Source organism: Falco rusticolus, chromosome 6 (assembly GCF_015220075.1).
Source record: "Falco rusticolus isolate bFalRus1 chromosome 6, bFalRus1.pri, whole genome shotgun sequence".
In the NCBI taxonomy this organism is placed as follows: domain Eukaryota; kingdom Metazoa; phylum Chordata; class Aves; order Falconiformes; family Falconidae; genus Falco; species Falco rusticolus.
In genome coordinates, this window is record NC_051192.1 from 31,717,792 (window position 1) to 31,842,043 (window position 124,252).

The window sequence follows — 124,252 nt, forward strand, 5'->3', positions numbered from 1 at the left end:
AATGCTGGGTGAAACTTTTCCTTTTGTGTATCATCTCTTAGTGAGATGCTGACTTCTCTAAATCATAGGTTAATTATTTCAGCTTAGAATTTCACCTCCGGAAGACTTCTGTTCCAATAGCAAAAATAGCATGTAAAGACCTCATGTAGATAGAAGAAGAAAGCCCATCAAAACACTATTCCCGTGTTGCTAATGCCCTGCTCACACCTATCTCTTCACACTGTCCATCTAAAGTGTTTTAAATGCAGGGATTGAAAGAACAGAGGTTGCGCAGCCAAAAAAAGGAGAACAGAGATTTTACCTGAGACTTTATACCACTCTCCCAAGAGAGAAATAAATTATTCTGTCAGTCTACAGTAGATAAGATAAAAACCAATGGGCTAAATTGCAGCAAGTGATAGATAGGCCAGACACAAGGAAAAACATACTGCATGGATACTGAAGCTTTGGGACAGACTGTCTAGAGAAGCTGTGGAATATCTGCTGCTGGAGGTTTTTAAATACCACTCAGACAAACATCCATCAGGATAGGGGATAGATAAACTAGGCAATCCCTTAAAATCCCTTCCAGTTTTATTTTTTATGATTCTGTGAGTAGGCTTGTCATACTGAAATATTTCTCTGATTAGGGTCTGATGCTCTCCCTTGTCTACTGTAAGGCTATTCATCCTTACGCTGTTAAAGACCTATGATGATGAGTAAAAGACAGATGACTGGTTTGCTCTCAGAAGCCGATTTTTCAGCTAGTCGGCATCTGAAGTTGCAGACAGATTTCCAACAGAGCTCAGTTCTAGAAGTTCCCTTGTTTCAGATATAATGGTACTTTCTAGGTCAAGTATCCTGATGTCTACAAATGTGCTTAAGTGAAGATCACCATCATGCTCAGACACACAACTGCATTCCCATAACTCACCTAATTACAGAATGATGTCTGAGGCGAATCCTCGACCTCATGTGGCTTCCACTGAGGTTTAAATGGAGAAGTTTTATCAGCTACTTGCAGTGAGACAAGATTCTGCATGAAATCAGTTGCTAAGCCTCAGCTGTTGCATGGGAACTTGTTAAGTTGCAGCACTGTGGTTAATGAATGATGAAGAAATTATTTCAGCAGTCCAGAAGCCTAACACTAACTGACATTGTTCCTTAGGTTTCCATGCTAAGCCACTCCAGAGGCAAACTGAACCTATGAAGATATTTATTCTGATGATCTATAGTTGTTTTTATGCTCTTAAAACATTTGAATGAAGTTTTAAAATTGATTCTGAAAATGGGACCTAGACTTTGAATTTAGCTGCTTTTTTGAATAGGTGTCATTTTGGTGCTTTTGAATAAGTTATATTTAGCCACTTTCAAAATCTTCAAGGACACACAACTGTATGCACCTACATACACACTGCTGAAGAAGAATGGATGCGAGCATATATTCCTGGTTATACGTACTTTCAAACATATTTCTCATCTCTTCAGCTGTATCACACTGAACTAAGACAAACTCTTTTGGAAATTTTATCCTATATGCACAGCTGTCCTTAAGGAATAACCAGAGCAGGATGCTGAAACCAATGTAACTGTAAGTCAAAGACAACAGCGAGAGCTGTCTAGGGTCTTAAACCACTCCAGAGAAAGTGAGGTACCAACACATATAGAGCTATTTCCTTATCCACCATCTAGTATTTATTTTATTTAGTTTTATTCTTGTATTCCATTTTGTTCCTGAATGCCCTGGTCTATTGCTGATTGTAAACAATTTCATTCTGAATGTGAATTAGAATCTCTGATATCAAACACCTACAAAAACACCTTTGTGTCTTACTTGTGTTTTATTTTTGTTTCAAATCAGGTACCTAATTGTAGTGCTTATAAGATTGCAGGGCACTTGGATTTTAATTGTATGAGGTTCAGGCAAAAGTGACTATAAAAGCATCAAAGACAAATAACAGTTTGTAAGTGCAAATGAAAAGATGCTGAGATTTACATAATGGATTTAGTCAGACACCCCTACTGTTTTATAGAGGGAGAAGTGCATGTGCACAATAAATAAATCACACTGTGCCATCGGTATGTTGCATCTAACCACATTAGTGGCTCCATTTTCCCCCTCATGACTTAGGTAGGATGACATATTGAAAAACACATATTTCTTCATTATACTATTTAAATGGATTGATAAATCTGCTTATAGATGACAGAAACATTTTTCATTGCTCCTACCAAGTTATTTATACTTAAACCAAATCTTTCACATGTTTACATGCAAGAGCCCAAAATGCTGCAAATATGTTGCTGTAACGATAAGACCCACCTGTGACTCACGTAGAACATGACCAAAATCCTGCTCTTTGACCTACTCTGCCTTCAGGCTGCCTTGCTGCAAGCAATTTGGATAGTACCCACCTTCTAAATCTACTGTGTTCAGGAAAGAGCATGTAAAACGTGTCCTTCAAGGTAAGGGCATTTTTGATCTATGTTTCCACAATTTGCTGCAAAACTTTTTTTCTTGAAATGCTGTTAATATTTGCTGAATTTCATTTTAATGTGGGAAAGTACTGGTTAGAAATTGTTAACCTACTGTATCAATTTTTATGGAGACTGAACGTTGCTTTGAAAAGGAGGTGTACAGAAATTGGGTTGTTTTTGATGAAAATAATTAACATACTTGGCTTCCAGATTTTTTTTTCTTTAAAAAAAAGTGTAGAAAGTGGAAGGGCTTAAATATGGTGGAAAATGGGGAAAACCAAAAAATGGAACAATACTGAAAGTTTTCAGATAAAATTCCAAGTATTTTCTTGGTAATTTTTTAAAAATTAAGAATATATAGAATTGACCTTTTCTGTAGTTTCGGAATTGTTAATACTTTAATTTTGGCCAGCTCCGTTCTTTTCTCTGTCCAGTGCATCTCTGTGCTGGAATACATGAAAAATCTAATATATGTGTATGCTTCCACTTGCAAAAGAAAAATAAAGCAAATTAAGGAGTGCGCTACTGGAGGTCATAGACAGGATATATTACGGACTTGATTTTGCAAGACACTGAATGCCTGCAGCTCACCCTGCTCTGAATGAATTTAAGGCACTTGTCACATGACCTGCTCTTTTATTAGCTTAGTTGCAGTGGAAAAGGCAGAGCAGCAGCATCAGAAATGAAAATGATGGCAGAAAATGTCTGGGTTTTGGGTCCATATGGGTGGTGGTAACAGCTGTCCTCAAAGAGTCTCTGCTGAGGAATATAGAAGTGATACAGAGGAAGATAGCAAGAGCAAAGGAAAATGAAGATTTAAGAATAATAGAAAATAATAATAAAAAAGCACAAACTATTTCTGGAGGAATAACTGCTCTAAGAAAAAGTTATCAACCTAGATGAATCACATCTATGTCAGGGGGCTAATTTAAAGGCATTTTATTAGACAAAGAGAAATAAGCATTTCTAGAGAGTGATACAGTCCTTAGGAAGACTGCGTATCTTTTCCTCTTGTGAGGGATCTCAAAGCACATAGGGAAATTCAGATGGAATAAAGCTGGGCTGTGATGGCTGGGCGCTATCAGGCTGATCCTTCCAACAGTTTCTGCCTTAAGCTGGCGCACTGCAGGTCTGGTACCCAGCTCGGTAAGGGCTGGTGGCCTCTCTGCCTGCCCTTCCAGCCATCCCTCCTGCAGCTAGTTTGAGATCAGGCAGCTGTGAAGAAATAGGCAAAACTTGACCCTCCCTTGGCACCAAGAAGGGATGTGGTGAAGAGCTGCTAGACCCTATAAAACCCTATAAAACCCCCAAATGCCCTTTAGCCACCAGAAGAATGACAATTTTCCCACCTAACTACTGCTTGCTGCACAAACTCGGGCTCAGAGTGTGCTCATTGCTGAGGGCTCCCTCCTGCTGCCGAGGTCATCTGTTCCATCTGATGGTGGCCTGCAGAAAATGCAGGGTATCATTTCAACGTGTTTATGGGTACCTTTATTTGCCTGAGAACACACACTGTACTTCCCGCTGGCCTATTCCCCATATATACCCGCTACACGGGTCAGTGGTCTCAGCGCCTCGTCAATAATTCAGCCTGTGTGCTCTGGCTATGTCATCCTGGGAAAGGAGCCCAACGCGGTGTTGAAAAGCTGCGCATCCTATAGGAAGGAGGAGGATGTACATGTTATAGGTTTTCCCGTGTTTGCTGGATCTTTCACGTGAGCTCGATTTTCAGGCGCATTTGCGTCGGGGAAGCTCAGCCCCTCAGACATGGGACAAATGTTCTTCAGTAGGAACTTCTCTGGAAAGCAGGCTGCAGCATCAAACTTTCCCGCGTGAAAAAAGGCACTTTCTGCCCCGGAATATTCAACACGCAGTAGTCGCAATGTAACACAACTCAAGGCACGGGGCCAAAGAGGGGGTGGCTTTATTGTATTCCCATTTTTTTACGCGCACAATGTTTCATTTTAAGATACTCAGTCAAAAGAGGGGATCCAAGCCGAGCGATGGCTCCAGGCACACCCCCCCGCCGCCGGCGCCACCCCGAGATTTACACGGCCCCCGGCCCCGCAGCCCGCGCCCCCCGGCAGCCACCATCTTGTTCCCCACACCCCCGGCGCGGCCCCGCGCAGCGCAGCGCAGCAGCCCCCGCCGCGCAGAGCCGCGGTGCGGCCGCAGCCCCCCCATCCCCCCCCCCGCGGCGGGCCGGGCGGGCGCTGCGCGGGGCCGAGGGGGCAGGGCCGCCCCCGCGCTCCTCCGCGCCCGCCCCGCCCCGCCCCGAGCGCCGGCTCCGCGCGGCGGGGGGCAGGTGCCGCTGCGCGCCGGGGCGGGTGCGCGCGCCTGCGAGTGCGTGTGCGCGCGCGCGCGCGGGTGTGCAAGGCGGGGCCGCGCGGCAAAGGCAGCCCCGCGCCGGCTGGTGCCATCGGGAGCCGGGGCGGGGAGCGGGGGAGGGCGCGGGGGCGGGCGAGCATCCTCGGGGCTGAGGCTCCGTTTGCCTTTCCGGGCTCCGCGCTGGCGAGCGGGAGGCTCTGCGGTACCGGTACCGGCGGGGTACCAGCGGATCGGCTTCCCTCCTCCTCGCTGGTTTTGTTGGGTGGTTTTCGGTGGGGGGGTGTTTATTTTTATTTTTTTTAGTTTGTTGTTGTTGTTGGTTTTTTTTTAACCCTCCCTCAAATCCAGGGAGACGCTTCTGAAGCGGGGCGAGCGCTGATCTTACGTAAATGGTGCCGCTCCGGCGAGGGCCCCCCCCCTGCCAGCCCCGGGCCGGGGGAGCGCCCCCGGGCGCCGCTCGCCCTGCCTAGCGGCCGGGCCCCTCGCCGCCGCCGCAGCCCTGCCTGCGATCCGCACGGGCGCCGGCACCGGCGCGGGCGAGCGGCAGCGGGCGGCCCCGTCCCCGGCGGGTTTCGGCGCCTCCGCGGACCGGCTGCGGGGATGATGCGGCGCGTCGGACCCCGCGGCGGGGAGGGCGCTATGTCAGAGAGATAACGCGCCTCCGCCCGCAGCCCGGGGGCAGTCTCGCTGCCAGCCCCCCCGGGACCCGGCTGCTGGGAGCCGCTCGCTTCTCGGCGGCCGGACTGGCCGCGGCGGTGGGGCCGGGGCGCGGCGGGGCGAGGCCCGGCGGGGCGGGGGAGCGGCGGCCGGCCGTGCCGGGGCACCCCGCCTGCGGGGGACAAGCGCCCGGGAGGCTGAGGAGCACAGGCAGCAGAGGCGGGGAGGAGGAGGGCAGCGCCATGACTCATTTGCAGGCAGGTCTCTCCCCGGAGACTCTGGAGAAAGCCCGGCTCGAGCTGAACGAGAACCCCGACACCTTGCACCAGGACATCCAGGAGGTGCGGGACATGGTGATCACCCGGCCCGACATCGGCTTCCTCCGCACCGACGATGCCTTCATCCTGCGGTTCCTGCGGGCCAGGAAGTTTCAGCACTTCGAGGCGTTTCGCCTCCTGGCCCAGTACTTTGAATATCGCCAGCAGAACCTGGACATGTTCAAGAGCTTCAAGGCCACCGACCCGGGCATCAAACAGGCGCTGAAGGATGGTTTCCCCGGTGGGCTGGCCAACCTGGACCACTACGGCAGGAAGATCCTCGTCCTTTTTGCTGCTAACTGGGACCAGAGCAGGTAAACGCAGAGCCACCTGCCTGCCTTAACCCCTTCTTCCCCCAGGGCAATGCGTGGGAAAAGCCGTGCCAGCGGGCGGGTGGGCAGCGGGGACACAGCCGGCTCTGCCCGCGGCAGGCTGGGCAGCAGCGCAGGAGGCAGAGGGAGAAGAGAAAGAAGAAATGTATTTTGTGCCTCAGGGCCTTTTCAGCCTTCTCATCCTTTAGGGTGTGAATTTTGGAAGGGAAGTAGAAGCTGCTCAGATGCTCTTCTCAGCTGGCTGATAGGAGTTTTACACCGTTCTGCCTCCCCTTAGCCGAAGCGAGCTGGCATGGTAGGTGCTGCGCTTACCCATTTGACAAAGGCTGGTTGCGCTCTCTGTGCTGGTCTTCCTGCTTCAGCACACACGGAGCTGCTCAGGTGCCATGGGAGGAAATGGGAGATGCTGTGTTAAAACAGGAGCATCCATCATGGCTTTTGAGCTGAAAAGTTTACCTGTGTGGGAAGCTGAGGTGCCAGATCCTTTCCCTTAGTTAAAGGGAGCTCTTCCTGAGCCACTTGGAAACGCTGGGATGGAAGTTTCAGTAACCACTTCTTTTCCCCACTCAAGCTGCTCCAAGCGTGAATTCCCTGCGTAATAAGATCCAAGCACACTAAGCTTTGGTAGGAAATTGAAGGAGGCTAGTGCAGTCCCTAGAACAATTTCTGATCTGTTTTGGGACCAGTCGAGCCTGATGATGACTTAGCAGGCTGACCCAAGAGCTGTCTCCCATCAAGGCCCTTACATGGTATCAAGACAATTACTAAAAGAGACACTATTTGGTTATTCTAAATATCTCATTGGGTGCCATGCTCAGTTTCTCCTGCAGTCTAAAATTATATCCACAAAACCTGCTTGATTTTCAGTGCATGTAAATGAAGGACTCCATTAAGAGTGAACTCTAAAACCTATTCCTGTGAACGCTGAGTTGTTTCCCTAGGCTTCCAGCATGAAAGCAGGTTTAGAATCTGAAGCACTTCTTAGAGAGAAAAGTTAAAAACTTGCTAGTTGCCTTCACGTGAACCCAAACCATCTTTTTTGCAGTCAGCAAAGGCTGGGCGCAGGCAGTGCGGAGTGCTCAGTGCAGCTATCCCCAGCTCAGCTATTTTGAAACATGGGGAGGACATGAACAGCTAGCAGTGTGGCTAGAAGGGACAGTATCTGGGGGATCGGCATGCTGAAGCTTGCCCTTTAAATGTCTGTGTAGCTGTCCTCTTGCAGGCTGTGTGGATAGCCATTGCAGGGAGGGATCCCGCAGCTCCCTGACATGCACCAGTCAGTGTTACAGCCAGGGATGGGTCTCTGCCTGGAGGGTTGCTGGCCCACCATGGCTTTCCTCCTCCCCAGACAGGACGGCTGCATCCGCACTGCCTACAGGGAGTTTCCTGGCCCTTGCTCACCCGTGAATCGTGCTCAGGGACTGGAAGAAAGCTGTCTGGCACAAACCAAAACTGCCCATGGCCAGGCTAACAACCAGAAAGTGTGGATGAACATATGCAGAGCTGGGGCCAGTGTCCTTTTCCTGGTTTGGTTATCTAGCAGATGAAGCCAAAGAAGCTGAATGAGGAAGCAGTGGTGATGAGGCTAAGGACTCCTTGAGTGGGCTTCGTGTCCCACATAAGGACCAGGTCAGCTTTTTATTTTTAAATCAACTCTGCAAGCTCTTAAACATCCCTGAAGGGAGAATTAGGAAAGCAATTGGTGTTTAGGCCTTTTATTAAGTCATACATCTATGATGAAGGAATTCCCTTGTTAAAGGTAATACCATTATTTCTCATTAATGAAAAAAACCCCCAAGCTTTATGTGGCACTTTTCAGATCATTAGTTCCTAGTCAAAAGAACACCAGAATCCAAGTTCAGAGATAAGGTAGCATTAAAAAAAATAATTGTCATGTGAAAAGAATAGGTTTATTTTCTTCTTAATTTTGGATGTGCTGATAATTAAACTATGTGAGATCAGCTGACACAACAGTAAATTTATGGTGGTTTTTTTCATGAAGTCCTATTGGGACAATTAATATTATCTATGCTATCATAGCAAAGTGACTGGGGTACACCAGAGCACCTAATGGCTATGTTTGCAGTTGGATGCCTACTGCTTTTCAGCACTGCACGCCCACCACACGCCTATCCTCCAGAGCAAGGGACTTGTTTTCAGATAGACCGCTCAGACAAAGGGGAGAGAGCTGAAGCCCAGCTGTGGGGAGTGGCTTGCTTCAAGGCACATGACAAGTCAGTGGCAGATCTGGGAATGGAGCTAGGTCACTTTCTTGTCTAATTAATTTAGTGTCTTCCATTATTTGATGTTCAGCAACTGAAGCTGGGGAGCATTGTGTATGGAACTTACACTAAACCAGCTATGCAACATGTCACAAGCTTATGCCTTAACTGACTTGAGAACTTGTAGTATGAAAAAGCAGCGCTGCTCTTACAGCAACAATGGGAGGATTACTTCTTGAAGTCTGTCTTGTTAGGACCTCTTCATATGCTTCGTAAGCTAAGCTAATAGAGCACAGCAAGCCTCCAAATCTATCACATTTGTGCAACTTATTATGGCCAGCATGTAACAATTAGAAATAAAAAGTCCCAATTTGTTATTTAAGTGAAGAGCAGACATACTATAGATGATTTATACAGCACCAGCAGACTATGATTTACATAGTTCCAAATAGAAAGAAAAGTGTGGGAGGCAAAAAATTCCTATGGTAAAACAAGCCTGTGTACTAGATGTTGAATCATTAAATTAAAGCAGGGCCTGAAAACTGTACCAGATGTCCTACCATCTGAACAACTAAATCAGACATGTATTTAAAACAAACAAAAAAAATGGAAAAGTGAAGGATAATGCACTGAGTAGCACGGCAGCTTTTCCATGGGACTGCCTAACTTTCCACCCAGTCTTTAGCATGGGGAAAGTGAAGATGGCTGGCATTCCTGCCAGGAGGCTGGATACACTTGGGGAGGGATCAGCCTTCCCTATTAGCTTCCAGATTGTTGATTCATAACTACATTTGGCTTGTAGGTGTGTACGTGCATTTGAAGACGCCCTTTTCCTTAATGTGTCCAGCTGGTGAAGCTTTTTTTCCAGTTAATGGTACAATTAACTTCAGCTCTCAGCGGCAACAGATCTGTTGTCATGCATGTTCTTCTGTATGATTTGTGGCACCTGTATACAGATTCCCTAGAAAGATCAGTCCATTTTGATGCTATTTATTTGAAATCTTTCCCAGTGTTAATTATATCAGAATTTTCCCTAGCAAAGTGCAATAGAAGAGTGCAGCGATACCTAGTTGCTGTCTGTGTCACAGTGACCCAGTCAGCTCACACCATCCTCAGTGAATACAGAAATCCACTGCACTCATTACTGTTAGCTCTGCTGTTGCATCAGATGATTTACAGCAGGGCAAAGACAGAGTCCACTGGTTTGCTTTTGAAACTATGCTTTTGTGTGCAGAAGTGCTAGAAACTTTTCTTTTCCTCCCATTAAATGAAATTTTAAATTCTGTAGTTATTAAGAGGCTCAGCTCACTATTCACCCCAGGCAAGCTGACAGGGTATTTTTCAAGCTGTGATGGAGACAGTGTGACAAAACAAATGGCAATGCTAACAATAATAACATATTAGCAATAACAAAATACCTGGTCAACAGAGTCAATTTTTGTTTGGAAGTTACATCTTTCAAATAATAATTATTAAGTAGTGCAAACACTGTCATTTTTTCTACAGTTTTTCCTGCTGACTGATCCTGTCTTATTGTTTCCTAGCTTTTCCCCAGGTGTTCGTATCTGCTATTATCACTTGTGTTTAGACTCTGAGTGTTTTGGCTAGGGATCTTTTTGATCAATGCTAATGTAAAATTTAGATCAGCTGAATCTTCATCTGCCACTATAACTGTTAGACACGGGGCTAATATAAAGAGTAATGTATGGTATTAAATCTGAATCTAAAAGTTAATCTGGTAAAATATGTGAAGCGGTTTCTATTTTCCTATGCATTTTTGTATCACTGGTGGTGCTTTTTGTTTTTAGATGGAGGGCTCCCAGGGCACGCTGCCGTTATTTAAGCAGAATAGCTCTAAGAGATGTTTCCATCCCCCATCTTCTCAGCATTCAAATCAGTACCCAGACTGACAAACCAAGGAGGTATGAAGCATCATTTCTAGGTGCTCCTTTATGTATCTTGAGGGGTCTTATAGCACTGAAATTCTAAAAATATTAAGCCAGAGCAGTAGGTTAGAAGTTGGATGATGTCTCAGAGACTTGACCAGCTTTCTCTTTTAATTGACAGTGGCACAACAGCTCATTTGACAGCAACCTTTGCTTGGCCAAATGGTGATGAGCTTAAAATACAGGCTGTGTGTTCCTTACATGTTTGGGATCTTTAGGAGACATGTGGCTTAAATACAAGCAAAGAAGACTTTACCATTTATCTCTTGTATTTAACAGTTTGCATCCTGAGAGGCAGAGTCATGCCTCTCAGTTTTAATTCTCAAAATAACTTGAAATTTCTTGCTGTTGGGGGGCAGTGGGGTGGGGGTGGGGGCCGATATGACAAATAACGATAGTGATAGTAGGGCAACTCTGCCAAATCAGTTATCTCTTACTCAGTGCAAAAGTGAATTGACTGGGACCAGAATCTGGTTAAACAGATGATACGGTGGATGCCACTCATCATCAAGCACATAAAATATTGAAAAGAAGCTGACACAGCTGGATTTGACGTGAGACATCTTTACCCTGCATTCTCCCTGTCTCTTCTCTTTCTGTTTGCCTGGTGGAGATCACAGTGGCCTTTGGGAGTGAGGAGGATGCATAAACCACATAAGCAAGAGGTAAAGGTGAAAGCTCACAGTGAAATACTACCAAGAGTTGTTAGCAATATCTGCTAAACTCTTTTTCCCAGAAATCCTTGGCAATACATTGAATTTGTTCATATCCTTTAAGAAAATCTCAAGGAACTTTTCTTTTTTATAAAGGGGAAGTTGCTGCCACTGTTAAATTACAAGAGTGGGATGCTCAGTCAATTGTTTGAGCTATTCTGTTCTGGGCAAATCAAGACCTCAGTGAGGCATTGCCTTAGAAAGCTTTGTCGCTGTTGTAATAGACATGGTAGCCATCCTGAAGCATTTGAAAGAATCACTGTCAGTGTGGCTATTAACTTGTCAGACCTTCCCAGGCTCGTTGCTTTGAAGTCAACCTGAATGAAAAATTTCAAGAGGCAGCAGAGTGTGTCTGTGCACCAGTCCCCACCTCATCTTAACTCAAACTGGGACACACATGGAACAGAAAGAGTGCATTATATATGTGATCACCTACTTGCAGCATTAGTTATTCACATTAACAACGGGGCTAAAAAAGTTGTCTAAGCTTTCTGTCAAATTAAGCATGGTTCTATAAATAGAGGGCATTAAATACATTTAAATTAACCATGAGTTCTAGATTATGCTAGCAATTAGTAATACCTTGTAGCTACCGTGTGTCCCGTAAGAGTCTGTTTAAACAAGTAGATGCGACTGAATTTAGCCATAAATAAATAAGGATTTATTTCTACGCAGCCTGACTCTAGGCTACTGCAGAACATGTGCTGCAGCAAATCAGGCCCAGCACACCCTACGTACCTGTCAGCACTGGAGCATCACTGTGAAATGGGCCAGGGCACAACGAGCAGCTTCCTGTCCCCTACATACACACTGCTGCTTAACCGAGGTTGGTAAGAATAAAGCAACACCATCTTCCCCACAGACTGAACACCGTGGTCTCTTAAAATTTAAGGCTGATGTGTTGATTATGGGTTTTTCTTGAAGTAGAAAGACAGTCAAAGCCATCTTGGATGAAATTTATTTCACACTTACTAGCTTATACCATTTTTCTCACTTTTGATTGGTTGTAATTCTGTACCTGTATGGAAAGTAATTTCAGCAAGACAATCGTGAGTAATTTTCCCCACTTTCTTTTCACATAGGATTTTAGTTTCCCTAAAATCCAGCCAAGGATGGAGCGTATTTTATGGCAGAGTCTGTGCATCCTGGTGCTGACATGAACAGTAGTAGGAGTGAAGTGAAATGTTGAACAACATGGGGCTGGAGTGGATTAAAGATGAGTCTTTATGCAAATAACTGTGCTGTGTGAAAGCTTCTGTATAGTTTCTTTAATCATGTTTCATTTGCTTGGGTTGCTCAGCTGATACTTTGGATACTCAGTTTGCCATTTGTACCACCTAAGATTTCTTCTCTCACACCGGGTTTACGTTTCTGACTTGCCTCAGCATGTGCCCAGAGTGAAAGCTGCTTTAAATATCCACTAATACATTTGACTTTCTTGTCTGGTTTTCTATACTGGGCTTAAGTAATGTATCAAAATCAAGAGAAGAGGTCGATTACAGAATGGAGGATAGTGCCTATTTTCAACTAATTGCCCTAAGCGTATTTCAGGTGGGAATCTTGGTTGTTAGTGATGTGTCCGTGTATGCTCCTAATGTGGCTTTTTAGGCTTAAAGAGTGCTTCAGATACCTACTTTGGCAGAAGGTGTTCTTGCTTGCTTCTAGCTAGATGTGTGCTCTTCAGGTCTTGTTTTCAGAGAGGACCTTTTGGCTTTTTCAGTAAGTAAACATACAGTATCATCCTTGATGTTGTGGACTGTATTTCTTACACTAAGCAAAACTGCAATAGGAGTTACGGTGATGGTGGATATGCCATAGATTTATGGAGGCCCAGCCCTGAGACCATTGGTTACTCTCTGCAGCAGCTGAAATCCTGGTCTCGTGGATGCCTGGCAGTTTTCCTGTTGACTTGAGTGAATTCAGGACATAATTAGGTGTATTTGTGTTTATATGTATACATCTATATATTTACCACATAGGTATATATAACAGCACTTTATAGCCAGTCTTAGAGACCTGGTTGGCCACAATCTTTATGTTTAATGCACCAGATTTCTAGCAGCATTGTGCCACTAGGGAGCCATTAATCCAAGACATGAGATATCTCACTGAACTCTCTGAGGAGGACGTTAGAGATCTACATCGGGAACTTGGGACCCATCTTCTTGGAATGGATGTAGGGTGCTTGCAGCAGCCTTCTGCTTCATGGAACAATTCTCCTGGAGAATGAGTTCTTCTGAATGGGGCAGAATCAAGGTCAAGCGAGGTTGAGGCTAATTTTAGGATTTGAGTGTTTCTAATGATAGGTTAGAAAGATCTGATGGATAGATAGAAAAATCAGACAGATTAGCTCTGACAAATGATCTTCCACAGACAGGCATTAGCTGGTGTCCCAATGTCTCACCTGATGTAATTTCCTTCCCAGTGCAGTGTTTCCCCTGGGAAGGCATTTTACAGGGTATAGATCCATCTAATGTCGTAAAACAATAAAAAAAATAGTATTTCTGAGACCTCCACCACCTTGTGGAGGTAACCAGGGGTTTGAGGGCAGTTGGCCATGCTCTGAGCCCAGCCCCGACCCAGACAGCCCCAGACATGACTCTGTAAACCTCCTTCCCTCAGGCTAAGTGCGTGTTTTAATCCCGATGTTGGCAGTTGGATGAAATGCGTGTCATACAGGGGATTTTTAGTTCCCATGGTGATTCGGTGCCCTCCACTGTCCATGCTCCAGTGTTGTAATGGGTAGGTAGACTGGTCTGCAGATATGCTAGGCAAACGAAGACCTTTTTGGTGTCAGTAAAATCTTCTATAGTCTCAGTGCTGCCAAGCACTTCCTACGCATCCTGTTATACATGCGCAGACTCATTTGGGAAAAAGCCGATGAGTGATTTCATTTTTCTTCAGGTTGCTCTTCGTGCTGTGGGGCTGGGGGTGTGTGTTTGCTTATTATGAGTTGCAGCAGCAATGGTGGCATTTTGCCCAGGTGTCCAGCAGTTGGGCTGGGGGGAACTGTGCTGCCTGGGGAGAGGGGGAGCATCAGCCCCGCAGTGCCAGAGGCTGCTCTGCCACAGCAGCCCCTGTGCCCCCAGGCAGGTTTGCTCAGGGCAGGCAGGGCACTCCAGGTGTGCTTCACTGTGCCTACTGCAAAAACAGCGTCCTGACTTAACAGACCTTTGATAATCAAATTGTGCTAACAGTTTCAAGGATCCAGGTTTTGAATGTTTTCCTTCAAAATAGGTTTTAAAGCATGTCTTTTTCTCCCCAATGGGCAAAATTCCAATTACAGAAATGGTCTTTTGGTTTTTTCCTACCAAAAGGAGATAGAGAATTTTAGTGTTCTGAGGATTTCCCTAGGGAAATTACAGAGAAGAATTTTTTGTGTGCTGTTTCCTGTCCTGGTTGAAAAAAATCTGAATGAAAAAGAGGGAGCATGCCAAACTTCCTGTAAAACTTAGATCTCAGAAAAAGCAGAAGGAGAGGAGTGAAAATTTTTATTCCAGTTAACTAAACCAAATTCAAAACAAAATTAAGTTTCCAAAATTAAGAGAAGAATAATGTAAAACAGTGCTTCTCCTAATGTTTTCTGGGGAAAACACACTTTCTTGGGTTCACTTGTGTTAGGCTGACATTAAGAGAGTCCTTTTCTAGTCACTTTCCTAGGAGTGCATAGTTGAGAAGTTCACTGAGTTTTAGTTGGCTAAAAAAAGAAAAGATGGAAGATGTGAGGAGTCAGCTAGAACAGATTAATTTAATTTGTGTTATTTCCCTTTGCAGATACTTTCAAAATATAGTTATGTACCCAATGTAACAGTGTACTCATTGTATTAAAGCAAGTAGAATTCAGTATAATTTAATGTAATTTCTAAATAGGCACACATGTTCTTTGTTACATATGCAGTATGGTGAAGATTTCCCTGGGGATTCATAGTTTTGAGAACTTTTATGTTTGATGCCATCATGGGAGTCTTTTAGAGGGCCTTACTTAAATACATGTGCACAAACACTGAAGATTAACTCTTTCTTTTGTTCCTGGCATATTTGCTTATCCGATATTTTTCTGGTTTAATTTTCTAATGCTACATCTGATACTGTGGTGCGGACCGGCAAATTTACGTCTGTTTAAGTTTTACTTTTAGAAGAGATTTTTAGATATAAACCATAGTTAGCCTGAAAGAAAATCAAAATTTAAACTACTACTTTCATCTCTCTTTAAAAAGCCCAGATAATTCTGGTGTTTTGCCTTTTTTTTTAAAAACAACCTGTAAGCTAAACTGCAAGTTGATTAATAACTCTATTATATGCAGTCTAAAGATGATATTGCTGTATATATTTAAGCTATTCAGCTGTGGTATTAGGTGCTTTAACTTCAAAAAAGAAAGATTATACTCAACAGGGCTTGGCAATATGGAATTATGTCATCTTTTACAAGATGGTTGATCTAAGAAAAGATGATGTGCATATATGTAAACCACGTAATTACATATTGTAGGTGGCATCTTTGTAAACCCAAATTTAACATAGAAAATTCTAGGACTGATGAATACCGTGTTCTAAACTTACTGCTGAAACCACATAATCTGCATAAACGAAGTACTCTGTACTCACAAGGCAGTTAAGTAACTTTTAAAAGGTTGCTATTGCTCTTAACAGAAGCAACTGAAAGCCCTAGTATGTGTTACATTCTGCTTTCAAGATCCTTGCCTAATCAGCTTTCTGTAATACCCCTTGTAGATTTAAGAGAAAACATTAATCAGAGAGAGGGAAAAGGAGGGCATGTGGAAATCCCTCTTTTGGCTGATAATTTTGTAGAAGTATTATTTCAATTGCTTGGAAAAATACAGGAGGAAACTTTGGGTCTAGGCTTCAGGTGCTAGACTCAGGTTTTGGTATCATTACAATTTTAGAAAAATACAATTTGCATAGATATGCTTGTAGAGACATTTAATAAAATGTGTAGATATAAAGCAGCTTAGGGGACTACGGAAAAGTTCAAATTTCCTTCCAGTGTGTTGTGTTCCTGTAGTTTGTTCTGCCTGGCTGATGGTCTAGATGTACATAATCCTACTCCAGAGGGTGAGTTCTATTAATTGAGCTTTTGAGACTTTCCCAGCTTTACATACCCATGACTTCTGAGGATGTGTTTGCGCTCCTTTGATTTAAACTTTTGGCAAGCAGTACAAAGTAAGAACTCTCAGCGTTTCTCCACATCTGTGGTTGTTGCTCCTTTCTTGACCGAATCTCCCCTTAACATTCACAGGTACACACTGGTGGATATTTTGCGTGCCATACTTCTTTCTTTAGAAGCCATGATAGAAGACCCCGAGCTTCAAGTGAATGGATTTGTTTTGATTATAGACTGGAGCAACTTCACCTTCAAGCAGGCCTCCAAGCTCACACCAAGCATGCTTAGATTAGCCATAGAGGGCCTTCAGGTAACATTCTTCTTTTCTTGCTCTTCTTCATGCTTTGTTTTGCAGTTCATTACAAATCTATGTGGCTAAAAAAACCCTAAACAAAACCAAACCCCAAGAACTTCTGAATAGCAAGGGTACTAACACCTTAAGGTATGGATGAACAGGCAAGCTACAGTGGCACAAGTTAAGACATGAGTGCAGTCAGCTAACCGCAGTAGCTCCTGGTGTGTAGGCTCCTTCTTTGCCATCGATAGGAGGTAACTTCTCTGTCTTTATTCTGAGGTGGCTGGCTTCCTGTAAGTTCAGACTGTAGCTTTTGCAGCAGCAAGTTAGAAATAATCAGTTTATCTTGTGCAGGGCTAATGAAATACAGGCTGCTGCTTCCACGCTGGGTTATTTTTCCGTTAGAGGCAGGCTGTGCATCATTTGTTCTGAAAAGAGTGGGCACTGTGATGAGACAGTTAGCTGGGACTGTTTACTTAAAGTTCAGCATCTGCTCGGCATTTTTGCTTGGTCAGGATTAATTTGAGCAGCAGCTTCTGGGACTGAGTATACAGTGATTTAAATTTGTTTCTGCTCATTGTAAATGCATTTTACATGGCACTGGCACACCGGTGGAAAGGATACTACATAACTCTCGGCTGTCTCCTATGATCTTTAATGCTTATTAAAATGAAAAACTAGAATCTGTAAAGTAGTTATTTTTTGTGCAAGTTTGAGTTGCTGTGTTAAAAATACCAGTAATTCACTCCTGTGGCACTGTGCCTTGGTTTTACAAGGACATATATTCCTTTTCTGTGATGTTTTTATCATTTACACATTTTTATTACTCATAAAACAAAATAACAGCCGTATCTTTCAACTTTCTTTGCTTTGATATTGCTATTTTTGAAGCAACTTGTATAGCAGTATCTAAATCTTGAAATGGCTTAACCAGTATTCAGTCTACTGTTGTACACAGAAGGGTAGTGACAGTCATGAGACGAAGATCTGTTTTCATTTTGTTGTGTTTCTTTATGCAATGATGTGATTCCATGGTCTTGAGAACTACATTAAAAGGCAGCAGTAAGATCTGTGCTCCAATAGTGCTGCATTTCCTTTTATTACTTTCAAAGTTTTCTTTTTGTGTGCTGTTTTTCAAAGTTAGCCATTGTTTTCTTGTTTAGAACATGAATAAATAGTTCAGTGGTCTTTGGTTTTAAATGATGGTGTTTCTTCTTGGACATTACTTAGAGGTGGCTATTATGAGCAGTGGATAATTGCATTTGAAAGTATGATGGATGACCTACCAAACCTCAGGTGGGCTCTGAGACTCTGTGTTCTCCTGCCATTGACTGGCTCATTGCTGAGCTGAGGTGAAGTCCATTGGCTTAATTTACCCATGCCCCCAGCTTTGTATGTGTGAATATCTTGAGTCTGATGGCCAGGGCATCATTTTGTGGCCACTGCTTCAGTCCTGTTGACTCCAGAGATGTAAAACTGGGCGTGAAATGCTCCAGAAGAGAGAATGAAATGGCCAACACTTGAGGCATCTGTCCCGATCTGTGACAAGTGTTGTTATCTGTAAGCAATTTTTATAAGACCTTTTACCACAAGTCTTTTGAAGAAATACATTAGTTGGGCTCTTATAATACAGCACTTAATTTTCTGTGGAGAACCACTGAGGGAGTGAGGGCTAACATTCTTATACTAGCAAAATTAACTGACTCTCTAGTGACATTTTCCCAATAGTTACACTACTTGGGGGGTTGTTTATATTTAATTTCTTCTTTTTTTCCCCCTTTTTTCTTTTACTTGGACATTTTACTGTGTAAAAATATATTAGAATCAATGAAAACACAACTGTGCCGAGCATCTTGGAGAGCGAAACCTCACTTCAAAAACAATTGTGATCAGGAGAGAAATAAGAGGAAAGCATGGTGGAAAGATGGTACAGAGAGACTCTGGGCAAGGCACAGGTTTATTTGTGCCTCTTGCAAGATTTCATGCCTGAAACATTAGATTCCCTTACCCTCAACAGGGACTGCCTTTGCTTTTATTTTGGATGAAAATATGTAGCAGAAATATCATTCTGAATGGTGGCAAAGTAAAAAGTGCTTAATCAGGTGGTATGAAAAAGAACAACTCACACACACTTTATTTATGATCTTTGTAAATACTCTCTGTTTAATCAGAGAAATGGAATTTACTCTGGCTTACAAGATTTAACAGGGCTCAAGATGCTGAACTTTACCATTTGGAGAATTTAAATATTTGTGTTGCTTGGGTGGAAAGGGACAGTGGGAAGGGATTAGTGACCACTGAATTTGATGTTAACTAAATCCCTTTGCCTCCTGGATGAAATCTACTAAATTTGCATTATACTTGCTTAGCTACCATGGTGAGCAGAATATTCAACATGGTACATACCAAAAAGAGTTGATTACAAGCTATGGCATTTCTGGGCTCTTCACGACTGCTTGGTTTTTAGGAATTTGCTTTTGAAAGTATATAAATAAATATATACAGTTTTCTACTGAAGACAAGTTCTGCTATACACTTTGCATATCTGTGTTAAATGGGACTATGAAAGGAAGCATACCCCTAACTGACTTGGATACATTAGAAAAAACTCCTAGGTCATTGCTTTCAGGAAAGGAGCCTTTTGGCCATGGAATTTTTAATGTTAAAGGACAGCAATTATCTGTAAACTAATGTGAATTTCCAGCATATCCATCCCAACAGTGCTGTACCAACCGATTGGTGCAGTGTAGGTCAGTGCTGATTTTTAGATAAATGATTCTGCTAGCCAAGAATCAAAAAAACCCTTTTGAGGTTGGGGCATTCAGCTGGAACTCTTGATGCTCCAGCCCTAGCTTACACACTGGCCTTGTGCTTTTGGAAAAAAGGAGCAGTACTCTTCCCTGTGGATGAAATGCTGCAGCATTTATGTTGCTCCTTGTCAGTGAGGAGGATTTGCAATTAGAATCCCAACACCTTCCGTAGTGAAGAACAAGAACATAAGGAAATGCAACATGTAATATTCTTTGTTTTCTGAGAATGATCTGTCTGGATTAGGTGCCTAGGAGTTCCTAAAAGCTCAGAGCTGTAAAACCTAAGCAGAAGGAAAATGTTCTTTCAGAGGTGACACCAAAACCCATACCCTGACTTTAGCACCTTGTGTTGGCTCTCCCCGGTGTATTCAGTGTGTGGGTGTTTGTGAATCCTGGTCTTTAGGTGCGCACTTCTTCCCATTCATTGATTTCTGTAGCCAAGCACTGATTTTGGACTTGAGAAGAAGCCCATGTTACTCAGCAGCCGAATTCCCGAAAGCAGGGAGTGTTACGGTGTTGTGTGCTGCAACACCTGAGTGCCTTGAATAAGTCCCTTGCAAAAACTTTGAAAAGTTTTACAGAATTTTGCCTTTTTCACTGGCAAGGAGTTACAATTTGTGTGCTGCAGCTACTTTTCCCATAGAAAGACCAACTCTTGAGAGCTCAGAAGAAAGCAGTCCTAACTCTCCGTAGACAGTGATGAACTCTAAGCTCTTACCACACAAGAATGACAATTTGGTGTTATGGTCTGAAAAATACCTCTACGAAAATATCATCTCAATACATAATGTTGGTCAAAAAAGCAGATCAAATGTTAGGAATTGTAAGGAAAGAAATGGAGAGCAGGGAACATGGTGAAGCCACTGCAAAAAACTGTGCCATTGCTTCCGTCTTGAATGTTGTGGATGCTTCTGTTTTTCTGTCTCAGAAAGACTGCTGTAAGACTGAAGAAGGGCAAAACCTCCAAAAAGGTGTGGGCTGGTTTCTATATAAGGAACAACTAAGTTGTCTGGGTTTCTTCTGGATGGAAGAAGAAAAACTGTGGAAGGAAACTAGTTAGGTTGGAAGAGACCTCAGGAGATCAGCAAGTGCAACCTCCTGCTTAAAGCAGGGTTCTTTATGAGGTCCGACCAGGGTACAAACAAGGTCGTGGGTGGCTGGAAAGAGTGGACAAGCTTCAGATGTTGTTACATCCATTTTAAGAAATGGGCATCATCAGACAATACTAGCAAGAGGCCTGGCTCTACGTATGACACGGTGATTCTTTGTACAATATCTGCATAATCTGTGGAACTCCTTGCCATGGGAAATTGTGGCTGCTAGAAGTTTAGATGTGTTCAGAGAAAACGGGTAAGTTTGTGGGAGAGAAATGCACCAAGGATTACTAAATATGTAAAAGCCTTACCAAAGTGCAGAATTCCTCAGGCTGCACACAGATGGAGATGGGGTGAATGCTGAGTGGAAATATCACATATGCTGTCTGCATTGTATCTGCTCCAGACTCTCATTGTTGGCTTCTGTTAAGGACAGGATATGGAGTTAGATGGAGTTTTTATGGGACATAATAGGAGTCAAGCATATATTCTGTTCCCCCCACCTCTTCCCCCCTTTTTAATAATCTTTCTTTTCTTTTACGGCTCATGGCACTCCCATGCCCCCTTCTGCCCCAACACCGAGCTGGGAACATTTGGGCAGAAGGAGGGAGGAGGTTCTGGGTATGATGCTTTTCTTTGTGGTACTCCTTTTATAGCTACCTATATGGGCTTTTTATTAAATATCAAGAGAGCACTGTTTTCACAAAACAGTTAAAAACAGTGTCAAAGACTGAAAATTCCATTTGAAAATTATATTGGAAGTTGGGGGTTATTATTAACTCTGACAGACAGCTTTGGGGGTAATTATGAGTGACTTTCGCAAAATGGAAAGTTGTGGGTATGCGTAAGACACTTTACCTGATTAACTGGTATTTAGGATTCTAAAACCTGGAACACTAAATCCTTCTTAAATACTTGATTTCTATTTAGCTCTTAATAGTAGTTGCATACATGACAGATTTGTTTTGCATGTTGTCACTCAAGCAGGCTGTACCTCCAAATGCTTTGCAAAACTGCATAGTTATTGGTGGCTGAATATTAATGCTTTTTCTTTAGGTAAAAAGCTGGGCGAAAAGAGAAAATGATGCACATTTAATTGGGATCTGAACATATGTGGACAGGCAGCATTGTTGCAGAAGGCTGAAGACTTGCTTTCAGGTTGAGGATGTTTACAGAAGAGAGCGTGTAGTGTTGTTGGGGACAAGGCAGGTTTTTCAACTGATTGTGTCTTTTGTTTGTAACAAAGGAAGGCTTCATAAGCTAAAACAAACTCACTACTGTGAATGTGAAAGCAAAACTGAAAGGACATGAAGACAGTGTGCTTGCAGTTACTATTGCTATCCAAAACATATTTCCAACAGCTGTTCTTGTGAGTTGCAAGGACAATAGCTGCAACCAGATTTGCTGCAGCAGTGTAAGCTGGAAGTAACAGAGACCAGAGCACGTGCAGTTTGGGGATGACAGGGACAGGACTTCTGACTCCCATTTTCTTTAAGCATGAACTTCATCAGTATCTTACAGGGAATCTTATCTGAACATCACGGTGGGTTCACCAAGCACAGACAGTGCTTAAATTTTACCGTCAAGTTCTGGACTACATTTATCCAAGGAACTTCCAGAACTAAGGATGCCTCTGAAAACGGTATTTTGACTTCATATAATGACATGGTCACATGCTGTGTACAGTGCATAGTTAATAATGAGCTTAAGGAACAGTTACTCAGTACTAGCAGTGAGTATCAGTGAGTAGCAAACAAAAAAAAAAAAAGAGAGCTTTAAATGTCTTTGCATCCAAACTTAAGGCAATGAAAAATGTTCATTCAGTGCTTGAGTTTTCCACTAGTTTTTGAGAGTAAGTCCTGACCTACTTTTTGAGAGGTCCTGACACTTCGCTTAGTGCTTGGGAGGATATTAAAAAAGCAGCAGGCTCAAGCTTTTAATGGGAGTATCTTCAGCTTTCAGGAGGGCTAGTAAATCATGTAGCTGCTTTCATTCAGTTTTTTATCAAGGAATTAAGCTGTTTGTAAATGTTAGAGTCCCCTGAGCCCAGGACTATTCCAGAGAGTGAAGCAATGCACTTGTAAACAGCACAATTTCTTACGAGTTCAACTGTTCTGTAGCAGCAGCAGAATGGGGTATTTTTCCTAAGAACTTGCTACTTTACAAGAGTTTACATATATTTGATCTTCTCTGCGTGTACAAAGGCCATCAAAAAGGCTTGGCAGCAATTTACTGTGGAAACAGGGTGGACTGGAAGTGTTTGTTGGGCTGGGGCTTAACTTGCCAGGTGTGAAAGGACTTGATGGCCACAGCTCCAGCTCAGTTGCTGACAGGCATGCCTGTATAGACGTAGCCATTTTTCAACATGGTCCCAGCTGTTAACCTGTTATCTGAAGACAGAATAATTAATTTCCTTGCCAGATTATTTTATGATGCTCAGCAATAAAAAATTGTTGAAAGCCTTTTTATTCTCACAAATGCAATTTTAAGTTGAGGAGATACTATTATCTCTTCTTATTTTCCGGCTGAGAGCTATTCTACTGAAAGAGTATTGCTAATTTTAAAAGGGTGCCCACTGTGACAGGCCATGGCCTGATTTTCAGTCACATTTTATATGTTCAGAGTCCAGCTGCCATTTATTTTTGATCAGGATGATTCAAGACTTGTAAAGTCTTGATCCTGAACCCCTAAGCCAGGAGCCTGAATTCCAGCATGGACGGTCTTCATTAGATGCTCTTTGAATGCATATAGTGCCTCGTGGGCTGCCACCTCTTTGAAACAAATCATAAGGAGCAGTAAACTGAACTCCCCTTTCACCCCAGAAGGTCTGCCGTGTGGCACCTTACTGGAAACTGCTGCAAGGATCCTTCATGGAGTTAAATATCCACCACCTAAACACTGGCACTGGAGCTAGTGGAGTAACTGCCTGCAGGAGGTTGTGATCCTCCATGTGATCCCACATGAGAAAGAGAGCAGGCACTTTGCCAGTGTTTTGCAGGTGTTTGCTGTAACCAAGGCATGATTAGTTGCGGGGATCTTGGCTTCCATTCCAGTGCTTTGATCTGAGTGGCACAAACTCTTCCACCTGGTCCTCCTGCCCTTTTCCCTCTGAGCAGCCTTTGTCCCAGTCCTATTGCTTCCCCAGTTCTTTACCCCACTTCTCTTGACATCGCCTTACTTTGTACTAGTCTTCACTGATGTGTTCTTTCTGTCTCAGTGTCCTGATGTAACGCTCAAAACCCTCAGTCACCGTGGGTGACTGCATGGCATGTTAAATTCACCTTAGGCTCTTAGGAGATCTCAGACTTTTGTGGTCTCACTGTCGAAATGCTCTCCACATCTGCCTTGTAACCAGCTTCAAATGTCCTGGCTTCAAATCCCTCTTAACCACTGTTCCCGTTGCTCTTTGTACCACTCTGTAAAGCAGCACTAGAGAGTGAGTCCTGATCCGTTCAATCAAGTAAGCTCTCGAGCCACCGGGCTGTTAGGGAGGCAGTCCTTCTAGTTCCTCAAACTGGCTTCTAGTTCCTCAAACTGGAGTTGGGCTGCTTGTTGTATACGACTTGGTGCTTGTGGGGCTGGGCAGGAGATGTTAGGAGCTTCAGGGGATGTAGTGGAGTGACATGGAATGATCTGGGAAAAGATTTTTTGTATCTGGAATTTTCTTCTACTTCAACAAGACAGCCATGGTTAGTGTAGAAGCCAATGAAAATACTCGTAATTGACATTTTTCCATCAGTTCTGTCAACAGAGAAAGATGTCTAATTAAAATTATTGCAGCTTGAGAGAAAGAAAACAGAAGAGGGCCTTCTTGTACATGCAGACTGCCTCTTTCAGGAGCTTTTGTTAAATGCTGACCGCTTTTCCGTTTTATTTCTTTTTATCAGGAAGCTGAATCTATCTGTATTAAATAAAGGCAGTGACTAAATTGCTCCTGATTTAGCTGAAAAACTAATCTTATGCTAAGGTGAGTGGCACCAGCATGAGAAAAGAAGGGCTTGCAACACAGACTCAGTGTAGGAAGTACTTTCCCCCAAGCAGGGAAAGAATTCTTGGCACTGTGGTTGACTTTCTTTGTTTCTAGTAGGCCACAGTTCAACAACTATATGGTTATGACCATTCCTCAGCTTCAAAATATGTAATTATTTTTGGGAGTGATTTTTCTCAGTCAGGGTGTAAATATTTCTCTTTGCTTCAGGAACTTAAGGCCATGAAAGGAATAAATAGTATTCTTCCTTGTAAGGTCACTCAGAAGTAAAACTAATTTGTTCTAAATCGTAATGTCAGAGACAGAAGACGTGTTTTAAGATCCTAACTCACCTTCCTGCTAAGGCAAGATTATCTCATGCATTATATTTCCTGGTACTTCACACAGTTTAATTTAAAGTCTTGAAGGTAGGTCTGGCACATTCTTTGGAAACCTTTCTATGACTTTTTGCTCTTCAGATTCCCCCTCGGCATTAATCCTAATTTTTCTATTTCAAAAAGTCACTGCCTGTAAAACCCTTTTCAATTTCACCATATGCTGTTGGGTCCAAAGCAGGAATTGGCGTGTGACTTTCAGTAACCCAAAGGAAGGAGTTGTTTGATGGCCTATCTACCTGCAACAGCAATGATCTGGAAACAGGACCTGGAGACATTCTTCCTGTCTTGTTTGCCACTGGAGGTGGTGAGATGTGAAAATCACCGGGATCAGCTTTATTTGGGGCACTTAAATTTACTTTTTTTGATACTGTCCAAATCGTCTGTGTTATCAGTCCATTTTATATACACATCTTTCAGGTTTGTGTCATAAGGATACACTGGATCATTTTTGGAATTATTTTCTGAAATCAGTCTAACCTTTGTTTTCAGTGATGTTCATAAATCCTCTGTGATCTCATTAGGCTGTACACAGCTGGCTTTATGTTACTGTCTTCAGTACATACTGCCTCTGCACATAGTGGCTGTGATATCAGCTAAATTTCAGTGCTTGCTTCCCGAAACAACACAATGTAATTTTTTGGTGATTTGTGTTTATATTCCTTAGCAAGTGTTCAGCACCTATGTCAGTTATTTTTATGAATGCAGTTTGACTTTGGTGCTAAGCAAAATTTTGACTTTGGTTGTAAGTGATGGCCATGCAGGACAGAACACTGCTGTGATATTTCACTAATGTTGAAAATCAAATGTGGGAAACTTCTCTACGGGCAAGTGCCATAAAATTGTGAAATTATATGGCTGGTGATGGTTTCTCTCTTCTCACGTTTCATAATTATAAAAAAATTAAGACCATTCAATTCTCATATGCTTTAATAGGCATAACTCTTTAAATAAGTGCTACTCTGGTGACTTAAAGTAATTAAAGGAACTGAAAGTTTAGATTTATAACTCATAAAGAAAATTATATTTCTTAAAAAAAAAGTATGAACTCTTTCTAAAACATGGTACTCCAACTTGGATAATATGTTTGGTTTGGTTTTTTTTTTTTCCAAAAACGCCCACCCTAAAACCCCACGCAAAATGCATTTCTCCAGTCATTTCCTGCATATTTTGCAAAGATCAGAATAAGTTCGTAAGAAACATTTCTAATTTCTTATTGTGTGGAATGGGAAAATAGTTCTTGTAATCTTTTCCAGTGTCTTCTGTAAAAAAAAAGGATCAAGCACTAATGTGTTGTCTATATGTAATGCATATCCAAACATGGATATGGGCTGGAATCTGAGGCGGCTGCACAAATCATTCTGTTGGTGGAAATTTGGGTGTTCATTCAATCCAAAGAACTGAATAGACCTGCAGTGCCTGGCACTGAGCAAATCTCATGTCAGCATCTCGCCCATGACAGTCCTGGCTGCGTTGGGGTGCTTGCTGGCTCTCGTGGGTTACATTTTATGTTGTCCCTCACTGTGTGCTGGAGTTCTGGCTATAAAATGTGTATTCAGCTCCCCTTATTTTATGGGGCTGACTCCAGTACCACACTGTGTCATCGGAAAACGCAAACTTTAATCACTGATCTTCACCTGTATTTAATTTCTTGCTCTTTTAAGTTGGTTCTTAAGAATCTGTTATATCTGTTCGAATTATCTGTGGGAAGGGCTTTCTGTCAGATAAAAACTGGATTTCAACCTTTTGCACTTCCCTCATTAAAAACATTTTCTGGAAGGAGAAAGTGGATCTGTTGTGATTCAGGAGAGGGCCTTCCTAAAGGTATGTTTAAACTGTAGTTGTCATTAATTCTTACCTGATATTGCACTGAATGTACCTTATTATCCACAAAATCTTCTGGGTTTGTTGGGAGGTGCCTTCATCCTGTGCCAATCTATTTGACTGCAAGGATCATCTAGAGCACTGCATCTTCTGGCTGAGAGCCACCATGCTAAATATGAAGGATCCAGGATAAATCATCCGGCACTGTTAGTCCTCCAGCATTCTTCTCACAAAGTCTTTGCAAGAGTATAGCCAGTCCTCTGAGGTTTGCAATGCATCCTTCAGACCTTCATACAAAATATCCGTAGAGTATACTTCGGACACCAGTGAGTGCATACAGAAACAGTGGATACATTCAGTGATTCAAGTGCAGTAGTTAAAAACCCAGCCTTTTGGGGTGAAGATGGAGAAGATTTTGAAGGGCAGTGCTAAAGAGAGCAGAAAAGAGGACAGAAAGGATGTTAGGAAAAGACAGAATAGTTATGAAAGGATAGTGCAGGGTGTAGGGCAGAGTGGAGACCTAAAAGCCGCCCTTCAGATTAGATTTTGAAATGTTTCAAAGTAGAAAGTTCCATTTCCTATTTTATGGCTGTTTACAGTCTTAATGAATAAAATGTCATCTCTAAAACAAGTTTTTAAAAGCTGTACTACCATACCATTACAAAATTAAGATTTTTTTAAGTCATAGCTGACATACACCAGCTATAATTAGCCTCTCTCATACAACCAGATATTATTAGTCCCCTCTAGTTTTAGTTGGCAAGCAAATTGCCATTACATGGTGACTTTGACAGGCACCAAACATGCCTTGGGACTGTGTTCCTCCTCAAATCCTTACTCTACTTTACAGAAGAACTATATGAGTTAGCTGCATACCTCCAGCAACATATTTCCATTATGAGGGAATGCATTTAAATAGTTATGATTGATGAGGGATTATGTATCAGTAAGGAGCTGGTTGAGCCCCTCAACCGCTTATTTTCCCATCCTTTATCTTTCAGATTTTTAGAGATGCAGAATTGCAAGCAAGTTCAATGTATGTTTTGGGCATTAGCTAAGGTCCATTGAGTCATGCTTTTCAAGGCTTTTTGTTAAGAATATTGAGCAATTGATTTTCTCTGGAAAACCTGAGGGCATCTTCATACTGTAGCTATCAGTATGATCCAATTCTGTTCTCCACAGAAATTCAGCAGGGGTGCAATTTAATGAGACCAGTGAAAGGAATCTGTCTGCTCTATTTATAGCACACTAATTGATCAGGGTAGCCATGATAGGAGGAAACTTCAGAGAAAATCAATGCAGTAACAAATGAAAGTAGCACTCAAGCCTTTAGACAGAGCTGCATGGAAAGCCAATTAAGAATGAATCCATTTGATGATCCATGGGAGCGGCTTGGACCACGTGTGTTCTTGCTTTAAGTTGTAGGAATGAAGTCAAATTAAGCAGCATCTTAATTGCAAAGTGAGCCTTCCTATATATTTTCTTCTTCATCCTGTTGATATTCTGTCCCATTAAATCTTGATGAATTGTTTTACTTTCATATGGTGACTTAAACGTCTTCCTTTAAGAGCTCCCCTTTGACAACCGTCTGGGTTTTTTTTTTTTTTTATGAGCTCTGATGTCCCTCCCTGAGGATGGCAGCCACACTGCATAGCAGAGCTGTGCAGCCTGTGGGCTGTGTGTCCAGGACTCAGGCACAGTCCCAGGTCTCAGGGCTTTCATTTAAATGCAGGGAGAAGATGGTCAGTCTACCTCCGTTCTCATTCCTGTCATCCAAATGCTTGTAATCATAGTAGATAAGCAAAGCATAACTATTTGTACTTATTGCTAGTGCTTCTTAAAACTGTATAACACATCTTTGCTTCATCCTGTAATTGCAGTTTTTCCTCATGATATCTGCTAAAATCCTGACCCCCCTGCCCTGCCATGCTCCATCCCTGAGAATTTTGGTTTTGTGGCAGGTATTCTTTACTGGGTGTATCTCCATGCCATGGGGCTGATAGCCTTTCAGTACACAGCTTCTGGGCTCCTGTAGGAGGATGGAGCAAGCAACAAACTACCATAAAACCATTTTAGCAGTAACTGGCCTCAGAAAGGCCCAAAAGGGGAATGGATGTACACTTTGGTGACTTTAAATGTGCTTTTTGTTCTTGTGTTTGTACATACACAAAAGTTTTACTCCTCAAAAAGATGGCAACACAGCAAGAGAGGGAATCACTACTTGTGCCTTTCAAGCAAAGCTCTCCAAGCTAGTGGTGTCTGTCTTCTTTCTTTCAATGCTTAAAAGTGCCTGTAATTAAATGGATAAAAACCTTGGTTCACTTTACAGCATGTGGGATACAGTGTTTAAGTTCATTTTCTGAGGAAGAAGGCACATATTTCTTTTCAGTAGGATAATCAAAGGCATGGCATCGTGAAATAACTGCATGAATAATTCTGTTTTTCCTGTTGCTGAATGGGAAAGGAGTAAATAATCTGTGCCTTCCATGAACAGTTAATTTCTGTGGGCTAAATTTATATAACGCCAATTGCTAAGCATGTTAATGGTGATACATTTTCTGTTTATTCAGTTTTGAGCATACATAGTGGTGTGAAGTTGTGGATTAATTAGCTAGAGGAATAATGTTAGAAATATTGTCAATTACCAATATGGTCTTAATCTTTCTTTAAGCCCCAACTGGGAATCCAGTTCCCAATGACATCAGCAGTTGCCGTGGTGAACTTTCACAAGCTAGTCTTTAATCTTTCATTAAATCACAGGCTAGGAAAGCAGACATGAGGGCTGAGGTGAAAAAAGACATGCATTCGCAGTGCTGATGTCTTCTCTGAAAAAAAAGGCAGACATGCCTGTGTTTTCAGAAAAGACCTGCTGCATTGGTGAGCACGCTCTCCCAGCCATGTATGTTGTCTAAGCAACACCACGAAAGAAGAATTTGCAGGATGTAAACATAGGTGAGATGTGTGGGGCTTAGAGAGGCCAAAATCAAGTAAGACACTAGGGTCTGAATATGATGAATGGGTCGGCTCTGTTGCAGGGAGTGTTTGAGAATGGAGGTAAGGGTGGCAAGTTTAGCAGCTCTTCTAGCTACATTGGGCTTTAGCTGGACATTTTTCAGGGCAACAGGCTGCAATTTGAAGTTATTGTAAAGAAGGGGGATGGAGAAGAGAAGTCTCTGTGTGAGCCACCAGCACAGAGATGATGTTTGAACTCACACTCACGCTGACATGGGGAGAAGGGACTGAGGGCAGAATACTTTGGGGCCCATATGTAGCAGGGTGAATTAGGAGGGTCTTTGGAGAAACAACTCTGAGTTGGAAGGGCAAATGGACACTAGGTTGTGACTGACAAACCCCCAAGCATTTGGTGCACTGAGCTGAGATTCGAAGACTAGAAGCACCTTTGTCACCATTAAGGGACATAAAGGTGCCATCTAAAGCTTTCATTGTGGAACAACTCCCCAGAATAGCAGTTTGGGTCCATATGTCTCATTCTGTGCTATTTTGTCTAATAAGAGAAAATTATTCTTCCCCATGAACCTTAATGTGCTTATGTCATGACAGCATTGTGGCTCTAAGAATGCCATCACTGTAGCTGTTACTGGTGCAGGCCTTCTCAGCAGTTTGGCTTGGTCTACCAAATGCAAAGCTCTGTCACCTGTTTCCTTGTCCTGTATCAGTCCTGGCCCCTATGTTAAGCCTGTGCTTCCTTGTGGTTTTTTCACTCTTTGATGTGGTTACTTTCTAGGCAAAGAAGCCCAATTGCAATTTCATTTTTGTTTTCCTACATTAGAAATGGGAAAGCTGTAATTTTTGCACTTTGGAAAAAAATTTAAAGAGGCGGTAAGGAACAGAGCTACAACTGCTTTGTTTTATTTTGCAAATGAATTAATTGAAAAAACTGGAAAATTGAAAAGCAGAATTTGGAGGGTCTGTTGGTTTTTTTTTTTTTTTTTTACAGATTTTAAAGTTGGGGTTGATTTCCTTTAAAGTCATGAAGTCTTGCTTACAAAGCTTTTACAGTTTCCCTGAGGCTTTTCCTTCCTGGAAAGGATTTTGACAATTTTAACTTAGTCAAAACTAGTACATTAAGCTGTAATTTATGTTGCCAAGCATTATTTCCCAGGGCCCTGCCTCCTTACACATAGGAGCACGCTGGTGAAACTGCAGAATAGAATTATCTTTGCCCAGACTGCAAAAAGAGAAGTTGTCCCTGAGAGCACTTTGTCGTGTTTTCCTACCAGCACCAAGTTCACATTTATCTCCTTGAAAAATACCATTTGCATGGATGACAGACTGTCACAGGGCTGAGACATAGGTTATTGCTGTGAGATGGGAGCCTTTTGGTGTTCTTCTGAGTCACTGGCACCATCTGTCCCTCTTCCTGAGGTAAGGCCGGATGGAGCGAGTGGAGCCCTGGCATGCCAGTCGGCTTTTTCTTTGGCATTCCCAAGCTTACATCACTTGTGGGCTGATGGGGAGGTTGGTTTAGGATAACTTGTTTTGTTCCATGTTCTGCAGTGAACCCTAGGCATAATCTGCTTTGATTCATGTATTGTAGTGCAGGAGACATGTTTTGCTGCAAAGCAGATGGTTTCAAAATGATTGATTTTGCTATTAGTGCATCACATTGGGCTAGGTGTCGCTTGCTTCTCACCCCTCCTCATTCAGAAGCTTGATTTTCTTTTGAACACACAATAAAAATGGGATGCAGTGAGATTCGGTCAGGATTCACATAGACTGCAGTTCTGGCTGCTCAGTGTCAGCCTGGTTTCCTTCTCTGCTTTTACTGGTAGATGTGTTCCTGTCCTTTCTCTCTTGTGTTTGATCCTTTCAACATGGAGTGAAATTCACAGCCCTGGACTCATCAAACCCAAATTCATCAAAAAACCTCAACCCTTAAATTGAGTAGCTTTTAGGCAACAAAGCGTGGCAGTAGACTAGTTAAAGGTAAGGGAGTCAGGTTCCCCCCACCACTTGTGTGGGAAGACGGGGTTGTGTTGGTCTTGCAGTGGAAGCCATGGTGTTAGAGAACAGGACTTTACAGATAATCCCAAGGTTGTGAGTTTGCTAGCCAAGTGCTTTGTGGGGATCGCTGCAACTCTATAGAAAATAAAACCAGAGTATTTGAGCTTAATGCTGTTAGTGAGATCTCAGCCAAGTAGTATGATGAGTGAGGCTTGGCTGTGGAAGACTGAATGTGTGGAGGGACTTGCGTTTCAGCACAGGGATGACAGTGAAACGCATGTAGGTAAAGCGAGTTCTCCACAGATCTTCAGCAGGAAGAGAGCAGGGCGTAAGGGCTGAACTGTCTGAGGTGGTGAAAAGTGACCTACAGCATTGAAACCTGGGGAGGACAGTTTGTGTGGAATGGGGAGACTGGGGAGGAGGCAGAGGAAATGGGTGATGCAGCAGCTGAGGGCATCCCATTTCTTGAGCATTAACAGTAAAATAGAGATGGGATGACCAGTGGAAGGTATTGTAACGCGTTTATATGCTAAAGGAAAGGGAGGAGGGGTGAAAACAGGAGCTGTCACTGCAAGAAAAAGTCATCAGGAGTACAGTTAGAGGAGGTGGTGCTGAAAAGTCAAATCTCCAGGTTGTTTCCCAGTTAACAGATGAGTGTGTCGGAGGCAGGTGAGGTCCAGGCTGTGGAGTGGGACTCGGGGACAGAGGTTCATGTTTGTGTGTGCCATGTGTTTTGCCCTCAGAGTCCTAAAATAGATCTCATTTCCCTATTACATAACAGTGAGTCAAACCTTGCTTTTAAACATTTTTAATTAGTTTTAACAATCACATTTCTAGTTAACACATTTAAAGTAACGAACGCTGCTCTCCATCCTTGCAGAAAAGACTCAAAGGTTACCTGCAATGAGCATGCAGGTGCCTCTCAACAAAACTGACCCAAACCTCTGCCCCAAACCTCTGCCACCCTTTTCCATCCTCTTGAGCTAGAACAAGAAGCTTCAGTGGCAGGAGGTCTGAACTTTCCCATCTGTAATGCTGGTAGCTTTCTGTGTCTTTATGACTGTCTCCTCCCCTATACCTATCTGCAGACTCCTGCAAGCTCTGATGCAGCCTTCTGCACCCCTGAAGCCCTGCAGCTTTGGGAGAGCTGGCGGTGGTTGCCTGTCCACCGAGATCACAGAGCTGGTGTCCAATTTGATGCAGACTTAAACAAAAGCTAGGCCTGCCAGGTTGGACAGAGAGGTACTGTACTTGAATTTCAAAATTTTGGCTTCTGATTTGATTCTTGCTTCAGGCATGTATGTCAGGATCTGAAGAAAAAAATACCTTTACCTGGCTACGGCTCATGTCCAGGGCAATGCAGTATGATCTTTGCTGGGAATACTTTTAATCTGCAGCAATGGTAGATGATGCACTTAGTTGTGCACATGCTTGATATGCAAATAGCATCTGTAAATTTACTGCTATGTGTGTAGTTACTGGAAAACACACTTCAGCATGATAGATACAGATCAGGGAAGAATCATATTTTACGTGGACTATATAAAACTATACAGCCTGCTAATGATGCCACAATGTTTTTATTTTATAAACTTAGTGCCCTAGTGGGAATGCACTTTGCAAGCTTTTGCTTTGATGCTGGGTTATATTAATCTGTCACCCACTTGTTAACAATAGCACTTTAAGAAAAGATAATTTAATATTTTGTGAACATATCTACATCTGTATTTACTTTTGTGTCAAAAAAACCACAATGAAGAAGAGCTTTATTCCAAAAATAAATACATGTAAATTGATTTTTTTTCCCTGTGAAATACAAAACTGTGAAAGGGTCTTGATCACATTATTTATTTACAGTGAATTCAGCTTCTCTGTTAGCCTAGCTCCTATTCCCATTGGGGCTGTGCTGTTCATCCTGCTGATGATAGAGGATAATTTTTTTTTATTATTATGCTTATGAAGCTTCATACAGAAAAAAGCATTCAGTAGATACTCAGTAGTGGAGAACTATTTCCAGACGGGTATTTTGTTTGAAAAAGGAGAATCTCATAGCCCAGATGAGTTACTCTTTAAGACCATCAGAAATACCTATTGGTGTCAACATATACAACCCTATATGTGGATTATTATTTACTGTGGAGTTACTAATTTCTGTAATCAGACTGGCCCTGATTCTCATCTGATGCAGTGTCCAGCTCCTCAGAAGCAGTTATGTTGCTATAGCTGAGGTTCTCCAAAACCCCTGCATGCTCTCACCAGATCTGCTGGTCAGCAAGCACTGGTGTGCCTCACTTGCGGCTGTTGTTCAGAACTGGGCTCTTTTCTGCTCTTCACTTTCCCCAAGTACCATTTTGTTATCGATCCCAGTCTTTTAAGGCTGAAACCTTTGAGTTACCTGCTGAGTTAATGGGAATATGGACAGAACGTACTTAACACTTACCTTAAATATAAATGACAGTACCTGGCTCAGTGCTGAGGAAAGGAACTGGGATGCTGAAGAACTTATAGATAAGGAAGTAATAATTATCAATATTTTGCTTGGAGAATTGTTTTTATTTGAAACCATTTCTAGTTTCCCATTTCAGACTATACAGGATGCGGACGAACAAAAGTTTCAACAACAGGCAATATGAACACAGAAGCATTTGTGTGATACCTATTTTTTTTTTTTTTTAAAAAAAAAAAAGCTATTCAGCTTTCCACTGATGGAAACAGCTCCCAGGACTCCTTATATATGTATTTACACAGTAGACCTCATAGTTGCGTGAGTAGCTCATCTGTTTAATTAGTGGCATTTAAAAAGGTTCAATCTGTGTAAGCAATATAATTTTAAAGGCTATAGCGTACATTTGGAAAATGAATATGTTGCTTTGTAGGAGGCATAATAATTTAAAAATTACTTCATATTTCATGGTTTTATTGCTGTTTTATAATGGGGCAGCTGCCAATGGAGAATGTCTCTAGAGAGTGTACTGTGCCTGTACTAATAGGCTAATGTGCCCAGGGTCTGCTCCCTGCTGCTGGAGTGGCTATGTCCTGGCTATTAATATTTTCGTTACCGAAAACAGATGGCTATATCCAAAGAGCAGTTTGGGAATGGTGCCTATTTCTGCTTACCTTCAAAATTATTTGGGATAGTGCTACCACGTGGCTTTGACATTGCTCCAACAGTTTTGCGGTATGGATAATTGAGTTTCTCTTCCACGAATGCTTCTGGGTGCTGTTAAATGTGCAGTATAGATGCAGCTTGGGTTTTGTAAAATGTTATTTTGTGTATCTTGGTATTTCTTACAGTACACTTTAGTAGGGCAAGGCCTGTCTCTGTAGTTGGAGATTGTGGAGTACACCTGATGCAGTCAAACTAGTGCAAGTCCACAGTGACTTCAAGTGAGCAAGCTGTATGTGGAAAACATTGCTTTGGAGGCCTTTGCACTCACCCTTGCATGCTGGTGGATCAGGACTGGAATGTCACAGAGCTGAGCTCAGCAGACCCACCTGCTATTAACTTTTATGTATCTTCTCAGTGTTAAATGTTTGTAGTGAAGACATGATCACATTTTGCATTGAATAAATTGTCATGTCTGATGTTTTTCAATGCTTGGTGACACTTGGAGGCAGCTAAATGCTACAGTAAAAATGCTGGATTCAGCTGAAAGTATGGAGAGAATTTAGATAAGCAGAATGAGATTACTGAAGCTGTTATTTGACCAAGATATTGGGGTTGATGCTTCTACTTCTGCAATGGCACCATGGGACTTTGTATAACCAGAAGTGGTCAAGACCTCAGTTGCTTTTTGCTGCTGAAAGCTGGCAGCTCCAGTGAGCATACCAGTCCTGTTCAATTGTGCTGGAGCTTTGGGTCAGAGCTGAGTCCAAGAAGAGGAATCAGTTACTGAAGTGCCAGAAACCATCGTGCAGCATTGTGGCCTCCTGGATATAACCTGCATGGCCTCACCTCACACGTGTGAGGTCTGCCACAGTCACAGAACTAGGCAATAAAGTTTGCAGCAGTGTAACAGCTCAAATAACAAAGCAATCTGTGTCTTGGACACACAAATAATGCTTGTCTGTGATTTATTTTATCACGTAACTTTCCACATCAAAGCTGCATGAAATTCAGTTTCTGATCCTGGTATAAGTTTGCATTTTGTATGAGCACAGCAAATAACAGGGTAGAATTTGTTAGTATAGCTTCAGGGTGTTGCATTCATATGCACAAAAACAAGGGCATTGTAGTTCTTTAAAAAATTTAAGCAGAGACATTGTAAACTTTGACACTATAGCCTTTCTATCTATGTCGCAATTTTTCCATCAAGACTAAATGAAAATGTTTATGTAAAGTGTCTCCCTTCTAGAGATTTTTTCTTTCTGTAGACAAGTTTCAATTGGGTCAAACCTGAAATGTTTCAGTGTGGGAAGGCTGCCAGTATGGAGTGGAGCATTCAGACACCTCACGTCCCCATTTACCTCTAGGCTGTATCTGTTCCTCTCTCCAGGAGAGACTACTGTGCACCATAGGAAAAATATTTCAACCAAGTAACATTGTACAGAAATGAAAGCTTAGAGCACTCAACCTACAGCTCCTAGGGCAGTAGAAATAGCTAGCACGCATTTTGAGATAATTTCTCCCCCCCGCTTTTTTTTTTTTTTTTCATCTACCTTCCTCCCCTCCATCCTGTATTTCAGTGAACTCAAATTATAAGGTTGTCTTTGCCTGTTCTACAAAATGCTGCTTTTAATTTTAGTGCTGAAAGGCTGTAGTGGATATGATGATGCAGGAATTTGTGTTCAGAAAATGGAAGACTTTTTAATGCTTCGGCTATGTGTGAAGATTTATCAGTTGGGCTCCAAAATGAGCAAAGCTGACTGGAGTACTGCTTTAAATTATCTCTTTCAGTAAATACACAGCCAGGATCTTTAAATGGCTAAGCATACAGCTGGTGTCTGCTATCTAGAATGTGGCTCGAACTGTTGTTCATTCAGGCTAACAGGTATTACAGATCTGTAGTACTACAATGTACACATATATTGACATCAGCAGATTTGTTTGCCTGAATTGCCAAAAGAAGGGTAACAGTGCAACATACTAAAAATGATGTTATGGTTTTTCCAAATGGGATTTATTACATTTAAGGGAATTTAAATGAATTATCTATGCATTTCTTATTTCCCTGTGTGCTGGCAGTAGGCAGCCTGTCTCTCCATTGTCGGCGTTTGGCTGATTAATTGGCCCCTTGCTTGATGTGTTTTCCTTCTTTCTTCTGCATCGCTTATTCTAGTGCTTTCCCCTTTTAATATGGTAACATCAAATTTGCTCAAGGTCTGTGAACTAATGTGGATTAAAAGTCAAGCAGCAGCAGCTCTAATACATAATTGATCTACCAGTAGGACACAAAGAACTGATTCTGGTTCCTAGATAGGAAATGCCTTCCTTTTTTGTCCTATGCTGATAGTCTGAGCTCTTAAATCTATTTTAAATTACAGTGACTAGGCTACTGAAAATTGACAAATTATCCATGGTAATAAATTATTAAGAGATTAATTTGATGTTTGAGGCATAACGATTTTTATACACAGACACATGCGCATACTCTGTTTGACACATTCCTTTTAGATTTCTGTGCAGTTCTCTTCCTTGGCAGTTGAAAATACCTTATGTCTAGCAAATGTTGTACACTTTGGGTCTGTATTTGTCTCTTGCTGTGACCCCACACCTGTTAGTACCTAACAGTGGATTTTGCTTGCTTAAACTGTTTTTTATAGAGGTGTGAGAGCGTTGTGACAGGCTCTCCAGATACCCTCAACAATGACATGCCTTTGCAAATGGACAGGTTGGGAAAGGCCACATCTACTTACGTTAACAGTGGCTCTGATTTTGCTTCAGCTTGGCATACGTTGCTTTCCTTAGTTGCTGAAGAATGACTCTTGACTGTTCAGTTAAGCAGGGGTAGAAGCTGTTTATAGTTTAATGTTTAATAATATTCTCAGTGAAGTGAGGAGTTTTGTATTTTCAGACTCCTTTTGAGGTACACATGGCAGTCACAGCAGGGGTGTTTGCAGCTGTAGCATGAATGACAAGTAGATGGTGGTTGCACGGTTGTGTGACTTACAGCATGTATGTGCCGGATGGCGTGGCATGATGCAGTGTATGCTGCTAATGGATGGGAAGCAAGCGACAGCCAACAGGGTGCCTCTCCCTTCTATTAAGTCTATTCAGGCATACCATATGTCATCGTCCCTGTACAGGGGATTTAATTCTCCTGTTAGCATCAACCGCTAACACTGGATGACAGTACTGTAAGAAAGCAGAAAATTTTAAGCTGTGCTGTGGAAAAGGCTGCAAATCAGAAGATGGCCAAGTCAGAAAAGCAGGAAGGAAGGAGAAGGAAGTAGGATCTTTTTGTGCACATTCTTAAGCTGTCTGTAAAAAGTAGGTTATACTGGTTTAGTATACTGCATTGGACTTAATATGCTACAATTTGAATAAATTTTAACAGTAGAGCATAAAAACATACTTTCAGATGCAACTGTGCTTTATTACGTTGGTAGAGCTAAGAGCGTCGCAGTAAACAGTAGATCTTAAAATGGAAACTGAACTTCTTTCTTAGAGGCTTTGTTAATGAATGGAGTTAATCTGAGTGTCGCAAGCTTTCCCTGGTCTATGAGCTGCCTGCGTTGCCCTCTGACATTTCCAAAAAGCTAGGCTTGCAGGTGGGTGTTGAGCCAGAACTGAGGGAGCAGCTCATTCCCAGCCTTTGGAAACTGAGGCTGTTCAGTGTTGTGCAGACTGTTTGGCAGAGTTTTGTAAATCTTTGTTCAGAGAGTGTGTTGCATGAAGCTTCAGGGTTTTCAAGTGAGGTAAACCTTTGTTTAGGTGGAGTAAGCTGTACACATTTTTGGCAGTCACTTGTGATGAAAAGATCAGTGATCTCAAGCAAGTCAAGCAGCTTGAGTACATTACATAGGGTAAATATTAACATATACCTGCAAATCAGTTTTTTATTTAGTTTGAGAAGCCTGTCATCACATTGGTTTCTCTGGCTGATGATGAACATCAAAAATAGCACAGCTTTGGAAAGTGAAGTGTTTTTCGAAAATATCAGCTAAAAAAGACCTGGCATAACCTCAGTACTTTGTTTTTCATCAGTGTTTGACTTGTTCAGAGCTCTGCACTCTTACATGTTTTCCTTGGGTTCTAAAGGACCCTCCTGTGTTTCAGTATGTGCCCATTACCTCTGGTCCAGTCACTGCGCATCACTGAAAAAAAGCCTGTCTCCAGCTTCTTATACCCTCCCTTCAGGTATTTATATACATTGATAAGATCTTCCTGAGTTTTCTTTCCTCCATGCTGGACATTCCCAGATATCATTGCTTCTGATTATATGAGAGGTGCTCTGGCTCCTTAGCCATCTTCATGGCTCTTTGCTGGACTTGCTTCAGTATGTCCCTGTCCGCTTTGTACTGGGGGGCCCAGCGCTAGACGCAGCGCTCTGGATGGTTTCAGAGGTCAGGTCTTTCCTCTGTGGGTATCTGTGTAGTGTGGTCTAAGGATATTGTTATTTTCTTCTGCTGAGAAGAGATTCACGTGGGTTCCACTTTTATCTTAGCAAGAAAGATCTGCATTTCTGATTTTGATCTTCCAGCTCCTTGGATATGAATTTTCAAGAGTTCCGAAAGTGTGATTTTAGGATAGACTCTACCAGCACATTTCTTCGTTACGTGTACATCCTGATAGCACAGTTAACATATTAGCTTTGTCCTAGATATGTATAATGAAACAAATAAATTCATTTGCCCGGTTGTTGTGAATCCTGGGTTTTTTTACTGGCAGGGTTTCCTCCATAGCAGCTAACGCAGACACAGCCATGCTTATATGGCTTTGAAAAGACAGGCGATTGATGCCTGAAGTTAGAATTCAACAACAGTGATTTATAATCCTCCTGAGTAATAACGGGAATGACAGCTCTCCCTCAAACAATATTGAAATTCCCTGGGCTCCCAGGATCATTTTACGTGTGTGTACCACCAGGTGTCATTCAGAAGCGCAGAAGAGGAGGGAAGCTGAGGTGGAGTTACCACACAGAAGCCGTACCTTTTCAAGCACCTTTGTAAAGATAAAGTGTAGCTGAACAGTTCAGACTGGGGCTTTCCTGAAGCTGAAAGGCTGAAATAAATCTCCATTCTGTAGTATGACAAAGACATTTGAACACTTTTTGGAACTGGAAATGGTTTTGTACTGCTGGGAACTGACCTCTTGGAAATTTGTGTGCTGCATAGTTCATGATACCTCTACTTTTAATAAAATATAATACTTATTAATGGATCTCAAGTCAGTTATTTAATTTCCCCACTAATTTAAAGCTTAATTATGCTGCATTCTAGATCTCAGTGGCTGTCCTCAGCTGATTTTTCTTAAATCACTATCCCTCCAATTTTACAGTTCAGCTCAATTCTCAGGACTCTCATTTGCATGGAGTGGTAGATTAAAATTGGATGGCAAAAGCGATTACTGCTCTTAGTGCCTACTGCAGTGTTGGAGATTGATTCCTCATAGTATGAGGAAACATATGGCTCATGAAATAACTTGAATCACTACAGTTTTTAGTCTATTGTATTATTGTCAACTGAAACTGATGAAATGGTAATCCAATTTTAATGCATCCTGTCTGAAACTGAGAGTTGCATTTTTGGACGAGCTTTGGATAATGAAATTGTAGACAACAGTTTAGAATTCTCCATTTCCAGGGAAAAAATGTGAACATTCTGGTTGGAGAATTGGTATCTTTTAACTTAGTAACTTGTTGGCACTGCAAAGCTATGCAATGTTGTTTGAAAACTGCCATGAAAGGAAACCTGCATTTTTGCCTCTGTGCAGTATCTCTGTTCACCCTATCCCTCTGCAGACCTGCACGCCCCATTGCCTGGACAGGTATACTGATATACCACTAAGGATAGTCAGTTCAGATGTAGCTTCTTGCAAATGCTGGCAGAAGCCAATCTGGAATTAAAAATTCATAGATTAGCTCAGGTTCTTCTGGGAAATTGTCAGTTTGGGTGATACACAGAAATTACATGGAAGGCATAAGATCTGGTATTTACTTACCCTATTTGACTTTAGGTCTGCAAAATCAGTCTTGACATGTGACTGTAAAACATGGGTTCTCCATGTAGGAATACTATATATTTATCTTTCCCTGCCTTTCTGTGCAAGTTTTGAAGAAGGGCTAGAAAAGGAACATGATGAATATGTTTTTCTCTTGTGCATCATAGTAATTAATTTCTTGATATCCCTCCCTGAATTACTTTTAATTTATCTCTCCTGTTTTCCCTGCCTCCTCGTTTTTATCTATTTCTATGGTTTCTGCCTCGTCATGGTTTATTTCAGTCCTTGTCTTAACATTATCCTAAGGTTCCCTTCCTTCCTTCAGCTATGAAGGAAAGGTCATATAGCACAAGAGGTCACATTCTAGTTGGATAAAACAGAACAAATAAGTGTAGCTCCCCAACAGGCAATTCTAGATGAGTGGTGCTATTTTAGCCTACTTCCATTTGGAAGTTGGTCAGGCACGACAGAAGGGGTGGGGGGGTGCAGAGGAGCGGTCTTATAACTACTGATGTTCCTCTTTGAAATGGCACTGCAGGGCTGTGGGAGGCTTTTTGCATGATGGAAGGCATGGTGGCAGTAATCCTGTGGTCAGTGGTCTTGGGCACCAGAATAACCTCACTAACAGAGGGTGACTTTAGGATGAAGGAGGTACAAGACAGGATGCTGGTGTGGCATTTTCGTCTCCTCCTATACAGTCCCTGGCCAAAGACTTCTGCCTTCTGTCATTTGCATATGGAATTTTTATGAACAGTGTATTTCCCCCGCATTATTTTTATTCCACCAGCATTATCAAAGTATTGTTACTATATTTATGCACAGCAGTTTGCAGTATAGTGTTTTTTCCATTTGTCTGTAATCTTAATCTAATAAGACATTCACAAGCTGCCTGGAAAATGGATTTTTTTTCCCCTATGGGAATTTCCATAGAAGAAATCGCCATCTGATAATTGCCTATTGTAAAGAATGATATTAATCACAGGGAAAGAAAACACTACAGAAAACCTACTTCTACCATCTTTTCTTACTGTTTTTCTGGCTTTGCCAATTTGGGAAAACAGCATCAAGCTGTGAAAAGTTCCCCCTTTTTAATATCTCCTATTACAAATGAAGTGTTACTTAGACTTAAAAAAGACAGTGTTGGTAGTTGAAGATAGAATTGTCCTTGGAAAACAGCATTTTTCAGTTCCTTTTTAAAATTAAAAGCCTTCATTTTTCCAGTTTCAAACTAAACACATGAGCCAAGGGGAAGAAAAATACCCAAACTCCACGCCCCTGTCAAAACAAGCAAAAATTGCTTAAAGAATTTCACACAAATTCTGATTAAAAACTTTTAAAAAAAATCAGCCCCAAACCTCTTGAAGTTAATTTGCAAGAATAAAGTAATTTCAAGTGACAATGAGAAGTTTTTTACAAAATATTTTTTTTATCAAGCCTATCTAATTAAAAATTGAGAGGGATCTGAGCACTTAATCCAAATAGTGAAAAAACAAAACACCATGTGGATCTTTAATTTTACTATATATATTAAACATGCAGACACATGGTCAGATGGCTTTTAAATCCCTGTCTACCTAATTAATTTAACCATTGTATGAATAGCATATTAAAATGAAAGTTGGAAGATTATTTGAAACTAAAACAGCTACTTCAATAAAAAGAGCAATATTCTCACTGGATGGATACCATATCTCTTCTCATTTCATTCAATTTAATGTATTCCTATATGAGCAGTAAGATAAAATGACTAATAGAAATGAAAAGGAGGACTGCCAAAAGTCAGATTGCGTCACTGGAAGTTTCTTAGCAAAATGACAACATCCAGTTCTAGATAATTAAATCTTATTTTGTAGGAATGTCACTGAATGATGTTAATTTGCCTTTAGGTAGTGCTCTTTTGGTTGAACACAGTAACAAAAATTTATTTGGGCACTCTTTGTCTTAGAAATGGTTCAGCATTGTTTAATAAAAATGAACCTCTCAAGCTAGGAGAGCACGTCGTAGGCTTACAGAGGGAAACCACTAATGCAGCTATTCCAGGGATCAAATGAATTTTCACCACCATTGAAACCTGGAATTTTTTTTTGAATCTCAACTTTAAAGAGCTTTTTACACAGAGGGACAGAGGTGAAGTCCCCTGTTGTTACAGAACAAACCTGAGCTTAGCTTCCTCATCATTTAGTAATCTTTGTCCTCAAAATAAGTTAGGTTGTCCTTGTTTTGAAAGGGTCTTTCCTCACCTCCCTCGTGTGTTTATAGATAGCATCTGTCTTCCAGTATTTGTTTTCATAAACAAAACGATCCAAATTCTTTTAGAATCCACAGATTCACTTTTCCATCTCTTTCTCGTCCTACCATACCACTGGATTGTGTCCAGTCTAAGGCCTGCCTTGAGCACAGGTGATCAGTCTTGACACACAAGTTATTTTGTTTTGAGACACTGCAATTACCCTTGTCATGGATGGATGCCTGCAGGAAGTTTGCTATTAGGAATGCCTTGTTTCTTCATACCCTCAGTGAAAGTTACAGTTTGGGAGCAAGACGGGGGTTTACTTCCCTGATGTGGACAGCAGTGGCTCTTGGTTCCTCTGGTAATTCAGCTTTTGGTGTACTAAGGAAGTGAAATATTCCTTCAAATCAGAGCCTTTTCTTGCTGTAATTTTCCATAGTTTCCTCTTTAACATGCTAGAAATTGTTTACTTGTGCTGCATGTTGCATCAGGCAGAATGTTTCAGTGTCCTTTTAAAGGAGCTTTCCATTCTAAAAATACTATTTTGGTTCATCCTAATGTTTTTGTGGTTTTTTTCTCCCTGAAGTGCTCGACTTTTTGGAATAGCTGGAGGAGACCTGAATTTATTATCTTCAGGAATAGCTTAAGTGATGTTTATGATATTAATAATTCAATATGCTATCTTTGTACTTGTAATTTTTGTTATGAAAGTACAGTTTTCACAATTTGACTCTGTAGCCTCTTGTCGCCTGCAGATGCTGTGGCCTGAATTCATCACAGCACTCAAGTGCAGCCTTAAGTAAAGCGTGTGAGTGTATTCATTATATTTATTTAGAGAGTCCTTTGGAGGATGCCTCTAATGTCCGTAAAACCAGTTTCACTGCCCCTAAGGACAGCAAACCCTCAAACATGACCCCGGAGCATATGTGCCCCAGCACTCTTGTAGTGTTAGCATGTGGCAAGGTGTTTCTCGGTGGGCTCTTCGCAGGTGATGTACAACATGCTTGTGAGGTTCTTATGTGGCTGGGCTGCCAATGCACTTTTGGAGCCACAGCGGTCCCAGCAGCTTCTGAGCCTACATTTCTAAGAACTGTGCACACAAATTTGACTCCAGTACTGATTTCAGCTGTGGGGGCTGATTCTTTAAAAGTAGACTTCAGAGGTTTACATGTAGACACGATACCCAGGGAGTGGAGGGTGATGTGGGCTTTAAGAAGTTCTTTAACTTTTCGTATTTGGTAACGATGAAAAAGGTGGGTCATTTTTATTATCTCTATGGTGACTGTTCTGACACCACTAAGACTCACACTGATTTTCATTAGGAATTTGGCACTTCCCTCTCTTAGGTGCTGTTGAAAATGTCATATACTGGTTTTGCTGTTATTATGTGTGCTGCAGTTATGAGTGCTGTAAATTATCCTGGCCACAGCAGAGCGCAGGTCCTCCTATGAAACTCTGAGGGCTGGCCTAGGGTATGGCCAAGCCCAGCCCAGGGTGGGATGTGGTGCCTGGCAAGTAGAGACCTGGCTTCTTAGCGTGTGCCAGGGTGGTAGCAGGCAACGGCATCAGGGCCCTTGGAGAGGATGCTTCTGGAGACAGGTCATATAAATGATGTGTGGCAGAGAGGTAAAACTGCTGTGCTGTGAGTGAGCAGAACCATGTCATTAGAGATGGAAACCTGGTGAGAAAGTTTGCTTGGGATCATTCTCCAGTGCTGGCTTACAAATGTTAGAGACTGCCATGCACTGGTAGTATCCCTGTCCTGCAAGTGGTAGTAGCGGTCTGCCTCTTCCTCGGCAGCCCACAATTGCCACTTTTAAGCTGTGTATCACAAGGACTGTGGTCCATAAGAGTAACTACCTGCTTGCCAGTGTCTGTGGTGTGGCCGTGTCCCAAACTGTGTTCATCAGACGCGTGCTTAGGTTGTCTTCTGCTGCATAAACAGAGGTTATTATGAATGCTAAAAAAAATCCACACGGTGTATATATACAGTTAATTCTTTTTAGTGGTTTGGTAATACCCCATCAGATTTATTACTTTTCCAGTCAAATACACAGCTTACTTCATGGCTGATCTCCTTTTCTTACTGTTTTTTGGCATGGGATTCCTTTTACTTAGAATTCATGTGATTCATGGGCTACAGACTTTTCTGTTGAGTACAATATGTCTTCAAAGGCAGTTGTGACTGCCACCAGACTTGTGACTTAATCTATGTAAAAACCACAAGAATCAATGATTTGGAAGAAATTCCTACCTGCTGTTTGTGTAGGACAGCCATCTGTCTGGCAGATTCCCATGTGGAAGTCAGATATGTCTGAGAAGAGTCAGACAACCTTCTGACATGAATTTCTCCAGCAGCTGTAGTTGCTTATTCCGCTTTTTTTATTTTCTCACCAGGTGCTGTTGAGATTGGGTTTTGGATCTGCATTCAGCAGCTTTTGAATTCTAGTTGCAGAACTGTGTACAATGCAGGGTCATTCTGATCAAATCACCCTTTCTCTTTCCGGGCCCAAATTTTGGGGGGTCCTAATTACACTTTAGAAAGCACTCCTGAATTTGGGCACCTCAGTTCAGTCACAGAAAGTGATAAATACCCAACTTCTTTAGTCCGTTCTGGAAAATGCTTTTAGAATTGCTGAAAAACACTGAGACAAATTGCCTTTTAATATCAAGTGGCATCTTCTGTTTGAGGCTCATTCCACATATATTCATGATCCTCCACATAAATGGTTTCCAAGATGTAGGAAAAGATAGTGGAAGTGTTAAAGTGGTACTTTCTAAAGCAACTCCTTTTATCTGCTTGAAATTTAATACCTTTGTAAAGATACTGAGTATTGACAAGTCATCCATTCCGAGCCTGTGGTAGAATACAAATACCTTTGGCGCTCTGCTCTGAATCTGTGTGTGCGCACAGCTGGTTGCCTGCTGAGATCTTTTCATTCACAAATTTTCCTCAGTTTCTGTGTGAGACATTTTCTTGAGCAATAAAGAACAAATATTTCAAAACTTTGTGCATGCAAGTTTTGGGGCACTTGTATTAATTCAAAAGCTTACAAAGTCATGCAGGAAGGCATGTGGCCAGGAATGGCTGGTTTGCTTTGCTGTCTTCCCTAGTGCCTACATTATAAAAAGTGGTTGACTCTCAGGAGGCTTAGCACAATTACCATTTCAGAGTTAACTCTGAAGAGATCTTGAAAGACATCTGGGTGAAACTAGAAAAGATGTCTTCTGCAGCTCTAGTGTATGCTCTTTTGTGCATGGTACAGAGCATGCTGCACTGGGCTTTTCTTCTGGAGCAACAGCCATGATAATCCAAAGAAACACAGCCTTCTGTAGATGAATGGTATCTCCTGCAACTAAAGGTTAAGGTGGCATCCAGTGATTTATCCTTCCTAATGGATTAGTTGGATTGCTGTGATAGGGACATAATTTACTACTTTTTGTACATCAGAGATTATGTTCTCAAAATGGTGTTCAGGGATTTACGATATTGAACAGGGTGAATTACATGTCAAATTATCAACTGTCCTGTGGCATTTACTCAGCGCTGACAGGAACTAGGCATTTAGCAAGATGAGGCTTCTGTAACACAGTCTTTCAGTAGGATTGCTTTATTTCAAGGCTGTTGTTAATCAATTGTTTCTGGAGAAAATCTGTAAAATAGACTGTTAATTGCATTGACTGTTGTGCTGTGGCCAGCCAGATGTAAGTGGTGCATGTTTGTAGCTGTCATCCTCCCTGCAGATCATTGTTAAGGTATTTCCTCCCAGATGGAAAATGTCTCATCTGCTGATCCACCAAGCTGCTGCACTTTGGAGGCAGGTGACACCCTGATGTAAAGACCCCCTGGGTTAGGCGTGCCTGCCAGTATGTGAATCGTACATTTGAGAGGAGCAAGTGACCTCTTCAGGCTTCATTATTCCCACAGATCTGGACACATTCACAGAACTAAGGAGGTTTCTAGGCATACGCAGTTTTTCAAAGTATGCTCCTGTCTGGAGACATTTCATGAAAGATTTCCTTCCTACGGTTCCTGCCTTCCTTATCTGACAGTTTTTGATTGGTTAATATAGTTTATGATTTTTTCTTGGTCATTTTTTTGCTGTGTGCTGTATGACCTTAAATCAGTGTGCTTCAAATGGTGCTTTGTTGTTTATATCTACACTGCTGGATGCTTCTATATGGCCTGCTGTCTTGCCTCTGGAGGAGGCAAAAGATGTCTGTTTGCACAGAGTGCCCTGGCTAATCGTTTGATTGCCTCCTTTTGAGCCTCTGATCCCACTGACGCAGACCTGAAGCTGCCTTTACTGCATCCACAGAGGAGGAGGAGGAGGAGGATGAGGCATAGCTGGGAAGCACATCCTTGTTTGTACCTGTATTGTCAAACAGGAGTTGCTGCTGCTGTGAGCAACCCAGTTTTGATTTAAGTGACTACCATGGATGCCTAGAGTGGATTAATTTAGTAAGTCTGTATACCTAAACACTGAGAAGGTTCTGACATAACCCATGAAAACAAAAGGGGACGTGCATCGATTTACAGCCTGTTTACACCTCTTGCTTCCTTGCTCAGTGCTGTAACTCTCGGCAACATGGGAGATGGCAGCTGCTTGCTGTGTTGTTTGTGCACATGATCAGCCAGGCAAACAGAAAATGAGGACACACGATGAATTTGGCAATAGTATTTCAGGACAGAGTGGCTGCCCTCTTCAAACAGTCAAACCCTCTGGCATATTCTCTTGACTTAGAAATCGAAAATGCAGATCAGAATCTTTCCTAGTCTGCCCCTTGTGTTTTCCAGCAAGAAAAAAGAAAAGTCATTACTTCAATACAGATATGCTATCCTTACATTCAAGCTCCCAGAAGGCCCCTGACTATGTGACAAGAATTACTGTCATGGATATTGCATAACAGTTTATGCATAATGTTTAATGCATTCTCAGTTTTATGAAATATGGATAATATTGGAGACATTTTGAACAGTAGTTTAGATTTACACTTTTTTTTTAAGGTGGAAACGAGGAATGTTTCTAGTGCTCTTCAGTGACACTGGAAGAGTTGAGATGGTTACCATTAAAAATGAATAAAATCCATAGAAGTGGAAAAGAGAAAAATATATTGCACAGATGAATTATGGGCAAATCATCAATGTTTAAAGCATTCCTGAAAGTTAGAAATGCCGTGCCTTTATTTGAATACCATAGCTGTCTCAGCACGCTTCCTCACTGCTCTGTCCAGGCTGAGGTGCTCTTTGGTGCGGAACGTTAGAACTCAACTGACAGGTCACAATTTTGAAGAATGCTTCTTCTTGTTTAAGATTGATTATTAAAATGAAAGCATTCAGAAGGAAAAAAAAAAAAAGATTTGGTGCATATGCAACTTCTGTGAAGAGTCAACTTACATTGTATGCATTTGTTTTATGACATACAGGACAGCTTTCCAGCTCGGTTTGGAGGAATACATTTCGTCAATCAGCCGTGGTACATCCATGCCCTCTACACAGTTATACGGCCCTTTCTAAAGGAGAAGACACGAAAAAGGGTATTCTTCTGTTTAATTGTCTATTATCTGGCAGTTGTAGTCAGCAGTTGTATCATGCTCTAATAAAGTAGATATACACAATATATCAGCTTGCTAGTGGTGGAAAGCATTTGAATACATCTGCATTGTATCTTTAACTGATTTAGAAACTTATACAGCATTATCCTTTAAGGACACAGCCAAGCAGTGCACTTAAATGTATTTTAAAAATGTAAGCATATGCTTTCTTCTGGGGTTGTATAAAAAATACTGCCTGCGTTACCGTTCATATTAAGATTCTATTTAATTCAATTCTATTCAATTTCTGTTAAAATTATTTCTCTCTTTCTTTAAGAACAGAGGTAGTGAGTATTAAGTCCTTTTCTAGTGTGACTTCCTTGACATTAGCATGAACTAAAGTACACATCTGGTATATAGTAGTTTGCAAATACTGATTTGGATGAAAGCCAATGAAAGGAAATTTGTGTGCATGCATCTGTGCATAAGCATGTGCAGTCTCTGAGATGTTGCTGAATTTGCATCAGTGCAATTAAATTAGAGGTTGGTGGTGATAGCCCAGAAGATGGTGTTATTTGTATAATGGGAGATTTGTCATCCAGGAAAACACAATCAGCATCACATACAAAGCCACTATGAAGAATGTGAGATTTTTTTTTTTATGGGTTCAGCTCTGAGCAGCTCTGTATTTTCTCTCCTCAAACACAGTCTAGAAGGCCGCAATGATCCTTGTGTTTAGCTGTTTTTTACTGACAGATTATTCTTGAGAGGCCTCTGGTATTCACAGATTTTTGAACTATAGATCACACAGCCTTTTATGTAATATCTGTTATAAATATGCAAACGAAAACACTTTTTGCAGGATTCAGTTGCACTCTGTTGACTACAGCTTCAACAAAGAACATTATAGTGCCAGGTATGTTTGAGGCCTTTTTAAGTCAAGTGCTGCATATGCATAACCAGGTAGTAAAGTACAGCTCATGGGCGTGTTACAACATGAAAAATAAGTGACAAGGCAGTTGAACATGGATGATTATCAGTTAACATCTAAATTTTTATTTAGACACCCAAATCAGTGGCATATATTTTCAGAAATGCTGACTTTTTACAAACATTTTTTGTCACTATTGAATGCCTATAAGAAGTAGTTTGGTTAAGTATTGATTTAGAGTCCAAATCTTAGTGTCAGAATGTTATGCCCAGCACATAAAATTTAAAATCAGCTTTAAGAAAGTCCATTAGAGGGAGAATGAATGATTATGAAAAAATCCAAACCCAACCCCCAAAAAATTCTCTTCTGAATTTTATCAGGCTCATTATTTATCTGTTGTTTATCCTGAATTATTTTGTATTTTTTTAATGTGCCTGGTAGGTTTGCAACTGATGGCTATATTCAGATAAATATAGTACTAGGCATGTATAAAAAAATTTGCTAAGAGCTAAAACATTCAGTTGGAGAGGCACCATAAAACAAATTACGCTGGCCATTAGTATTTGCTCTTTGACAGAAGGATAAATTCCTTTCTGAGATGAAAGAACATTACTGTGTTTGCATGGTCATATTAAGCTGCCTGTCTCCACAGCTGACTGGAAGATGGGCTGAAATAAGCAATACAAGACAAGCATATATATGGGCTTTTTCTCTTTCTGCCTTTTGAATTTAGCTCTTGATAAAATCATGCTAGGGGTATAGCTGTCCAGAGGAGTCCCTGCAAGGTTAAGTGGAATGTGAATGGATAGTGCTCGATGTCTGTCTGTGCTCGCATCCCTGCCTGCCCTGTGGGGAATGAAAGCCAGCATACAGTTGTTAGGAGGCAACATCCTACCTTGCCTTCTTGGCTGCTTCTGTGCTAGTCAATTAAATAGTGTTGGGTGTTGCCATTCCTGCTGTTTAATTATATGGACACTTTTCTGGCAGGGCACGGGCCGGTGCCAGCTAGTGCTTTCTTAGACATTGCCCAGGAACAGTTTGGGGATGGCATGGACCAGTGAGCAGTATGGGTGAGGTGACCTGAAAGGAGTTTAACCATATGGATGTGAACTGTGCCATGGCACTTGCTCCTAGTCCCAAAGGGTGGATCCTGGCCCATCTTACTTGCTAGTCTAGAAATAGGTGCTGTGAGGTGTCTGTGTAGCCGTACCCAAGAGCAGATGTTTCCTCCCAGTGGAAAGTCTGCAGATCCCTAGTGTCTGTTGGGAGAAGGCTGTCCGAATCCAGAGGTGCTCTGTTTCTAGTGCTCATTGGTCACACATACCAGATCTCTGCGGAGAGACAATAAGGTTAAACACAAACATAAATACAAGTATTCATATACATAGATGTTATATTATTACACATATTTATATATAAATTTAAAGCATTTATGAAAATCAGTCTGCCAAAACATTGATGTAAAATACAAAATAGTCCATCAACTGCTCCCTCATTGTTGTCACAGAAATTATTTCACTGTTTTTACTTACTTTATCTATTGTCAAGTATGGATGGTAGTTACTAGTACCACCATATTAAGAAAGAAAATCTTTCCAGTGGAGTTTTCAGTACACTGCACTATTTATCTTATTGATAGAGCTCATGGCTGGATGCTGAAAGTCTATATGTATTCCTTAATGTATATGGTGAATGTTAATTTTATTTATTATTTATGTTCTTAATTTGTTCCCTTAATTTAATCCACAGGGTTAGGGAGAGCAAATCACAAGAGACAGGCAGTCTGTATCTACTCTTCCATCCATGTAGTTACCAGGTATCAGTTCTTACCCTCTGTAGGTCCCTTGTACTGCAAATATTTTAGGTCATTTATGCTTTAACCACTTTGTAGGTTTATGAACATAGTATGACCATGCTTAAGGCAGAGGCAATATGTTGCCTCAGTGGCCATCTCTGTTAGCTCAACACAGCCAGGAGATTGAAAATGTACTATATCCTCTAATAATGATGATGTAATTTGGGCTTTGACAATTTCTGTGATACCGCTTTGTTTTTACCTGCATGTGTACATACAGATATTCCTGCATGGTAATAACCTCAACAGCCTGCATCAGCTAATACACCCTGAGATCCTGCCTTCAGAGTTTGGAGGGATGTTGCCCCCCTATGACATGGGGACATGGGCAAGAACACTGCTCGACCATGAATATGATGATGACAGTGAATGCAATGCGGACTCCTACAACACTCCTGCAAAGGATATAGAAAAGGACCTCTCTCCTAAATCCATGAAAAGGTGGGTTAAAAGTACTGTGGTCTTCTGGTATTGTCATAAGGTTAACATTTGCCTCCCTCCTTTTTATGAAGCTGCAGGTTTATGATATATAAGGGACATTTTTTTTTCCTTTCTTAAGATCACTGTTGATTATAGACCATAATGTTGATTATTAACCATGTGAGTTGTGAGCTCAGTGCAGCTAATTATTTCAGTGGTGCCATACAGGCAGTGTCTACAGTACTGTGTTTGGAATAAGCTAATATCCCACCCCAGCCTACAGCGGGAGACAGCAGTAACTGGAATGAGCCTCAGTGCAGAGGGTAAACTGGGGACAATTATCCGGCTGGGTGGTGATGATAATAACTCTTAGCTTCCTCGATCTCATAGCCCAGTGCCTGGTATCCACCATCCTGTAGGTGCCAGGACATTTACAGCATCTGAACTGTCAGTCACAGTGACTGCACACAACACAAGAAAATGTAATGAGGAGAGAACCGGGGCAAAAATCAGTGCCAAAGCATCTTGGCGTTCTGATATTCTTTTTGAGAAGATCCAGTATAATTGCTTACTGCATTTTATCATTCGAAATAAAGTATAGGAAGGGGTTAGTTACCTCTCCAGTAGCTATGGAAGCAGTGAGGTGATTCACTTCGGAGGGGTAAACCTGGTCCGACCTTGCCAGGGCAGTAGAGGAGAAAGGGGAAAGATGACAGCAGGATGATAGAAAAGGTTGAGCAGGACAGCAAAAGTCAGAGTGCAGCTCATAAGTGGTAGGCCTAGGAATGACTCAGAAAAGAACAGACAGGACGGAAAACAATATGTGAAGTCATTAAAATAAGTCAGAGTATGCTAAACTGAGAATTCAATTTCAGGAGATGGCATTTGATGCAAAAGGGAGAGAGAGTCTGGAAGCAGATGAAACAGGATAAAGTATTTTCAGATTCCTCATCGAGGAAGATGGTTTTGGCTGGAAAATGTTGCATAGCTTGGGGAGGACAGTGAAGTCTAAAAGGGAGATATTTTTTGGGAAATAGAGAGGAAACAAGAGGAGATTGCCATAGGAATAAAAAAAGAAAAAAAGCAGTGAAGTTTAAGGATTTTGTATTGAAAAAACCCATCAGTTCATTGAAAGGGAAAAGTGAGGGACTGGATGGGAATGAAGTAGGATAAGGAGAAGTTAAAAAGGGTCCTGAAACCATATGACAGAGATGCAATTAACACAAGTATTTGAGAAAATGGGACAATAAAGAGCCAAGGGAAGGGCAAAAGTGAGCAATATATTTATATATGGTTTGCACATAATACAAGAATTATGAGTCAATAGAGAAGCTGTCTTGGAGAGAAGAGTGGAATTTAGGAGCTGAAATGTCAAAGTCTTACTGTTGCAAAATGAAGTAATGAGAGTAAATAGCTTCATCCAAGCATGCAACAAAAAACCATGAGAAGGTCTGTGACAAGACCCTTTGGAGCAGACTTTTCCAGACTATCCTGGGCAAGCGCATTATTAAATGGAAAAGCAGTGGATTGACCAGATTAGTCATTCTTTCTTGAATTTTTATTCTCATTTAACTTGTGCTTGAAAAATCCTTCATGCAGAATTACACTTCAGTGTAAGATTCAAATTGACGTTCTTTCAATCTCAGTTACCCGACACAGTAGGAGAAATACTGCAGAAAATAAGCATGTTGAAATTTGTATCTACATAATATTGAGCTGAAACTTCCTGACCTTCTCACATTCTTTTTCAGTTAGTGTGTCTGCAGCACCTGCTGGAATCCTCCTTCCCTGCTGTTGGGTATAAAAAGTACTAAGTAGACTTACTGTGCTAGTACCAAATAGAAGAGAATGGTGATAAGATGGACACAGTGTCCCAGGACTTCCATGTATTAAGTGCACAGACTGTTAAAACAGAAATAGAAAAGTTAAGGTAAAACAGATAAACTCTATTCCATTAAAAATCAAATTTAACTTGAATTTGGAACCTAATCGATTGTTTCGCTCAGTTTAAAACCACACTCAGTGTGGTATGTTAGTACAGAAGAAATTACTTAACATATAAAAAACCATGAAAATAAGTCAATGAAAAGTACTGAACTTTTTAGAACAAATTTCACAAGTGCCTAGCAGACCTCCAGCAATTATCTTGTCTCATTTGGTTTGCCATTTTAAAATTAGTTGTTCTGAAAGAATATCCTTCTTAAACCAAAACTCTGCTGAGAATTTATTTCTTACTCATTTTTTGCCCCTGTATGAATCACTGACATTCTTCTAGATCTCCTTGAACCTTTAGTGAATTGGGTGACCTCTACTTGAAAGGAAGGCTGTTTGTGAGAAGGGTAGAGGAGGTAAGGAGGAATTAATCTCACCTGTAGCACAAACTTCTGGGGAGAACATGTTCACATCACATGGCACCGTTCAGCTGTCTCAGCATGTTTGGCCTGCGGCTGTGTCCCCCCGTGGCTCTCATGGCTGAGACACCCAGCTGGAGACCTGCATCCTCTTCTCACCTAACCCTGCAGGGCAGATGTCTGTTTATCAAATCTGCAGTGTGTGGCTTTGGTTCCTCACCTCTGCAGTGGGACTTTGTAGCACAACTTTGTCCTACTGTGTTTTGTGAGAATTTATTCAGTAATGTCTGTTAAGTTATCTGGCAGATGTAGATGTAAGGTGCTATAGACTTACACAACCGTTTTTCCTTTTACATACCTTCGTTCCAGAATTGCTGCTGAAATGAATGAAACATGACAGTAAATGTTGATTTAAAACTGAATGAAAAATATTTCTCCTTCTTCTTCAATGCATTTAGGCTCCTGACCTTACAATCCATAGATCAGGGTCTGTGTAGTTCCATTTTCACATCTGCCTTGGCGTTGTGGAGTTTGGAGCCCTTGGCCAAATTTATGGCCAAAACTGCCTTATGGGGAATTTGAGGGCAGGTTTGCAGCCTTTCCGGCTCCCCTTCAGTTCCCCAGATGAGAGCTGGAAACCTTGGTTGCTCAGACATTGGCAGCTGAGGAAGAGGCTCAGTCTCCTATTAGTACTGACATTTGGTTGGGAATCCTTTGAAATTAATATGCTTCCACAGCATTTTTTATCTTGATGAACTGGAATTTTCAGGAGTAACAGCTTTTCACCAGTAAATTTTCAATCAGCTTTGCATTGACACGGTACCTTGTGAAGATTTTAAAGGAGCATTTTTAATTCAGTGGTTTAGTTTTCTGCCTGAGGAACTGACCAGCTTTCTAGATGACGGTTATTGTACAGTATTGTAAGTTTTAATTAAAAATTTGAATTATGTTTATCACAAGAGAGAGCATGAGACTTTTAAAGCTAATTTTCTTGATTTTAGCATTAGTAAGAGAATGTGGTAAGTAATACTAAAAAATATCCTTGTGTTTAAAGTTCTCACCTATGCTTTAATTCAGATACTTTTTCTTCTGTTTTTGAAGGTTTTCTTTAGATTTTTTGAGAAAGACCACGTTGCCTCCTGCTATCAGCCTCATTCATTTTTTTCAGTAGAGGATGCCAGTTTATAAGAGTGGGGGATTGACTATGTATGTTTGTCTTGGGAATGTCAGAATTTGTAAAGCTTTTTCTCTGTGCTGTAGCCCCCCAAATAGGCAAATCTGTAGCCATGCTGCAGTCTCAGTGTGCTTTCACTGGTCAGAAATAGATACTTACATTGTAGAGTTGTCACATGCTCTAGCCATTTCAAATCTTTACAGAAAGGAAGAGAAAGGCATTTCTAGCATGAGGTTCTTCTCACTAAAGGAAACGTCTAACAAGGGTTGCTTTTACCGAACCCTGTAAGACTTCAAATTTTGTTTTTAATGCAGCATTTTGATTTTTCTGGGGGTTGGGGTTTCCTCTTTTTCCCTCACACGTGGCTGTTGCAGGGTATCAGTACCAGTGTTATGCATTTATGCTGAATCAGAGAACCTGGAAAAATTTTACAGTCATCATTGAATTTACCCTTACCATCCTTCTCTGCTCTGTTTAGTTGAGCTGCTAAGTGAGTTTTACAGATGTGTCCACTGCTCCAGAAATCCTGCTGGCCATGGCAGGATTCCCCAGGGTTGGCTTAGGATCTCATACTGTTGCATCTAAGTGCTATTTAGAAAAGAAGCATCTTGTGCTTCCAGCTAACACATGCTACTAATTGCAGTGTGCCATTAGCCACCTGGGTGGTGAGTTGTATCGTCTTTATCACCCTGGTGCCATGTAACCCTCTAGCAGAGAGAGTCATTAAGTCAGTACAAAAGGCAGCTTAGTTCTCATGCCCTCTGTTGTGTGCGGAGGATGCACCCTGTTTTACTGTTTCACCAAAGAAAAGAGAATCCACTATATCCGCAAACCAGCACTGAGTCCTTTAAAGCCATGTAATCACTCTGTGAGGGTATTTTCTGACCATTTGCAATGATCAGATGCTTGGATAATGTTGTACCATTATTTTTAAGCCCTGGCAGAAATGTCAAATAAACGGAAGAAAGCTGAGGTTTACCGTCATTTGTCTTGATCTAGAAATGTCAAATAAACATGTTATCCCCCTGCAGGTCTCAGTCGGTTGTGGATCCTGGGGTGCTGAAACACATGGATAAGAACGAGGAAGATAACATGCAGCCTTTGCTTTCACTTGACTAACAGTTCCTGAGCGTCGGACATGAACTGAGGTGGAAGGCATTGCCTCTCAGCAACAAGCAAACCATTGGGAAAGAGTGTACTGGCTGGAACCCTATTTACTCATGTTAATGTAGCATAATGGCAGCAGGCATCAAGTTTTACTGTTCTGCCTGAATTCTGGCTGCCCTTCGGTGAAAAAGAAGAGGAGGAAAAAGGAAAATAAAAATAACAAAAAATAAAGAGGAATCAATAATTTATTCTGTAAGTGCCAACTTGTTTGTAAATACAATATAATCCTCTGATTTGACTTTGTAAGTTATGGTAAACAAATGCTATGGAAATGAGGGACTATTAAATATGTCAGTGAAGTGCACCATAAAAAAGAGAAAAAAAAAGTGTGCATGCACGCACACATACACACACACACACAAAATAACACATACTGGACAAATAAAAATATCAAAGCCAATTAAATGTTGTCCTTCTCATAGGAAGCCATATTGCAGCTAGTGTATTGACTGCTGTTTTGTTTTCTCTCTGCAATGCTCATGTAATGTGCAAAGATAAAGAGGGAATACAAGAACTTGGAGATGCTGTAATCAGTAGAATATTTCCTAACTGTGGGAACTGATTTCCCAAATAACATTGTGGTTTAGGGTTGTGAATTAGCATAAATCATGTAGCATTGTGAAAAAGATAACAGATGAGCTGGAACCAACTCTTTGATAGCTTTGTTGTTGGGCTGTATGGCTCTGTGAGGTTTCTTCCTTAATTTTCATTTACAGTTTGCAAATAACCAGGCTTGTTACCCTAATCTGGGTGCTGTAATGTGGGACACACTGGGATTACTTCTCTTGCATTTTGGGTGCATGTGAAGAATTTTTCCAGAACTCTGTTCTCCCTTGGAATGAGGCAGTAGCCCTCCAAATACAGCATAATAACCATTGTTTGAAAGTAAAGCCTGGCAGCAGAGGTCAAAACTTAATCACTGAATCCTGTGCACTGGGAAACTGGATACATATATACATTTCTACCAATCTCTGACAAACATACAAGGTGACATTGTTAGACAAGTATATTTAATTGAAGGTTTATACAAGAAATCATACTTATTCAATGTACTTAGATATATTATAGATTGTGTATTGAGACAATGTCATTATTAATATAGTAAAACTTTCCATAGAACAACAGCATTCCACTCCAAGCAAGGATTAATATGAATAAGTTGCAGTCAAACATCTCAGCCTATGTGTTTAGGACAATTTTGTTTTTGTTGTAGTGTAACTGTATATATTGAACATGTGCCATAATAGAGAAATACATTTTACCTCAAAAGGGCAACAGGTTTCACTAGGGATTGGGTAAATCAGCTGAAACGCAGGGGCTGTGCCATCTTTGTGTGCTGACTGACGCGTGTGCAGCCTGTTGTATGCTGAGGCAAGAATGTCATTTCTTGTTAGGACTTAACAGCAATCTGTGTGAGAAGACACAGGGTGCCTGCCAAGACATCTGAATAGTTATTGTAAGAGCGTGTCTGGGCAACGCAGGGTTTAGTTAAGAATACACTGACCACAGCGGAGGAGACAGTTCCCAGGAGCCCCACCTCCCAAGCGCCAGAATTTAAAGAATTTCTTCCATCACTTCAGTGACCACTGAAGTTTCAAAGTCACCAGTTGCAGGTCACCTCTCCTCGCCCAGGCTGACTGCAGCTGTAAGAGTTAGTAGGCTGGGGTGAGTTAAGAGGGAGTGGAGAGTGAAACCTGGAAGTGAGTCGTCTCAGAGTTTAGCTGTAACTCCTGTGGGGACAGCTTTGGCGTTTCTCAGGGCTGAGACTACCCTGTCTCTTCCAGCATCACCCTTGATTAGCCCAGGCAGCACACAGATAAAGCTTTCCCACATCGCAGTTCGTTAGCAACGCTGATAAATAGCGTATGCCCCACCACCCCATTGCATTGCAGGAATTTGTCTGAACAAGTCATCGCCTTTCTGCTCTCCTAATTCTGTTTTCATGGTATGTGTTATGAAATGTAAAGAGAAAAGATACGGAGCCTGAACATCTTTTCAGTCTGTCCTGCAAGTTTTCAGTAGTAGAAACTGTTGTAGTACCACTTGTATGGTTTAAGAAACTTGAAAGATTAGTGAATTCTTAGATACAACTTTATTCAGTCCTGTTTTTCACATTCCTTGTAACATCATGCTGGATAGGGGAGATGTGTCTCAAGGGTTTGCATAAGTGCCATATTTGAATGTATGTTATATATGCCCACACTTATGGATAATAGAATAGTATATTGCCATCAATCTGATTTTTAAGTCCTTATCAGATAAAACTCTAATATCAGTAGAAATTTTCTCCTTTTAAGGGCTTCAGGATTTAGTCAGTATTCCAGATGTATGCAAACTGTGACACAGTGGTGATCAGAATCTTCATGGATGCTTTTGGATACGTGGGCCAAATGGTGTAAACCAGAATAATGCTGATTTTAGAGTACACCAGCTGTCTGGTCAGAAAATGCAAATGCCTCTTACATACCCACAGACCATCTTTGTAGGAAAGTGTGCCTGCTCAACTGTCTGAAGCTTAAGCTTCATCAGTTTGTTTTGTTTGCAAATCCTTTATTTATACACTTAGTTGTAATTTATGTAATGTTTTCTGATGCCTGATTTCAGCTTCAAGTTAATGAGTATTAATATATTCTTTCCAGAGAATGAAAGTAGGATATATTCTAATTTTGTGTAACTGAGACCTCATCCTTCACCACAAAGAAAACTACTTTTTCAGTAAGATTTTCACTTTTAAAGAGTTGGGCTACAGGTCTTCTTGGCTGCAGCTTTTATTTTGCTGAAGCAAATTCTGGCAGTGCTAACTGCAGTTGTGACATCGGTTAAGAACATGGAAATGTGTAAGAAAAATAATTATCCTTTACATGCTCTCGGTATTCTTTGAAGGCATTTATCTTTTACACATCAGGGTGAACAAAGGATTTTCGCCTTTCCCTTGCTTCTTGTAGAAAATCTTTGTAGGTAGGTCAATTTTTAATAGATTAAATTTGGACTGAAAACTTTTTCCAATCTTTATTATCATAGGAATTGATGTCTAATTTTTATAGCAGAATTGAAGTGCTAAAAATGGATTTCAAATGCTTGGGAGGAATTCCTCTTAATTTCTTACCTTTGTTGTGTATTGGGTAGTATAAACATTGTTGTAATTATGCATGCCAATATGCATATAAAACAAATATCTTGCAATACGAGGAACTTAGTGGAAAAACTAGATACACCTGTCCAAGCAACTAAGTGAAAAAAAGGGGAAGAAAAAAAAAAAAGTGTAAAAATTGATGTTTCAGGCCTTTGGCAAAATCAAAAAATATCCCCTTACATGATGTCTCTTCCATGAAACATATGTTTAATATTATATGGAAAAATTTTGGAAACTTCCATGCCCAAAGCCTTCCTGCTGTAATCAGAGATGTCAGTAGTCTCTTGGCTTTATAAAGACAGGTATCAGTCCCACTAAGGTCCAAGAAATACAAAGGCTCCCAATAGTTATTAGTTGTAAAATAGCTTTAAGATGTCTTTACAGAAATGTAAATTTACTGTATAGCATATTTAAAAAGACTTGCACTCCACAAACATGCTATGCCTAGTAACAAGAGATATTTGTAGAGACATACATAAACTACACATGGAATTAAGGAAAACAGGAGTAGAAGGGACCTCAATAGGTCATTGATACGTGGAGGCGCAGATTCACTTTAACGGCTCTCTTAAAGAATTGTTTTAGCTCGGTACCTTGCATGCAATGCTCTTTGTATTATTTAATCACAGTCACAGCAAAGCCTAAGCACATTACCTGACAAAATTGTAACCTGACAATATTTTGTTTGTACCTTTTATTATTTACCTGTTCTGTTTGGGAAATTAAAAAGTTTGCTATATGTTAGAGCTACCATTTAGAATTACCTGCGAAACACATTGCAATAAGCATGGGTTATGTCCCTGTTATATTGTCCTTGTTATTATCAGCATATGTGTTCATCAAGATTTTTGAAAAAGTCATATTTGAAAGAGCATAGATGAGAGAAAAATTCAAAATCAGGCTTCAGGATTTTGTTTAGAATATTAAAATGGGGTGGAGGCACTGAGTTTGGTTTTGATAATCTTTATTTGCCTATGGGGAATGTCCTGCTGAGTTATCAACAGAATTGGGTAGCAGGACAAATTTGGAAGGTAAATATCAATATGAAAGGCAAGAACAAAGGTCTCAAAGGATTGTACTGAAAAATCACTTAATCATGTGGCTAGCTGTGTCGTGTCCTTCTAAAGCAAGGCGTTTTTCACGTAGTTTATGAGCATTTATTTGTGGTGCTGAGGATAGTACTTTTGTCCACAAAGTTGAAAGCACACTGAAATCAAGAAAATAAGTTACTGCATTTCCCAGGTAGCAAAACAGAAACATAGCTGCTTAGAGACATTATGAAATCTTGAAGACATTTACATTGTGTTTATATACAACAAAAATGACACTTTGATCACTCAGTCTGGTTTGAACTGCAGGAGAGAAAATAACGTGTCGCTGTTTTGTATAAGAAGAATGTCTGGTTGTTGATTCAGTCATGCCTAGTTTTTTTAGAAACCTATCTAAATCTTTTACCATGAGACTTTTAGAAACCAGGTGTGGTCTGCTTTCCTGTGGAGTTAAATCTGAATGTACATTTTACCATTTCTGCTAAGGAAACTGTGAAAAGGGATTATGTCCCCCAAATGAAATGCCTGTCTCCCTTGTATAATGATGGAAAGAAGACCCCCAAAAGGAAATCTTGGCTGCACAGTAAAGAATTCTGAACTTGGTCAGGGAGGATCTCCTTTTGAGGGCCTTGAAAGATACTTACTTCCCATTAACTATACAAGGAATGCTGGCATTTTATTTCAGTGAATATTTATTTATTTCAGTGACCACAAATGAAAATGCAAGCTGGGCAGATAGGACTCCACATCTTGTATTGCCTTGTAACCTTGAACCATCCCATGTCAAGGGTCTGTATTTAGCACACTGACTTGAACATACCCTTCAGTCTGCTTTTCAGCTTTCAGTTGTGCAGGAATGTTTTCCTGTCAGCTTTGGGATCTTAATTTCTTCCCTTCGTATGGGTCTGTTGCCACAAAACGGCATTGACCCCTGTTGGATTGCACAATTTGAAAAGTGATTTTGTTGTTAAAATATAACAACGTGTGGTATGCTGCATAGTGGTGAAGTTGAAACATAGGTCACAAGGCTCCCCCTACTTTGTCACTCGTTCTCCAGTGCTCTGTGTGTGTAAACTGCTTTAAACTGATAACAGACATGTCAGACTCGCATAATAGGAGTTTAAAAAGAGAGAAAAAAAAGTGAGTTTCTGCAGTGCGTTGAGAACCTGAGTTTATGGTATCACTGTGGAATCCAAACAGAGAGGAAGCACTGCACACAGGCAAAATAGAGACACCTCCAAGGGAAGATGCTGATGTTTCCATGTGGTGCGTATTTTTGTTAAAACATGACCAAAGTATTTTGTCTGTGGGGACCATGATCAGCCTGTTGTTTCTGAATCGGTCACTTACAACTAGTCCTCTCTAATAAAGGTGTAATAAAGCTTCCTTTTGCTTTCAGTGGAGAATTCATTTCCAGAGAATTGGCATGTCTGTCAATTTGCAGCAGGCAAGTGGTGGGGGTTAATTACAATTTTTGTCTGATATGGAAATGCTTCTGTGATTCCTTAAAGAGGCTGCCGCATCATGAGCAACACACAGCAGTGCCTAAAGGCAGGCATCTGAAATCAGGTCCCTTGGTTAATAAAAATTTAAGGGGAGAAAAAAGCAAGGGAAAAGATAATAGAAGATGATAAAACACAATAATTAAAATAAAAACCAGAAACAAGGCTGCAAATAAAAGCCATATGAATGGCAAAAATGATGTGAGGGAAGTTGTATGGAGGCTTCCAAAAAAGTGAACCAGTAGTCTATCGTGTGTTCCCCATCTACGTTATGAGCAGAATTCCCTTTTTTCACATGGTCTACCTTGTACAGCCATGGTGGAGTTTCCTGTGTCTATAGAGTTATGATGTGAAATTGTAGGTGCAGTAGTTGAGCTTGTGAACATGGTTTAATGGATTAGTGCATGCCACCAGATCTTCATCTGGAGATGGGCCCCAACCAGGTACTCAAAGGAATATGTGAAATGCCATGTCCTGCCTGGCTGAAGAAGTCATGCAGGGAGAGAAGGAAAGAGCTGTATGTCCATAAGTAATGGTGAAATGCCTATGGAGAAAACAACAGTGGGGAGCTGGAGTGAACTGATCTGTCATTTTAATATCAGGATGAGGGAGGCTTTCACTTGCCCTGTAATGTAAGAGAGGGCTTACATACCCCACCACACATCTGTCATCAGAAAGGAGAGAGAGCATCTTTCTCTCTTGCCAACACAAACTTGCTTTTGATGTATTTAAACCTGATGTATATGTCAGGTCTAAACAGCCTCTGCTGCTGCTGTTTCCACAGTGGTTCTTGGGATGTGGGTACCATGTAGCATTCAGGAGCTGGAAAGCTAATGTTCAGCAGCCTGTCCATAGGAAGAGAAGAGAGGGATGTATTCTGTAAGTCCCTGCTGCAAAGATCATGTGGGAGAATTCAGTGCTTGCTCAGATTAAAGCCCGTCTTGCCCTGACATCAATATTGGTGCCTACTCTGTGTAGAAGGCTGTGAGTGTAAGCAGCGTGGGAATCTCTCCTGTGCACCTCGGTGTCTTGCGCTAATTATGCAGCCTTTGAGCTGTAGCTGGTGATCTGTGTTCTGTGTCTTTAAACAGTTCTGCTGGTGATGTTAATTGTATCCATTAGTCACTCAGAGTGGAGATGATTTAAAGGAAACTGACAACTTTAAGCATTACAATTAATGTCTAAAAATATTAAAATGGTGATGGTTATAAGTAATGCCTAAGATTATGATAACTAAAGAGTTTCAGGGTTTGGTTGCATTGTATCCTTGATGGGACTTAGTGTATAATCACTTTCCCTTAAATACAGTTTTCCCTGAGGTTCATGTGCATCTTCCATGCATCAGTGGCAGAAGGAATTGAATAGTAGAAAATGTGACTGTAAACCTATTAATATATTCAGAGAGGTACATATAGAATACCTGACACTATTAAAAAAAAAAAAATGTCTCTTTTAAATCATTTAGTTCTCTAGCTCTTTCACCCTATGGACTGTTGTATGAAATGTGTCCTACAAAACTTCCCCAGTCTGCATCCTGTCTTCTCCTACTCCCTTGCATTCAACAACATCCTGTCTTCTGTCCATACTTTATTCTATGAATGACTGGAGAAAACTGTAAAAAACCCCAACACCCTGATAATCTGCAGACTAGAGCTTGAGGACCACTATTTTAAATATTTCCCTTGTACAAATCTCTGGTAACAGGGTGAAATGGAAAATGAGAGCAACAGCTGACCTCATCACAGAGGAATAATAATAATAAAAAAGACTCTGGCTAGGAGTCCGCACAGGTGTAGACAGACAGTCATCTGAGACAGCTCTTGTCATTTAAGATGCTACCTTCCCCTGACTGTTAGTTACCACTCTTCAGGTAGGGACTACTGCCCCAAAATTTAAGCAACAGCAGATTATGGAAGTGCTCCTGTCCCAATGAAGGTTGTGCACAACTCACGCTAACTTTGTTGATTCTGCACTCATGCAAGTGTAAAAGCACTCACGTAATCTATTAATACAACTCTGTTACGAGAATACTGATTAACAGCTAGCTATGGCGACATCTAAAATTGCTAGATTGGCTATCTGTGCCTTAAGGCTCTTGTGTTCTGTAATACTTGCATAGCGGTAACTACTGAATAAATTTTCTTTTCATGCAGCAATCTACTGTGGAGCCTTATGGAAAATACTATAGCAAAATATCAAAAATTCAAAAATTAAATTACAGGAGTAATTTGCAAACAGTGCTTGTATCCTCAGGAGAAAATTTGTTTGTTTCTCAGTTTAGTACTGTTAGGACTCAGGGGGTCTGAGATTTGTAAAGCCAGGACAAGTCTATCAATCACGTTCTCTCTATGTATAGTTTCAATAACTATTCTCTTTTCACAACTTGTCAGTTTGAATTTTATTCTTGGACCTAGTAAGATGGTTACTTTTGGTCTGTTGTGTTCCAACCTAAAATCTGAAGATTAAGCAACTTTGTGAAACATGTCACTCTTTATATTGTATATTTAAATATCATCAGTTCTCTGTGATCAATGGGCTGCTTTGGAGAGTACTACTACTTTAAATCATTGTTGATTACTGAGGAAGAATGACATTCTGTTAAATAAAATATGACCAAATGAAAATTAAAATACATATATATTTTTGTGTTTGTACATGGGAGTGTTTGTCTGGCTTGCTTGTGCTGAAATATGTGTGGAGGACATTGGACCAACTGTACTTGATTTTTATCAAGGTTTTGAAAGAAAAATAAGAAATAACTGAGTGGTGTATCAGCATGTAAGTTTTTTTTCTGGTAACACTGAACGTCTCTTGCTGCCCAACAGTAAGTTTTAGAGAGCTAACATATTCCATGTTTACAATACTGTTTTGAGCTGTCACTTCTTGGAAGTCTGCAGGTCGTGAATGTCCTCACAGATGAAGATCAGGCAGAGATGTAGCACAAGAAAAGCTCATTTTTCTCTCAAAAATATTTTCTACTCTCATGCCTCTTAACTTCTTCTGTGCTGTGCTCCCTAGAATCATCTCATGTATGTTGACTTTTCTTTTGATCCCACATCAGGGAGAATTGATATTAGCTCCTCACAGAGATGTCTGTATCTTCAGGGAAATGTTGCTGTTCTCAGGAGAGAGTAACCAGGGTAGAACCGACTGTGATGCTGAAGTGGTGTCTGCAAAATGACCATATTTCATTCTAGATTTTATTTTTCTTGGGAGGGAGAGACCCAGTAAATGACAGTCATGTGTTTGTGTGCTTCTCCAATGTCCTTTCTGTAGTATTCCTTACTTTAGGCACAAGAACATTTATTCACATTCTCTGTACATTTTCCATATCTTAACTTTGGTTTACACAGATTTTAAAAAATAATAAAAAAAAGGCCACAGTAGCTTTTTGTTTCACACATAATCTCAGTGGTATATTCAGATGCATTCCTTATGCCAGTTCTGCAAAGTGTAACTTCCCAAGAGGAAGTACAGATTTCCCAATTCCTACATTGAAAAAAAGTAATTTATGGTTTCTCATCTATGTAGGAATGTAGTCCTTCAGCTCCCAGGTGCTGCATTGTTGTATGTAGACAGTAGAAAATAAAGTATTTTGTCTCATTGCCTGCATGTGCCTTGACAGTGCTGGTTTCATTCTCATGAGCTGAGTAGTGAGGAAAAATAGCATTTAGTCTTCTAGACATGTACATATGGTTGGCTGGTCAAAAGCCCTTCTAGTACCTGAACCCTGACTGACAGTGTCCCTTCCCCTCTGGATAAACTACCAGGCTGGCAAGCAATCTTTCTTCCCTTCATCCATCAATTTAACTGTTGAAAACTCTGGAGGTTAGCAGCTGAGAAAGTGCATATGTAGCAAAAATATGCCGCACTGGTCAAAAGGGAGATAATTTTCTTTTACACTATCATTCTCTTCTATTCAGAGCTACAACTTTTAAACTTTTGTCTTTGTGAAAAATTTAACACCTTGCCTCTTCCCAAGTTTACAAAAAGATATATTTATTAATGAAATATCATTGATTAAATTTTATTTCCAGCAGTGATAATGCTAGAGGAAACAGTTAATCGTATTATTTGATAGCAGCATTTTTCATTTCAGACTATGGAAAGAAAAAAAAAATTGACGTGATTTCTTAGTAAACAATGAAGTGAGAATCACTGATCTTACTGTATGTTTCTAGAACCATTGCATAAAGCCTAATCCTGATGAAGAAGCTGTAAAAATACTGATCTTAATGACACCCCCCCCAATTTTTCTTTTAGTTTGATATATTAACTGAGAATTTATAAAATTTTAATATGAAATATGAAGCTTTTAATTAGTTTCTAAATTAACACCGTGGTGGAAAATGACAACATATTCAAAAACTTCACAATGCTTTCTTTTTTTTTGATGAGCATAAACTTTTGTAGTTCAGATCAGACTATCAGAAACCAACAAGAAAATACACTGAAATCTTAAAGTGCTCAGAATAAAGCATGAGGTACAATTGTGCATCATACTATCAACTGGAAATTTTTTTGCTGTTAAGGCTTTACATTATTATTATTAGACACTTTTAATGGTCATATAGCAAAGACCTCAAGGAGAAATAAAACATGTTTTTGCAAAAACCAAAAAAACCACCACAAAACCAGCCAACAAACCAGAAAAGAAAAATGGAACTGCCATATCCCAGCTTATACTCATCTTTCATTATTTAATTCCTCACACATGTGACTTGCTTTTCTTCTTTAAAAAAATGTAGCCATGGTTCTCAGCCCATGTGGTGCATCAGGGTGATGTGCCGTTGTACAAGTGTGCTAAACCATAGCTTCTTGCATTATTATAGTGTCATTAAAAACATTTGACATATAGTGTAGTTTGAGAAAAATTATGGACTAAACTTACTTATGATATAAAGATGCAGCAATGAAGAGGGTACTTGGAAGAAACACTTGCAAAGACCCCTGTCAAATACAGAGTCTTTGCATGAGGTATAGTTTGCAGTCACTTCAGAGTGTGATGATCTTCAGGTTCCAGAATTAAAGGGGAAAATGAATTTATCTGCTAGTAATACATGTAAATCAGTTGCATTAATAAAAGACCATGCTATAGAAAAGTGGATTTAGCCTACTGTTAATTTCTCACTGCTATAAAACTGCCTTGTTATAAGGCTTTAGTAAAATGCAGAGGCAACTGCAGTGCAGTGTGGATTAATTAAAATTCAGGCATTAACTGAGGTTGACCTGAAGTCATAATTCCTGTGAGTAACATCCTCTGCCACTTGTTCTTTTTGTGAAGGATCTTACGGAGCTTTTCAGGGAAAGTGGGAATTTGACCTACTACCATTGCTTCTTCCCTTTAAGTTCTCTAAAGCTCATTGCTTTTAAATTTCTCTGCTAATGTCCCTGCAATACGAAAGGAAGCAAATGGATCTACTATATGAGAATTTCTTTAGTCTTAATTTATTGCCAGTTCCCTGTCTTCTAATTTTATTGATGTTGAGGTGGTTTTTGTGTTAGGGTTTTTTGGTAGAAGGTGGGGAGATGAGTCCTTTTTTCCATTTCAAGGTAATTCATCAAATGATACTTTCGTAGCACTGCAGCTGCAGACATTTATTTTTGACTGTTTAACACCCTGCATTTTATTATTCAAAGATTGGCTGTTTGTAATAATTAAGTATGAGCATCCCAGAAATGCATAATAATGCTAGTTTTCTGCCTAATTTCCCTTTTCTAGAAGCACCTTATCAGTGCAATATAAAGCCCCAAACAAGAGCAATTTACACCTCTGCAGAGACAATAAAATGCAAATAGCATGGTTTGACTTGAGAAATTCCCCTGGAAATAATTAGTTTTACCTTCCCATTATTTTCCCTTGTGCGGAAAAAAAAATTAAAAAAAATAATAAAAAAAACCCCATGAATAAAAGAATTGCTGTTTTGTTTTGGCTTCATTTATTTATTTATTTATGAAGTTCAGGTAAGAATGTATCTATTACAAATGCCTATCAGGGAAAGCTGTGGATTTGTTGGATGCCACCTAATGAAGAGGCGCCTGCCTGCTGCTTTTCAGCACTGCTTATTTTCAGAGTGACATTTGTGGGTTTCAGATTGCCGAAGTGAGTTTGTGTCAGGGGCTGAAGGCACTAAATAATGAGGCCATAAGGCCAGAGATGGCACAGCTTCTTGGTTTGGATTTGAGATACACAAACAAACTCCTTCATAAAGGATACTTTATATGGGTTTTAGCTTCTGTGGGATTTTTGCCACACAGTCTCACTGAATGAAACTACTGCACCCTAGAGAGAAAAGTATTGGTGCAGTCAGACAACTAATATTGGGAAGGCAGAGAATAAAACTGTTAGCTTTTCTGACCTAAGAGTTTCCCAAAGGGACTATTTATTTTGTGAGGAAAACTACTAGAGGCTTGTAGCATTACTGGTATTGATTTTAATGTTCCACTTTGCAGTCTTTATTTGCAAGAGTATTTTGATTAAAATGACTTGTCTTTGATTTTCCTTCTCAGAATGGCTTTGGTTTTAAAATTGATTTTATGACAGTTTATAACATAACTAAAATAGCTAAAGTAATATCTTCTTTTTCATTCATTCATTCATTCATTCATTCATTTATTTATTTATTATTTATTTATTTATCTATTTATTTATTTATTTATTTATATATTTTAATCAAAACCACTATTCTGATTAAGGCTAAAGTGATATTATGAGTCTGAATTATTAACATCACATTTTTTGAAGGAAGTCACAGGTCACGCTTGGTTCTGTGTCAGGAGAAACTCAAATGGCAAACTACCACAATTTCTCATGGAAGAGAAACTCTCAAATTAAAGCTGCTCTGTTGCTCGACTTCTGTCAAAATAAGTCATAGGTAGCAAACATATATTGGTTCCTTTCAGTGATTCACTCAAGATTAAAGAGAATAAGAGGACAGTATAAGTCACTTGATGATTTACTGAACTAGAAAAATAATCACATCATAAACTCGCATCTTAAAATGTAAGACTGGTCTTCTGAAAAGTTTAGTTAATGCTTGCACCTGCTCTATAAATTTAAATAACTCATCCCTCAGCTTTATTACCTCCATGACATCCACAGCTAGTAAGGTCCATAATTTCAGAGCACAGATGATTAATGTCACTTTAGTTAGATACTTTACTGTAGCCCAGCATCAGAGATCATCAGAAACTGCCTGCATCTGGGAGGGGACTCTTTTTAAGCCTTTTAATTTTTTCCATCATGAAGCTTTTCTTTCCCTGTTCTCCTGAGTAAGACTTTGTCAGGTCAGAGTTTGTCCAGGAAGCTTTTTCCTACTAAAGATTCTGGATTTAGCAAAGTTGAAACATTTCAATCTCATCCACATTTTTGAAGTATATTTTAAAAACAGTTTAAATCAATTTATTTTGATATAATTTTTCTTTTGATGATATGTTAGTTAAAACAATGACATAAAACATTTCTGCTTCAATTTGGATATTTTATTTTGCTAAAACTTTTGGGATTTTCACATTTCCTTATAATTTGAGACAAATATAATTTCAAAATCCATAAATTGTTCTAAGGAAAAAAATTTCCTTTTTTTTGGTTTTGTTTGGATTATCTTCTCTAGTTTGCTGTAGGTGACTTTCAGAAAGGTCGTGATTTGGTTAGTATATGCCTCCAGCCCTTCAGAAGCATATTCATCCATTCAAAGTTTTATTCTTTTTCTTCCTTCCTCTTCATCTATCCCAAAGTTTCTGCCTCATCCACTCTCACCTGAGGATAGCCAAAGAGATCATCTGAGGCGTGTGTTAAATAAACAAGTAGGTGGCTTTGCATCTTTCCTTTCAAAATCCACAATTATCAGACATACTATGTCAGAAGCACTTTCTCATGTATTAACCATGTGTGAAAACAAACACATTTCTTGACACCATGATAGACAAGGCACTCATGTTTATCAAGGCAGCAAAATTAACCATACCAGAGAGGGAGGAGATAAGAGAGAGGAAAAAGGGAAGATCCAGGCCTGACAGTGATGGCAAGGAACTAAAGCATTAAGATAAATATTGCCATGATCAGAGTGTTAATTCCAGCGTGTAAGGGTTCTCTTTCCTTTCTGATCATCTATCAATGGAATATCAATTTACTTTAGTAGAGACCACACCACATGCTACTGTGTTATTTATAAAAAAATTGTATCCCCTTTGCAGTGTTTTTGACTGCTAGCAGTCAATCTAGAAAGTACAGTTCTGAGCTAGCTTGCACTGAGAGGATTTAATAAAACTAAAAATTAATAGAGACTGATAACAAAGATGACATAACGTTGTCTGCACATGGAGAGTAAATGTGCTAGGTCAGCCCTGAAAATAGCCAGTGGGGTTTGAGGTATGACAAAAGCCTACAAACTCATGAGTGGCTTGGAGAAACGGAATAGCTGCCTTTTTCTTAATACAAGAGTGAAGAGTCACCACACAAAAGGATCAGGCTGCACAGTCAGGATGCATAAAGGAAGGTGAGTCTTCATGCAATCTCTAATTAAAATCTTTACAGCATTGCCACAGGGCACTGTAGATGCTGAAAGTATATATGACTTCCAAAAACATATTTATAAAATAACTATTTATCTATGGTCATTAAATGCAAAAAATATGGCCACTGGCTCAGGGAGCTCTTGGGACACAGGGCTTCAAGTGTTCTGACAGTTCACCAGGGGAGCATCAGTTCCAGCTTGCAGAGTTCTCATGTCCTTCCTGGGCATCGGCTGCTGCCCACTCTCAGAAACAGGACTAGGCGGACCTTTAGTTTTGCCCACTATGGCTTTTCCTACTTTTACTAAAAATAGCTTACATGCTACAGATTTGTGTAGTGTCCAACACTGCAATGGATTTGAGATATGCTTGTTACAAGAACTGTCTTCTTTTGTGGTTCTTCAAAGGCTTTTATGCTTTTTAGGGGCTTGCTGTTATTTAAGACAGATTCAGGGAATTCATCTCACCCAACCTTAAATATCTACTTGGGAGGTAATCACCTGGATCCCTGCTCTGATCAGTGGAGAAGAAAATTCATGGTTAGGGTTATGTCACCTAGGAGATGAGCTTTGTGCTGTGGAACCTATCACTCTGTAAAGGGAGTCAATAGCTAACTCCTGTGGAGACACCTACACCACAGTCCTCAAAATTTGAATATGTGAATCCTACTGTGTCTGAAACTAGGTGACGCTCCAACTAGGAAAACTGAATGCTTTTCCCCCTGTTTTTGAAATCAGGAGATTCCTATTATCAGGGCCTTTGCCCTCTACAGGTGTACACATTGAATATAACGTGAGGGGAGAATTGGTAAGGTACTAAGTAGAGAGCTGTATCCTGGTTCTGCTTCCTCCCTTGGGAAGTACATTGTATAAAAATGGAAGAAATGTGGCTTTTGTTTCAAAGACAGATTGGTGTATTTTCTAAAACAGTACTGCAAGGGCAAGCCAGCTGGAAGAGCTGTCTGGCATACAGACTTAAACCAGGCTTGGGGTCCACAAAGGTGTTAAAGACAGGCTTTGTTATCCAGAAAGATCCTTTATTTTCTTCTTGAGTGTAACACCTCTGCAGAAGACTAGAAAAAATACATTAATTGCTTTATTGTCATGTGGTTCCTCCAAAATCACATTTCTACAATTCAAAAGCCTAGGACTGAGAAAAATGCATTTAAATCACTCCTGGCTGTTAAAAGCTGCATTACGGAAATGAGACTGCCTAAGAGTGGTGTCAGAGAGATGTACACATAGCAGTGCTTCTGAAGGGCAGCGCTAGGAACAGTAGAGGAAGTATTTCTTTGGTTCAGAGGAACTGGACTGTATACCTCCTGGTGGCTGAATTCATTCATGATGGAATCGTATCCAGGTATATGACATATATAATTGTTTCTGTTCTCAAGATGAAATCATCTGGCTTTCTGCCATATGGAATCTTGTTTGTTACCTGAATGTTTTTCTTATCACCAGTGAAGAACAGCCTTTGAAAGTCTATCTGTATATATAATTACAATTATACCTATACCTTCAACTATCTATATAATTTTTTCCAAGATGAAAATCATTCTTTTTGCATCCTTTTTGTCTGCATCTATAAGTCATTGTTTCTTCATGATGACACTTAAATTGCTCACCACTCCTCCTTCAGCCAAATTAAATGTATCAGTGTTTTGAAGATAGTCCACCTACGTTGAGTCAGGGTTCTTATAATCTATGCTCCAAATTTTGTGTTTTGCACTGTTAATCTGAAGGGAACTACCTGATGCATTGGTGTGATCTTTTGATGCAAAAGTATAGCTGTTGGGTACTTACATGAAGGAGAGCATACAATAAAAACAGCAGATAATTATCATTTGAGTCAAAATGGGTGAGATTCCTTTGACCAAACTTCAGCTACATGTGACCTAGCTCTATATGCTCCAGTCAATAGAGTCACTTCCAAGTCACTACTCATCACATCCTAAAGCAGAAATCTTAGCAAGGGGAAACTTGGAATGACTTACAAGGGAGGTGTAATGGGGACCTGAAACAGCATACATGCTGCACGGAGGTAGTACAGAGAAGAGATTGTTTCCTCTGCAGGTTATTAAACAACAGGAGGAAGCCCTTTGACACCTTTTATTTGTAATGAAAAAGTAGGTCACTAAAGAAAAATGCTTGTTTAATAAAATGTATTTAATCAGGGCCTTCATCTTCAAAGAGGCACTGTTGCACACACATCTGTCCCTCTCCTTCACAGAAGACCTGTTGACTCATGCTATAGGTACTGAGATGTGCTCAGGCTCCTTTTTCCATGGGCAAGGTAAAAGGAATGTACTGTGTTATGGCATAAAGCCTTTCCAAGTTGATCTTTATTATGGTGAATATTCAAGTCCTCAGCAGTGTAAGGAATGTAAGCTCGGGCTTCCAGAACAACTGATCTGCATGGTGGTGGGTCAATAAAAGACACTGCAGTGGATCTTAACAAAAAATGCCTCTTACCACATTTAAGCACACATTGAACATCAATCTGTCTTTTGGGATGGGTGCATAACAGAGTTTGAAGTTTTTCTTCTTTCCTTAAAGATTAAAAAAATAAAAAAAAAATCATAGGGTCCTGTGTTAGCACTGAGGACTCTGCCTAGAAATGCAAGAACTGTTTTTGTGGTCAACTAAAACTCTTCTTTGAAAAACCCAGCCTCTATTCAAACAGCAGCGGAGGCTCAAAACCTTCCAGCAGAGGCTTTACTCTAAGCTCTCCCCATCCCTTTTGCTAAGACGGTATCACAGTCCAGAGATCCAAAGCTGTTTTAAGTAGTGCAGTTGGAACTTATTACATGTTTAAATTCTTACTCTTTATTTTTTTATAAAGTGCAGAAAATCTTCAGAATGGGCAGTGCCCATGTGTTTGGGATTGCGGTTACTGTAATTTGGTTGGGTGGTATCAACAACTTGGACCTCTGCTCCAAGCAGTGACTTTGTGAGTTTGAGCACTGACTGAAAAGTGACTCACATGTGGACAGAGAATGGAGATGCAGCTCTGATTCTTGGCCCACCAATGTGCACAGGAAGGGTTATTATTTGCTGCTTGCACTGGTCAGCAGAAAATTATTTTTGTACTCATTTGTTCTGTAATTTAAAATGACAACTAGCCTTGTACGTGCAGGCTTTAAAGGATGCAAAGAGCAAATGAGAGGTGAGAGAAGAGACGACAGCAGAACATTTAAGGTATTAGGACACCTATCTTGGTGTGTCAGTTGGAGCTTTACTGTAATGCTGGAAGCTGCTCTCATTTAACACGTCTGTAAGCACATACTCGCTCTTTGCCATGGGGTGTTGAAAGCAACCAGAGCCACTGCTAGCTGTGCAGTCAGGCACAGGAAGCTGGAGGTGGACCAAGATGTGTATGGCTGCATAGCCAGAGCCAAAGCCTGTGTATTGCTGATGTATCTGAATTTGGCTATTTTTCAGAATGACCAAGAGCAGCATCAGAAGATTTGGGAGCCTGAAAACCAAGTGTGGCCAGACAACGTCTGTTTCATTAGGAATTAGGACTGAGGTCTGAGTTTATTTCAGAATGGCAGCTTGCTCCTCTTAGCAATTTAAAAAACCCTCCTCTCTGTCTTTTCATAAACTCTCTGAGCTTATAACACATTATACCCTCCTGTATATTGCTATATTGCCGCCTTCTAGCTCTAACCAGGCAGTTGTCTGTACTTCTGCATACATGTTGTGCCTTTATCTCCTGTCATATTTCCGTGGAGAGGCAGATAGTAACAATGATTACTATCCAGCTTTGAACAATATTTTCTTGGTTTGTTATGAGAATGGCCCACCCCTCTGTGGCAGGGAAACCTAAGGCTAATGAACAAAAAATAAATGGTGTCAGTAGTGGTTAAAAGGTAATTTAAAGAATTAATGGCAGGGAAAGAAAATGCTCTACACAAACTAGTTCATAAATTTCAGACCTTCTTCTTAAACAGAAGGAGGTGGTAGCTTCCCTATTGTGAAACTAAGGTTTTTTTACTGGAAATCAATCATTCCTTCCATGGGAATCCATTAGAAACTGTTAATCATAGCAATCTATTGCACCTCACTGAAAGGTTTTGCAGCAGTCTCATCTCCTGGACTTGTATTTACCAATGATTTAAGATGGCTGGCATCTTGAAAATACATTAATTAGCTGTACTCCTACTGTGTTTAAATTCTTGCCTAAAGACATAGTATATTAATCACAGTTTTCCTCTGGGATTACAGCGAAGAAACTCGGTATGTTTAGGAGCTAGTTTGGTTTCAAGCTAGGGGACTGAGCACATTATTCATAAGTAAAAATGCAACTGTGAATATAAGGGAAAAAAAATCATAGCAACAGTGCAGCTTCGGATGACTTTGTGTCTTCAGACTGCAGCTTCAGACCCTCCCTTGAAACGGCCTGCATTGTGTTCCCCTTCCTCCCAAGACATTAAAGTCATTCTCTTTAGCCCATGGCCTCTTGCACTGTCTCCAAAAAGGATGCGGGAGAAGAACAGGCTAAGTCTCCAACTTGGATGGCATTGAGCTCCTTGAAGAACTGGGAGGCTATTGGTGACAACTCAAAATTTGTTTTAAAGAAGAATACTTATTTTACCTCCTCACATACCTTTAATTTTTACCGTGATAGTAACCTGCATGCACTCCTCTGTCTCCTTGGATGTGAGGGCAGGGCCCTGTTCCAGTTGGGCACAGAGAGTCCTTCTCTCCTGCCTGCTTTAGGAGGAGAACAAGAGGGTGTGCTTAGTGCAAAGGCGTCCGTCTGCCTGCTCTCCCACATGGGCTGATCAGGAGCCATGGTTTTTCCTGATATGGGGATGACCTGGAGTAACCTTCCTGTCAGATCCAAGTGTATACAGGAGGATATTAGTACTGACAACTATATTATATTTGTCAAAATTTGGTATTTTAATATTTATGAAGATATTTGCTAAGACTTTTAAAGACTATGTGTGCAAGCAGAAAGCAGCTATACTTTTGGCAAGTACCTAAAATTCTTCAAGACAGTATTTGGACCTCAGACATAAGTATATATTTTAATTTAGTGAGAGAAAGGGTTCCTGTTAGTAGAGTAACAAGATTAATTTATCTTGTGATGTATTTATGCATGACTCTGAAATGTTAGTCTGAGCAGTCTAAACTAGTTAATTGGGAAGCTTTAACATCATAAACCTTAGCAGACATTTCTGTATTTTCTAAGAAGCTGGAAAGGTTAACCTTCGGCAGTGCTGTGACTCCAAGGACATTAAACGGTAGATGTATATTTAATAACTTGTTACATTCTTAATCAACAATAATAGGTTTTATATATGCTTATTTCAGCTATGTAATCTAAGGAAAGTAACATGTTGAGGAAGGAGAACTCTTCTGTATAGTATAAATCTGTAATATGTCATTTATTTTGTTTGTGGTAAGCAAAAAGAAACCTCATGGGTCTAGCTTTCTCATTGTAAGACAAATTATTTGATGATTTAGAAAAACTCTTACCTTATTGTTTTACTATGCAAACATAAATATTTCTTTTACAGATGTCGATAATGTGGTGTGTTTGAACAGATATATCTTACTGAAAAAATGTATATTTAACTGATTCATGTCTGTCCAAAAGTCCAGAAATACACAGCCATACATCAGGCCCCTTTGGTGAGGTAAGTGCTTGCATGTATTTTGATTAGAATAAAGAATACCTTTCCAGTTGTCATGTAATTGGGAAGTCAAGTTTTGTTGACTCATTGTGATGTGTTTTTGGCTTCACTGTAAAACCATGAAAGGGTTTGGAGACTGAGCGCATCCTCTAGGGAGGACTATTAAATAATTTTTTTTCACTCCACCTACTCAGGATCCACAGCCTGTCTGCTGATGGGAATGATCTGCACCCTTTCTTTCAAAAAACCCAAGGTTTTAGCCCTTAAGAACACAACCGTTTTCCCTGTCCACTCTTTCTTTACCAGGGTATTTGCAACAAATGCTCATAACAGTGAGGAGAGAGAGGTTTGACCTGAGGGGATACACCTTTTCCATCTCTGTACACTAGATCAGGCTGTGAGGAAGCATGAATATGGGGTGTGACTCGAAGGGGAAGTCACTGCCACTCTGACTGGGGGATGGGCACTGAGCTGCACTGATACCAAACATGAAAGAGTAGGGGGAGAGGGAAAGGGGCTTTAAGCGTGGTAACACTGTGCTGCCCAGTGGTTACAGCACTCTCCTGCTCCTGAAGCAACTCATATGCTTTATTCAATGGATGTTACACAAAGGCACAACAGGGTCTGATGAGCAACAGGCAGTGAACAAAGCTGCTGCATGTGTGTGAAGGCAGTGAAAATTCTTGGAAATTTTTGCACTAGTATTTGGGTGCTGGACTCACCAGTGTCACATACAGAAGCACGCTCTCGTCCCCAGCCCCTGCTCCACTATCTACATAGTGCCTTCATTAGCCCCCTTTCACCTCATCATCACTCTGGAAGCTCATGCTCTGTTGCTCATGCTGTGTGGTTCTCACTGAGTCCCTGTTCCATATGCAGTATTTAATTTCACAGGCATGGTCCAGGTGCTTTGCTCTAGAGATACTTGGCATTTAAAAAGACCATTTGTTTGGGTGAACCTAGACCTACAAGGTGGATGTCTTAATCATTATTATCTGCTATTCTGGCAATCTGTGTGTCATCCACACATTTTACTAGCAGTGGTATTGTGTATTACTTGAGACCATTAACAAAACATTATTGAATTAATCCCTGCAAAGTGATCATCCTGTTAGAATATTCCTCAATTCAGCATGACTCTCCATTGACAGATGCGTGTGGGCATCTGCCAATTGGTGAGTTCTGAACTCAGTTAATGTCTTCTCTACTGACTGATAAAAGACTAATTGTATGAGACTCAACTGTGGTACTAAATCAAACACCTTATGAAAGGAAAAAGTTGCCAATTACTTTTGTCAAACAAGTGAGAAATCTCGTCAAAGAAAACCATAGATACAGTCATCTTTGGGGCCAAGTTATAGAATCTGAGTCAAAACATCTTTTAAAGAGAAAAGTATTTAAGTACTTCTTCAGCGCTAATTTAATTGAGGAAATGTAAAACTGAGAGCCTGAACTGTAACCCAGGTGCAGCCTGCTTTCAGGTAAACTCATGAAAAATGAATTAGTATGAGGTGCAACATCTTCAGTGGAAGGGAATGAAGATACCTCTTCTTGCTCCTCTCTTTCTGGCACTTTCCTTCCTGAATACCTTACTGCTCAAATTGTCTCAAAATCCTAGGTTGTGAGAGAGGTCTTGGTACACTGTGCTATTGGAGAAAAGGAGTGGGAAGCTTGGGCAGAAGTGCAAGCCCTGTGCTCCAGACATACTTTTTTAAACAGCACTGGCTCTTCCTTACCTTCCAAAAGAAAGATGACAGCTTCAGGAGAAGGCAATTAACTTTCCTAATGGAAAGAGGTGCAACACAGGTTAAAGTGTCCCAATTCTTCCCTCCTTTCCTTCCTTCTATCTCAATTTCTGAATGATCAGTTTAGATGTCTCCCAACTCAGCCTTTGTGCAACCATTTTTAGGTACCCGAGATATCTGCACAGACAATTGCCTGCTAATTTGCATGTTCTCTGCCTCAATTTAAGCTTGGTCAAGCTGCCCTTTTAGCATAGCACTCTACTAGAGTCAGTATACTTTTCCTTGTCTGAGGGAGAAACATTATATTGCACTTAGCAGCCCTTTTCCTTCCCAGCCCTACTGCCAGAAGAGAAAATAATGAACTCTAGGGTCTTCAGCTGATGGCTAGGTACATCAGTGCTTTTGTGGATCTAGTATTAGCATTTGGTAATAGAAGGAAAATCTACCTTGAAAATGTAATATGAGATCATTCAAACTAATAGCACAGTAAACATTTTTTTCTTTTTTGTCTTCAACAGGTGCCTACAAACTGAGAACAGTAGCTACACCAATCGCATAAATATTAATAGCTCAGAAACAACTCTTAGGATGTTTCATACAATTAGTGATATTATGCAAAATAACAGCATGCCAGGAAAATCATGTAGACTTTTGAGAACCATAATATTCTGTCTTTCCAGATCTACACAGACATCTATATCACAATTTTAAAATATCATAATTCCCTTGTGTATGACATCAGTCAGTTCTATGATCTTTAGGGTAATTTAACTGTGCAGGTGTTGAAAGATTTAGAGTTACTGTCATCAGCCATTCCTTCAGGTAATCATTGTTACTAGAGAAGATAGGAAGAAATGGATTTAAATCTAACTATCTTGGCAAATTGGAGAAATGGTCTGAAAAAACTAGGTTGCAGTTCAGTAAGAATGAGAACAAAGACTGTACTTAGATGAAAATAAAAGCAGCACGTGAGACAGGAAAAAGGCAACTAGGTAGAAATTCCCAAGGAAAGGATCAAGAACTATATTATAAATATAGCCATACTGGGTAAAGTCAAAGGTCCACCTAGATTATTGTCTATTTCTGACAGCGAACAATATTTCATGTTTATGAAAAGACTACAAGAAACAGGAGGGGAGGAGTGCCACCTCTCCTAGTGCACTCTTTGCCCTTCTGGCACTCTGGGATTAGGAGTTTAGTGAAGTAAAGTCACATCTCCAACATCTTCTTTTAGAATATAGTGGATCTTCCCTGATTTATTAAAAAATATCTGGACCTATTCATACTTGTGCTATGCAAATCATACTGCAGCAAAAGGCTCCACAATTTAACTGTGTACTGCAAAAAACTTTTCTTCCTTTTCTTTGTGTTAAACCTGCTGCCTATAATTTCATCATATGCCCCTTATTTTGTATGTTATGAAAGATAATATGTCATTGTTCCTTATTTATGTTTTCCATGACATGTTTTTTTTTTTTTTAATTTAAAAAATCATTTAATAAATATTGATTATGCCTTTCTACATTTTAAGAAGGGTTCTACCAAACATAATTTATCCTCAGAGACCATCACATACTTCTGATAATCCTTGATAATCCCTGTTACACTTCTCAGTGCCTCTGCTGATTCTACTTTACCAATTTCTGATATCTGCTATGTGACTTCTGATATGTGGTAGCCAGCATTGCACACAGCATTTGAGGTGTAGGTGCACAAGTGTTTTTCTCAGTGACCTTATGCAGTTTTCCTCCCTTTCCTATATAGTTCCACATGTTCTAATTGTTTTTGTAACTGCTGTTGAGTACTGGGCTAACATTTTCAAATAACTGTTCATAATGTATCCAAAGTCTCATTTCTGAGCCAGAAAATGTTATTGAAAGCCTGCTGTTGTACATATAGAATTATAATTACTTCTCTTTGTGGGATTTTTTTTTGCATTTATTGACTCTGAATTTATCCTGAAATCTTCTTGTGCTTTATCATGAGATCCTTCCTCAGCTATTTTCAGCCAGTTTAGCTGTGACTAACTTGAATGTGAGATCTAGTACTGCACCTCAAATATCAGTCCATCTCGGACTTAGAAATGGATCTGTATACTTACATCACTTGTTTGCCTGCCTGCACAGCCACTCAAATGTTGATATGTACATGTGCAGATACCTGATTTGTGATTACCCAGCTGACATTTATGCACATAAAACAGGCATCCACAAACAGCTGTGCCTGCCTGTCACTGAAAATCTGGTCCTCAGTGAATTAAATGCCATCCTAGTTAAAAACGTAACTTCATGCTACACAAGCACTATGTGTATATAATACAATCTATGAGTCCCAAGTCTGAAAGAAAAGTCAGTTGTAATCTCTGTTATGTTGGTGCTATTGGTGTTGAATTCTTCTCAAAAGTTTAAAAGGTTGATGTGAAATGGAGTCTGTAAACTGACTAATGACAACACCAACATTGTGACCTGGTGGCACCTTGTATAGTTTTCAGACAAGGCTGAACTGGGGGGGGCGAAGGGAGGTGGAATATATATCTTGTAGGCAGTACTGCTGTGTGTGTTCTTTGTGGACAACTGTGATTTCCTTTTGTTCAATTTTATAACTATGAAATAATTATTATACATCCTTCACCCAAAATGTTAAAGGTAAGCAGAAAAGTAGGAAAATATTCAAACTGAGGTGTGCCCAATTAGGTGTGAATAAGCTGAATGCCTGATTGCACACCCAATTGGTACATTAAATTTGTCATAGTTTCTTATTCAGTTTGGGTAATTGTGCATGCAAATGAACAGGTAGTCATGTAACCTATAATTTCCATAAGTAATTGACATATTTGCATGTGTAATTACTTTCTTTGTAACTAAAACTCAAATTTTGACTACCTTAAGGTTCCTCAAGAGCACAAACTTTGGTAGAGCACAAACTTTGGTCCTTTCGACAAAGATGAAGTAATGATCCACTGATCAGAGTTCACCTCACAAAAATGGAGAATTATCTTGCCAACCTAGATTATCCTAAAATGTTCTCTTGCTGACCTACGAAGAAGAGATACTAGCCTGGATCAGCAGTGGTAGGTGACAAGATCCTGACTAAATATAAGCAACGAGGATCTAGATACAAAACGATTATTCTTAGTAGCCACTAGTCACTAAGATTGTTTTAGAAGAAATAAAAATGGTAATAGTTGGTCAGCCCATCAAAGGTTTTTATACTATAAACCATAGATACTATATAGGCATCTATATATTAATGCAAGCAACTTAATCTCATTGCTGTTGTGGCCTAACTGGCATAACAGAGATAGGATAACTTGTATGACTAGAACATAAATAACTATAGCATGCTCAAGATGGACAAACAAGGGAGAAGGGAAAAAGTAGTCTTGTATATGCCAGATAACACACTTGGTGGTTGAAAGTGTAAAGTGTATGCCAAACGTTTCTGGTTAATACTTAAAAGAGCATAGGGAAGAAAGGCTGCAGGTGTTGACAGATCTTGACAATTTGGTCTGAAAAATCCAGATGAAGCTTAATGGCAACTCAGATCGCAATGATTGGCAAAACAGAAGTAAGATAAAGTACCAGATCTTTGAGACAGAATGTGGAATTTCTGGTGGACCACAAGCTGAACATAAATTAATAAGGTTGTACAGCTGTGAACATTATGTCTGGGATGTACACTCAGAAATGCAGTCCATGGGTTTTCTATTCCTCTCAGACCTGTATCGCTAAGCTGGCTTGCTGTGGTCATTACTCTCTGAGAAAGATGTGAAATGACCACATAGACCAGGGGAATCTCTAGAAAAGATGGCCTTTGTGGAAATATTGAAAAAACTGGAGACTGGGTAAGACACAGAATAGGAAATGGTTGGGACAAGGTAACAGACTTCAGCTGTACAGAAGCCTGCTACAAAGAATGAGAGGATAAAATGTTTTTCAGGTCTTTGGTAGACAAAGAAACAGTAATAGGCTATTTTTTTCAGCAAAAAAAAGGTTGAGTTAGATATCAGGAAACACTTCACGCTTGTAAGGGAAAGTGGCAATGCTAGTCACAAATATAGCTTTGCACTGCATGAGTAGATGTCTGCAGAGGTTGTAAAATCTTGATTACTGGAGATATTAAAAACGGTTTAGCCTATATCTTTCACGAATGACACAGGGATAATTGATCCTGCCAGAGTTGGGCTAACTGATATTCTCAGGGTTGCTCCCAACTGTTCTTTATATAATTCTTTTATTTTATGGTTGTATTTAAAAATATGTAATTTTAGTAATTGCTTAGGCTTTTACAAAACCAGAATTGAAAAAAAAATTTACAACCCAGCAGTGTATAGTTTCACAGCTACCTGCGATTCCTGTTCTTCCTCTGGCCTCTTTATTTAGTGGCTGTTTCCAGAAAAACAGTGGCTTAGGGGCTTAATGTGCTTGTCCCTTTGGAGGGATCCTGAGGGGATACTGGAGGTTATTTCAGTGTCCAAGAGCAAAACAATCATGAAGGCTTTATTCCTCTGAAAGTTGGCCGATCCAAGCAGTCAGGGCTGTAAGGGTGGGACAATTTGCAAGGTCTCTCAAGAATAAAATGACTCTGACTTTCAGTTTATTTTTTGTCACATTTTTTTCTTATCCTGACTTGATGCTCTGAGTATTTCTTGGAGGTAATTGTGGAAATAGTACAAAATCCCCAGACTCATATGCTGCACTTCTGAGGGAAGATCCTTTTGAGACTAATCCAGAGGCCCAAAAGCTGAGAACAGATACTGGGGAGGGAACACAAGTGGATGGCCATACAGGTGGAGTCTTCCATCTTTCCTGAAATTTGCATCTGCAAAAATCATGTGCAATCTCAAGCAAAAAGCTGGAAGAACACCAAAACCCAAAGTTTTAAGAAAATAGGTATGACTTACATTTTTAATGAAGATTACTTGGTTTAGCTATTTTTCATAATTTGGATTATTTTCATGAAGATTTAATAAAGACAATAATGAAATTCATGCTTAAATTTTATAGACCTGAAAACACCTAGCAATGCAAACTATCTGGCATAACTACAGTGGGAATCAGTCAGAAGCCCACCTTCCTCAGTCTTTCCCTACCCTTCCCACACCAGAAGTGTCACACTGCTTGGGTTTATGCTGTGCCTGCACCTGGGCTACTGTAGGTCAGGATGGCATAGTGGGGAAAATCTAAACCACAACAGTAGTACAGAATGTGAGCCACTGGCACGACCCTGAATTGGAACTAGAAGCCAGCCTGGGTGTATCTGGAGAAAAAAGAGAAAGCCTTCAGAGCTTAGTGGGATTACTTGCCTATGTCACTCTTTCATGAAAGAGGAACATCATCTTCTCAGGTCAACAAATGCCACAAAGGCCCTGTGTGAAACACCCAGGAAAAGTCAGGAAGCCTCTCACTGTTAATAAGTTTATATCGTCTGTGTTTGCAGTACTGTAGGAATAATTTTGAAATTATTACCTTCAACTCTGATAAATAAACCTTTGTTTTGTTTTACAGCAAAGCCTGCGTGGTGCTGGGGAGTGAAGTGAATCTGAGCAAAAGCAGCAAAGAGAGGAGTCCTGCCCCGACAGAGGTGGTCAGTGAGCATGTGTTAGGGTCTGCTGGCAGCTTGGAAGCATCCACCTCCTGGGGATTTACCTGGGGATCTGTCATCCAGGGACCAGACTGCCAGACATGGCAGGGAGTGGCAAGGAAGATTATGTTAGCAGCCTCTGAGTCTGCAGCAGGAGGTTTCTCTAGAAGTGACAAAGAGGAGCACTGTCAACAGGAGTCAGGCAACAGTAGATATGTGTCAGCCTGGGGTCTCACTGGAGCTCCTAGGGCCACAGTCTGCTGACCATGCTGCATGAAATGCACTGTGAGGAACAACCTTCAAGAAGGATATGAGTCATTGAAAACTAGTGGTGCTATGCAGAGGTTTGCCCTACTGAAGGCTGTTGTACAGTCAGATCAAGCAGGTGTTAATGAGACTTCTGGTTTCCCAGGGACAGCTGTGCCTCAAAACCCTGCGCAAGCCTGGTTCCTGTACCGCCAGCTCGACTGGGGCTAAGGCTTTGTTTGTGAGAGGGGAAGGCAGAAGAAATACATTTGCCATTTATATTGATAATAAAAAAGATCACTGATCTTTGCAAATTCAAACTCAGAGTTGCAGCCATATTATTCTAGTTGCTTTTTAAAATTCTTAAGGATTTCTGCACTATTAGATAATCAAGCATACATTCACACAAGCGCTCTCTTCAAAATATGAAACAAAACATACTGATGCTGAGAATTTGGTTGCATAATTTCTATGAGAGAGATCGTTTGATTTCGTATGGGAATGCTGCCGTAAGACCCATTTACAGCTATCAGGATTTTTCCTTATAAGTGCATATCTTCCCTGGGCTAAAGTAATTACATTTAAATGACAGTTTTGTTTTCAGAGTCCTGCAGAAGAACAAATATTCAGACCTCAGAGCATTCACAGTGAAATGGTGTCATAGTAGATGCATTTCAATTTCACTAAAAGCAATCCCAATCATTTAAGGAAAATCTATTGAACAAAACTGTTTCATGAAAGCAAACACAGATGCTGCTTTCCTTCTAATATTTGAGCAAGGAATTTATTTGGATGTTACTGCAATGAATTAAATTTTTGCTTTTGTGTCTCAGTCTCTCATATGTATGTATATGCCCATGGCCAAATCCTGGGTCATATTTCTTGTCAGTCAAAGGGAAAATGGTATAACATGAGACCCATAAGATTTCTTAATAGTAGGCCGTGAAAAGAAGTAGACTGGGAAGCTGTAGGTAGGTGTCTCTGAATGAGCCTTTACATTGTTTTCTACAGAAGTGTGCCAGCTAGCATCTGTCCAGAATATATAGAAAATGATATGATGGGCTTAAATTTTAAAGCTTTTTCAGTGAGGTTTCTTCCAAGATTAAAGCGAAGCAAAGCAGTTCTCCCCCTCAAGGAAGTATTTTACTTAATGGTAGCTGGTAAGAATTTTTGTACATCGCATTTGTATGACTTGTGTAGCTGTAGATGTGATGGTAAGAACTTGAAACAAGGCTATTTATCTTCAGTGTTAATTTTGCTGGACTCATGTTTCTGTAAAAATGTTTTATTGATAGGATGGCTTTGTGAGGTTCTTTCCTCCCAGACTAAGCAAAAGTTAGCGTAAATGGAAAAGATCATTGTCCTTTGTATTATGGCTAAGGAACATAGGTCCTCTCTTTCTCTAAATTGTTAGAATATTTCCATTGGAAGGAACCTATAATGATCACCTAGTCCTTGCTGGTGAGAGGTTTCCTGCTATTTTAAAGCCGTGCATTAGCAGCAGCAGTGCCAGCTACTGGTGCAGGAAGCATTGGTAAGGTTGATGTAAAGATGGTGAAGCACTGGAACCGGGCACCCAGGGAAGTTTTGTATCTTTTTTATTGAAAAGCTTTAAGAAATAAGACTGTTAAAAATATGTTGGCAATAGTTTTGGGCAGTTTATCTTGCCTACTCCAGATCCCTCCTAGTTCCATTTTCTATTGATTTTCTATCACTTATATCAAACTGTGTTGGGTTTTCTTTTTGTTTCTTTTTATTTGTTTGTTGTTTTGTTTTGTTTGATTGTTTCTTTTTTTTCTTTCTTTCTTTTTTTTTGGGGGGGGGGGGCTTTTTTTTTTAGCTCCACCTCCCTGTACTGTGAGAACATAAACTGTCAATGAAAACATTAAATTCCTACCTGCAAAGAAAGGCTGAAATAATTAACTCTACTGTAGCCTGAGAACACAACACAAGAAGGATTTAACAATAAAAAAACATTCTTGAACCATTCTGCGAAGAGTGGAACTGAGGAAGCCTCATATCCTGTGGATTCTTGCACAGTATTTCTTGCCTTTCCACCATCATAATCCCAGCTCTGCAACTACTCCATGCCCCCTACCATGGTATGTCCCATTCTCCTACATACTCTCTTCAACCGATCAGTATAGGAACTTCATTTTTCTTACACAGCAAAAGATACTAATCTTCCCCAAGAACCTAATTTGCTTTACCTATCCCTTTATAATGCTGCTTGGGCAAGCACCAATTGATCCAAAGCTGTGGAGATGATGACTGCTTCTGTTGCTGCTGTTGGGTAAGACAGAGAAGCTCTGACTTGCCTTCCACCACCAGCTGCACCACCTGCACTGCCCATGACTGGTGTTTTTCATTACACTTGCAGGAGCTCTGTGAGACCTCAGTACCACTGTAAAAATTTGATTATTTTTAGTTACTGCCCAAAAGTGAGTTTTGGAGACTGGTGGACAGAAAGCAGGATCACATAAATCTCAATAAAATCATTCTTACTATTTTAAAGATAATAATGTTTTTGGAAACCTGGCTCGTGGTTTTTGAAGTACTGGAATTATCAGGTCTGAACAAAATGTGATTTATAATAAGTAGCTTTACAACCTAGTATCTTGCGAGCACTGTCACTGGCTGCTTTAAATGTGTCTGTCTTTGCCAGGAATGTAACACCACTCTTTCATTTTAACCTCAATGATGTAGAATTGTTCTGGTAAACTAGTATATCTTTCTCTGGAACTGAGAAAGCTACAACTGGTGCCAAGTCACATAAAATAAATTATTTCTGAGCTGATAAAAGATGTCTTGCAGGTCTGATTAAGAATTTAATCACTGGAGAGTTGCATTTTCTGATATCAGGAGGTATTTTGGAAATAGGCTCATATGTGTTTATATCATCTGCTCTGAGGAAAGGGCAAAACAAACTGATACTGGTTCTTGTTAGAATTCCTTTGTTTTGTCAGTGGATATGGGTTTTCTTAAAAAATGCATTTAGATTATCTTCCCACTGGACATAGTGATTATAAAACCAAAGATCATCTTTGGAATCTAATAACCTGACTGTAGTTTATAAAGTGTAGTAACTTTTGAAATATTTTGTGTGTAGAATTTTGATTTTGATAAGTTAACAGATGAAATAGTGTTAACCTGAAGCACATATATGAAATATTCATTTCCAGCATGAGCTAAATAAATACGACAAAACGGTAATTTTAAAGACTCAGTAATAATACTCAGAAAATTCCTCACAGGTAATATTGCTGAAGGACAGTAATTCAAATATGTTTCCTGCCATGACTTAATATGACAGGAAAGAAACCCCAAAGACTCTACAGCAGCAGCAGTCTGTGACTTTGCTGCATTCATCTAACCTAAACCAGTTAGAAGGCCAGGTCTGGAAATGATAGTTCTAAGACTTAAAATATGAGGATTTTGATACATTTGCTAGTGATCTGTTGTTCTTTTCTAGTTGCTTGTGTAAAGTAGGAAATAGGCATGAAACAGACCTATCACCAAAGGCCAGTTTGCAAATCGCATTTGAAGATTGAGTGTACTGAAAATGACATTTCTTCAATGCCATGCTTTTTCTGTAGTGAAAACAGCAGTAAATTCTAGTGGCTTTGACTTCTCTACACCTATCCCTAATATAATTTTGACAAAAAGTCAGCAGGATTTGGTTGTCGTCAGGCCAGAAAAAAGCTTACATTCTTATTCACTGTGAAGTTGTGACTTACTGCCATCACATACTCTGTCATCTCTTTTTGGACTGGAGAAGTAGAGTCCTGACATGGAGTATATTATACTGAAGCTTTGTATTTCATAGAATATCGTATGGGAAGTTGAAATGTGATATGACATTTCTTCATGTGTCTCAAAACCAGTGGTGAGAAAGAAACGTCTCTTTCCCCTGAAAGCATTGACTACCTGTTGTCCTTATTTTTGATACCTGGACATTGCATTTATACTAAAATTTTCTCTTCTGCAGAAGTGTGTATTTGTACTTGATATATATTGTATAATTTGCTCATTAAAAGAAGCATTCTCGGTAATGGTTTGTATATTTTCTTCACAGTTAGTTATTCCCATCACGGTCACATGTTACGGTGAAATAATACTGTTGTACTGTTGTACCTCAGCAGATACAGGAAGTTTGGTGATGTGGAAAGACAAGGTCAGCTGCTTTTTTACATTGTCTCCTTTCAGTTCTACAGCAGTTGAAAACATATTTTCCCCTGGAGCCAGTGAGGCAGAGGCGCAGGCTGCATCCTTGGGCAGTTTCCATCCCTGAGGGGGCACAGCCCTGTCTGACCTCGGCACTGAGCTGCTGCAGCAGGGCTGGACCGGGACCTCCTGAGGTCCTATCCAGCCTGAGCTGTCTGCAACCCTATGGTACGTTCTGTTCTTTACCTTCACTTACTGTAGTATTCCCACATTCTTACTGATTTCTGACCACAGCCCTCTGGGCAAAGATGACGTTAGGGACAAGACCACATTTAGTGCTGCCAGAACTGTCTGTATGAGGAAGGAAAAATCAATCTGAAACATGTAGAGCCAACAAATCCAATAGTTCTGTGGTTGAAACTTCTTTTATGGTCCTCTCCATGTGAACAGTAGAATATCTGTCCTGTTTGGAATGGTCAAATGAAAGTTTTGTTAATGAAGGACAGATGGGATCTGTTTCTCTGCATCAGAAGAGATAGTCACTGTTAGGAGGAAAAAATCACTCAGGGTTTTCAAATTGAGATCTGAGAAATTAAGAAACTCCAAATATTGATCTGGTAATAAAATGACCATTGCAGTTGGTGTGGGAGGGTGCAGGGAGACCCCTGCACCTGCTTGCAGGCCCACAGCCCAGGGAAGTGCCCTCAGCCTCTGCCAGGATGGTGGGCACTTGTCTCGGAGGTAAAGCCAGTGTTTTCACAGAGAAAGTCCCTGTGATGGCTGATGCTTCCACCCAGGTGGAACCCGTAAGGAAGGAGACTTCAGTACAGGGGGTAGGTGGCCATGAGAGCCCAGACCCTTCTCCTGGAGAACAGGTAAGTACCTGCCTCAGGTGTGCGCAGGTTGATCTGTTGCAAGTGGCTGTGCTGCAGGAAAGAGCTAAAGGCTGCGCCGTATTAGAGGAGCTGAGACGAGACAGACAGGGGCTTTCAGGACAGTGCACCTGAAGGGGACACCACAGAGCATGAGGCACCTTGGGACCTAGTGGCCCACAAAAGTCTCTGCTTCAGTATCCACCCTCCTGGATCACAACCAGAAGCAGATACAAAGCTTTAACAGCTGTGGACACCCGTGAGCAAGGTCTGCATGGAGAAACTGGACCAGCAGCAGACCCTGGTTACAGCAAAATGACGGGTGCTTGTGGTGGGTCACTGTTAAGGGGCACAGAGGCACCCGCCTGCCGGCCTGGCAGGAGTCGCGTGAGGCGTGCTGCCTTCTGGGAGCTGCGGCCCGACGTGTTGCCGAGGGGCCACAGCTTCTCAAGAGCACGGACCACTGTCCTCTGCTGCTCTTTCATGTGGGCACAAATGACAGCGCAAGCCAGAACCTGGGCAGAATCAAGGAAGACTTTAAAGCCCTGGGGGTGCAAGTGAATAATTTTGCTTCCCAAGTTATTTTTTCTTCCATTTTACGAGTAAAAAGAAAGGCTGCAGCTAGAAACAGATGTATAGTGCACAACTTCTGGCTTCAGGGCTGGTGCTTTTGTGAGGATTTTGGCTTTAATGACAACAGGACATTCTTTTACTATATCCTGTCAGGGAGGGATGGAATCCATCTGTCTAGAAGAGGCTAGGGAATCTTTGGCAGCAGGCTGGCCAGCTTGGTGAGGTGGGCTTTAAACTGAAGGACTCAGGGGGAGGGATCAAAAGTGGCAATGCCAACACCATCGCATCCAACTGGGGAATAAGCCAGACCAACCAGAGCAGCAATATATGTTCCTTAGCTGCCTCCCATCTTTTTGATGCAGGTTGTGGAGGAACAAAGGCAAAGTGTGCTCCTGGACCTTGTACTCCCAAACAAAGATGGACTAGTTCAGGATGTGAGGTCTGGGGACAGCCTTGGCTGCAGTGACCATGAGATGGTGAAAATCAAGATCCTGCATGGAGGAAGCAGGGCGAGAAGTGTGACAAAGGTCACAGAAAAGGCAGGGTTACTGAATGCTTTCTTTGCTTCAGACTTCACTGCCAAGGCTGGCCCTCAGGTTTCCTAGAACCTGGAGGCAAGAGAGGAAGTCTGGAGAAAGGAAGACCTTCCCTTGCTTAGAGGAGGATCATGTTAGAGATCACTTAAGCAAACCTGACACCCGCAGATCCATGGGCCCCAATGGGATGCACCCCTGAGGGCTGAGGGAGCTGGCAGATGTTATTGCAAACCTACCCTCCATCATTTTTGAAAGTTCATGGAGGAAAGGAGGGGTGTCTGATGACTGCAGGAAAGAAATGTCACTCCTGTCTTCAAAAAGGTAAAAAAGAGGACCCAGGAAACTACAGGCCAGTCAGCCTCACCTCCATCCCTGGAAAGGTGATGGAACAGCTCATCCTGGAGGTCATCTCTAAGCATGTGGAGGAAAAGGAGGTTATGAAAAACAGTCAATATGGATTCACCTAAGGGAAATCATGCCTGACCAGCCTGACAGCCTTCTATGATGGAATGACTGGCTAGGTAGATGAGGGGAGAGTGGCGGTTGTTGTCTACCTTGACCTTGGCAAGGCTTTTGACACTGTCTCCCACAGAATTCTCATAGGTGAGCTCCAGAAGTGTGGATTAGATGAGGGAACAGTGAGGTAGATTAAGAGCTGGCTGAATGGCAGAGCCCAGGGAGTTGTGATCAGTGGTGTAGAGTCTAGCTGGAGGCCTGTAGCTAGTGGTGTTCTCAGGGGTCAGTACTGGATCCAGTTCTGTTCAACTTACTCATCCATGACCTGGATGAAAGGAATGAGTGTACCCTCAGCAAGTTTGCTGATAATACAAAACTAGGAGGAGCAGCTGATACCCCAGAAGTCTGGGCTGCCATCCAGTGAGACCTGGCCAGGCTGGAGAGTTGGGCAGAGAGGAACCTCATGAAGTTCAACAAATGCAAGCGTAGGATCCTGCACCTAGATACTCATAACCTCATGCACCAGTACAGGCTGGGGGTCCACCTGCTGGAAGGCAGCTCTGCAGAGAAGGACCTGGGAGTCCTGGTAGACAGCAAGTTGCCCATGAGCCAGCAGTGCGCCTGTGTGGCCAAGAAGGCCAATGGGATCCTGGGATGCAGTAAGAGAACTGTGGTCAAGGGAGGTTATCTCCCCCACTACTATGCCCTGCTGAGGCCGCATTTGAAGTACTGTGTCCAGTTCTGGGCTCCCCAGTTCAAAAAAGACAGGGAGCTGCCAGAGAGGGTCCAGCGGAGGGCTACAAAGATGATGAGGGCACTGGAGCATCTCCCTTATGAGGAAAGGCTGAGAGAGCTGGACCTGTTTAGCCTGGAGAAGACTGAGAGGGGGTCTCATCAATGTCTTCAGATATTTTAAGGGTGAGTGTCAAGAGGATAGGGCCAGATTTTTCAGTGGTCCCCAGTGACAGGACAAGGGGCAATGGGCACAAACTGCAACACAGCGAATTCCATCTGAATATGAGGAAAACCTCCTTTACTTTGAGGGTGACAGAGCACTGGAACAAGCTTCCCAGAGATGTTGTGGAGCGCCCTTCTCTGGAGACATTCAAAACCAGCCTGGATGCGATTCTCTGCAACCTGCTGTAGGTGAACTTACTTTATCAGGGGGCTGGACTAGATGATCTGCAGAAGTCCCTTCCAACCCTGACCATTATATGATTCTGTGATTCTGTGATTGAGTGTTTCACTCAGGTGGACATGGCTTTATGAGGATGTCTATGTAGACAGCAGTACATAGACATTTCCAGTGTAGAAGTTGGTTCTGAAACAGAAATAGAGGTCTTCATGTATTGTGATGCCCTCTTGCCTCTAAGTGTTAGACCCTTCCATGACTTCTCCTTTTCACTGTGAGCTACTACTCATGCAGCCATCCAATAAGTCTTGCCCAGCAATGTCATTGCCTTACATTTCAAGAAACTTGGCCCTTCTCCTACGAATGAAAAACAAAATCAAAACCAAACCCAAAAAACCAAAAACCCAGAAAAGTTCAGCTGCACCATTGATAGCAATAGTGGGCAGTATCAGCAAAAAAAGGACATTAGGTAGCTAGCGATTGCTTAACTCTACCTCATCTAGTTTTAAGTAACTATATGTGATCTATAGGAAATATACCAGTAATATCAGTTTCCTCAGTCATTGAACTGCAGTGTAAGAATATATATGAAGCTCAGAAAAAAAAAAATCTTATGGAAGAACTTCAATTACAGTATTTACCAGAATCACTTTTATACCAGCATTATTATTAGTGCGAATGGTGTCATGGACAGAGGCATAGATAAAGGGTGTGCCTGGGCTGGTCAATGCAGACTTGCTCAGCAGACAATGGAGAAAACTACAATTAATCTATTATCTTTCAGATGCTTGTTTTATAAATTATATCTGTTCTCTTTGATTAGGCAGACAAGTTCTCCATTGATGAGAAAGGAATCCTGTGGTGACTTGCAGAAAAGATGTCCATTTAGTCAGGTGAATCCCCTCTTTCAGCCTCCTACTCTAGGAGATTTGTGGGTGGCTCTACAAACTCAAATTCACCTTCGCAGACCGCATGTTATCTTTAGATTCTGACTTATTACAGGTCATGAAAGAGTTCTTTGAAATATGTTAGCATGCCCTGCCAGCAATGATTTTCTCCACTGCAGAAAAGTCTGTGCAGATTAAGGAATTGTCTCTCACAAAGAGCTTGCAGAAAGACTTCTGGCATTTTATTCATCCCTTTTGTAAGGAAATGAGTCAAATAAAACCCAAATATTTGAAACAGAGGCAGGTTTTTAGGGGCAGCATGCACACATTGCTATTTGTGTGTTCAGTACTTTACATTTGAACTGTCATAGGGGTAAGTGAAATGACTGACATGGCTAACCTGGTCTTAATGTAGAATTGTTAATGACAAGGCTGCTCTCTTCTCCTGTCTTATTTCCCTCTACAGCTGTAAAATGATGAACACTTTTTAATAATTTTTGATGTGAGCCTTCCTCTTTTTCTTCACCACCTCAACATATCATATAGGAACTGTACAAGTATGTCAATGTTTTGAGGAACATGGTTCATTACAGAAGATCCTTGCATGTATATGTTTTTTCTCATTTTTTTCATCATGGTAACATAGGTTTGCTATATCAGATCAAACCACTGGCTCATATCTTAGTCTGCCTTTTGCCCTAGGTAATAACTGAGGGTTTAAAAAAAACAAGGAAAAAATCCTGTAATGCACCTGGACTATTGGGCACTACTTTGGATCCGAGTTGGCTAACAGACAAGATTTCTGTCTGACTTCTTCTACAAATACATTTCTATATCTACAATTTTATTATCTATTACTTCAGATGCATCATTGCTATAGTAATACAGTTCACCCTTTTCTTAAAATAAGTCCATATTATTTGATGCAGTATAAGACGCTTAAAAAAAATCTACAAATCAATGTGAATCTGTGTGAGTTTTAATTAAACACTAACAGGGCAGACCAGAAATCACAATGCTTTTGTATATAGATAAAGACAGAAATAGAAAATACTTTAATTATTATTATATTGCTCCTTTCTTTCAGAAACAACCCATTCTTTTTATCTCTGGTTCTTTGTTACTTGGTCAGGGTCTTTTGTCTACAGCTAAGATCATAGGGGTTTGCTGAATCAAAATAACTAATATCTGTTGAAGGGGATATGAATGCATTATTGTTATGCTACTGACCTGTCAAGGACATAAATACATACTCAAAGACAGAGAAGAACTGGGCATAACATCAGGGTTTCTTTTGTAAAGTTCTCAGTTTACTGAAAATTCACATTTTTAATTGCTGTTGGTCCATGTAAAAGAATTTGTCGTGCAGATGGAAGGCATCAGTCCAGCAGACCTGTTTATGTAGAAGCTGCAGCTACCTTACTGGAAGTGGATAGCTGATTAATCAGTGAGTTGGCTGGAAACCTGTGTTTAGTTCAGTTTCCAGATCTCCCATAGTCTTGCATGACCTTGAGAAATCACCTTTGCTAAATCCTTGAAGGAACATCTGTCATTTTATGCATTTCACAACCCCTGTACAATGAGTAGGAAGCCATATAGCCCAGCTTTTTAGGATCTTCTTGCTGATTTACTGTGGAATGGACTGACCCTGCATTACTTAATGTTACACAGAGCAGGACCAGAGTTGGAATTTAGGCTGGGGGAATCACAGGGCAATTCTGGTTGAAAGGAAGCTCTGCAAGTGATCTGGTCCTACCACCTGCACAGAGATGAACTGTTGTCAAAGTCATATAATTTTGCTCAGGAACTGACTGGTCTAGTGAAATTTTGAAAATCTCTGAGGATGGACCTTCCACAGCCTCTCTGGGCACCTGTTCTGGACCACTCTGATAGTGTTTTGTTTTTGTTTTTTTTTTTTTCAACTTGTGACCATTGACTTCCAAGAAAAGCCTGGTTTTGCCTTTTCTGTAACTGCACTTTAGGTTGTGGGAAATTGCAGTTAGCCTTCACTCTTAGCCTTCCTTTCTCCAGGCTAACAAAACCCTGTTTTCTCAGCTTTTTCCCATGTACTGCAAGCCCCCAGCCATGCTACTGGCCTTCCTCTGGTCTGTCTACAGGTCATGTCTCTTGTACTGGGTGGCAAAACTTGAGACAGGGCACCACATACCTTCTCACAAATGTCAGGCTGAGCAGAATGATCATTTTACCCATCTGCTTACTGTACTCTTGGTAATGCAGCACAGCATGCTGTTAGCCTTCATCACTGCAAGGATGCACTGCTGCCTTATGCTTAACTTGCTTCCTACCAAGACACCAATGGTTTTTCTGCAGAAGCACTACCCAGCCAGCCAGTCACCAGTCTGAATTAAAATTTATCTTTTTTGAAGTCTGAATTGTTGACTGCAACTTTGAGCTAGTTTTTGGCCCAGCAAGTGATTCACCCACTTGTAGTTTAGTCATCCAGTCCATCTCCCCAAATCTTAGAGATTTTTTTTTTCTAATGAGTTTTCTGTATTCCTAGTCCCATTGTTACAAATTAAAATTTTGCTCACCGAGTGAATGACAGTAAAAACACACAGGGGAAACAAGTTTTCCCTTCTCATTTAGCCATAGAGGGGATTGATTTTAGTGTTTGAATATACTATGCAACAGAAGCTGTTCTAGACTATGTCTATAGCAAGAATACTGCAACTTTATTTCAGGAAGAGGGGATACTGCGTCAGGCTGACTGGGAAATAAATAGTGCTCACCCCAGTTAGTGCCAGGAGACACTAGCAAGGATGGACTACAGCTGCTCTGGCTGAGAGGATGACAGAGGATCGCTGAGCATCTGCACAGGAGGTCTAGTTCTGGGGACTCTAGGTATGAACATTTTGGCATGTCCTAGATGCAGCACAGTAATTATACCACAAGCTACAACTGGATGCCAAAAGATTAATTGTTCCAGCCATCTTGTTCACTGTTCACTTGCTGCTCTCCCTCCTTGTAGGTCAGTTATCATTTTGTGCAGCTTATTGGTTGTGCATTAAACTCCCAGAGGGATGGTGCTAGCAGGAGTTAGCACATTCAATTTCCCCGAAGCAGGAATGTTGAAAACATATACATGCAGTTCATTAAATTTTGTTCTCATTAGAGTTCTATTAAGCATATTTATTTGACTCCAACTGCTATTTATCCTGTTTTCTCTGGAGTCCTGTATTTACTGGAGTCAAGCATTAATGTTATCGAGCAAATCAATTAATGTTATTGATCAAATTTGCAGTGCTATTACTACTATATATTTAATTCAGTAAGAGTTCTGACCTCAAGAATAATTCAAACAAATTTAAGAGTAATGGCCTGTTTACTCTAAATGAAAATTAAATATTGGTTGTAAATGAGTAATTTCAACACTACATGTACAATTTTTTGAGCCTATTTCTATTCCTCCATAATGGAAAAAGATTTTGTTTAGAGAGCAAAATGAAATATTTTTTCCTTTATGAAGGAAAGAACTCTAAAGAATCATGTTAAGAGGGAGAAGCAGAACATGTGAAAGCACAGCTGCCTGAAGGAAGAGGCAAAAGGAGACAACCATTAAGTAATTGGATTAACCTCTGTTCGGCTTTTTTTCAGCTGAGTGAGATTTATTTTGATGACATGCTGTTTGTTTTCTTCCAGGTCTGCACACAATGTAGAAGCCTTTTGCAAAGACTGAAAAAGAAATTGAAACATGCATCTCAGTGAATGCCCCCGACTAAGTAATAAAATAATATATCTTTCAGTAACTTGGAATCTGAAACAAAGTTGTCCCAGTAGCTGTAACCTGAATAATACACAAATAGAGATATTGTCTTATACACAACTTATTTCTGAATTGCAGCTGCAAGGAAAACCTGGGGAGGAAATGAGGAGGAAAGCTTCTCTCATTTTTACTTTAAAATGGATTTACTGGAGGAAAAAATATCTATTTTAAATTAGAACAAAGCATCAGAATCTAAGGCTCTGCAAAATGGAAGTCCAAAATGTCTTTGATTCAAATAAAATATATTTTCCATTTTTTTTAATTTTTCACTGAGATCTAAAAAACTTGATTGGGCTTAAATTGACTATGTTTAGCCTAATTGAAAAACAAAGTTATTTCAAAGCAGAAAAATGTAAGATTTTTGTTTGAAAAGATCAAAACTGTTAGTTTTGATATTTGAGGTTTTAACTTTTAAAATTATTTTCTTCTAATATCTCAGCCTATTGTACAGGTACATAATTGAAATACTCTGCAACAAACATATACATTTTGTAGCACCTGTAAGAAGTGCTTATTTTTCTCAAAGCTTCCATCTTAATTTATCTAGTCTCTGCATATTTTCTTGAGGAGAACTTCAGCAAGGACACAGCGCATTTTCCATTTCTGTGGATAAGGTGTACCAAGGTTTCCTTTGTCTGCTCTGAATATGGGTCAGGTGTGAGAGTGGCCCAGCCCATGACCTTCAGCTGTGTCCATGCAAAACACCCAAGCCAGCCATAGTAACTGCATCCATTATTAAGATAAGGATGGATTGGGGGCCAAGGGCTGCCTGGCTGATGTTTGATTTAAAAGGAACAAAGTGCTGGCTGTGGGAAACAGCAGGAACAGATGGTGAAGATAATATTGCTGCTTTTGATGCAGAAGAGGCAAGTAGGCATTAAGTTATTTCACTGCTGATATGAAAATATTAGAGATCTACTATAGAGGAAGGGATATGGTTTTCCTTCTTGTTCTTCACTCTCATTTATAGTGTAGTTGGGCTCATTTGTTTACATCCTGTGTTTAGTAGCGATCGCTTTCAGCTCAGACTTTGCAATGAATGGAAATGCTTTGATGTGTGGACAGTAACAGCTCTCTCCCTCTGGAGTGAAAATGTGGAGTTTTAGATAAATATGAGCAAGCAGGATATTCTCTAGTTTTGGGATTTTACAAGACTGTTTGCTCCAAAGTACCTTGGTAATATGTTCTCTGTACAATTTCCACCCAGTTGAACCAAGAACTGCAGCTTCTCATTTAGAGCCTTGTGCATCATCTATAGCTCAGATGCCAGTGTTAATGTTTCACTCTCCATCCTCTTTCATGTTTTGGGCTGAAGAAGGAATCACTGGTGCATGCAAAGAGTGAACTGGTCACTGGGCAGGAGCCAAACATCATTCTCTTTTGCACTCTTGCCCACCCTGTGCTTTCATTTTTCTTCCAGAATACTGCTACTGACATACACATGCGCTTCTCTTGAGCTAAAGACATCTCATTGCCCGCCTAAATGCTAAGTAGGTGGAAGGCACAGATTAATCTGCTATCCTGAGCCTTGACACTAGAGACAATGGGTCATTTCACCTGCTTTTGCTATTGCTGTGAATGAGGTTGCAAAAAAAGCCTCCACAAGAAACTAAGGAGCTGGAGTTTGAGTTTGTAGTTTCATGTTGGGAAGCAACACTGAATTGTTTGTTGAATGATTTGTAGAGAATTTATGAGTTTTCATTAGGCAAGAAGGAAGATTTTTTTTTTTTTTTCTGGTCATATCGTATCTATAACACAATTTGGGAGAGAATAAAACAGAGGAAAATCCTTACTAAAATCCTGAGAAGGTCTCACTGGATTAAATTTGCTTTTTTCCCCCTTTCTTCTCTTGTCAGAAAAGAAAAAAAGACTGTTCACTGCTGATGTCTCCTTACTCCACTGTTTGAATGGATGTTCTTTACAAAGCAGCCAGGTCATTACTTGTTGAATTATTTATCTTTCAACAGAGGACACAAAAACACAGTGACCCCAGTTTTGACTTGTGAAAGGCTTTTCACAAATTACTACTTTGAAATCCAGTGCAGCACATAGGTGAGATGCCCTAGGTATGTTTAATTATTTAAGTTAACTTTCATCTTCTTTTTCTCAGCAGGCTTAGCAATTTTAATGGGCACTTTTAAAGGACACCGTGACAAATGTAGTGTCTTTTTTTTTTTTTTTTTTTTTTTTTTCCCCTCTGAATAAAGTGTAGTTTTCCCTCATTTTGAAAATATTTTCTCTAGTTTCTGGAAGTAGAAAAGGACAGGTTCATATCTTAAAGAGCTCAGATTGGATTTGGATTTCATTATAACCAATAACTGAATAATAAATGTTAGGAAAGATGTTCTGAAAATCCATTAAGGGGAAGTTGACTTGAAAGATGTCACCGGGGTGCAAGAAATGCTTTTCTAGCAATTTCTTTCAATGATCAAATTGCCCTGCCACCAGAAGCTGAAGTCTTAATCACATGAACAAATTTGAGTGACTTTCTAGCACACAATAGATAAGTTTGAATAGAGTAGGCAGTGTATTCTGGGGTGTTATTTACTGTCATAATTTTTAATCTGCAGTAAAGATGTATTCCAGTTAGGTCACTTAATATTTCAGATAAACAGCAGTTGTTAATGTTAGGAGACACAATGGTGTCAAAATATGAATCCAGAAGCTAAACCCTTTTCTTTCTTATAAGGAGTAGAGTGTTACCAAAAAAAGCACGTAATATTTGCTTTATAACTTGCTCTTTCATCTACAGGGAGCTGCATCAGTATTTTTGCCTAGATAAATCTTTTGTATATGTTCTCATAGCTTCATCATACAGATCATCAGTCCCTCAAACATTAATCTTTATTCTCATGCTGCTTCATTTCTGAATGATTAACTATCAGGTCATAGTTCCTCTGTGAACACCCTTCTACTCCGTAGTGCTCAATTTCATCTCTTCCTGTTATTCCAGTCTCGAAGATCATCTAGTTCTTTCCTATCCTCCCTGAATTGATAATGTTGTTCTTTATAAGGTCATATAAAATTTTCATTATTACAGTCTTGGTTATTTTGTTCTTGATTATGTTCTTTAGCAATTAAGTTAGTTTTGCTCAAGAACTTTCTCCTGAACCATCATTCCTCTAAATGTACTCTGCAGCCTGGCACACTGATTTCCAATGGGTTACAAAAGGGATCTTTTTCGCCACTTGAAAGGCAATTATAGTTTCTTTTTAGGTTCCATTGAAGTCCTTTCTACTAGAGAAGGAAAATTTATAAGAAGAAAAAACAAGTCTTCTTAACAGAAGAAATGAGTCATAAAATAGAGTTAGTCTCTTCTGTTTGGATTGATTTAAATACACCACATATTGAAACAATTGCATGATCCTAGGAAAAAAGTTAGCATTCAGTCATTCATATCTAGAACTTGAAATTAAAATTCATAGTGTGATTTATTCTAACATTTCATAAGCAGAGATAGTGGTTAAGAAACCAGTCTGGTACAGTTACAGGCAGCAAAATATTTTAGAAATCGTAGAAGGCAGCACGTTGCATAAATACTTCTCTATTATATATGAAATATTTGCTATTCAAGACCTTTCTAAAAAGTAGCAATGATATGGCACAGCTGGGAGTTATTTCACTAGATAAAAATTTAAGAAAAGTAGCCTTATGAGTGCACAGATTTTGTGCTTTATCCATGCTTTTTGAGATTTATCCTGGGGACAATTATAGAGTCTTGTTGGATCCATTTTGAACTGCAAAATGTTTGTTTGGTTCTAGGAATTGTAGTTATCCAGGGCTCATTTCCATTCCAAGAGAAATAGCTTGAAATTAAAGAAGTTGTTTTGAATATTTAATTGATTTTTGACTGGTAGAGACAAACCAAACAAGATGAGAAAAGAGAATTGTACTCTTCTAATATGTTAGAAGAATCTATGTAGAGAAATTTTCTATTATTTTAATTGTAGTTACAATAGTTGTCTTTTAAATGAATTATTTTGTTCCTAGATTTTATATTGAATTAGACAAATCTCTTGATAAGAAAGTATTTGGTTTTGTTTTTAATCCAAGGAAGGCTACCTTGTTATTTCCAAAGGCTGTAGAAAAAGGGAAATCAGAAAGAGGGAGAAGAAAAAGCTAGAAAGAAAAGGAGTCAAAGACAACTATTACCCTCCCAAATGCACTTACATTTTCAACATGAGAAAAAATCATTGTGGGATAAATCTGTTTGGTGAACATTTTCAAATGTTTTCGTTCAAAATAAAAATAATCTTTTAAACATCAGATGATGGCTGATCAGCCAGCTTTGCTGATTTTCACCAGTTACCTACCACGAAGTATAACATCAAAATAATCCTTCTGATATCAGTTTATTCGCTCTTAAGAAGTAAACTGGCTTCTGTTCTAGTGCTATAAAATTGTACCTTGCAAATAATACCACTTCTACTGGCATTGTTTCTTTGGCATTTCATAGATAGATAAAAATTTCTTGTTTGGGCAAATACCATGCCTCTGATGCTGATTACAGTGTCAATACCTTTCAATGTGTAAATTTTGGGTCTGATTTTGCCTTTATATGGGATGGTAGAAGTAATAAGTAACTTGATTAAAGTCAGTGGAGCTTTTCTAAAATTACTAAAACGATTTTTGTTTAAAAACATTGGTCCTTGATTTATGGGATACAGAAACTTTTTTTCTCCAGTTATTTCAGTGAGGTTGTGCCACTTCTGTGCTAGCAAAGCTCCATTGAGCTAGCCTGCAAGAATAATATCTAAAATCTGTGTTTATTAGAATAAGAGATTATTTTGGTACAGGCTTTTGAATCTAGTATTTTTATGTGCCTGTATGAAGGCAGGCATCTATTTCGTTGACAATGAAATAGCCCTACTTTTATGTGCTGTCTGTTCATTGATCTTTAATATGATATCTGAGCTCAGAATGACAGTTGCATATCTCTCTGAGTCCAGAGCTTCCTGTGGTGTAATGTGAAATTTTATTATTTTAGAATAATTTTCTTAAAAAAACTTAACAGCTCCTCATGATTTCAGTTTTACTTTTTTATTGTTGACCAACTCCATAATTTTTTTTAACTGAATTTAAATTTGTCCTTGAAGTATTTTCAAAATCTGTTTATTAAGAGAAAGTGAGATAGTCTTCTCTGTAGAAGCAGCTCTTGCCAGCACTCAGAACATTAAGGTAAATTAGGAAAGACCATCACAGTTGTTACTTAGTAAGCCCAGGACACACCTGCAATTAGTATTCTAACTAAGAAGGAACTACTGCATTTATCAGTGAAGCACATATAAAAAATTTTGGGCCATCAGTGTCTCTATAGATACATTATATCTTTCTCCATCACTGTTTTTGTCTGTTCCAGTCTTAGATGGGCAGACTTCAAAATCTACTAGTTCATTAAAGAAGAATCCATGCTAGGCTCCATGCTCTATTTGAAAAGACATACTGTATAAGACATAAAGACTGTCTCATGTCCAAACAGGATAAGAACTTGATATTTACCTCTTTCAACATGATTCATGAAGCTTTTGAAAATGAAGATGGCCTCAATTAAGAATTGTCTTGATCTGCTTTTTCAGGTCAGATCACCAGCTATAGCAGTATAGCTAATGACTGTGTGTCTTTACAAATTGTCAGTTTGCCACTTGCTGCTAAATAAGGTGGAGGAGAATCATGTAAAGAAGAAGGGAAATGAGATATTTTTGAAAAGGACCTATCAACAGGAATTATCTCAAGAAAATATCGGAGGTGAAAGGCTCCTTTGAAAAATAGCAGGGTTGACTTAGTTGTCCTAAATTAGAGGAGCATTATAATTTATTTGTCATTAATTGACTAAAGAAGAGAATGTAAAGGTGATATGATTTAATGCGATTGGAAATTGGGAACTTACCAAAAGCTGAAAATAAAAGGCAGCATGTCAAAGGATAAGGCATTTCCACTTCAATAATGTACAGGCAAGTAGAGGTCACCTTCCTTAAAGAATTAAAAATTTAAATCATTCTGATGGGAAACATGTCCCATGTCATAGTTCAAGCCAAGTCATATCTGAACTTTACCTAGTATTGCATTACAGTTTTGATAAAAATATTCTAATCCAGAGAGAGCTATACACAGAATACAGAGAATATGAAAGCAAGGAGGTAACAGTGATATGTCAGCAAAGCTTTGCGGTTTGTTGCAGAATCATTACTGACCGCAGGTCTGCAATCTTGATAGATAGAGCTTAGCTGCTAGAAAGCAGTCAATGAAAGAGTTGTGTGAGCACTTCTTTGAGACCAGTTATAGTGGTTTGGCCCTGACTAAAAGCCAGGTGCCCACCAAAGCTGCTCTGTCACTCCCCTCCTCAACTAGACAGGGGAAAGGAAATGCAACAAAGCCTCATGGGTTAAGGACAGGGAGAGATCACTCAGTAATTACTGTCATGGGCAAAATAGACTCAGGGAAAATTAGTTTAATTGATTACCATTCAAATCAGAAAAACACCTTCCCCTGCCCTGCTGCTCCTCCCCCCCCCCCCCCCCCCCCCCCCCAATTCTTCCCAGGCTTAACATAATTCCTGATTTCTCTACCTCCTCCTCCTTCTCCCAAGTGGCACAAGGGGACGGGGAATGGGGGTTACAGTCAGTTCATCACATGTTGTTCCTTCTGCCCTTTCCTTTTCACAGTCTTCCCCTGCTCCAGTGTGGGTTCCCTCCCACAGGAGACAGTTCACACATCGTTCCAGCGTGGGTCCCTTCTGTGGAGCGCAGTCCTTCAGGCACAGACTGCTCCAGTGTGGGTCCCCCATGGGGTCACAAGTCCTGTGAGAAAACCAGCCTGGGCTTCCCTTGGGTCACAGCCTCCTTCAGGCATCCACCTGCTCTGACGTGGGGTCCTCCACAGGCTGCAGGTGGGTACCTGCTCCAGCGTTACCCTCCATGGGCTGAGGGGCACAGCCTGCCTCACCATGGGCTTCACCAGGGGCTGCAGGGGCATCTCTGCTTTAGCATCTGGAGCATCTCCTCCCTCCACTGACCTTGGTGTCTGCAGAGCTGTTTCTTTCACATATTCTCACTCCCCTATTCCACTGCACTTTTTTTTGGTGCAGAATTTACACACCCACACCCCCCACACCCCCCCCTTCTTAAATATGTTATCGCAGAGGCACTACCACCATCGCTGATGAATTTGGCCTTGGCCAGCAGAAGGTCCATCTTGGTGGCTGGCATTGGCTCTGTTGGATGTGGGGGAAGCTTCTGGCATCTACTCACAGAAGCCACCCTTATAGCCCCCACTACCCAAACCCTTGCCATGCAAACCCACTACACCAGTTTCTTAAGGAAATAAGCTGGTTAGACTGTATGTCTGTTCATGTCTGTTTTCTTTACTCAGCTGTGAATTGTTAGTCAAATTTCAACAAGGATTGGCAGAGGAGTTAGTTCTTAAATTTACTTTTTTCCAGCAAATGTCACGTAGAGTGGTGCCTAGGTAGAGGAAAGGTGCTATGTTGGTACTTCTCTTGGTGGAAAAGTGTGTAGAAATGGGAACAGCAGTAAGTCATTCAAGTGGTGGTGCCTGCCAGTATGTCTTCAACAGGCAGTGTCTTGATCTACCTCTTTGCTGAAAAAATGAAGTGTGCGCCATATGGCTAGGTGACAAGGGGAGAGCACATGACATGGTGGGAGTAGGCCATAATGGTTTTGCAGGACATCTTGAGTTAGGGAAAGTTACAAGAGTGTGGAAGGGAACCAGCCACTATTGTGGAGGGACATTTATTAATTCAACTGCTGAAGAACAACATTCTTCATTTTTTTTTCTTTTATTTATTTGTTCATTATGACAATATGCTGTTCTCCTTTATAATCTCAAACAGATATCTTCACCTTCCTCCTCCTTAGTTTCTTATATGTGCAATGCTACTAACTTTCTTTCCATATCTTGGATATGCAGAAACCATTTTTTTTTAAAAGATTTTGTTATTAATCTTCTGGGAAACATCATTCCAGGCAAGTTTAATTAAAATAATAGGACAGTGTGCAAGTTTGATTTTGGCAAGGATGTGTCATGAAAATTTTATGTGGAGAGAACTAATTCGGTTAATGTGTTGCTGGACTAGTGAAAAAGAAAGTCTGATGACAAAAGTGTTCTGGAAAGAATCTTGGCAATGGTGGAGAATGGTAAACCTTTCATGCTTGGAAGAAATATTGTGTGGATTGATAGGCTTAAGAGTGCAGTGTATGATCAGTACTGGAATGAATGTATAAATTGCATAGGGTATATCAGACATCAAATGTCAATGTGAAACTTAGAAAGTTCCAAAAAGCATGCAAATAAGCATATTGATGAATCATTAGTGTTACTTTTTGAAAGGACTGGCTTAGGTTTACCTAGCACATTTTGACTGTGATCCTTTGTTCATCTACTTCTGTGTTGTAAATCAACACATAGGTTATACAGTCTAAAAAGGAACCGTGTTTCAGCCACTTATTTGCAGAGCTTGTGTGATTATTCTTTGGGGACAAGTCAGGAACCTAATGTAGGTGGCTAAGTTAGCCAAGTAGTCTGTCTAGGCTACTTCTCTAGTCCATGGAGAGTGATAAACATTTTCATAAGGTGAATCAAAGCAATTGGAATCAGCTTCTATCTTAACTGGCTACATTAAATATTTATACATGAATGGAGTAGATATACCCCAGTCTGGATGTATTTCGTGGGAGGCAATCACTGTAGTGTTGTAACTTCCTTGCTGGTGCACTAGAAGATACCAAAGGAAAAAAGTGGTACAGCTGTCACACCGCTTCCTAATATATCTGGTTCCTCACAGAGAGAAGGCGAGTCTGTTGTTTTCTGGTTAAAAAGGAATCAAAGAGCTTTTGTGCCAGAACCATGTGAGAAGAAATGATCACTCATGATCTCCTTTCTTCTTCAGATTCTTTTGGGGCTTCTCTGCTAACATCTCATGAACAAAGTTTGTTGAAATATGTAGACGTTGTTGAGTGTTATTAGTTCATCCCTTCCACAATGCAAGACTCAATACAGAACATTACCTACACATTTATATATTCAGGTGATTAGCCTTTTTCTGCTTTGTGTGAATCTGTTGTTCTAGGATACATTTACCATTAGGAAACTTTCCTTGACACTAACGTCAAATTTGTGCCATAGTCTAAGGAAGAGTCGACAAAAGCACTTGATATGAATAAGCACAGCTAAATGCTGAAAGGCTTTAAACATTTCGGAGGTTTGAACCAGGATTTTCCAACAGAAAGGTCAGATGCAGACAGACTTATCACTGCTCTAGGGGGCTTAATTTGAAGACATTTCACTCTATCTGAGAACATCAAGATGAATCAGAAGCCAAAATCATTTCACATTAGAGTCTGCTAAAGAGGTGCTTTGCTCATACAGATGAACAACCTTTTCCTGGTAGCATGACAATGTTATCTGTCTTGGAGAAGATGCTGGATTTTGCTTTTAGTTTCTTTCTGACATGTTTTAGTACCAGGAAGAAAAATATTATTTATAGTTTTGCTTCGATATTTGTCTAGTCACTGGATGCATTGCTTTTGTTGCAAGTATCTAATGAAGACGAATAAATGGTGCCAAAGATGGCCACATATGCTCTATTTTGTGACTGCTTGTGATATAATGGAGGACATACAACAAAACCTCAGCAACAGTCAGCCCATAGCACGGGCAATGGGGAATAAATCTATAATTGTCTAAATGTCCCCTCTAGCTGGAAATATTTTGTTGATAAATAACCCAGGAGAAATGAGGATACACGCTGGCGACTCAGAAATTACTTCGACTGAGCTCTAAGACCCGGTCGACTTTAAACATTAGGGAAAGGTGAACCTGTACGCAGAGCCAGCATGCACAGAAGAACCTCATCTTAATATTAGGTAATTAACTTATACTACTAAAACAGGGTATACTGTTAACAGATCAATCCCAATCCAGCTATGCTGATTTTGATTTAAACCAGCCTCTAATCTGACAGTACGCTTTCCAGTGCCAAACAGGCTGGTCTGACGCGGTGCCTGCCCCATAAACTGTGTTAGGTACTGAATTGTAAAACCAATGTGTTCAACAGTGTGGCAGGTATAATCACTTGTAGGCTTCCTGCTCGAAGCTAGGGATTTGGCTATGCATAAAAGTTTTGTTAATGATATTAACACTTGTGAAAGTCTTACTAGTGAAAATAGTGATAATCAGTATAGTTATAGAAGTTATATGTCATGAGGACTTCCTTGTTGCAGTGTAACTGGTTGGTTTTGGTTTAGATGTAATCTGAGAAACATGAATTTATACCAGATAAGAAAGACTATGCTAAGAAAAATATAATGAAGACAGGAAAAGAGAGGGGAATAATGGGACATGATCCCGGACAACTGGCTCTAGATGACGCTGATTGGACCAGATGACCTCCAGATGTCCCTTCCAGCCATAACCATTCTGTGCTTCTGTAAATAATCATTCAGTGTACTTGTTTAACTTGTATTTTAGCTTATTCTGAGATGTCTCCTGTGCAACAAATAAATAAATGTTTAAGCTCATGGTGAAGGAGTACTTACTGTAGGAAACAAAGGGGATGAAAAAGCTATACATGTTTAGTAGAGCTATCAGAAATAAATTGAATTTTGTCTTTATAACTTTCACATAAATTTCTTTTTCCTTGTTATAAACTTTAGTTGAAATATTTCTTTTTTCCTTTGTTTGGATGAAGGGCAAGACAAGAATGTGATCCATCCTACCCAACCCTTTAAAAGAGAAATGCTTCCCCTCCTGAGGGGAAGAAAAAGAAAGGAGAAAAAAAAAAAAGAAGACAGAAAATAAAGCATTTCCAGAATGCTTAAAAACACTGAAAGGCTGAGGTAATGTGATACTGAGCACCAGAACTGTGCCATGTGCTGAAGCACAGGTGAAAAACAGAAGTCTCCCTCTTCCATTTTAGAGATCGTATTCATCACCAAAAGATGAAAGAGGAGGCCATAGAATGAAAGATTTCCATTACTACTGGAAGAATGATGGAACAGGAAACATTTGTGAGGGTAATGAAAAGTCTCACTGTGTTTTAATTTTGATTAGACTTTGTCTCAAAAATATTATTATTTTCATAGAGGAAAATAAAAAAAGAATATGCTGATGTTATTTCCCCCCTTGAAGAACATGGCAACCTCTGAATTCTCCTGATATATTAAATGTAAGCCATTACTGTTGCTATTCAGTTCACACAACTGCTTTTGTAATAAGCAGTGTCTCCAGGTATGGTGTAGCTGTATTCTTGGAGGCACATTTCATTTTCTTTATTATGATTGAAATGTTTGGTTTTCAAACAGCATTATTAACTCAATATTAATTATTACTTAGTGTTATTTCCTCTGAGAAATTCAATATTAGATGTACAGTCAGGTTATGAAGGTGGTGTTGTTAGTGGTGGATGGAAGTCACGTGTGTCTGCATATGCCACCGAGCTGGTGCAGAATGGGTTGGTTGGTGTCGCAAGGTTCCCCTGTTGGCTCACCAGGGCAAATCCTTCCTTATTTCATTCACTGAAAGAACAGAGATGGCCTTAGTTCACAAGGAGATTGAAACTATAAAAAGTGATGATGAATGGACAAGAACGGCCAGCAGTGGTACTGGATTTTGTAATGTGGGCTTCTTTTCTTCAGGAAGTGAACTGGGAAAATGTTTTCACAGATGGCTGCACTGTCATGTGGAAATAATGCTCAGGAAGTAGCAGCCAGGTCAGTTTGAAACCAGCTTTCAGTACTAAGTCTTGGTATCCCGTTGCTCTCCCCCTGACCTCTACAGCTGTTTGACTATAAAATTTAGTCACCTACCAATAACATGTTCTCTGAGCACCATGGTGTGGAAAATAGACAGTAAGTTTTCAACAGCTGTCTGACAACAGGTTATTTTTTGCAGGAAATGAATTGTTTTATTGGGTGGTTTTGTTCAGCTGTGCTTTTAAGCCTCATGTCTCATCACTCTAACCTCTACTGTCACTCTAACCTCTACTGTTTATTTTCACAGACAAAAATTTGGTAAGTCAAAGTATGGATGTCAAGTGTAGTCCATCATTTTATGCATGAATACTTGTTGTGACTGATCTTACCTAATCTGCTAGATGGATACAACAGCTCCTGGGGTCCTCCCTCCATTTTGGTAGGGGGTTATGTGTCTCCATTGTAATCTAGCTGTGTATTGACAATCTGTAAATTGGCAGTATTCACACTATCTCTGATTTCCTGGCCTGACATACACAACAAGGCAGCTGTATTCCAGATTAATGGCCTTATTAAAATTAAGCCTTGGGCACAGCCAAATTTTTTGCAAAGAAGGTGTCGTCTCTATGGCAAGAACTTCTGTAAGGGAACCAGATGTTTTATTCTGAATTATTCCAACACACAGCCTATTTTTAGGGTTTACTGGTAAGCAACCGTAACAAAGCAGGATTTTTTAAGTGAAGGGTCAAGAAGCTTTGCACATCCAGCATTGCTCACTGTACTGAAATTTACACAGTCCTCAATATGTTAACCATGCATGCTAAAGCCCTAATGTATAGTGCACTAGAGGTTTATTGAAAAGCCACTACCAAAGACGACATCCTTTTTCTTCAGAGCTCAGACACCAGTTCTCAAGCAAACACAGGAAATCCATCTTTTGGATTGTTCTGCTTAAGTAATGGAAAGTAACACATGGATTTCTTGGCAAATTTTTGTAGATGAAGAAAATTATATCAGCGAAAGATGTGCATGTTTAGTAGCACTTTTGCTTTAGTTCTTACCTCAATAAAACAGTGCAAATAAACACATCCCCTTTTCAACATTACTTCTGATACTGATGAATGGCAATGTAGACTTGGGCTCTTCAGACTGAAAAAAACAGTATGAGAATATGAAAGAAGACCATGAAGTCAGGAGTTTCATAAAGAACAGAAATATGAACTGTACACTCCCTTATAGCACACAAATGGAGGTCAATCACATGATACGAGCAAGTGGCAGGTGAAAACAAACTGAAGTCTGTGATTCTTCATACAGCATGATATTAAACAGTTGAGCCCATTCACTCCAAAATATTTTAATGTTAATATTTTACACAGCTTAAAAACTCATTAAACTCATGAAAGAAGAATTTGTTTAAGGTTACTAATTAGAAAGGCAACCCTAATTCAGAAACTTATTTCTGCATGTTGTTGACTTTCCAAAGTAAGTATCATTATACGTCTGCCCTATTCTGGTACTATTTCCTATGCATCTTCTGCCAGTGACAGACTTTGGTCTAAACAGAGCAAAAATGTGTCCATTTTCCTGTTGCAGTGGAAAAATTGTCTGGTCTGGTTAAGTGGTATGCTGTTTTAATGCCCTAGAAGAGACTGTTCTTTCTTTACCCTGTCTTTGGTGTGGACTGAGTGACTTATTTCATTTATGTAGTTGAGTGGTCATGGAGTGAACAGAAAAATTAAAATCATTCTGACTTCCCATTCCAGATTGTATCTCCCAATTCAGTTGTTTTAGGGAAAGAGTATAGTGATCACGACCCTTCTGGTATACCTAATGCAATACAGTGTACTGCAGACTTACCCAAGCTATTTCTAAATGTGCTTCCAGAGTACTAATTAACTCACTTACCTAGCTGTGCCATAGAATTCAATATGGTTTTAACCTTACAAGTATGCAGAATGAACTCTGCCAAACATCTCTTTCACTTTCAGTAGTTTTGTAACATTATGTGCTTATAGATTCATCTGATGCTTCTTCCCTCTTTTTCATGTTTCATCTTGTTTATAGGTTGGCCCTAGCTTCATACCTGGACGACATTTGCGAAAGCCAGGGAAACTGACAGGTATTATCTCTTACCTCTCTTGACTGACTGATAAATAAATATCTTCATTAATTTTTCATTTATTGTATGCTTAAATGAAGCACACAGCATTCAGAAATAATATGTCACTTGCCTGCTTTTTATTAATCATTTGGTGTTTATTGGAACTATTCCTTGTCTACAGCACAAAAATGCCAAATAAAAATGTTTTTGATTTATTAAAGTCTTATTAACTTGATTTGTTATAATTTCTCAATTAAGTGAACAATTCATTAATTTTATCAAGTTCAAGCACTAAAAATAATTAGTAATAGAAATCCTTTAACAATATTACACTGTATCTTTATTATAACTTAATCACTTGGAAAAGGTACCTGCAAGGGAAACATTAAAACCACAAATGCATTTATCCTGAAAAACTGGAATGACATTGGTTTTACTCTGTATTTTCATTATGATTTTTTTTATGACAAAAATTGCCAAAACATGGGATCTCTAGTACTAATCCAAGTTTATCTGCAAGTGTGAAAGAAAAAATTATTGAAAAGAGGAAAAAACTGCAAATAAAGAGAATGATAAAACTTTTAAATTTTATTTTCCTATTTTCTGATAATCAATGGGTTTTCAATCTTTTTTTACAGCTTTTTCTTCTGAAATGCTTAAAAGGCTGTAATTCATACCAAAACCAATATTTCTGATATCAAAATCTTTTAGAATGGAAAGGTAATTTAATCTGATAAAACAGCATATTTGAATAACTTGTAAATAGAGATTTCAGTAACATATTCAATATCAGTTATATATTTAGTATTCCACAGGCAAAACTGTATAGATGTGGTCTCCATGAATTCGTACTGGTATGGTGCAATATTTTGGGGTGGGATGGTTATTCAATTCCATAGACCCATTTAGAGTACACATATTACATGACCTTGCATCTAAATCAGTTTCTTTGAGGAAGTCAATTCCTTCAGACCTCCTTCAAACATGCTTAAGAAACATTGCCAACAATGTCAACAGTAGAAAGCAACTGAGAGGTGTAATGGCTTATTCAGTACAGTAGTATAAAATTCCAGGGGGTTTTGGTGTGATTCATTGTAAGTTAGGCATGTTCTGAGTATGAATTCTGGGTTGGGTCCTGTGCGGACTTTCAGTGCTACTCTGTCTCCTGGAGCTTGATTTGGCTGTGAGGAGCATAAGATACCTCACACAGGTTTTGCAGTTCTATGCTTTGTCAGAAATGGACTTGTGGTTATGTGGAGATACCAGATCAAACAGGAAGGTATTTAATGAGTATTTAATTTATGGGCCTAAATGTTTCTTAAATCCTTTTTCATGTATCTAGCTCCTTCTTTCTGGTTCAACAACCAGAATAATTATCTTCATGGAGTATTGTATAGAGAAATATATTATTTCTCTCTTCTTTACATGTTCAGTATCAACTGAAATACTCCTGTTTCATCAGGGTATTGAAGGACAGTCAAACAGTTGTCTCTATAATGCAAAAGCGTATGGGGACACTGGCGTCCAAACTCCAGGCTTCCCTTCCTTTTATAAATTGTCCATGCTCTTGATCCCTACCTCAGACTGACTTATCTATGAAAGCAAGTGTATTTCGTTTCTCAAAGTTCAAGAGAAGAATTGAGGATATCTTCTTCAGGGGAATGATGCAGGTGAAAAAATGGAATTAAAAAAAAAAAAGATATTAAAATACAGTGTTGGCACTGATGGTGATGAAGACCAAAGGGGCTGATATTTTTAAATTGCTTTAGATGTTATGATATGCTAAGGTAGAGTAAAATATGTTCACTTTCAGTAGTAGGAAGCATGACAGAACCATGTGCTCAGAGCTCTAAATGTGTCATTTTTGGTACATAGCTGAAACAGCAAAAAATCTTGCCTTCTGCACTATTGATGAGTAAGTATAGCCCAGCATGGGCTTCCTCTCCCCAGCGCTATCATTGAGGAGCGCACCACTGAGGGAGGAGAGGTTCAGGGACAAATGTGCCTCCCACCATGTGGATCCAGAACATTGGCTTTTGTATTGCACCTGACTGGCAGCTGTACTTTAAGGGCCTGACCTTCCAGAGGTTTGAAGAATGGAAATATTCAGTTGACTTTAGTGGTGCAAATCCAGGCTTTCAAGCTGAAAGAAAAGCCTTTGCCAAAGTTTTATTCCTGAACAGGAATATTATTGGCTGCCATGGTTTCATCAGTGTCTCTGCAAAGGAATGAATCACTGATTGGCAAATGAGTGTTTTATACCTCTGTAAGTTTGAAACAATTGTAATAAGTCAAAGGAAAAAAAACCCCACCACAAAACCACAATAACTTGCACAAGCAGTACCAGTAAAAAAGAAATTTCCCTAGGTTTTTATAATGTCATAAACAATTCAAATAATCCTTATATTCTACATAGTTCCGTAGGGGCGGGGGCAGTCAAGGGATACTGTAAAAATATTGTTCAGAGTTTGAGCTGATTTATGTTTGCATTGTTTGAATCCCACCTGGCTGCTGGCCATGTTTTTCTTTTAGACTATTCCTTATGTTACTAGCTTTCATTCCTAAAGAGAAAACAGGAGGGAAATGGAAAGCAGCCTGTTGTTTATAGGATCAGGGACTTAGCAGCCAGCATTGGTATTTGGGGATGGCTTTTCCTTCTTTGGGTCTGCAGTAACTCTGTTATGAAAGCACATATTTTCAACATCAGTAGGCCCCTGTATTCTAACTCCCCCACCTCATTTACCACAAAAAGATAAGGTCTACAAATCCAAGTTATGCTTGTTCCATTTTCACTCATTAGGTACAGTTATGTAAATAGTGGTGGCTTCTGAGGAATGTCACCTCTTCATTGGTGAGAAAAAACATCCAGTTAGAAAGTCTAGTGGAAACTTATTCCTATGACTTGTAGGCGACATGGAATTAAAAGGAGAGAGGGAATGAGAAAAGAGAAATGATACTAATGCACCAAATCTAATACAAATACTTTTACTTTTGACATCCAAAACCTGACATGAATACAGAAAATTCTGCATTACACTTTTTCCATACATCAAGATTATGGTTGTATGCTGAAATCCTGTGCATTTCTAGCTTTAGTACTAGGCATATAGCATCATAGTATAGAAGAATCTCATATAGCTTCAGGCTTATGAAAGCTAGAGTTATCTGCTCTTACCTAGTTAAGAATACAGCAAATGAAGAAAGACGTGTTCCTCTCATGGGTGATTCATCCTACTTCTCTGGTATTTATTGCAGAATAGCTGAACTGCTGTCAGGAGTTACCAGTCTTTCTTAAGTCTACAGACTTAACATTGAGCAACTACCTTAGACTGGACACCTGACAAACCAGAGATAAAGTGAGACAAATCACATTCAAAGTGTCCTTTGAGCAATACTGTTCTGTATTCACTCTGAGCTTTAGATGTTCTCTGTTTGTATAGCAGCTCATCTTCATTGTGACCTCTTGGGAAATCAGAAATACAGCCTCAGAGCTTGTTCACTGTTTTATACATTTATTCTCATGAAGTGTAAAGTAATAGAAATATATAATACAGCTGGATGTACTTTTTATATATATATAAAACAGCTGCAGATGTAGAAGTTAGTCCAGCTGTGGGAATCTTAAATAACAGGATTTCATTTCTAGATGTTGGTGCTACTCAACGTTCCTGGAAGAGCAGTTGTGTCACTGGGATTCACAAAGGTTTTATTACAGAAGTGAGGTCTGAATTACCAGAGATTAAATTTAATGTAACCCACTGTTTTCAAAGATATTTGAAAATATGCCATAGTATTGAATGTCAGCATGCAACAGTTTTGATGAAAGTACCTCAAGTACTGTTTGGAAGCTGGTTAATTTTGGAGGAGCGTATACTTCTGTGGCATTTTAGATTTTATTGTTACACCAAGAGAAATGTTAAGGATATATACTAACTCAACCATAGCACATAGGGCTAGAATGGACATTGCGAGGTGATCATCCTTGCCCCTGGGCAGGGTCAGCTGTAATGGTGTCACTCCTGACACTTGTTTATTTAACCTTTCTTTTTAAACTTCTGAAAATTCTGTGGAGTGTACTAATTTTCCACTGATTAACTATCTTTACAACCAAAAAGTGGTTTCTAATGTTCAACCAAAACCCTTACGTATTTCTATTTTTTTCTGATAGCTGGAATGTAGGCAGAGAATTTAATCCTGTCTTTTTCTGCAGCAAGAGGAGTATGTGCATCTTCTTCTCTTTATCCTCACACACTGGAATTTTAGTCAGAAACCACAATCACACTTGTTGAAGTACTATACCATATAGACCATAATAGATGGTGCCTATTCTGCAGGAAAAAAACCAGTTATTATATATGAATATCTTTTTAACATAGACAATTACTAGTATTACTATATGAAGTTATACTTTTGGACAGCACAAGTATTAAGCCCAGGGCTGTGGTTTGCAAGAAAATGTAATAATTAAAGACTAGAGCTGTTTTGTAGTCTGTCATGGGTGACGGGCAGAAGCAGGCAATGAAGCAAATGTTTTGTAAAATCTTGTGGAAGACTGAGACTTCCACAGGAGCTGAGGTAAAGGAAAAAGTTTTATTGGTGTGATATCAGGCTCTGCACATCACTTCTACAGCTTAGATAGGAGCTAATTTATTGTCTCATGGGATATTAGTGATTATTTTTTTCTTTAACAAAAACAAACAGAAGCATTATCTAATATTTGTTCCAATAGAAAAATTCAAACATCTGAAGATGCCTTTGGACATATTAAAGGAGCAGAAAAGAGCAAAATTAATTAACTTTAGTATGAGCAGTTGGTTTTCTGTCAGGCACAGTGATGAGATCTGGGGCCTTCTGTTTTCATTTCTTGTACCTGTGAGGGTGTAACACAAATTGTTGTCCACTGAAATTAGACAAGGAGACAGAACTCGTTACACTCTTTGTGTAATCTCACATATCTTTGTTTTTAAATTAGATGAGCTTAGCAATGACTGTTTTGCTTTTGTCAATTTTCAATTTAAGACAAGTATTAATGCGGTAATATACGTTAGACTCATGATAGTTAAAGACCAGATGACTTATTAGCTGAATTGTCATTATCATAGTATATAATTATTAATATATATTATGATGATGTTAATGTTCATGTTAAGTTGTGTGCCAAGCCCGGTGCAAATATATAGCAAATGATTGTTACTAATAGTGACAATCAACAGAACATCCAGCCTAGAGGATTTCAGGAACACTTTGCTTTGGTGCCTTGTTTGGCATGAGCTGGGTGTAACTACCCTGGCTCTGAAAACTCACGAAGCAAATGACTCTCAGACTTCTCACACACGATGAGACCCATCTCCATAAATACATTTGAGATCATACCTGGTGGATGCGGTAGTTACTTGCCTGTGAGGTGACAGCAGTTCAATCCCCAGGAAGAGTTTTCCAACACATCACAGAAGCAAGCCCTCATTATCTAGTAATTACCAGCACATGATTATAATTTTCCAAAGAGCACTGGAATCACACTGTAGAGAGTCAATTTTTATTTCTCCAGAGGAACTAACAGTCAAAGTGGTTTGGGGTGATGTTTGTCCATCAGCAGAGGATAGTACAGACAGCTCAGTGTGTTTGGGTTCTTGCCAGACAGAGAAAGAAGGGAGATATAATACTAATTTTTTAGAGGGTCCGCAGCTTCAACTGCATAGCAGCAGATTAATGCTGATTTGATCAGGGACTGATATCCATCAAAGCTATTATCAAAAAATAATTAAACAAAAGCAGATACAGCCTGCTTGTGGTTTCCAAGGGAAATAGATTGAATTCTCTGTTCATAAAATGGAACACGAGCACTGTACATCCTAAGATGTAGTTAGAAATACTTGCAAAATTGAATGCTGCTGTTCCAGGGAAGACCAAAAAATGCTTGAGGGTACCAACATTTAACTGTAGCAGTGATTTTATGCTTTCTTGAGTTCCATAATCTCCAAATAGTCCAGGGCTTCATGTCCCTTGGACCTTAACTTTGCTTTCATCTGCATTCACTGTCCTCTTGCTTCTTGTATTCTTCCTGGGTTGGTCAACTCCTTGCAGCTGGAGAGGGAAGGAATGGAAGAAGGCCTGGAAAGGTCCTTCTCAGTAAACAAAGAACCCACTAACTCAACTACACTCATGTTTGTGGCCCCAATCTTTCACAGACATGTGTATGATTTTCCACTCAATAGTTGCCCCCAGGCCTCTTTCTCACAAGTCTGAAACTGGCTTCAAAAAGCAGTCTTTAGTTTGGATACTTTAGAAAGCTTTCCACTAAAAGGAAATCTGTTTTTAAACTTTAAAATAATTTAAATCAGTTATTTTAATGTACAAGTTTGCAGCTTTTCCAGTTTTTCCTCTCCTGGAGAACACCAGTGATGGGATTTGTTGGAATCTGTGCCTTTTGCAGGTCTTCATGGTAGGAAAAGTCTAATTTTCAGGGTCAAATACAACAATAATTGGCATAGCTTCATCAGTGAACGACTGAAATGATTTGTTCAGATCTCTGCCTCCTGTGGGTCTTCACAATAGGCAAAATCCAATTTTGAGAGTCACATACACTGACATAACTTCATCAATGTCAATGGGAGAACACTAACATAAACAGTTACTAAAATGACAGTAGTTGTGTTTGTAAAAAGATGTGACAGGGTAGCACTGGAAACCAAGACCTCTTATAAATACAGACAGCATGGGAAAAAGAGTGCTTAATCTACAAACCTTTTGTTAGTTTGTCAAAACCAGACTTTAAGCAGTTGTGCTTTATGCCAGCTTGAGTTATTGGACTTTATATAAAAGGCCACGGGATGAAATATAAGGGCCTATTCCAGCTTTAAATCCCATGAATTTACAGATGTGTGCTGAGGGAGAGTGCTTAGCTCTCTGCATGTGCATGTCCATAGGAGTACAAGTGCCTTGCTGCATCCACACACACACAGATATTTCTTCTCATCAGTCTTTGCATGCTACTTTTGCAATGACTGTGGAAGCTGTTTCCTCAGATTGCTGAAATGGTGGAGTTCCTCTGAATGTGCTTTCCAAGTGACTGGTATTTGAATCATCAACAGTTTAGAAGTCATTCACAGTGTAAAAAGCATTCATTGCTGACATCTTAGAAGACAGCATCTCTGTCATGTGATTCTGGATTTTATTATCTGTTGCTGTTACTTAAAAACAACCATGAAAGTGTATGAAAACACTGGAGAAGGTCTTCCATACTATTAATCACTGATCTTACTAAAAATATCAAACAACCTCTCAATTTAACTTAATTTTCTTTCACTTGAAAGTCTTCGTTAAGACATTTACATGACAAAAATGTCAAAGAACAGAAGTAGCCGATTTAAGAATGAAATACAACATGCTTATACTGATAGTTCCATTAAAAGTCTAAAATACTCAGCTCCACACTAAAATTAAGTCTCTGCATCTTAGCCAATTATTCTACTTTCACAGCATATTTATATTAGAGAACAAATGTTAGAGAATTATATTAACATTCCAAAGTATGCATATATGTAAACAAAAGCAGATAATGGCACATTCTTGGAAGCAAAAGACTGACAATGGTTGCATACGATAGCTCTTTGTAGCAGGGATGTCAGCATGAAGGGTGAAAGCTGTCAAATGGGGTCATACTCAAACCTTGTTAACTGCTCTATTTTTTTCTGCTGCAATTTTTTTCAGAGAATTTCTGATGTCAGCTACATTGCAGAAACCCTTTTTATTGCAGTGTGACATTCACTGCTGTCCATGATACAGCTGCCCACAAACAGATGAATCTGTAAAATTTTTCTGTGAAGAATGTGAATTGGTCTCCCATACCTGGATTAATTTTACAATATTTCTGCCTTTGGCTACATGGACTTATCATTCTTACTAATTGTAACCCATTGAAACTATAGGACATCAACAACACTGCTATAAACTGAAAATGCTAGGCTATTTTTTCCTTAAATCGTTAAGTTTCGGGCAAACTAAAGGCATGCTGTTGTATTCATTCTGTGGAAGCTGAAGCACTCAGATGTTTCATTTTCATAACATTTAGAATTTAATAACCTCACTGTCATCGGTATTAATTTTCCAAGTGCTTTTTCTGCTTTTATTTTGAAAATACGTATGTGAAAAAAAATCTGTGGTACTTCAATTTTCTCTTGTACTTTTTGGGGAAGCTTCCAAAATTATTATCTAAATGATCAATCAGTTAAAAAAAAAAGTGGGTTCAGGGTTGAGTCCAAATGTCCTTAAAGTCTGTAGAGTTCTATTAACTTCTATTACTTATGCCCAGAGATGATAAATAGGTTGGCAAGGCATTAATGGGAGAAGCACTCTTGACAATTAACTAAAAAGGAAGATTTGCCTGATTTAAATGGTTAGGGTCTTAAAATCTTAGGAAAACAGGTATTTTAATTAGGTTTTATCTTTTATTTTTTATTTTTTATATTTTTTGTGAATTTGAGAAGAGCAGTTAATGCTATTTGACTCACCAATCCAGCTTCCTTGTTCTAGTTTACTAATTTGATCTATCTGAGGACATGTCATTCCAATTGAACTGTCAGTGGTATATGCAAGTATAGCATACCTATGTATACACTCACATATATTTATATATAGGAGAGCAGAACACTGTATTGACTTTCACACTCTAAAAAATCACCAAGCAGTAGTGATTTATTCAGATTTTCTCACACCAGACTTACACCCACTCACGTCAAGGTCAAGGAGAGAACAGACTCAGTTGTTTTGAGAAGGGGCGGCCATATCACTTTGACAGGAAGTTATGATGTTTAGAGAGGCATATGGAAAGGTTCTCATCAAGTTGTCTTCATGTTGCCTTTTCTTCATTGAAATGCTACAACTAAGCTCTAATTTAACAGCGTGGTACTCAAGACTCCTCCTTTGCATTGTTCATCTTCTGGAAGAAAAAAAGCACAAAAGATGGGTTACACAATAAAAGCGTATTTATATCTTTGTCATTCAGCTGGGAAGTGAGGGGTATTAATGTCAGCAAATTTATTTTCCCATTTCTTCAACAGGTCCAAACCAAAGACCTTCATTTTGTAATGCCCATTTGCAGAGTAAAAAAACCCACTGATTAAAGTGTTTCTGTGTGCTTTTTACCATAATTACAATTTTTCGGTTTGATGATTTGGTTTCAAAGAATGTTTGCTTTTTCAGCTAGCTGGAACTTAGCATGGGGTAGATGGCAGAATAAATGTATTTCTGAGCAAAAATTAGCACAAAAAATGAGAAAACTTTAGAATTCTAAAAGCAAATATCACACTTGCCAGCAAGAAGCTGCTTATTACCTCTGCTACTAAACACATTCAGTGATTTGCTCGTTCAAACACCAGACAACATTACTTAACATGATTTCCTATTGGTGACTGAGACAATCCCCAAAGGTTTAGGATATGGGAATGCTTATTGCCATTAGATATTCTGGGAGAAAATTAAGAGAAGGTGTCAGGTAAAATCAAACCTGGAGGGAACTTTGCCTGTAAGCAGAGTATCCTTTCAGCTATTGAAAATGAGCCCACTTAAATTTTTCTTACCATAGAGCAAGAACGAAACCAAAGGCAACACAGGGGTCACATTGGTCATTTGAGCAAGGACATATTTTTCCCTTTGAGAATAAGCAAATCATGCAAAGAAACAGGCTCAAGGTTGTAAACAATTTTGATCTTTTGAGTACTGGAAAACAGAATCTCCTCCTCCTCTGCACGTAATAAAAGTGCTATCTGGAAAGTGCAGTTTTTGCAATACCTTTCCAAAATGAAGCATCACTGAGTAAATTAAACTGCTGTGCTTTTGGACCAGGTGAAATAAAATAGTGTTCTAAAATTTTTACTAATTTCTATCATAATAGAAAACAAGACTGGAAACTGAAGAAAAATCCTGAGAATTATTTACAGCAGCAACTAACATGGTTCTTGAGATATGAGTACTGCAGAAGTATTGTTGTGTGTTGCAGAAGATTATTGTGTGGAAGATGTATCACAAGCAATGAGCATACAGATAAATCCATAAACCAAGAGAAAAACCACAAAATGTCATGTTATTTCATTATTTAATTGAAAGGCTAAGACTTCTGCATTGAGAGATACACTCTGTATAAGGAAGTTTTGCCCACAGGTGAGTAATATGACTGTTTAACTATTTGGCTAATTTGGGAATTTCTGAAGAACTTCACTCAATAGAAATGGATGGTATAAAAGCTAGATATCTAGTTACTTTTCAGGTGTATAAATAATATATGCTTAATATTTTCATTTGCCTTTTTGTTTCTTTCTTCTGGAGAACTAAAAGGTGGCAGAAATATCACCTTCTCAAAGCTGAATCTTTAGCACATTCTTCTTGTTTATGCACAGTTCCTGCCTAGCAATCCTCATAAGACATTTGACGTTTCCTCTTATTTTGTCCGTTAACAGCCCTTCACACCTCCACTTTCTTCTTCTCCTAGTACTGTTCATAGTATTCTTTAACTTTTTTTGTTGGCTTCCAAAATCTTGAATCCTTGGAAAGAAGTGCTGATGGTGTATAACTGTGGACAGTCAGGAGCTGACTGTCTTAAGTACAAAGTGGCTTAAGCAACCAATGTTCTCCCTAAGGGAGTAAGACTTTCATTCATTTCTTACTATACTGAGTAGGTTATACAGTGAGATGCTGAAATGGAAGTAAAGCATTAATACAGGAAAGGGAAGATCAGCTGCTCTCCTGAGCCTACGTCTGTCAGATAAAGACATCCCTCTGCAACTGTGCTTACTGCACTTCTTGTGTTATGTTGGATTAAAGCAAAGTGCCGTAGAGTTTTTCTGCAGGGTATTTGGCATCTAAACTGGACTATACTAAGCAGTAAATGGCTGTGTATAAAAACCCTGGGAGTGTAGTTCTAGAGTTGGGGATCAATGGAATAAATCTTTGCAGCAATGTACAAATTATGTATGTACTGTCTTGTGTTCTAAGCGGAGAACTTAAATATGGGACAAATAGCAATTTTTTGCCGTTATAGTAGGATGCATATAGGATCTGTATAGCAACTAGCTGTGGTGGGTTAGCCTTGGCTAACAGCTGAACTCCCACCCAACTACTCCCTCACATGTCCCCTCAGGGGGACAAAATAGGAAGAACAGGAACAAGAAAGCTCCTGGGTCAAGATAAAGACGGGAAGTTTGATTACTAATTACTGTTGTGGACAAAGCAGACTCAGGGAAAATTAACGCATAAAAATGTAATTGCTGATTTGGATAGTGGGAAGCAGAAGGACAAGCATTAAAAAATGAACACCTTTCCTCCCCCCTTTCCCAATATCAACTTCACTCTTTCACTCCAGTCTCTGGCAGTTACAGTTGGTGCACAATTGTTCCTCTCCACCGCTCTGTCCTCCTCGCAGCCTTCTCACAGTTTTTGCCTGCTCTGGCATGGGTCCTCCAAGGTGCAGGGGAAACTGTGCGCCCGTGCCGAGCACCTCCTCTTCCTCCTCCTCTTCCAACTTGGTGCTCCCTCTGCTGCTTCTCACTCTTTTTGTTCCCTCCTTCTCCCTCTCTGTGGCATTGTCTGCTCTTCCTTAGACGCATTTTCCAGGAGGTGCTGCCATCTATTCTGAGGGACTCAGCTGTGCCCACCGGGCCGTTGGAGCCAATGGGAACGGGCTGTTCCCAGCACAGGGCAGCAGAGGCCACCCTGCAGCCCCCAGTCAGCACCTGGGCACCTACCACAGGTACATGGACACAGTTAATCACCAAAATAGCTTCTTACACACTTTCCAACCTTCCCTTTGAAACGGTGTCAGAAACTGGAGCAATAGAAATGAGTGACGGAGAAAAGCTCCTGTTTGCTGGAAGGTTTTGAAATGGACAAAATTGGACTCCAGCTGCAACATGAGTAGAAGTGTGAAGAACTGACCATGGATTCAGGGCTGTGGATGGGGCCTGTGGACTGTGCTAGTGAGAGCAGGCAGCTCTGAGGTGGGCAGCTCGCTCTTGGCTGAGCAGTGCAAAGCTGATGTCTTTACTTAAGTCTTGATTTTCAGAGTTGCTGGAAATGTACCATTCCTGTTGGCTTCAGCAGGACTTTAGAATCTCAGAGAAAGGTGAACATTTTTGAGAAGAACGGTGTGGGAAAGTCACTTTGAGGACGGAATTAGAGAAAAATTGAGTCCTAATAGAATTGTAGTATTACAGAAAGCTATTTAGGGTAAAATACAGCTGTCGCCTTCAGGATGGTTGGCATGCATGGAATCTACATCACCACAGTTCCCTAAGCAACACATCCTGCCAGCTCAGCAAATGCTGATGGGAGTGACAGAGGATGGAGCGGAGTGGAGACCCTGCGGCCAGGCTCTGTTGTGCTCCCTGTAGGAATCGGAACTTGATGGCACCACACAGCTGATAAGCTGCATACCAGTTGTCACGCAAAGAATCCATGAGATGTCTGTGGCTGAGCCAACCATTGTGGTGAAATGACTTTCCTCAGACGAAATAATCTTGTTGTAATACTAACAAGGCACACCTCTCTCCTAAAGTCACCTGCCTCCAAGGTACTACTACACCTCACTGGGCACACGATACCAGCTGATAACAACAATATGTATGACTAGAGTCACTCAAACTCCACCTAAATGAGATGGAAATGGACTAGTACTGGACTGAACTGAGTCCAGGGCAGGGGCAGTTGTTGTCGAAACTCCTGCATTACCCAACTTTGATTCAGTGTTCACAAAGCTAGGTCAATCTGACTCACTCTACAGTTGTTATGAACGTAGGGACTTCTAATCAAGGTAATCAGCCTTGGGCAGCATGAGAAACACAGAACAGACAGTGAAAAGAACACCATTATCCAAGTTACACAGAAAGAAGCCTTCAAGTGAGGAAAGTTCTGGCTATGAGAGGAAACAGGAAGATAAGGTGTAGCAATCCACTGGCATCAACAGAAAATTAGTTGAAAGTAGGACAAAGAATAGTAGTAATGGGAGATCACGACCTCCAACTCAAATAGCCCCCCTGAAAGAGGGCAAAACCCTGCTTGAGGAGCACGCATAGTTAGTAGGGAACTTCAGCAGTGCTGAGGATGAGTATTAATTTGCATTAGAAGCAAGAAACTTGTAACCAATCCTGTGTATGATGAATGAATATGCAATATACTATGAAATATAAAAAGTGGACAGATGAGGGGAGAAGTAAGGGGAAGACTCCATCGTGACTTCTGGGATCAGTTGATGGGCTGAACCTGTCTTCTCCCCTCATAGGGAAGCCTATTGGGTAAGAACTTTGACGTATGCATGCTAAATAACTAACTCATTCTAGCTGTCATTAGTAATTAAGATTTTGGTTGTTTGTAGTTTGACTGTGTATCATTTCAAGCTTGGTTTTTCAGACAGTCCCTATCACTGGCATTTGCGAACCTTAACTAGTCACAATTTTATAATAAAGAGTATTATTCTGTAAACTGTTAGCGTGAGTCCTTCGCGGGGGACTAACAGTTGCTGGTAGCAGGTAACAAGTTTAAACAAAGTGGGAAGACCCACCATGGGACCCCCTGATGCTGTTGGCATGTTTCCCTGAACAAGGCAGTTGAATTGCCCTCCGATACAGTGGGACTGTTCAGTGAAGGATCCCTGTAATGGGACATTCTGGTTGGGCACAAGGGTCTCACTTTTTCTGGGGCACTAGTAGACAGCTCAAACACCTGGGGTTGGGAGGATTCACCCCCCCACCCCCCACCCCCCTTCCTTTTCATGTGACAAAGAGATTAGAAACATGGAGCCATCTCCACAGCCAAACTGCCGAACCACAAACGTCACAGGTGGGAAGCCTCACCAAACTCCTGGGGCAAAGACTCTTGAACCCCAACGCAGAGCTGTGCAATTGTAGCTGCACTGTCCTCAGGCTGTAGTCTGGTTCGTGCTCCAGTCCACATGTTTTAACCATTGCTGTTACGGGCAAGCCATGGTTCCTATGGGGCGGGAGGGGCAGAAATCTCACCATTTTTACTGTCTCAGTTTATTGGTGGTCATTTTCCCAATTGTCTCAACTATGGTCTACTCATTGAAGGTTGAAGATTATGTGCAGTTGTATTTTAAACAGCCACATTGATGAACATACATGATTTTGGTGCAGCTGAAGTCCTACCTTGAATGACTACAGCAACTATTTAGCTTCTTGCATATGTCAGAGTGTAACCGACAGAGTGTGTAAAAAGACTAGTTAAGTATTGCAAAAAGCTCATTAGGAATAAATACAATGCTGAATGATTCATTTTTCTAGCCTAATTTTAAGAAACACTGCATTTTTACATTCAGAAGAGTTATACATACTTAGCGGGATACAAGACTCTTACAGGTAAACCCTTGTCCTCCACTTTTGTACGTACAGAAAAACATATCACA

At 40.0% G+C, this 124,252-nt stretch overlaps 1 protein-coding gene across 1 annotated transcript; it reads left to right on the top strand.

Annotated features, from left to right (window-relative positions):
- The first annotated feature begins 4,917 nt into the window (after positions 1 to 4,917).
- Positions 4,918 to 64,548, top strand: CLVS2 (clavesin 2). The gene is made up of 5 exons (XM_037392975.1): positions 4,918 to 6,073; positions 16,230 to 16,404; positions 48,205 to 48,315; positions 51,319 to 51,539; positions 56,075 to 64,548. Exons 1-5 carry the CDS (start codon positions 5,685 to 5,687, stop codon positions 56,160 to 56,162), a joined length of 984 nt encoding a protein of 327 aa, XP_037248872.1. The 5' UTR covers positions 4,918 to 5,684; the 3' UTR covers positions 56,163 to 64,548.
- The last annotated feature ends 59,704 nt before the right edge of the window (positions 64,549 to 124,252 follow it).

Coding starts and splice junctions, on each gene's coding strand:
- CLVS2 (XM_037392975.1), top strand. CDS start 5,685: ATGACTCATTTGCAGGCAGGTCTCTCCCCGGAGACTCTGGAGAAAGCC. Junction 16,405..48,204: donor TAGCCATAGAGGGCCTTCAG/GTAACATTCTTC, acceptor TATGACATACAG/GACAGCTTTCCAGCTCGGTT. Junction 51,540..56,074: donor TCTCCTAAATCCATGAAAAG/GTGGGTTAAAAG, acceptor ATCCCCCTGCAG/GTCTCAGTCGGTTGTGGATC.